Here is a 144,179-nt window from a genome sequence, read left to right on the forward strand (position 1 = left end):
ACACTTCATTTTGAGGGTTAAACAGGAACTCTAGACTGGGACACCCAGTCTGGCTTTTATTTCCAACTCACACATACAGGCCACACCCAGGGGGAGGCATAAAAGAACCAATGACATAGATGTTACCTCCCACACATCCCCTCCCCTTAGTGTGACACATAATCCCATTATGCATACAGAGTAAAATATACTTTTACACAACTTTCATAACTTTAAAACCATACATCACATTCACATGAAAATACATATCCACAATCAATCCATTCAGGGGAGCAACATATTAAAAAATGGCATGAATCCGACCAGGGGTTTAAAAGTTACTAAAAGTATCTTTTGGGCCCTGGCTTGCAGCATGGCACAATCTGGCTCAAACAGAAGTAAAACATCCCCCACAATGCATCCCGGCTTCCTCCCTTCTGCCCTGGAGATAATTGGAGAAGTAATCCAATTATCTAGGACTAGAGTCAGACTCCATTAACCACATGGTTGCAAAAAGACAGTAAAAGACATAAAATTACATACTGATACATTTAACACATAAAACACACATTTCTACATATCCCCAGTTTAACTGAACACATAAATACCTACATAATATTTAGCAGGGTTAAAGTACCATGTTCTACAGTCTTAAAGGTACAGTATCACAAAAGTCCCAATAAGTTCACGGAGGACCCTTAAAGGCCCAGTAGCAGTAATATAAATCATTACATGCCCACATATAGTTTTTATAGAGCAATATGTCCAGGGGCCGTAGTCGCAGGGCAGGAGGCTAGCAACCAGGCTTCTCCAGTTCACAGTGGCGAAGTTGGTTTCGCCACATAGCCCTAAAAACGAATAGGGGGCGGATCGAACTGCGCATGTGTCCGCCCGCCGCGGCGAACGCGAACACGCTAATTTCGCCGGGAACTGTTCGCCGACGGACAGTTCGGTACATCACTAGTCTTCATGTTTTTTTCTGCCCAATGCAGCCATTTCTGCTTGTGAGCATTGGTTAGTGGTGGCCGAATAGAAGGTTTATGCACAGTTGCAAGACTCTGGAGGACTCTACACCTTGATGTCCGTGAGACTCCAGAGGCACCAGCAGCTTCAAATATCTGTTTGCTGCTATGTAATGTATTTTATTTTTCACCCATCTGTGCTCTGAATCAGCCACAAATCTCTTAATAGTGCGATGATCACGCTTAGGTTTTCGTGAAATATCTAATGTTTTCATACCTTGTCCAAGGCATTGAACTATTTCACTCTTTTCGGCAGCAGAGAGATCCTTTTTCTTCCCCATATTGCATGAAAATGGTGCTCTGCTTAATAAATGTGGAACACCCTCCTTTAGTAGTTTTTCCTTAAATTGGGCTCACCTGGCAATCTAATTATCACAGACACAATGCCATCCATGAGTTAAACTTAAAAACAAAATATTTAATCTTTGTGACACTTAAATAGAATTTGCATAATAATTTGGAACAGGGTGTATAGCTATGACTCTGGGGGTGTGGGAGGATGAAGGGGTGGGAAGGGGGAGACCGAGGACGGGAGAGAGGCTTGGAAGGCAGGCAAGAGGAGGAGAGAGGGCGAACCACAATAGCATGTATTTCATTCTTCACATCCACGGCCGTGCAGACTATTTCTGCCGCCAGGAACCTTCAGCTTCACTAGTGATTGCAGTATTTGCTTTCTGGCGGTTTGCAGGCGGGTCCTGGCTCTCTAGCAGTGCGGCCTAGTGGGGCTGTCGTACCCTTGCGCGCAACATGCTGCAGGCCTCTGCAAGTTAAGCATGCTGGCCACTGATGGCGTTTCTTTGTGGCTCTTCTGAGCTTTTTTCCAGCTGGACATCAGTGCCTGGTCTCGCTCCGTGAAGTGGGTCAACTCAGGGGTGGGTCTTCGAGCTTTTTGTGCAAGATGATGCTGGTTACAAGGCAGTTTTGTGAGTGTTAGGTGCAGAGCTCTGGAGCAATGCGGCCATCACAGTCAGGAGTCAAACAACGTCCCCCGCATTTATTGTTAACTTAAAAGATCACTATAGTGCCAGGAAAACAAAGTCATTTTCCTGGCACAATAGGGTCATTAGCTCCCACCCTCAGGGCCCCCCTCCCGCTGGGCTGAAGGAGTAAACCCCTTCAGCCACTTACTCTTCTCCAGCGCCAGGCTCCGTCTGCGCTGGGGAGCTCTTCTCCCTCTGCCGACGTCAGCTCCGAATGCGCATTCGAAGCAAGAGCCGCCCGCACATTCAAACCGCCCAAAGGAAAGCATTACTCAATGCTTTCCTATGGACGTCCAGCGTCTTCTCACTGTGATTTTCACAGTGAGAATCACGGAAGCACCTCTAGCGGCTGTCAGACAGCCCCTAGAGGCTGGATTAACCTTCAGTAAAACATAGCATTTCTCTGAAACTGCTATGTTTTCAGCTGCAGGGTTAAAACTAGAAGGACCTGGCACCCACACCACTTCATTGATATGAAGTTGTCCGGGTGCCTATAGTGGTCCTTTAAACAGTTAATACCTTCACCTCACCACTACAGTACTAGTACATCGGATTATCAGCTACTTTCACTATTGGTGAAATTACTAAACATAGATTGCTGTTACAATTGCAATTACATGTTATATAAAACATTTTCTCACCATTTAGTGTAGTACATGTGCACACCGAAAATGCAGTCATGTATCTGGAATGGTTAACTTATTAGTTTTGATTATAAGCAACTTCTTTCTCTTAGCCAGCATTGCTTAATATGCATCATTTTAAAAGTTATTTTTTTCTAGTGTACCTAACTTTATACTTAATTCACTAAACTTCCTGCCACAGAACGATGATATAGACCAGTGCTAGAATTATGGAATGCTCTGTGGGTGAATGCATTTGGGGGTGTTCATTTCCAGCCATCTTGAAGGAGGGTGACATGATCTTAGGTAAGTATATCTGATGTTACTAGAAAACAAATGTATTGACTATTGTGCATATGTACATGAAAGTCACTGTCATCCAATCCATTAATTGTGCAGATGACCAAGTTCATGAGCTGTGAGGTCACACAGTCGCTTTGTTTGACACATGATTTTCTCTCACTCAACAAAGCGGTCATCTTATGTCAGGAAGAGTGAGGGAAAAACATAGCTATTTTTTTTTTTTTTTAAATGTTTTTATTTAGGTTTTCTATTGTTCATTTTGTTTCATAACCTTTAGTAAACTTCATGTGGGACTCGCAGGTCCCGCAAGCATTAAACATCAACAATCGTAGTGGGAAATATTATATGAACAAGCAGTTAATGGTGACTCGCAGGTCACAGCATGGCACAGGTGTAATTTCTTCTCATTTACAGTCCAATTTTAGCTCAGGAATCCGAGTCCAACTCGGTGTACAGTATCGAGAGTAAGAGCCCTCGGGATTCGCAGTGCGCCATATGCGTGCCGGGTACAGTAGTCAAAACACTGTGTGCACATATCATAAACAGACTAAACTTTCAGGCGCGCAGGCCCACTTTTGCTTTGGACTCACAGGTCCTTTACCCCCTTTATCTATCTTTCCTAAGCTGGACGTCGTGCCTATGTAGGTGGATTTATCGTGCATGAGTCGTAGGTGAGCTGCCTTGTGGATTTGCGAGTCCGGTCAGGGTAAGACAGGAGCAGGCAGTGCAAATGAATGAACGTCTGTTGCGTCGGTTTTGATGGCACGCCTGTTCCTGCGTGCCGAGTGGCACACTCGTGCGTCGGGTTTGTTCGTTTGTCTGTAGTGTGTTGGTCAGGTATCCCTTCTATTAGACGCTAAAGTGTCGTGGTAGTATACTGTGTTGGTCTATGTGGAACCAGCTGGTGAGCCCACGACCCGTTTCAGGGGGCCTATTTGTGGGTGTCTAAGTTCTGCTGCTCCCTCTTGGGAAAGTGAGTGTCGTCGCAAGGACTTTAAATGTCCTTTCTGTTGTCGCCTCTATCGTGTGCCATGCGCTAGTCAGTATGTATGCAATGTTGGGTAGGGGTGGTGTCGGGAGGGCGTTGTCTGGGGAGGTAGGGGAGGGGGTACGTCCGCGTCTGAGTCTCATCTGTCCAGGTCGTTCCTGTGGTTGTCGGTTTGCTCAGTCTCAGCTGTGCATCGTTACGGGTCGTATAGAAGTCTGGTTGTGAAGTCTGCCCTAGTTGTAGTCAGTATCCAATGGGTCCATATTTCCATGTACCTGGTCGTTGAGTTGGATGTGGTCATTATGAGTTCCTCTATGGCCCTGAGTTCCTCCATTTGGGAGAACCAGGTTGTCAACGGGGGTGTCGTTTGCTGCTTCCATAATTGGGGTATCACCTGTTTGGCAGTATTTAAGATTCTGATGGTTAGTGAGTGTTTGTATCGTGTTCTAGGGGTCTGTGTGTGATGAAGGAGCACGTGTTCTGGAAGGAAGGGGGGTGGTGCGTCAGTGAAGGTTTTCAGGAAGCCGTGTATGCCCTGCCAGAAAGGCTGCACTAGTTTGCAGTCCCACCATAGGTGGAGTACCGTGCCGGTCTCCCTGTTGCACCTCCAGCAGGGGTCTGTGTGTTCCGGGTCTATGGCATGGAGTACAGTTGGGGTGCGGTACCAGTTTGTTAGCAGTTTAAACGCTGTTTCTTGTGATTTGCTGAAGACTGAGCAATGGTGTGTCAAATAACACATCTGTTCCCATTCTCCCTCTGTCAAAGTTTTCCCTAGTGTTTGTTCCCATCTCCCCATGAATTTGGGTGTCTCCGCTGGTGTTTCCCTCTGTAGCATGGAGTAAATGTGTGAGATCCCGTGAGGTTGCGGGTCTGGATCCATACTCAGCCTCTCGAATGTGGTAGGCTCGCGCTTTCGTGCCGTGCCCCCCCGGGAGAGTGTGTACGTAGCTTCGCAGCTGTCTGTGTTTTAGGTGGTGTAGGAGGGTGGGGGCGGCTCCCTCCAGCAAGATCGGGAGTGCTTTGCATTCCGTCCCCGCCAGGAGGTGGTGTAATCTGGGAATCTTGTGTCTGATTAGGTCCCTGAATGCGTTGTGGTCAAGCCCCGGCGGGAAGCCACTGTTGTGTGTGAGTGGGAGTAGAGGGGACGGGAATGGCGCCAGTCTGCATCTCTTCGCTACTCTCTCCCACACCCGTAGTGTTGCGGTTGTGTAGGGTGTGCCCTGCCCTCCGTACCCCCCTCTCCCCAGCCATGGGACGATGGACAGTGGTGTCCCCGCGTCCGTTTCCTCTGCCTCTTTCCAGCGCTTATGTACGTTCTCTTTTGTCCACTCCATAATTCGCTGGAGATGACATGCTTCATAATACCGGGTGAAGTCTGGTATGGCCAAACCCCCTCTGTCTTTGGGCAGCGTCAGTGCGGCTAATTTGACCCTTGGTCGTTTGTGGTCCCAGACATATTTCCCGGTTTCCTGTCTCAGGGTCCGGAAGAATGAGCTGGGGATGGTGACAGGTAGGGCTTGCATAAGGTATAGTAGGCGTGGAAGCAAGTTCATTTTTATAACCTGAACCCTGCCCAGCCAAGATATGTGCGGGTATGCCCAGTCCGACAGGTCTTTCCGGAGTTTGTCCAGTAGGGGTATAAAGTTGTGTCTGAATAGGTCAGTTTCTTTCCTCGTCAGCCATGTGCCTAGGTACTGTATATGGTGCTGCGCCCATTGGAAAGTGTGGCTCTGTCTTAAAGGGGAAGCTCTGTGTTCCGGTATGTTCACATTCAGAATGTAGGATTTGGTGAAATTGATTTTGAGGTTGGATATCTCCCTGAAGGTCTCGAAGGCCCTCAGGATATTCGGGAGTGAGACCTCTGGGTTGGTGACGAAGAAAAGGAGGTCGTCGGCGTACGCCGCGACTTTGTGCTGTGTGTCTCCAGACCCTATACTCTTAATTGCCGCGTTCCGTCGTATGTGTGTCAGGAAGGGTTCGAGCGTCAGCACGAAGAGCAGGGGAGATAGTGGGCATCCCTGCCGCGTTCCGTTGGTGATGGGAAAGGCACTCGTCAGGGCACCATTCACTATGATGTGAGCGGTAGGCCCGTCGTACAGCGCCACGACCCACCTCCGGAAATGCGGTCCCAGCCCGATGTGTGTTAGAGTGTGGAACATGTATTGCCAGTCGACTCTGTCGAAGGCCTTCTCTGCGTCCGTGGACAGCAGTAGAACGCCCCCGCCATTTCGTCTGTGCATGAGTGTTAGTGCCCTGATCATGTTGTCGCTTGCTTCGCGGCCCATGACAAAGCCGACCTGATCTGGGTGTATTAGAGCGGGGATGTGTGTTTGGAGTCTTGTGGCCAGTATTTTTGCCAGCAGTTTGACATCGCAGTTGATTGGTGAGATGGGCCTATAGTTCCCGCAGTGTTCCCTGTCCTTACCTTCCTTAGGGATAAGCGCGATATGTGCTGTTAGCGATTGTTTTGGCAGGTGGTGACCCTCCCTTAGTGCGTTCAATGCCTCTAGGAGGGGTGGGTATAGGGATTCTGCGAACGTGGTGTAGTACTTTAGTGGTAGCCCATCTGGGCCGGGGCTTTTGCCTTGTTTTGTCATTTTAATGGGTGGGCTAGCTCCTCTATGGAGACTGGTTCATCTAACCTATCCGCGGTTTCCTGTGTCAGGGACGGGAGGGAGTGCGCTGATAGGTAGTCTTGTATTTTCACCCGCATTTCCTCACCGGCCCTGTTTGAGTTTTAAGGTCCCCCCCCTCATTATTTTTATGGTGAGGGGGGTAGGTAGGTAGATCTTTTTTTTTGGGGGGGGGGGATGGGTTAACAGGGGCACCCCCCCTCCCTTTGTATTTAGGGCCCCCACCCACCGCTCAGGGGTGGGGGCCGGGGGGGGACAGGGCTCAAAAAATTCCCGCACCCCCCCCCCCCGCCTCCCGTGTTTCAACCACGGTTCAGGTTCACTGACCCCCCAAGGGGGGGTCGGGTGCCCTAGGCCACTGTTCAGCGTGTCTCCCCCCTCAGCTCGTTAGCCATATGTGAGTGAGACCCCCCGGTGAGGCCCGCCCCCTGCTCGTTTGGGTCATCACAGGGCGGTCAGGGCCCCAGCGGCGGGCCCCAGTCCTAGACGGGCTCAGACGTTATTCCTCCCCGTAGCCCAGTGAACTCCCCCCCCCCTCGCCCTCCCCCCTCTAACGTCCCCTTGAGGTATCAAGCTGTGGCCCGGCCGTCTTGCTCTGGTTATGAGGTCTTTTGTATGTACAGGGGAAGGTGGCTACCCCTATAGGAAGGGCTCTGCTTTGTCCGCTAGTGGTGTGTGGTGTCTCGTGGAAGTGTCTAACAGGGCAGGTAGCTTCTCCTGCCGCCGGCCTGTGGTGCTATCCCCTGGTTTCGCCTCCTGTGGGTTACCCCAGCGCCCTTTTCCCTCAGAATGCGTGAGCCGGGTAGGCCCCCTTTGTATACCTGTCCCCCCCCTACATAGCTCAGTATAAGTTATGAGAGCAGTCTTATCACCCCCAGTGTCCATGAGGGGGCTATACCCCGTTCGAGGAGTGAGTCCCGGTAGTCGGTACTTGCGGTTGTGTGCTGCAGCAGCCAGTAATGTTCTATCATGCCGCCATCCCCGAGGGCCGGGTGGCCTGTTGTCTAGTCCCTCTGCTCCTAAATTGCTGCGGCGGGAGCCCCTGGGTCGTTGGCAGCGTCGTGTAGAAAGTGAGGGGGTCCGGCCAAGTCAGGTTGATGGGCGGGAGCCGCAGTTCCATGGCGAGATCGCTCAGGTCTTCCGGTTGACGGACTGTAAAAGGCCCCTTCGGGGTGATGGCCTGAAGCACGGTCGGGAAGGACCACCTTTATCTAATTCTGTGGTTTTGGAGGAGTCTTGTGAGGGGCTTCATAGCCCGTCGGTATGCCAGGGTAGCCGGTGAGAGGTCTGGATACAATTGCAGTTCCACGCCATTCAGCAGCACTTTTTCGGTGTTTCGTGCTTTCTGGAGGATGTCTTCCTTCAATCTGAAGCTGGCCAGGCAGCAGATAGTGTCCCTTGGGGGAGCCTCAGGAGGGCCCCTCGGTCTCAGGGCTCGGTGGGCTCTGACAAACTCTATTGCGGTGTGCGCTGGGCGGCCCAGGATCTTGTTGAACAGGTCCGTGAGGGTGTCTGCTATCGGCGCCGTCTGATCGAGGTCTTCTGGGATGCCACGCACCCGTATGGTCTGGCGCCTGCCACGGTTGTCCAGATCCTCCGTGTGGTGGCGTATTGCAATTGTGTTTGCGGATTGGGCGGAGGACAGATGGTCAGTGTCTGCTTCCAATTGGGACACTTTGGTGTGGAGGCCCTGGATGTCCTCCCGAAGGGAGTGCAATTCAGCGGTGATGGAGGCTCTCAGCTCTGAGGAATTGCCGCAGTGAGGCGGCTGCTGCGCCCTTCGGCGTGTCCGCCTGCTTGGTAGTGCTCGGTTTTACCCATGTCTGCCCGCGATATTGGTGCTGTGAGGAGGATTTGCGCTTAGCCTGCAGAGGAGCTCCGGGTCTACGCCGCCATCTTTCTCGGCTTCCAAGCCACGCCCCAACATAGCTATTTTAAACTCTACTTTTCAGGAGTTACATGGTATTGAACCCTCTTCCAGCCATGTTAAATGTATAGACCTCATAGTCTGACTGCCCCGTTAGGCAGCCTGCCATCATAATTTACATTTTTCCATAAGAACCAATAACATTTCTAATTGTCATCATAATGACAATCACATTTTAGCCCTGCCCAGTCTCCCTCAGTGCTGCCCATGTCCTTCTCTTAGGCTGCCTTACTTGTGTGTGGTTGGAAGCAGCAAAAGTAGGGCTACTTCATTCACTTGGGAAAGCCTTGTATTAAGGTTAAATGCGTTGTGGGTGTTTCTACTGGCTTATTTTACTGCTAATTAAGTATTTTTGGCTTATACCTACACTGTATATGGCCATATACCTTTTAGTTGCATTTATTATTTTTGTGTTTTTATTTTTCCTGTTCCTAGCACCATGTGAGAAGGACCCTATTACTGGCTGCAGTTCAACTGATCCCAGGTGGGCACTATAACACTTACTACTTTGAGCAGATTCAGCTGCTCAACTCATTGTGTGTACATTTCCATTAGTTTCTACATAGTCATCAAATCAGAGAACACTCTATTGTTTCCTTTTCGTAACATGGTTGAAGAATCTGAGATCAACTAATATCCAAATGGTGGGGATTATACCATCATTCTCTATATACATTGAGCTTCAGTAGCAAGCTCCTTTTTTTGTGAGTGTGTTCTCTATTATATTTCTCATATTATATTACAACATTGTTAATCTTTTTTCCATCAGCACATGCACTCAGCATCTCCACGCTCTGCATGGAGGCGATGAATGTCCCCATAGAGCTGCATTGATTCAATGCATCTCTATGAGGAAATGATGATTGGCGCAGTGCGGAGTTTTGCTGCGCATGTGCAACAGCCTCCCAATGCTTTCCGATGGGAAAGCATTGTATTGGCTGAGATCAAGTGTGATGATCTTAGCCATGGAGTCATAGCCAGCCATTGTGAGACCTGTGGGGCGTGGGGAAAGAAAACATGTTATGACTATGACTGTATTGGTGATTTTATCCAGATCTGCAAGTCACTTTCTCTCTCCCCACTCTATCCCCACACAGCAGCATCCATGCTGGACCTAATTCACAGCACACCACCGATCTCTAGAACTAACGTTGGCGCTGACCAGCTATCATGAGAATCATAAGATGCCAGCCTACTATTATTATCATCATCATCATCACTTATACAGCACCAACATATTCTGCAGCACTTTAAAATTTAAAAACTTAAAAAACAGCGGGGTTGTTTGACAACAAACAACTGACATACCAAAATTAGCAGCCAGGAGCTTAAGAAGGCCCTGCTCAAAGAGATTACAATCTATAACTGCACTGCTGCCTCTATGTAACCATGCCTTCCCTGGCCCTGGCTGTATCTCACCCCACTGATGATAAGGAGAGCCAGTGTGTGCTGGTGACAGGAGTAGTGCAAAGCAGTAAATATGGAGTAATTACTAACAGGATCTACCGGCAGACCCCATTGCTTTCTATAGAGAGAGCACCAGTTTTAGAACTCTGACCAGCCTGACGACCATGTTACCAGTAACCCTTCCCTAACAGGACTGTGAGGACAGCCATGTTACCAGTAACCCTTCCCTGTCAGGACTGTGGGGACAGCCATGTTACCAGTAACCCCTCCCTGCCAGGACTGTGAGGACAGCCATGTTACCAGTAACCCCTCCATGCCAGGACTGTGAGGACAGCCATGTTACCAGTAACCCCTCCATGCCAGGATTGTGGGGACAGCCATGTTACCAGTAACCCCTCCCTGCCAGGACTGTGAGGACAGCCATGTTACCAGTAACCCTTCCATGCCAGGACTGTGAGGACAGCCATGTTACCAGTAACCCTTCCATGCCAGGACTGTGAGGACAGCCATGTTACCAGTAAACCTTCCATGCCAGGACTGTGAGGACAGCCATGTTACCAGTAACCCTTCCATGCCAGGACTGTGAGGACAGCCATGTTACCAGTAACCCTTCCATGCCAGGACTGTGAGGACAGCAATGTTACCAGTAACCCTTCCATGCCAGGACTGTGAGGACAGCCATGTTACCAGTAACCCCTCCCTGCCAGGACAGCCATGTTACCAGTAACCCCTCCCTGCCAGGACTGAGGACAGCCATGTTACCAGTAACCCCTCCCTGCCAGGACTGTGAGGACAGCATGCTTTGCCCTGGCTGTGAAGGGGTTAAGCCACTAAGTCAGGCAAAGGCAACCTTCGGCACTCCAGATGTTTTGGACTACACCTCCCATAATGCTTTGCCAGCATTATGTGTGTGTGTGTGTGTAAGAGCATTATGGGGGATGTAGTCCACAAAATCTGGAGTGGCCTATCCCTGCACTATGCCTTAATATAAAGATGGCGTCTGTCAGCGGGATACCCGGCGCAGTGTCCCCGGTCCTGTGTCCTGACAGCCGGGTAAGGTGAACCTCGGGAAGTGGGAAGGACATGTCGCTCACTTCCGGGTTGCAGCACCGCCACATTGCTTTTGTTTTGAAAAGAGCTCGTGACGTCACGCTCCACCGCCTCCTCCCCCCTCCCAACACCAGCGCTCACTCCGCCAGCTGAGGTCGCAAGGTTGAGCCAGCCCCGCCCCCATTTACATTCCTGACGCGGCCACGCCCACTCGCCCTGCTTCCTTCCCACTGCCCCCAAATCTTCCCGTCAGGAGAGAGTGAGTGAGTGAGAGAGAGAGAGGAGGTGCGCGCGCGCGCGACCTCGGTCACGTCCGACTTCAAAGCCCAACGGGAACTTCAAAGGCTCTCAGCAACTGGCCACGCCCCTTCTAGTGACAGTGACGTAGCGACGCGAGATTTTTTTTTTCCAGCTGCCCATCCTCTATGTTTCATGCTTGTGGTAATTTACATAAGCCACGCCCGCTGAAAGCTGTGACAGCGCGGAGTTCTCCTCGGATAGCCACGCCTTGTTTTTATTTTCCCACTGACTTCTCCTCGGACTGGGCCTCCGAGATTGGTGGGCGGGGCTTCGTGTCACAGAAAGGCTGCGCGTGCAGTATGTTTTTTTTTTTTAGTGGGCGTAATTTTGCTGACTGTTGGGCGGTGGGAGGGTGTGTCTCCCCGTTGGCCACGCCCCGAGTTTATAATGCGCACCCACTTCCGCTGTCTCCTCAGAAGCGGTGCGAACATGGCGGAGCGCGGCCAGCAGCCTCCTGCTAAACGGCTTTGCTGCAGACCAGGCTTCAGCTCGGCTTGCAGGCCCGGGCAGCGGACGGGCGGAGCCTCCTGCGGGGCCAGCGGCTCCTCCCACGGCCTGTCCGGCAAGACACAGAACCCGGAGTCCCTGCTGGACATCGCGGCCCGCAAGGTGGCCGAGAAGTGGCCCTTCCAGCGGGTGGAGGAGCGCTTCGAGAGGATCCCGGAGCCCGTCCAGCGCCGCATCGTCTACTGGTCCTTCCCCCGGAGCGAGAGGGAGATCTGCATGTACTCGTCCTTTAACACTGGTGGGGAGGACGGGGCCCCCGGAGCGGTAGGGGCCCCGGGAGGAAACAACGGGGGAGCCGTCACCACAGCGGCAGGCTCGGCCTCGGTCACTGCCCCAGCGGCCGTGGCAGCAGCAGCAGCAGGCGGGGAGAGCAGCGACGAGAACAGGCTGCCCTTCCGCCGGGGCATCGCTCTCCTGGAGGGCGGCTGTGTGGACAATGTCCTGCAAGTGGGTGAGTGGCTGCTGCATGCATTGTGCTGGCTAGCTGGGCTCCCTGGATGGCTAGCTGGGCTGGCAGGATGGCTAGCTGGGTTCCCTGGATGGCTAGCTGGGCTGGCAGGATGGCTAGCTGGGTTCCCTGGATGGCTAGCTGGGCTCCCTGGATGGCTGGCAGGATGGCTAGCTGGGCTCCCTGGCTGACATGCAGCTGATCATGCGTGTGATATGGGGGCTGGAGCTGCCCCTCTCCTTCCCAGCTCCCCTCCTTCTCTTCCTCCTTCTAGGGAGAAGCCCAGCAGCACCCCCTCCCTCCCAGCAGCACCCCACCTCCGGGAGATAACATGTAGGATCAGAACAAAGAGAGGAATTTAAAGGGCAGCACACAAGGAGGGGGGTTTAATCATGCACACACTCAATGCAGCCCATACCCAGCATACTGTGACTGGGTTTCCTGTTTTGCTGGAAGAGCTTGTTATATGTTGGCTTTTTTTTTTTTTTGTATTATTATTCCCCATCCTCTCATCATTTGTTGTTTTTGGCTACCCCTGTCACCATCCTCCTACCTGTCACTGCTAGTTTACATTGTGCTGTGCATGTCAGATTGGTGTGAAGGGGGTGGAGGCAATGCTGTATTCCCATTCTGTCTTCTCTGCTGCTGATGGTATTTTTTGTTTTGTACAGAAGAAATGCTTTTGTAAAAGGGTGGTGTAGATAGAGGACTAGATCTCTCTTCACCCCCCCCCCCCCCCCTCATTATTAGGAATTGGGGGAATGGTTAATGTGAGGTTGCTTCTGTGTTGTCTATAAAGGACTGGATTGTTGTTGATGCTGTGCTCATTAATTGCCTGGAGGTGTCTTGGATTTGGGTGTCTGGGAGAAAAGGGAGGTCACACCTCCTGGTGGGTTGTACTGCTTGATTGCTTGAAGGTGCTTGATAGGATTGTGTGTCTGTGAAAAAGCAGAGGGGGGACTAGTCACACACCCCTGGGCTGTGCTGCTGCATTGTGCCAGCCAGCTCAGAATGCAGCCCATTCTTGTCAGGACAAGGGAGTGGAGTGAAAACAATACCCACCTTTCATGTACCCCTTACCCCCCTTCTCTATCCAGTAATTTATTTGTGTTACTCTATACATTCTGATTATGCATGTCATTGTGACACCCTTTCCTACTTATTTTGCAAGGACAAAAACTCCAATCATAAAAATCAATATATAAGCCTTTGTAAAAGGGACAGCAGTGTACATTTTGCATTTATATTCTGGCAAAGCTTTGAATTGTTTTTTGCCCCAGTGTGTGGGCTAAAATTACTGCCACAATTCAGCCTTTTCATAAGTGAAATTTTTGTTTTAACCCTCTAATGTTCCAGAAGGGTATTAGTGCTTATTTGATGGGGCAGATTTTAAACCCCAAACTAGTTTACCTATATGCTGGTTGTGAGTATCAAATAGCTGTCATTCATTCCCATTGAAAACATTGTACTTTGTTCTCGTCGTGTTTGTCTTTTCTGTTTTTTTTTTTTTGTTTTTTTTTGTCACCCCATCTAAAGAAAGAAAGCTAAACAAAGAAGCTTCTTTTATTTCTTTTCAATGCCTGTTAAATAGAGCAGACTTGACAAAGACAGCAATACTGATGACCCAAAGCTGCAGTTTTTTTTTCGTTTTTTAAAGTGGCTCCAAATTAGAAAATAGGTTTGCCTGTGTTCATTTAGTGTTAAAGGGCATGTGCTGACTTCCAACAGTACATATAATATTAACAAGGTATATCATGCTTATTTTTCTTATGCTGTCTGCAACATAATTTTCCCATCCTTGGAAGGAATTCAGATCCCATTTTAATCCAGTCTGTCTGCACTTCATTTGAATTCTAATGCAATCTGCAAACGTGATTTTCTGCCTGATAATTTCTTTTTCGGACACAGCCAGGGTTGCTTTTATCTGGGCTCTGTGCCCTTTCCATCTGCCTAGAGGGCCTTCTGAATTGACAAAGCATAGTTATTACCTTTTTTAAAATTTACCAATTTTTTTGCTTATTTTTCTTGCAGTTTTGAAAAAGGTATATTTGTGGTAGCTGTCCAGAACCCACCTCCATGGCATTGCCGTGGGTTTTGTCTGTGCTCGACTCTGCATGCAAGCAATGAGGGATGACAGGCGTGCACACTGGGAGGGATTTTTGGCTGATTGCATTTAAGCAAGGAATTCATTGTAAAAATAAAGCCAAAGGGCAATAAATAAAAGATGCAATCTTCTCTTGGAGACATACTCACAAGCCAAGGATTCATTTGCTTTCAATGGTAGGAGGCCCCTTCTAGAGGCTATGCACTTCATTTTGTTTTCTCTAGCAGTAGAAAAGAAAATGTCTTTAGTAGGCCTGTGGCTAAGCCTATGTGGGGGTGAGTTTGTATTCAACTAGTTCTGACAATTTTGCATTTCACTGCATTCAGATAGTCTCCAAAGTCCTATTGGAGTATCGGTTTATATAAAATATGGTTATTTGCAATTAACCAATTGTCACACTAAATTAATAAATATAAACCAATATTACTATAGCCATATATATGTGTTTTTTTTGTGTGTTCAAAAATTAACGCTATGAAAATCTTTGGACTCTTCAGTGTGTGAATGATTACGAAAATACAAAAAAAAACACACTCATGTCATCAAGCAGCTGACAAACTATCATAATTCTGGCAGAGATTGTTGTACTTCAACAGCTGCAGGAAGAACACATTTGGACTCCTTTGAATCAGGGGCTGAGATTTCAGCATTGTTTTATGCATATCTGGTGGTTTAATTCATTCAGTGAAATTATTAAATCTATTTCTCATCCTTGTGAAGGTGTTTGTGAAGAACCTTTATTATGTGCTAGTACGATTAACAATTACATACAAGACTATTGGGCAGTGCATATTCTGCAATGACTAGGAAATCTAATTTTTAAAATGGAACTTTATTTAAATTGACTCATTGTGTGACGGAAACCGGGTATGCTTTTTCACCACACCCCTTTGTTATCATTAGGGATTCTGCAGATAAAACCTTGATTGTTCCTTCTGGAAAGAACCAACTGGTCCATCTAGTCCTCCCATTATCAGGCCTCGGACTCATTTTGTTGATTTGTTCTTTAGAATTAGTGTTCACATCCTTTTCTGAAAATCCCCAAAGTAACATCAATAAAGAAGGCATTTGGTGTCATCTTGTCAAAGGGAGCCTTTTGCACCAATACATTGACAAACAATCATGTTTGGATGGATTAACTTTTTCAATGCAATGTGCTCTTGTCTGGTACAGAAATGATTAATTTATTTAACATCAATGCACTCTGTTTTATTTTTTTCTGTAAATCTTTATTAACATACATTTGTCACTCCAAAGACCGAACATCCTACCTTTTAGAGTGAGTGAGCATTTTTGAAGGTGTGTGTGCAGATGGTTTGTTTAAAGGGTGGATGCTGTTTGCAGACTATGTACCTGGAAATGTCTAGGAGAATGTGATTTCCAGGCTACGGTTATATACACATGGTGGGGATGGTAAATAAAGCTGTGTTCAAGATACAGAAGTGCCATTCTTTATTTAGACATGGATGTTTGTTAATCATGGAGGAACTTGGGGTTTGATATTGTTACAGTTTGTAACTGGAATGTCCTACATACATCTGCAATATGTTTTTATTTATTTATAAAATATTTTACTAGGAAGGATACATTGCGATTTCTCCTGTTTTCAAGTATGTATGACAAGTCTTATTCTACAAACCTATAACAATGCAAAGATGCAAATTTATACAGCTATCCTTGCAACCGAAAGAGTGCATATGTATTATCTTAAGACAAGGCTGCTTTTGTTGTGATTTCACTCGTAAAAAAAAAAAAATACTTGTCTTCTCCTTATGAACATCTTTTAGACTTGTTCTTTGGTTTTATATTTTTTGTCTTTCAGTATATAATGAGCAAGTGATTATTATCTGCATTCTGTGGAAGGTTATTGCTGTCAAATCTATACCAGGGTGGTTCAGCTGCAGGCTGAATGCTGCCAGAAGGTTTTTTTTTTTTTAAATCCATACGTTCAGCTGTATCACATCATTAATTTAATATCCTTGGCACATGAGTAAGAAGGATTTACTGACTACCTCATTAAAAATTCGGACAACACTCTTCTACACTCTTAGTGATAGGTTTTCTTAATTTAGCCTCATCTTGTTGCTGATTTATACACCACATGGTTGACTACACCTGACTAGGCCAATTTCCTTTCCCTTGGAACATTCACATATAAAGGGGCATATTGTATAGGGTATCTATAGTTTTTTACATTTTCTTTTTTGGCAAGTGTTCAGTGTATAACTGTATTAGCTTAAAAAAAAAATTAACATTTTTTTTTCTCAATATTTTACCTTGAAAATTACAGCTTTCAGAAATTCAGGTTTTAACAGTTTAAGAAAGGTTTATACAATATATAAAATACTCTTATTGAAATTGGCCGGTGCTGTAGAAAATGAATTGTCAGATCTTAGTTCATGTTGGAAATAAAATACAGTTGATAATTCAGTTTGTTTGAGCATACCGTTGGCACATTACCTGCATGGTTTAAATGTATTAGTTTTTTATTTTTTTAAATTTAGTTTAAAGTGGATTTATTCTGATACCTGCAATATTGCCAGTTTGACAAATTTATAATGAATACATTGTTGCATTGTGACATGGTTTTATCTTATTTACAAATACTAGATTTGTTTAGTTTACACATTTTTGTAGCATTTGCTATTAATAAAGTGGCTATTAATCTGTAACTAAAGTTTAATTTAATACTTTTTGCCTTCGATTAATTGGTATATTAACAGGCACACTGTCATGCATCCATCTTTTATTTTAACTTTTCGGCTATATAGATAATTTTTCTCCTTCTTCCTTTAACATTAACGTGTTGCCACATGTACTTGTTAGTTGCAGCTGATATGAATCTGTTCAGTTTTACCATTAGGAAACCAGTGTTGCAAGATGGTGCAATACATCACCTTATAGATGCTTGACTTGTTAAACCTCTCACACCTTAATACATATTCCTATTGTCTCTGATGTCTTGCTTTCAGGTGTGCATGATGTTTAACACTACCTTGATGATTCACATGCTTTCTTTGCTTTATGTCCTTCGCGCTTGCAAATTTAAACATGCTGACTTTTAGTCAGAAATTGCCAGCCAGGTGGCAGTTTTTTAAAAAAGTTTTTACATTTCTGTCTTTTTTCATACATTTCACTAGGCTTTTTTATGCTTGGGACATTGGGTAAAGCGAATAGTAACTATGATGTATATTACTCTACTGATGTGTGGATGAAACTGAAGGTGATCACTGAGGAGAGGGCAGAGATGACTCAGAATTGTGCGTTAAACTAGCAGCTGTGGAAAACGTAAGCCTAAACTTAATGGCCACATTAAAGCAGTCAAAATATATGTACTTGATTTACTTTCATTCATGGGTTGTTGACTAAATTGTCAGGAATTCAAAATTAATTTTAAATTAAAGGTCAAAATTGCCAAACCTCATACATAGCGAATTTGAGAATTTTTCTGATTTTATGGTTTCAGCCTAAAATTTTCAAATTTATTTGAAATTCACTTGTCAGCATCTCCTCATACTGAAATGCACAGTAATTAGCACATAGTATTTTGTCACATTTTAATAAGAACCCAGCAGTGTTTCCTAGTAAGTATCCTTACTATCTGTGATAATAAAGCTGTAGATAGTTGTTAAAGGATCACTGTAGTGTCAGGAAAACAAACTTGTTTTCCTGACACTATATACTCCCACCCTCAGAGTCCCCCTCCCTTGGCACTGAAAGGGTTAAAACCCCTTCAGTTACTTACTTTAATCCAGCGATGGGCTTCCTCGGCGCTGGTGACCTCTCCTCCCCCGCTGTCAGCTCCTGAGTGGAGCAGACTGCGCATGCGTGGGAAGAGCCGCACACACATTCAGTCCATAGGAAAGCATTTCACAATGCTTTCCTATGGACGTTCTGCACGCTGGATGCGATTTTCGCATCCAGCATCGCAGAAGCGCCTCTAGCGGCTGTCAGGAAGACTGGAGGCTGGATTAACCCTGCAATGTAAACATAGCAGTTTCACTGTAACCGCTATGTTTACATCTGAAAGGTTAAAACCTTGGGGATGTGGCACCCAGACCACTTCATTGAGCTGAGGTGGTCTGGGTGACTATAGTGTCCCTTTAAGGTCTTGGTTGTATGCATTGCATTGTCGGAGAGCTCCTCCAGCTGTCTTCTCACTTCAGGTTTCCATAGATGCCAGCCATTTCTTTTCAGCATTATGCTAATCTTCGAAAATTTATTGTGGTGCATTTCCATTATTTGGTGACTATTGTACACTCGTATATGAAAGCATTCAATCAAGTAAGTGTATTTAAAATCATAGACAGGAGGCCATTAAAAAAACATATGTATTTTTTTTTTTTTTTTTTAATCGTACTTCGTTACGGAAAAATACAGAATTGAGGTTTGGGATCAACACTAAAGATGGGTGACAATTTTGAATTTGTGCCTCACAGGAACTTGTCACCCTGATCTGTTAACAGCTTTTACTCAATGCTCTCCATGGGAACTTTATAACTGGTGTAGATTTTTTCCTCACATAGTACGAAAAAAAAAAAAAAAACATCTTTGCCTAAAAGAGGAAAAATAGGTGCACATTATTTCAGGAACAGGGTAAAAGGAGTGAAGACCAATTTGTGCATTTTTAATAAACAATTTATTGTCCTCAAAATATCAAGACTTTCATATTAACGAACATTTAAAAATGCTATAAATTGTAATCTAGAGAGGTCAAGGGTTGTATCGATCAATATATAGACTTAGCAATTGTATTTCTTTCTATGAAGCAGATAGTGTTTATGTATTTTTTTATGTGGACTAGGGAAATAATTTGCATCACTACTCCAGAGCTTCTATTAATATTTATTTCTGTTGTGTTGCCTAGGTACCTAGTGACTGTTTGTATTTTGTGCCTTGTGTGTAAGAGTTCTTGGGACAATTAAACCTAATACCAAATTTTAAGTCACAAATGAAGTGTTCAAAGTAACAACCTTACTAACAATAAAACTTAAGGCCACATTTTCTACTTTCTGGATAGTTCAGTTGCGATCGACACATACCCTTATTGTTGTAAATTCTTTGCTCCTTTGACATTTTTAACATCTCTACAAGCACTCTTTTGGCACCTGCACCTCTCCATTAAAGGACCACTAAAGTCTCCCAGACCACTTCATCTCAATGAAGTTGTCTAAGTGCAGTGGTTCTGTCATTAAATTGGGTAATAGTAACAACCCCTGGATGTTGGGCTAAGGTAACATCCTCAGGATGTACTTGAAAACCAGAGTAATCTGAATGTGCCTTTCCTGGTTACATACGTTGTTGTTGTTGTTGTTATTATTTTTATTTTTTATTTTAATGCTGCAATGTAGAAAATGTAAAATACTAAACTTTGATATCAGCATTTGATTGGAGGAGCGTGATAGTATTCCTTATGAGAAACATTGGACTGGAGCAGAACTGTAGACGGTTGCAGCAGAGGAGTCCCAGTACTGAAATGAGTTGAATAATCGTTAATTTTATTTTTTAAATCCTAGAGGTGGGTGGATAGAAGGGAACCTACAGTCCAATACTAGATTGGTTCCCTTTAATTCTCTGAGCTATTCCATGACTTTGTCCTTGGTTTCTTACGCCTTTCCATATCCACCATATTCGTCACTCTTCTTTGCATACTGACATCACATAGATTTAGCTCTCTTCTTAGATCTACCTACAATTTTGTACTGGGCACTATCAATCAGTAGACAGCATCACTACTTTAAGCTGAACGAAGATAAATGTCTTACTAGGTACAAATTATGGGAAAAGGTGAGATGAGACTGGGGACACTGCTTGAGGCTCTGTCCTCTGTCACATTTTGCTAAAAATCAACAAATATATAAGGGGCTATTTTGTTGCATGTCCAACTTTTGCCTTTTTTGAATTTCTGAGAAATAACAATCTGTTTTTTTCATAAAGATTCCATCTTCATATATTACAAGAAGCTTACATGACAATGCTGTTTTGAGTACTACATTATTTTACTGTTATGTTTTAATCACACAGCTATCTCTTCTACCAGCTTGAATAAAGAATGTACCATCTGCATGTTAAGGAATTTCTATTGCTTCTTGAGTCTTGTTCCCTCTACTGGTTTAAGGGACAATCATACTTTTTATTTTCGGTTGTCTGCTCATCGTTCATGCACTGCCATGCAAAAAAACTACTTAAAGCATTGTTTTGTGTGAAAAAGAACAGGAAACTGCTTACGATTAAGGAGTCTTAAAGGCAGCAATTGTGCATTCCTTTGCTCTGACTGTTTTTTAAGGTTTGGAAGGTTTTATTATTCATTTTTAAGTCTCTTCGCTCTCCTGGCTTTCAGCTAGATCACTATGCAGTCAGCATGACTAGTACTTGATTCATCATCAGCAAGTCTGATGTCTGACATTGTTTTTGTTATGGATAAAACCAAGACCTTCATTGCTGTCAATACACGTTTGCAAATTTTTGCATCTGTTTTACTAACCTGGACTTCATCCATAAAACAATGTAGTCCCTACTTTATCTTATGATATATTTTGATTGTTTTGGAATTTGAATTAAATTCATACTCAGCCATTTTAAGTGATACAGATTCTATCTTTGTTAAATACCAGAAATTGACAGTGGCGATTGAAAGATAAAGGTCTTGTCCTCTTGTCTGACTTCTGTGGTTATGAAGGTGTCATTCCATGTGCTATATTTACTGGCATGTAAAATGTAGACAATCTTGAAATAAGAATGTGCGCGAAGCACTGCATATGTGTGGAAGTTTCATTAGTTTGTTGTAAACCAGGACTTGACTTAAAGGAACACTATAGTGTTAGGAATACAAAGCAGTAACTTTAGTGTCCCTAATACTGGACAGTTAAGCAGCGTCATACATGATGAAAATCATACAAATATATTTCCTGGTTTAAAAAAATATTCTGGTTATAGATTGTGTTGTTTTTAATTATATTAGTTGCAAATACTTATCTCTCACTGGGAATTTCTTCTCCTTTAAACACTGTAGAGCACAGTGGGTCTATATAGTATCTTTGAGGACCTTCTTAGTTATCATGTTACTGCTGAAATAAAATAAACCTCAAGGTCCTGTGTGTGTGTGTGCAGCAGCTTGTGTTTTTATATTTCATCTCTGTCCCTTAAAACAGGGGATGATGGTCTTAAAATACATGTTAAAATTGACATATACAGATGCACTTGTGAGCTTTTGCCAAAATATATTACTAAACAATCAGTATTTGATTTAGTTACATGTTTTGTGAAAAGTATATGTAACCATTTTTATTTGTACATATGCTGATTTTCAACTCACTTCCTCTACTTTATACATATTTACAGTTTCCCATGTCCTGAATTTATTTAGCTATAAACCTTGCCACAGAAATCAGTCCGATATCCATCTACACTTACACCCCTGTCATTTAACCCCTTAAGGACACATGACATGTGTGACATGTCATGATTCCCTTTTATTCCAGAAGTTTGGTCCTTAAGGGGTTAACAGCTCTGTGTGCTACACAGATCATGCTGGGCATTTCCCAATCCACTTACCTGCATGTAGGTATTTGCTTCATGTTGTTCCTAATTGTGCATACCTGCCTTTATAGCCAATGTTACAAAGTACACATCAGTGGTTTTTATATGTATGCCAGAGCCATTGGCTACTCTGCTTTTCAAGGTCACTCTGTAATAGAATTTGATTACTTTATGACTAAGCTCAATTTGTTGGAATTACAGGTAACCATAACCCATTAGTTGCATGTGCAAACACCCACTTTGCTTTGCCCAAGTGAAACTTTTTGCCAGAAGTAGTGTGTGATGGGAGTGCTTTGAGCATATTAGTTTGAATGCTTTAGTGGGAAGTTGTGAAATTCAGCTTATTTTCCAGCCACCTTTCACTGATGTGAGCCTTCTAAACTCACTTTGTTATCCAGCCCCCCTGCTGCCCCCAAACTGTAAGACTCACAGCTGCTATACTTTTAAAATTCCAAATATTTTAGTTGATGACGCCTCTTTTTTGGTGACTATAGTATGGTGACTGCCATTTTAATATTAAAACGTACTGGTTTTCTTTAAGATTAGTCAATGGGTTATTAGTTGCAGAAGCTTTAACTAGTCACCAGTCTTTTGGATTTATTTGGAGCTACAATTACTCTAAGCCAAAACCTTTTGTTTGAGGCTTTCATTTGTTTTATCCACTTATACCCATGATGGCTAACCTTTGAAACCCCAGCTGTTGTGAACTTACATGTACCATGACCATCCATTCGTCTGATTGAACATCGTGGGAGATGTACACAACAGCTGCATTGTCAACAATTAACCATCACTAAGTTACTTATTTCAGCACAAGGCTGAATTGTTTTTTCTATGTCTATTGGTGAACTACTAGCATTGTCAGATTTGTTTTATTTAATAATTCCATTATGAGCATGAGGGAAATGCTTTCTATATATTTTGGCTACTCAATTCTTTTAAATTCCAGCTGCTATTATAAACAGCTTTCTGAAAAGATTGTTCTAAAAGCTGTAAAACAAGCTCTCTGTATTACAATATGAAGTTACTTACGACAGGCATAGAGTTCTTTGGTTAAACACTTTTATTGTTTTTTCTGATTATACTTTAATTGAAATTATCACCTATATTGTGGTTACCTAATCTGCAGTGTGATCAGAACACAAAGGAAGTGTAGACATTTCATATGGGCCCTTCTTACAGCTTTGTCAAAATCTATCCTCTGTTTGCTTCCCCTTCTGCCTTTGTGCCTCATATCCCATTATCTCAGGGAAGCAGGATCCCATGTGACTCTCTTCTTCCTCTTTCCCCATCACAAGCCACATCCTGTTTGATTGTAGAACTCTGTTGTAAGATGTTCTCTTCCCTACTTCCCTTCCTTTAATCTGACATCCATTTACTGTATTTCTCCAGACTCTGTGGTGTCACTTTTCATTGTTAACTCTTTGCTCTCTGAGGAACACTAACTTTCAGTGGAATGACACATCCCAATCACTCCTAAAAAGTATTTTTTTTCGGTTGGAGAGGAGGCAACTGCCAGGACAAAGAAAGGGAATATTTATAGTGGATTTTCAAACTTATAAAACCGTATATTAAATAAAATAAATTCTAAAGTTTTTAATTATATATTATATAAACAGTCTGTTTTTTTCTTTTTTTTTTTTTTTTTGGTGTCAAGCATGCACCTTGCATTTTCCCTCTAGGTATCATATCTGATTAAATATTGGATATATTTTAACCCCTCCTCCCACTCCCCCCCCCACCCCCCACCGATTTCCGAAGTAATAAGTGTGCACAAACATACAAATTTAGATAGCCGTGTCATTGAAAAACTTGCTCACTGGTAAAGGGGTCACATCAAGTTAGTTCAGTTTTTGCACATGGCATATCTGTCTGGTCTAGGAAACATTCAGGAACCCCTGAAATATGGAAGATTTAGCTGATGAATAGTGGCTTTTAGAGTTCAGTTTTTTTTTAATCCTTAAAGCAGCAGTGCTCACTGCCTGGAAACCCCACTGACTATTCATAAAGTCATTTCTTCTTGGCCGAACACGGACCTTTTTGTGAGCTGCTAACGGAACACTTCTACATAATGTATTTGTTAATAATTCAAGACTCGGTGAGAGTAAACAAAATCACAATCAATGCTCTTTTTGTATCCCAGTCACTATTTTTAAGATAAAATGGTTATTTAAACCAGATGAGTGTCTGGCTCTAGAGGGCCTATGCAGGAGGGGCATGTGGCATACAATCCATGCTGTATTTTCTTGACTATGACACACTTTTTTATGTTTTGGGAGAAAAATGACTGGCTTATTGTCCAAGCTTAGTCTAAATGCTCACAAACAACCCCCTTAATTGCTTTCTTCTAAATGTTGAGTGATAAAATAAGGTGTCAATGTTTTTTTTAATTTTTTTTTTATTAGTTTACAAATCCATATCCATATTTTATGAGTTATAGCAAGCCAAAGTTTTATTTCGCAACAATATTGAAAGAAGGGGAAAATGCACATTTTATTGAACACCCCTTTTATCAGCTCTTGCCCTTTGTTTTTACTGGATTGGATTTGGAAGCAGGAAATGGCTCCCTGTCTATTTGTGTGTACATATATTTAAATAGCTTATGCTAGACAATAAGGACATTAATGCAAATATTTAGGATTGTGGCACTGTCACATGAGTCTTTACATAAAACGGGTTGAAACAATGTCACTGGATTAATGTTATTCGGAGTAAGCTTTGCTAATGTTTTTCATTGTGGAAGAAACCATCTTGGAATTTCATCAGTTTTCAAATCCTCTGTGACCATTACTGATAAACAGAAATTGCAAAAGCTTGCCAATGTGCAGGAAGCAGGAAATGATTAGTTGAACTCTATGATTGTGTGAGCAACATGCCACAGTCAGCTGAAAAGTATCTTAAAGGAAAATGTTCATTTTTATTGAAAATAAGATTTCATATATTGCATTCCTTGTGTAGTATTTTTAATTCATACCGTATGAGTAAATAAGTATTTTTTTGGTGCATTTCCCATGTGGGCAGCCATTTATAAGGCCTCTTTGATGTTAAGCATAGCTTAACCTACGAAAAATGTGCAGATGATCAGGAGCCTAATGTATGGTTATAATGGTCATTGTGTGGTTGTGCCAGGCAAATTGTAATCTGGGATCGTTTCAGACATTAAAATTGCATTAGCCGATATATATGGCTTTTCTAACAAGAGGGGTAAAGATGGTTGCTCCTCAGATCAAGAGTTTGTCAGGGAATATAATAAAGTAATGTGTACTAATTACAAAGTAATGTTCAGAAAGGTTATTACCGGTACATGCAAACAATTATCTTTTATAATATAAAAATACACCTTTTGTTTCCTTATAGCACACATAGGTAACATTTGATCGAAAATCACTTTGAACATAGAATGAAGTATTGGATGTTACTGCACAAACCAGCTCTATAGTTGAATTAAGAGTTTTGTTATTGTTTCCACAGATGTAAAAACTGTAAAACAAGCAGGTGGCATGCACCACAAATGAGAAAATTCCAATAAGGTTAACCAAAAAAAAAGCCCTATTAATGACCGGCTCCATTGCATGGAGGATCTTGAGTTATTGTTAGTAAGAGTGTGCAATATAGGTCAAGAAATCTGCTAGTAAGGATTATGCTCAATAGCTTAGTACATCAATGATAGTAGACATGTAATCTGCATAAACATGGACGATGGGGGAGGGGATTTGAATCCTCACAAGCAAACGAAGTGAAGTCAAAGTGGTACCCAAATTGAACTAGTTTGGTCAGTCAGAGTTGCAAATATAGTCTTTATATAAAATTGTATATCATTATATAAGAAAACAAAAATAAACCTTTGAGCTGTTTTAATTATTATTTTTTTTTTTGCATGTACTTATACTTAGCTGTGCTCAAGTCATGTATCCAGCCAGACATCACTTCATAGTCTTTTGCCAATGTAAATGTAACCTCTGTTTCTCATTTGGTTGATAACTATAGGTGTAAGGTCAAATATGTGCCATAAATGTCCGTTTTAAAGCGGGTTGACATTTAGCGTAAAAGTAGTTTTGTGCATGGCTGAACTATTAGATGTTTTAGAGATATAGCTTTCCTTTTCTGTTGAGTCATATAATATTTAGATTATGGGTCGACTTTAACAGTAACTAGTAAAGTGCAGTGCTTAATAACACAGATTTAAACTATTTAAAAAAAAAAAAAAAAAGCTAAATTCTTTCATTTTTAACATTTTATTTTAATTGGCAAAATCATAAACCAAAAAAAACAATTGGTGCATGATAACGTGTAACACATATGGGCAGTTGTGGATCATTTTTTTGTCAATGCTGCTGTAGTGGGCTAAATTTCCCACAATGCTCAGCCAGCTGCATATGTAAATTTGTTCTAAAACAGCTGGAGTACCAGACATTTGACGATTCATTCTGTTAAGCAGGGGTAGGCAACCGTCTGCACTCCAGATGTTGTGGACTTCATCTCCCCTGATGTTTTGCCAGCATTATGGCTGTAAGAGCATTATGGGAGATGTAGTGCACAACGTCTGGGGTACCAAAGATTGCCTATCCCTGCTTTATAGCATGGATGTAGCATTGTTCTATTTAGGATTGGTATTTTAATTTGAACTTTTCTTTACTTTTTGTTACTTGACTATGTGAATTAACAAATGATGGCCCTTCTTGCTTTTATACTGCTTCACCCTCAGGGGAAAACTTTGTGCCAGATTATAGAGCTCCAGTAGGGTTTTTACACACTTCCAATAAGTATTTAAAAGTGACAGCAGCCTCTTCTATGGACTCCCTCCCTTTCAAAGGGGGATTGCATGTATTGCTCATATCTAATGGTACCGTCTAAGCACCATAACCATTACAGCTCTTGTAGTAGTTACAATGCAAGGAAGTATTTTATACACTCTCTTCAGATTTTGTCAACCCATTTTCCATTGGTTTTGGAACCTGAGCACTTCCATGACACACAGAACTCATCCTGTCTGCCGGTGGCAATATATTTGATTTAACTATAAAAATTTGGTGAAAATACAGTGCTTAGTTTTAACACAGTTGGCACAGTGCTTAGTTTTATCCATATATGATTTTCTGATATATGTGCTGGGTTTTCATTTCTGTGTGTGTGTGTGTGTGTGTGTATATATATATATATATATATATATATATATATATATATATATATATATATATATATATATATATATATAAAATGTAATTCTTGCCTGTCAGAGATGGGCATCCTTCTTGCTCATCCTTGTGGCGTTGATATAGTTAAACTGCTGATGATGTGTGGAGCCAGTAACAGAACAGTAGTTGAATGAATTCCCAGTAGCTAAGTGAGTTGCTCAGACATCTGTTCACTGATATTCTCTACCTGAGTCTCCTGACACAGCTTGTGTGTTTATCATTGTTTTTGTTTTGATTGTAATGTAGACACTGTAGTATTTTTTTTTTCCTTGGTGGTATTTAAAAACTGACAGCTGATAAAGTATTACAAGAGCAGTGTCCCACAACAGTATGTGTTCGATTCTAAATGATCCTTTTGGTATGAATGATATACGCTGTGCAGTTAGTGATCACTAGCATTAATCACATGATGTGTTTATATCCTTTTTTGTTTTATATTGGACTATTAGAATTCAAAGTGACTAAAAGGAACACTATAGCGTTGAGAATACAAACATGTATTTTCATATGTAAAATGCCCAATGCATTGTTGACCATATGTAAATGGTGGACCAATCGAATGCTTTTCATAGGGAAATATTGAATCCAATGCTTCCCTATGTTTGACATTCTTGTGCAGTGCATGAGGACATTAAGTCAAATGACCAATTGAAACGTGATCATAGTAGCGAAAGCACTCTCTAGTCACTGGAGAGTGACTCTATACTGTTAGGAATAGAGCGTATTGCTAGCACTAGGGAATCCTTTTAAAAGACCCCTAGAAACACCCAGATCTCTTCACCTCAATGATGTGATCTGGGTACAGTTGCCCTTTAGTTTCGAACCTGCAAACTAAAACATTGCTTTACAGGGACTCTCCAGGCAGCCTCGGGAAGCAGCGCCCCCTATTTCGTCAAAATGACGAAATAGGCGGGCGCGAGCAGGGAGCAATCAGACGCTTCCATTTGTAAGCGTCATTGCTCCCTTGTGCGCATGCGCTGCGTCGCCGCACATACTTCATAGGGCGGCATTCATGCCGCCCTATGAAGTCCTAAACGCACTACCGCGTATGCCGGGCCACGAGCTGAGCGGACTGACAGCTCAGCTCGCACTCTTTGCCCGCACACAGTGCCTTCTCTCTCCTGCACACGTCAGACGTATCTTAATACGTCTGACGTGTACAGGGCCATACATGATAGGAAGTCCCTCTGGTGGCCGTCTGAGTGACGGCCACTGGAGGTATTCCTATCAATCAATGTAAACACTGTATTTTCTCTGAAAATACAGTGTTTACATTAGATTGCCTGCAGGGAGCTATAGATCTCACCTGAACAACTACATTAAGCTGTAGTTGTTCAGGTGACTATAGTGTCCCTTTAAATTAGATAAGGGAATGTTTTGATTTCAGGGGTAAAAGCATCTTTAGCGGCTATATTCCTGACAGGCACTGTCTGTAATCATACCATTCCCTTATCCTAATGAAAAGTAATGTTTTAGTTTGCAGGTTTCAAAACTAAAGGGCCAATGCACCCAGATCACATACGCTGTATTCCTTACAGTATAGAGCCCTCTGATCCACCTTCCCTCGCGCCCTTCCTGCAGCTAAAGGGTTAAAAAAAACAACCTTGTCATCCAATTACAATGCCAATGTTCCTCAGCTCTGGGTCGGCGCTTCCCCTCCATCCAACAGCATGTACTAACAGGCATGCACCATGAAACCGCAATAGTCCGTCCCCATAGTAAAGCATTGCTACCCTGCTTTACTATGGGGATATTTCTGACACTGGATTTCCTCATGCAGAGCGTGAGGACGTCCAGCATCAGTTATGCGACCAACAGTCAGCCACCAGGAAGTGATTTTAGTGACTGTCTGACAACCACTAGAGGCAATCTTAGTCCTGCAATGTAATTATTGCAGTTTCGCAAAACTGCAATGATTTACATTGCAGGTCTAGTGGGACCTGGGACGCTGCATTCAGACCACTTTAATGAGATATATAGTGTCCTTTTCAGTTTTGAAATTTGCTTGGAATACTTGCTTTAGTGAAATAACCTAGAAGTGTAGAAACCCAGCAATACTGTAAGAGTTCATGGAAACTGGTTAGTCTTATTTAAACCACATTAAATGGGAGCTTAGTTTGTAATCCTTTCCTTCACTGACTATAAAGGAACATTGCTTTATGTATATTTTAACCCCAAGGGGCCAACTTTTCTAGTTCTCTGCCATCCTGCCATAATGGGCAAGACACAGGCAAGTATGCTTAAGGCTTTTTCTTCAAAGTCTGCTGATCGCTAACGTGTGTGTTAAGGCCTCTAGAGACCTGGACATCCAGCTGCTGAAATGAAAAACACAGCAGGGTTCTCTTGCAGAAGGAAGGCATGTGTAAGAATGTGGCACAGGTGTGCTTTCCATGGGCTGAATTTCTGGTAAATCCATGGCAAAAATAACACATGTATGGGCAGACAGCCTCCCATCCTTTTATTGCCTTGAGCATGAATAAAATCTGTGCATTGCATTTTAAATCCATGCTATTCTTGCACCAGGCGAGTTCTTAGAACAGTGACCAGCTTCTCAGACTCCTGTGGAAGCTTTTCATCATTCAGTTTTTCTAATCCCCTTTGCAGCCAGGTATTTAAGCACCGAGCCAAAGGCTAGATGCATAAGAAAATAGTAAAACAATGAGTTTCTGTTAGACAAACTTTTTATGCTTTTCCCTTCTGCTGTGATATAGCTCAACATTCCATAAACTTTGTGCTCCTTGTATTTTTCCCCCGAAACTCAGGCAGCAGTTACTGCAGTTGTCGTTTGTTCCACTATTTTAAGCAAACTAGTGTGGAGAGTGCACAATTGGCATGTAGGCGGCCGCTCAATTGAAATGCTGTTTTTCTGGAACAGAACAGCCCTTGTATAAAGTAAAACTGATTGTTGCTGGGTAGATTGTACAGGCCCTTGTTACTTATTCGTTTAACAGATGTAGCATTGAGTGTGGAGCAAATGTTCCCATAAGTCATGGCACACCTGCTCCGGTTCACACACTGTCAGGGAAGCTTAAGGTAGTCATACTTTTTCAGTGGAACAAATTTAGAAATCATTATTTTAGTAATCTGTTGGATAGTATGTCTGAGGCGTGGGCTGGATTGCAAAGTATGGCTGATTTCATTAACAGCGATCTCATCTGTTATGTTTTCTTAATGTAATGCTTGTGAACAGGCCTTGTTACATAAATGATATAGTATTTCTGTGAAACCGAATGTTTGTAATGTATATTTTTTTGTTTCATGTGTTGAATGTGAAGGTTATGTCTTAAAAAATTCATTGTTATGAAGAAAAGGAATTTAAACATTTTAAATCAAAATAGCTGAGCTGAAAATAACAGACTTGTAATGTTTTTCAAATTCTGTTATTTGGACCTAAATTATAAAAATGACTTTGAATTTGCTTTGAATGTCTAACATTTCGCACTTTAATAATTTTTGTTAAAGGGAAACTATAGTGCCAGGAAAACAAACGTGTTTTCCTGGCACTATAGTCTCTCTCTCCCAAACCCCCCCTCTTGCACGCACCCCCTCCCCTTATGTCACTTACCTTGGTACAGCACCGATGTCCCTCGGCGATGGTTTGTGTCTGCCTTCGCTCCTGGCTGTGGAGATGTAATGCGCATGCGCGGGAATGTCCATGCTCGCATTAGTATTTCTGCATTCTACATACAATGCTTTCCTATGGGGTTTTTGGTGACGCTGGACATCCAGCATCTGGCGACCAAAAGTCCCAGAAGGGCATCTAGTGACTGTTTGGTAGACAACTGCAATAATTCCCTTTCTAAAGTTAAGGGACCTAGGACACTGCACCCAGACCACATCAATGAGCTAAGGTTGTCTGTCCTTTTAAGTGGCTCATGTATTCGCTGCAGTGAAAAAGGCTTTGGTGGCATCTTAGTGTTGGATAGTATAGTTATATGCCAGCGTTAATAAAATAAGCTTTGCATTCAGTTGTAACCAACATACAAATTGGAAAGAGTGGTGTATAAGGGACATAGGCCTCAGTTTCTGGGTAAGATTTTCAAATGATTTAATCTATTTGGGTACGCTTTTAAAATGGTTTAATATTTAAAAAAATATTTTTAGATATTGATATATATTTTTATATATGTTGATTTTTATATATATTTTGGAAAAAGTTAATCTAAAAATATTAAATAATTTGAAAAGCTTACCCAAAAATAGTAAATCAAGGTACATGTAGAGAGGCTCTATATAGGCTTCAAATGTCAACAAAACCATCTGGACGTTTGAAGCTTAAAGCGTGTGTGCAATTTAATGCAATCTGTTGAAGTAACCAGTACAAGTGTGTGCATGTATTTATAATGTAGTTCTGTATAGATTTACCACTGTATAGCTGAATAGGATGCACTATTAGAACACTCTCACTTTTTCAAGTTTGGTTATTTAAAGGGTCCCTCTAAGCAGAATCTTAGTAATCTTAGACTGGTTTACTAAGTGAACTGGTTATGATGCAAAGTCCCAGTCCCCACAGCCATTCTTTTTAATTATTTGTTTTTTTATTTCAAAGCTATAAAATGTAGTTTGCAATAGCTTTATATAGCAAATCACAATTTTAATAGACATTAAAAACAATACTACAGCACTTAAGCTAATGCAGCCCTAAACCTTACTTATATGTATATATGTATATTATTTGTAAAGCACCAAAAGATTCTGCAGCGCGCGCGTGTGTGTGTGTATATATATATATATATAATCTGTCTGAAAAGCTGTTTGGGGAAGGAAGGTGTTATGTTTTTGGGTCTTTGAAAGTATTGTGCGTATTTTAGTAAATTTATGTTTATTTTGTGGCAACAGTTATATATGCATTAAAACATGCCATTTTGGACAGTTTCTCTTTAACCACAGAATATTGTAAGCCTTTCCATTGAATGCATGGGCTGCCAGGCTTGACTGGATTGACCTCTGTTTGCTTTGTTAGGGTAAGATTTCATTATACTATAGTGATTTTGTGGTGCAAAAGCTGAACATTTAAGAGAGAGAATCAAATAAGTATATATATTTTTTTATTTTAAGACATTAAACTTCAACAGAAATTTGGTAAAGATCATGCTGTTGGAAAAATAGTTGAAGGAACATTTCAGTCATTTTTGTGCCTTTAACTCTTTTAGCTCTTGAGAATTAGCCATGGATTTCAAAAACAGGACGTGAATCTTGACACCAAAATTGTTTCTGGAGTACATTTCCCATGATGCTCAGCTTGCTTTTAGTCTAAAAACTTGCTGAGCTTCATGGGAAATGTAGTCCAGAAACAATTTATGGTGTCAAGGTTAGCCATCACCGCTCTAGACAAACATTTTTACATCCTTATCATAATATTGGCTTCCAAATTATTAATTCAGTTGCCAGCTCTGACTTTACCAGATGGATGACTAAGATTTTGCTATGCAGTTCGAACATGTGCTAAAATCTGCCTATCCTCAGACACCCTCTCCTAATGTGTTTATTGATTAAGGGTTGTGTGTCTTGGTTATCTGACTACCTCCAAATAGATTTAGTTTCAAGCATATTTTTTTTTTTTTGTCATGAATTAGTGAAGCATATGAAATACAATAATCACAAACATTATCTTATAATGGACATGTTTGAAGTTGTGTTTCACATCTTGCATAAACACTTTTATTTGAAAACCATGTAAAGAAAAGTAAAATCTAAATAAATAAAAATTACAAACCCAGTATGCGCCTTTTAAAATGTTTATAGTGTTTATTTTTATTGCCATTTATATAGCGCCAACAGATTCCGTAGCGCTTTACAATATTATGAGAGGGGGGATTTAACTATAAATAGGACAATTACAAGAAAACTTACAGGAACGATAGGTTGAAGAGGACCCTGCTCAAACGAGCTTACAGTCCAGGCACAACATATCTCAGTATCGGAAGCAACAAGCCTGAGGTATTCAGGATTGGGAAGTTTATACTATGGGGGGTTGGCCCCTACAGCTCTGATCAAGTAACAGCCTGTAAATTCAACGTGGATTTGATTTTGGATTTAGTTGCTTTGTCTAAGGAATTGGTATAGTGTTGCCAAATGAGGTATAATTTTTTTATTCCAGTGCTATTTTACAAGGTTTCTGCTCAATCCATATGAAATTGGAAAGTGATTTTGATCTTGGGGGATCCAATAGAGGAGAGAGGGGCAGATCCAGTGGTGTCATTTATAAGAGGCGCAGCAGGGATCAAATGTGCTAGTTTTGGGAGGTGTTTTGGCCTCCCCCCCCCATTGTTATCACAAATGTTGCCAGCAATGGAGATATTTTAAAAGATCTACCTATTGTGTTCTATATAATTTTCAGTTTGCTTCCAGAATGTTTAAATCCCCACCTGTTCTAATAGATTTAACCCCTTAAGGACCGAGGACGGTTCAGGACCGTCATCGGCATTTTTGCGTTGCCGACCGGTGACGGTCCTGAACCGTCCTAACGGTCCAATGTACTTACCCGATCGCCGTCGTTCCCCCGGCGGCGATCGGCGGTGCTCCCGTTGTGGGGAGACTGCCTGCAGCCCAGACAGTCTCCCCATGGCGGATTAGGACCCCTGTAGCCATGTGATCTCCCAACAGGGCGACCACATGGTCACAATAGGTGTCCATGTGTCTGCCCTCAGGGGGACTGTCTGTGCTAATAAAAAAAAATTATTATTATATATGTGTGTATATATATATATATATATATATATATATATATATATAATATATAGACGTATATTATATATATGTATATAATATACGTCTATATATCATATATATAATGTCATACTAAGTGTATTTTTATATTAATATGTACATATATTAATATAAAAATACACTTATAATTAAATTACACACGTATATATATAATATATATAATAACTATATATATTGTGTATATATATTATTATAAAATACAAATAATAAGTAATTTAAATTAAATAAAAAATGTAATAATAAAAAAAAAAAAAATTCTTTATGAAATTTTATTCTAACTGTATTTTGATATTAATATATATTTATATCAAAATACACTTAGAATGAAATTGTATATATATCTATGTATATATAAATAAATAAAAAGAATACGAAATATACATATGTCCATATACAAAATTACATAAATAATTATATAAATATACACGTAGACTTCAAATATATAAATATGCATATATATTTAAATTCTACATGTGTATTTATGTAATATTTTTACATAATTAAGTAATTTTATTGATTGCAATTTAAGGGACCTGCCTGCCAACCCAGGTCGGAAGTCCAGAGAATTTAATTTGTTAGCACTGTATTTTACCCTGTAACGTTCTACGACACCCTAAAACCTGTACATGGGGGTACTGTTTTACTCGGGAGACTTCGCTGAACACAAATATTAGTGATTCAAAACAGTAAATCATATCACAGCGATGATATTGTCAGTGAAAGTGACTTTTTTTTTATTTTTCACACACAAACAGCACTTTTACTGATGATATAATTGTTGTGATACATTTTCCAGTTTTGAAACACTAATATTTGTGTTCAGCAAAGTCTCCTGAGTATAAAGTTACAGGGTCAAATATATGGGTCAAATATTTTTACATTGAAAATGGCCAGGTTGGTTACGTTGCCTTTGAGAGCTTATGGTAGCCGAGGAATGAAAATTACCCCCATGATGGCATACCATTTGCAAAAGAAGACAACCCAATGTATTGCAAATGGTGTATGTCCAGTCATTTTCAGTAGCCACTTAGTCATAAACACTGGCCAAAATTAGCGTTCAATTTAGTTTTTTACTTTTTTCACACACAAACAAATATGAGCGCTAACTTTGGCCAGTGTTTGCGACTAAGTGGCTACTAAAAAAGTCTGGACATACCCCATATTGAATACCCTGGCTTGTCTACTTTAAAAAAAAAAAAATGTACATGTGGGGTGGTATTCAGAGATTTATGACAGATAATAGTGTTACAATGTCACTATTGATACATTTTAAAAATGTATGTTTTGAAACTGCAATATCCTACTTGTACTTATAGCCCTATAACATGCAAAAAAATAGCAAAAAGCATGTTAACACTGGGTATTTTTAAACTCAGGACAACATTTTGAATCTATTTAGCAGTTTTTTTTCATTCGCTTTTGTAGATGAGTAAAAGATTTTTCACATAAAAGTCAAAAAACATGTATTTTTTTCAATTTTTCATCATATTTTTTCATTTTTTTTTAAAATTAAATTACATGAGATTATATAAATAATGGTATGTAAAGAAAGCCCCTTTTGTCCTGAAAAAAACAATATATAATTTGTATGGGAACAGTAAATGAGAGAGCGGAAAACTACAGCTAAACACAAACACTACAAAAGTGTCAAAAAGATGCCTGGTCGCAAATGTACAAAATCGCAAAAACAGTCCGGTCCTTAAGGGGTTAAAGTGCTGCTGAATTTGTTGGTGCTATATAAATAATAATAAAAAGAAAAAAAAATCTAAAAATGTACTGCTAACGCCAGCTATATGTTATGCATCCTCTTTGGAAATTGAGTTGTTTGAGACCACAGGCTAGTTGAACAATTTCGCTTGTGCTTTTGGTAGAAAGCAGATAGTGCTAATAATCGTACCTTTAAAGGCAAGGTTTGTTATGATTAGATTTATGGGGATTGTGTGTTTTGCAGCTGTTAGTCTGCTTCTAGAGCCCCACAAGGTAAATACAATATAACATTGATCTTTGAAGTAGGGTTATTAATTTATAGGGGGGTGGTGTGCTTTGACACGCTATGTTTGCCTTTCTTGAATTTCCAGTGTTATATTCCTGGTTGAAAGAAAATTTGGGGTTAATATAAATGTATATCTACATATAATTTATCATTTTAATACACACACACACACACACACACACACACACCCCCCAGACACACACACACACACACACACCCACCCACACCCCCCACACACAGTATTTGTGAACACCTCCTATAACTCATGACAATGATATTTAGAGTCCTGCTATGGTGGAAAGGCTTCTGTTTTCACAAATAGTGCCCTAAAGCAGCAATTGCCTTGGCACCCCTGTTTGAAATTATATTTGAATTATACCCCCAGTTATTAGGCTCAGTAACTTAGTCAGGTTCTAATGCTGGCTGAGCATTATGGGAAATATTATTTGATAACTACTAAGGACCCTAAAGCAAATGATTGTTTCAAGACTGACTTCATGATCATTATTTGTACTATTGTATTCTATAATGATCATGATCTAGAACTTTCAATCTCTGACGTTACCGTATTTAACCCTTTAATGAACTGTTACTTTGCCAATATCACAATCTGGTCTCTAAGATCTTATGGCCACATGAAATCTATTTGTTTAGCTGTAGCAGTTCTATGCAACCCTGCATTGGTTAATTTAGTGAACCATTGTGTTTTGGTATAGAATCCTATTCCTTTATAGGGTTGCTCTAAGCACCATGACCACTTCACTGGTTTGAAGTGGTCATGGTTCTTAGAATATTTGTATACAGTATATAGCATTTCACTCCAGCATGGGAGAGTAATGTCACCAGATGACGATCGAGCTGCCAGGAGAACTTTGTGTCGGTGCTGGATCCATTTTTTTTTTTTGGGGTGGCAAAATGCCAGTAAGGGCTGCACCATTCAAAAACAATGTTTTACCAAAACATTTTTTTTTTTTTTTGGTAGGAGTAACCCTTTAAAGTGCTATAGTTGCAGAGGCTTCATTTATGTGTACATAAAATCTGTTTCTTTCAGTGACGGAATTAACTTTAATCCGTAGGTTATACCAGTAAAATTGTCCACAAATGTAGAGATTAGAATACATACAGTGACATAAATTGAAGTTTGCTCCTGGAACTGATGAACAGGATCTGTGCGCATTCCTAAATGCTCATGCCTCTATTCCCAAATGCTGTATAGGCTCCAATTGTCCGCACATGTGCGTCTCCCTTCTGAAATAACTCTATTTTACTCAGACCGCACTGCAGTATCATAGTTTGGCTTGGTTATTGCAATTTGTAAATGAAATGTTTTTGTCTAATTGGCATAATTACATTTTTTTCATGGCAGATGCAAGTTAATCTAGCTGTGTCTGAAGTTGCCAAAAATGTGACCTGTTTATGCACTATACAAATCCATAGATCGAAAAGTAGATCCCCAGCTGTTGTAGGACATGAGATATTGGAAGTTCCTAGCAGGAACTTTCCAGTTCTCAATGAAGTAATTGACTAGAAGACCCAAGTTAAAATTTCAAAGGGCACTACAGGTATGTTTACATACATATGCAATAGTTATTATTTTATTATTTATAAAGGCTACATAAAGGGACACTCTAGACGTCTGAAGTGCTTTTTATGTATGAAGAGTGGGCCCTCCTTTCTTTTTTTTTTTTTGCAAAAAGATAGAAAATAGAAATTGCCATTTTATAAGTTACATCCCCCAGCTGTCAGTCAGACATCCTGTCCTGTTACCTCCTGGTTTGGTTAGCTCAGTGGAACTAAACTCAAGAGGCAACAATTGCTCAGAGCACCTGCCTTGCAAAGACTTATCTTTATTGGGAAGTCTGTGATTGGACAGCCACAGAAAGTCTGGGAAGGGTTAAAGGGTGAGGCCTTGGCAAAGCTTCATACAAGATCATTTTTTTACAAGCTGTTAAGTTATGCCACCAATAAAAAATACTTTGTTACACTAATGCATTTTCATTGGGGTTATACTTACTAAATAGTGATTTTAATTCATTTTTTGATTTGGGCAGTTTAGTGTCCCTTTTAATATAAATTACACTTAGTGATAATATAACATGCATATTGTGTGGCTGCAATGTACAAACTGATTTTCTATATGTTTTTTTTAATCTTTGTGGCATTGCAGGCCCAAAGGGTTAAAGATTTAGGCTGATCAGCTGGGTTGTATCTGAGGATGCTATATCCACCCCCCTGACTTAATTCCTCTAAGTAAGGGCCACTCCAATTACATTAGAATTTTTAGTATGGGTTCATATTGTCTTGGCGTCTTTCTGTTGAGTAATGATGTAAAATGGGTTATTCCATTACCTTAATGGTTGTCATGTAAGGCGGTTGGAAGAATGACTGCGTATTAAATGCAATATTGCTTCATTTTAGTGTCTGTAGCTGCTGAATGCTGTGGTTTAGTGAATTATCCGTTTGTATGAAAACAAATAGCTTTCATACTCTCAAGCAGAAACTGTTTTTTAAAATTGAAAGTTTGTCTTTAAAGGAAAAATGTTTTCCCTGGGCACCCTGCATTTCTGAATTTATCACATAAAGGGCACTTAAGGGGGTCTCACAATGTCAGCTCACGTCTTCAAGGAAGATCCATTGTTAATGCAAAGTCCTGCTCTGGAGTTTTTCATCAGTTTGAATAGTTTTTTTTTCAAGTGATCTCTTGAAGTAAGAATGGATCTACTGTGCATGCTTGGATAAACCACAAATCTCAGGCATGCTTAAATCCCTTCAGAGTTGGGGGTTTTGCTTTTAGTGGATGGTCTTCACTCAAATGTTCCAGCTGTGGTAAAAACTAGAGATTGATAATCACTTGGCAGTGTTCTGTATATTAAGTGAAATACAAATATACATATTTTATTCTAGACTAGACACAGATTTTTGCCTGGTATCTAATGGTACCTCGGTGCTTCGTATAGTTAAAACATTAAGAAATTAATGGATACTGAAATAGGCATACAGGGAGCAATGTTGAAATAGAGATCTATGGAATTACATATTTTCTGTGTGGCTGGTGCATGGGTCTGGCTTCTAGATCCCATCACTTAAATGAACTACAATTTCCATATAGAATAAATTACAGTCTTCTGTCTCATCTTGGTTAAGTCTGAAAAACGAGTTGTCTGTTTTTAACTGACTATTATATAGAAGGTTTACAAATTGATTCCTGTTCTGCTGGAATGAAGTGCCTGCATGTAAGATTGAGTGTTTTTGTAAAACTGTTTATTTTGGTAAAACTGCTTGCTGAATGTGATCTAAGTGGGTGCTGTTTTATAGGATGTCATCTGTAATGCCATTGCCTTGGGAGTGGTGGGACTATTTAGAGATGTTCGTGGTATAGTGGCGATGTGTCATTGGGGTGGCTGATGACTCGTGTGAAGATGCATGAGGCCAACTGTGGGTGTCACTCTGTGACTTGGATGCTGATCAGTGATTTGATTGACACAAATGTTATTAATAACATTGAAGGAATTGTGTGGGCATCTGAGTGCCATGTTTTTGATTAATCGGTGATGTGGGTGACACAGTGATTGTGCCAGAGGAAACATCAGCTCACCAGGGGTTTCCGGTTCTTCATGTTTGGCCTGACTCCTAGATCAACTTTAACTTTATAAACATCTCAAGTTTATTTCTAGCTGTATAGATTGTTACTGTTAAGTATGCTGCAGAGAGGAGTGGGTTGACTTTCTAACTTTCTAGTGTACTTTGTCACCTAATTGTGTAGATTACCTGCCTGGCTACATGCCCAGCAATTTTGCAAAGAGACCTAGCCACACACCCTTACTTTACTCTGCCTCATGTTCGTAATGAACATACCGTCGGAGCATTATCTTTATGCAAATATATATGTTATTAGACCAGCTTCATTATCTATAACTCTGTGTTTAACCTTTTTACAGAGGTGACCATTTTCTCTCCCCCTCCCCCCCCCCCCCCCCCCCCCCCCCCGAGCTGATTTTACTCTATGTGAAATAACTCACTCCATTCGGGTGCCTGTAGTTTGTTTTGAAAAGAGCCGTTGCGTTGGAAGGGTTAAAGATGGATTGGCTGAGGCATTATGCAAGCTGTTAAGTAAAAAGGAAGTGCATGACAAAACGCTGAGCTCAGGAGTCTGGCTTCCAGCCAAGCCTTTGCTTTCTTCACTACAGCTGAGGGCTTTCTAAGCTTCCCACAAGTGGGTTTGTCTGAACTGTTTAGGAATGCTGCCTCAGTCGCCAGCTGACGTCAGTGCTAGCAGTTCAGCTGAGGGCCAGGCCGGGCTGACAGTGCTGATAGGAGGGGCTTGCTACGGCTGGCTGCTGTATTTTTAAGCCTGGGTGATGTTGGGAAGCTGCGTCGGAGAAACAAATTTGGCTTGTGTGTACATGTATGCACGGTTTCTTTCTTTCTTTCGTTTTTTTTTTTTTTTTTAACTGCCCTTATTTGAACTTATGTATTCGTAAATGCATGTTTTTATATATTTAGGTTTTGTGTGTTTCAATTATTTTTTTATTAATCCGTTGTGTTGTACAACAATACAATTACAATTATTTCTATATCGCCTACATATCCTGCTACACTGTACAGTAGTAGTTAAACGACAAACCTTTCTAACAAAACATTGACATACGGGAACAGTAAAAGAAGAGGGCCTTACCCAAACAAGCTTACAATCTAAAGGACTGACTAATGACAGGCTTTATAGCAAGGGTTTCAATACTTGTAAATTAGAAAAATCAGCTTCATGCACTGTTAAGGTTAAAATGAGTAAGCTTATCAGTTGTTGATTTTTTCCGTTGTGAGATCGCTCCACGTTAGAACAAGTTCATTGGACAATGCAAATTTGGCCTGATGCAGTCCTGAGCAGTTGCTTGCATTGTCTTTGGGGTGCCATTTAAAAAGAGTATTACCCTCTGTAATAGCACAGTCTCTTCTGATTTCTCTAGAGACAATACAAAATGCTTTTCAGTTTAAAAATATTGGATCAAGTGATTTACAAAAAAAATGGTATCCTCTCCTGTCTTAACTCATTAATGCAGTAGATCGAGCCACACTAGTGATCGTTGTGCAGCTTTACCCTCTTTTAACTAAGAAAGAAAGATTAATGCATTAACAGACCAGACTATGCTTATCCTTTCCCTGTATCAAATATGAGATTTTGTTTCCAGTGCAGTCTATGGTCGGTGATGGCAGATGGCGTTAACATGCGTGCATGTATAAATACCTCTGGAGTCAAACAGCTGAAAAGTATCAGCACAATTTCAAGCTATCTTGGTTAGCTTGTGTTATTATATATCTGGTGTGGTGTAGCTTCTCTTGGTGTAACCTAGAAGCCTAGTGGTATCCTGTGTTTCTTCATGTCTAAATAAAGAAGCTGTGGTTTCCTTTGCAAGGCCTAACCCTTGTAGCTACAAGCAGTGGAATTACTCTAGCCTCTAGTGGCACTGGGGAAGGAGTGATCAGTGCACCCCACTTGCTTCAAAGTTAAATCTGAAGAGCTGTGAAAGGTGCTTTATAGAGTGCAATATTATTTCAGCCTTCAGCTCTGAGGCTTCTCAGAGTGGTTTTCATTCTTTTTAATCAAGAGGATACTGGCTTTCCCTTTCAGGCCAGATGTCAGGGAAAATAAAAAAAAAGTCTGTACCCCAGATGTTCTAAGTAATTGGGTGATCAGTTGCAACCGCTGCATTCTAAGTGTGGGTATAATGAAAGCATTCTATATTACCCACTAAGAATTTCTTTTACATGAATGTTTCCCTTTCAACACTTCTTTGATCTGTCTTCAATATTTTCCATATTTATGTATGACTCGACACTGGAGCAAAAATGATGCTTCTACAGCTATTGATATCTCGTCTCTGGGAGAAAAGTATGACCCCTAATGAACTTGGCAACGTTGTTGTTTCAGCAGCTGTTTTGCAATTAGAAGCAGAGAATATATTTTGAAATGCATCTGCAAGCCAGTATTTTGTTTCACTTCTCATTTAAAATTGCAGCTTTCAGCTCGATTTGACGTATGTGTGTACCCACATGAGTAAGACATAACAAGTCTTAAGGGTTTGAGGAACATATTTATGTTCCGAGCAGTACAGGAAGTACTTTGTACTAAAACCAACCCTTTGGTGGATGAAGGCTTGTTTGAGTCACACGTTCATATGTTAAATCATATATGTGAGTGTGCAACAAGAGGATTTTCCCTGCTGTCTGTTGTGAGATGGAAGTATTGTCTTATTTTTAGGAGTTGAAGAACCTTTATTAGGGAGTGACATGGCTTCCTTGGTATTCCTGCTTCATTTTTTTATTCTGTCTGAGGGAAGCAGACTGCAGTGCTTCCAGTAGACCACACACGTCATGTCTAAAAGGTCATGTTGTTTCACATGGCAGTGGCTTTTATAGTTATGCATCTTTGCCTGAGTATGTGTGTGTAATATATATATATTTATGCCGACTCAGACATTCAAGAACAAAAATCATAAAAAGTAAACATCTAGTCCAGGAGCATGAACCCCCTTTCCCCACAAAACATGTAAAATACACACAGTTTTAAAGTACAACAGTTCAAAGTATATTATTTAGTTTGTTTTTATAGGATCCTCACACATGTCATTTTTAAATAATAAACTAGAGACAAATCATAAAATAAGATTTATTGAGATGAGATGGAAACAGTAAAGAATTCTGGGTTTTGCGGAGTGGAGAAAGATTGCTGTAATTATGATATTCTATGTATCATTTAGAACAGTGTCACTTTTACATTTCTGCAATCGTTTGTACGGGCTCCCTTACAAGTGGTCTGCTGCATTATATACCACTTTTGAACCAAAGTGTGGGTTTAACACTACATAGAAGTTCACATCTGCTTTGACCTTTATGAAAGCCTGAAGCCAACTGCTATTAGCACATTTTTTATTTAACTCTCTCTGCCTACTCCTTAGATGTAAATATTTCATTAGAAAAGGAAAAACTGCATAGTAGGCACTCACCACTTCTTGGCCAACAGATTTGGCACAAGATATTTAATGAGTATACATACAAATATTTAAAGCGTTTTTGTATGTGTGCTAGCTTTAAGTCCACAGCTCTAGTAACACACACCTATACCCAAGCCTGTTATTGAAAGCTGTACATGTTTTATTGTTTTCTGTAAACTGCTTCTAGAGGCACACTGTCAAATGTAAACATTGCTATTTCTCACTGTTGGTGCAGCAAACTACTACATTACATACACTATAGGTCCCCTGATCACCTCCCATTGAAGTGGTCTAGGTAAAGTGTCCCCGTCCCCGTCCCCTTAACCCAACCATGCAACCAACCATGCAATGTAGAACAGGGTTAGGGTTAGGACAGCCTCTAGCGGCTTTCTTGCAAACAGACAATAGAGGAACTTCCTGGCTTTTCACAGAGTTTAGCTCAGTGAAATGGCGTTGGATGTATAGTGTTTCTTGTTTAAGTTGTAGTGATTTTGAAACTTAATGTGCCTTTACTTTTTTAATATGGCATTTCTTTTGCAACATTAAAGCTATGATCACTGTATTCACATTGGTTTGCATTGGTATGTATATGCCAATAATAATAATAATTATACTAATTGTACCAGACTTGATAAAGGATTTCGTGAGAGAAGAAACATTGCTCATCATTTCCACTTAAACTGTCTTTGGACAGTACCAAAGTGCCTTTTTTGTATCCATCGTGAAAAAGGAGTGGAACTGCCCTCAGTGACTGTCCATCTACGTGCTTGTGCCTTCTCCTATATTTCCTCAATTGTCTCTTTTAAACCATTGCTTGTTTTGCCAAGGAGGGAAAACTTGGGAGGTTATATAGATTTTAGTATCTGTGAACATCCTTTTGACTGGATGGAAATCCAAAACTGACTGTTGAAAAGATTTAGAATAAATAATTTATGAAACTCAGTAATTGATTTAAAGACCTTCGGGCATTCTGTACATCCTGTAGTGTTTGAACCATGGAGTATCTTTCTGCATTCAGTTTTATTGATTGTAAAGTACTCAGCTGATTTTAAGGATTATCAAGTCTTTGCATGCATTTTTGCCTATTTCATATTCTTTCAAATCACAGAAAACTAATTCCATTTGTTTGTTTAAGATAGATTTGTAAAAAATGAATTCTATCTTGGGTTAACCAGTTATCAAAATGTCTGATTGTCTACATAAACAAGGGGCTAGCCAGTAAGTTGACCGGAACTCACCTCTGAAGTGATGATTGTTTGGTACCAATCCAACCGTTATCGACTGAATCTGGCTAGTGTTTGGGGGGGAACGCTGCAGGATTCATTGGCTACTTTGGAAAGTTGACAAATTTATATCAACTCGGCAGCAATGTTTGCTCCCAACTGCAAGGTCTAATCTCATTGAAGTCAATGAACTTCTCTTCAGTTACAGTAAATGTGCAGATTTGTCCTGATCTTTGGCTTGCTAGCTTAGTAGAAGCTTGGTTTCAGTAGATGAGATGACATAATGTTCAGATCTAATGAATATGCTTAATACGTTGTTTTAGATTTGCCACATGGCCTAATGAATGTCTGTTTCAAGCCAATATAGAGAAGAGTACATTACAGCTGAGCAAACAAGCAGAGAGTGTCTCATCATTTCGCCCATTATGCAGTGGCATTAAATATACATATAAGGAAGGGAGCAGATGCTTTTGTTCATGAATTGATAAGTAAAGAAGCAGCCTTTCCCAGCAGGGTTCTGCTCAATCTGCTACTCCTTCACATGTAATGAATAGCTAATTTCTCCAGGATGGTCCAAGAAAGGTACACTGCGCAAGTGCACGGAGGGGGAGATCCAGAAACTAAAACCAGCAGGATGCGGAACGATGTGCTTTTTAATGGGGATGCATTTTCACAATTGCAGGGGGTGATAATCATAAAGACATGCTCATCTGTTCATATTCAAATGCGAAATTTACAGAAACAAGCAGGTGCTCTCCTGGTATGTGAATAGCTTGAAAGGGAAGCAGGCACATTGTTAGATAGCAATGTGCAGCACACAGGATTTACATTTTGCTAGTGTGATGGTTTAGTCTCCAGCATTTTTAACTTTGTGTGCTGTAGGTCTAGGAATGCTTATTATTGAATGTTTCTCTTTCGTGAGGAATGTTTCATTTTTAGCCAGGTAGTACTGCACCACCTCTGGTCGTTTCATGTAGCAGTGTACCCGATGGCATTTTTTTTTTCCAGTTCTCATTTTGGTCTGGATCACTCTAGATAGCGCTAGGAGGAATATGTGTTTTACGTGAAAAAATACTTATGACAATTTGTAGGCTGTGTTTAGGAAATACAGTGCACATACAGATTTGATAATCTACTCTCATGCTTTTTGGGGTAAAGGGCAAACCATGCAGTTGTTTTCCTTAACTTCCGGCATGCTCACAGAACATATAGGGACTACCAAATCAGTGACTGCTTTTAGAAGTAGTTAGAACTGGTCATATTCCTTAATGGGTCACTCTAGCACATAACTTAGCATTCCAATGGTTAAGGTGCAGTGTACCCTGTTTCTCGTGTCCTTGCTCAAAGTGGTTTATACGAGCAGTGTTTATCTGCTGAGCATTTAGAACAAGAGTACTTAGACAATGTTTGTGTGCATTAAAGGAGAACTCTAGGCTTTCATCGGAAAAATGTACAGAAACAAATGAAAAATAATGAATTCTACTTGCATTGAAAGAGCCATCTTTTGCTGCATTGCAGTGAGTGATCCCAATCAAGGAAGTGATTTAAAGGATGACTATTTCTGGAAAGGGGAGGCAAAATGGTAGCGATTTGAATATGGTGAAAAATATGTGACTATGAGGCCATATGCACTTAAAGGCCTACTCCAGGCACAATGTCCACTTCAGGGATTTGAAGTGGTCATGGTGCCCTGGGCTCTGTGATACAGTTTAACCCGTCTGCTGCCAGAGGTGTAACTCTACTTATGACAGTGTCACTAGCGAAGAGCTCCAGGCTGGCTAATGTCAATTCTGTGCATATTCCTTGCAAAGAATTGCATAAATGATTCAAATTTTGAATAAGTGAGCAGTCAGCTGACACTCTGAACCAATGATGAGAATGGCGGGTGGGATTGACTTTTGCAGCTCTGCAGAAGCCGGATGTTCTCACTGGCCACAGGAGGGCAATCTGTGCCCTGTGAGGACCCAGGTAAGAGTGCTAACTGTTGCAAATCTTTTTCCCATTACTGGGAACCAAGGCCAGGGCACTTTTCCAAAAAAAAAACAGCTTTCAAAATTAGAAGACTGTAGTGGTTATGATGCTTGGAGTAACCCTTTAAGGGAATACAAACTTCTGCTGCGTGCACTCTAAGCAAATGTTTGTCATAATAAAGTATTGTATACTATACAGTGAGCTGCATTTGGTCACATGATAGTGGTCTGGGTGCATTAAAGGACCACTATAGTGCCATGAGGGTGCCCCCACCCTCAGGGACCCCCTCCCGCTGGGATGAGGAAAGGGTTAAAACGTACCTTTATTACAGCGCCGTGCGGTGAGCTCTCCGCCTCCGATCCTCCCTTTCGGCTGAACGCGCATGCGCGGCAAGAGCTGCGCGCGCATTCAGCCGGTCTCATAGGAAAGCATTATCAATGCTTTCCTATGGATGCTTGCGTGTTCTCACTGTGATTTTCACAGTGAGAATCACGCAAGCGCCTCTAGCGGCTGTCCGTTAGACAGCCACTAGAGGATTTGGAGGCTGGATTAACCCTATTATAAACATAGCAGTTTCTCTGAAACTGCTATGTTTATAAAAAAAAAAGGGTTAATCCTAGAGGGACCTGGCACCCAAACCACTTCATTTAAGTGGTCTTTTAGTGTCCCATTAAACCACTAAGATTTCTAACGTCATAAGGTCTTTTAAAGAAGATTAACAGCAAAAAAAATGAATGTGGCAGTTTTAGATGCAAAACCTGAGATGGCCTGCTGAATCCTGCGTTTTATATATAATGGCCAAATGTGTCTAGCACAATGGATATGTGAAATGTTTTTTCTATTGGTGAAAATTCTAAATTAAAGGAGGAAATACCTGGAACAACCTTTCACTTGATGAAGGCAAGGCAAACTGTAAATAAACTTTCTGCAAAGCATGTAAGGTAAACCTGCGTAAGTTTGTTTGTAGAGGGCAAACTAGTTTGGGCAATTTGTACATATCTGTTATCGCAATCTGTTCCTTGAAAAGGGATTTCACCTATTTTTCTTTAAACAATAATGCAAAATAGACATGCTGGAAAAAGTCCTCAGGCCTTGCTAATAGGGCAGAATTTCTGGATCTTGTATAAGCACAGGTGGCTCGATCACGTGTCTAATTCATGTAGCACTGGTGGCCAACACAGCTTCCAAAACCCAATTGCATACTTATTCTCAGAGTTAAAATAGGTCAGTAACGCACAAGTTGCTGCGTGGAAACATTTAATATTCACTTAATATAGTATGTTGGCAAACTAAAACAAATTACTCTATTTCTTTTAAATCCTAATTTATCTGTAAGGTTTTCCTATAATTTACTCCTCTCCTCAAGTATACAATTAAATACAGAATGTCAATCCTGACCGAGTGAACTTTTTTTAAATTTTTTTTTTTTAACATTTAAATGGACTCTATGTAGAGTAGAGGTGTTACAATCTCTCCTTGAGTTTTGTTAATCCTGCTAGAGATATAAGATGTCTCTAACTTGTAACCAGTTAACACTAACAGCAAATAGTGTCTGGAACATTGTAATGTTAAATCCAATGTACACACAGATTAGGAATGCCTTAACTGCTAGATTTAGAGGATGCACACTATATGAAAAGTTTAATAATAGCTTGCCTGATGCCCTAAAACTGCATGTTTACGTTAAATCAATGTTAGATTTGTTGACAGTCTAAATCAGTGGTAGTCAACCTTTTTTTACCTACCGCCCACTAATGCAACTTTTTGGTTGAAAAAATTTCCTTACCGCCCACCAGTTTTCGCGCAAATGCGGAATATTTTTTAGAAAGGAAGGTGTTTTACAAAAAATAAATGTACGTACATTTATCTTTTTATTTCTACTTAATGCAGGTTTATAAGGTTTTTAACTTTATAAAGTTTAATGAGAAAACAATAAAGTAAATTGAAATTACCTTTACTAGTGATTAATGAGATCCTTGAGGTTGATGCTGCGAGACTAAATATTTGATATCTGGTTCGATTTTCGTAAGGAACAAACGAAGGTCTCTTTCAGTGATATTCAGACGACTTCTCTGTTTGCGCATAATATGATTTCTCATATTATCTCTCTATGATTTTTCTTGTGCGTCAGCTCATCTCCTCTCCCTCCTCAATTCCCCTCCCCACCTTTTTTTTCCCCTTTTTTCTATTTTTTAACCTTCCTTGTAGCAATGCCCAGTAGGAAGGCTGAGCTAGGTAGCCCACTTACTATATAGTCCACTATAACAGACAGACACACGTACAAGACACACGTACAAGACACACACGACAAATACACACACACATACACACACGACACATACACACACACGACACATACATACACACACACGACACATACATACACACACACGACACATACATACACACACACACGACACATACATACACACACACACGACACATACACATACACATACACGACATACATACATACACATACACGACATACATACACACACACGACACATACATACACACACACACAACACACATACATACACACACACAACACACATACATACACACACACACACAACACACATACAGACACACACACACACAACACACATACAGACACACACACACAACACACATACAGACACACATAGAGACACAGACACACATACAGACACAGACACACATACACAAATACAGACACATAGATACACAAATACAGACACATAGATACACAAATACAGACACATAGATACACACACACACACGACACATACATACACACACACACGACACATACAGACACATACATACACGACACATACAGACACACACATACACGACACATACAGACACACATGACACATACACACGATACACATACAGACACAAATACAGACACAGATACACACACACACACACACGACACATACAGACACACACGACACGTACACACACACACACACACAGACACACATACATACACAAGACACACACGACACATACAGGAACACAGACACACATACACACAAGACACATACATACAGACACACACAAGACACACATACCAACAGACAGTCACACATACATACACACACACAAGACACACATATATACAGACACACACACACACACACACATTATATTTAAGTCACCCTCCTGTTTCCTACCTTTTAGATTCAGGAGGGTGACTTTCCCTGGCGTCCAGTGGTGGCTCAGGTGGATGGGAGTCAGAGTTCCCACTCTGACTCCCTGGTCTTCCTCCCGCGCGGCTCTCAGGGTTAGCTGGGAGGAGTGATGTGCAGTCACTTCCTCCCAGCTCTGCGATGTCATCACAGGGGGCCCGGTCGCGCTGTTAAAGCGCCCAGCGCTGACCGGGCCCCCTCACAATCCACATCCATCGGGTGGCCCTGACAGCATGGGCCACCCGATGGACCCCTCCATATGCGGCCCCGGCGGTTTGCCGCGCGGGCCGGAGCCGCAATTTGTCACGGCGGTACCCAGTCGCAGGGGTACCGCCGGCTCGCACCCGCCCGCCCGTCCGCCCGGTCGTCAGGTCGTCAAAACCTGGAAATCCCTACCGCCTAGGGATCGACCGATATTGATTTTTTAGAGCCGATACCGATACCGATATCCTGTGAACTTTCAGGCCGATAGCCGATATAATTTGCCGATATTCTGTACATTTACCATTTTGGAAAATAAAAAACTTTCTAAAGGTAAATGCACAAAATATACATGCCACGTGTAGTGGATGCAGTGTGTTTAGACAGGGGAGCTGTGTATGTGTGTGTAGTGGATGCAGTGTTTGTGCAGTGTGTGTAGTGGATGCAGTGTGTGTGTAGTGGATGCAGTGTGTGTTTGTATAGTGTGTGTGTATATAATGCAGTGTGTATTTGTATAGTGTGTGTGTATATAATGCAGTGTGTGTTTGTATAGTGTGTGTGTATATATAATGTAGTGTGTGTTTGTATAGTGTGTGTGTATATAATGCAGTGTGTGTTTGTATAGTGTGTGTATATAATACAGTGTGTGTGTGTATAATGCAGTGTGTGTTTGTATAGTGTGTGTATATAATGCAGTGTGTGTTTGTATAGTGTGTGTGTATATATAATGCAGTGTGTGTTTGTATAGTGTGTGTGTATATATAATGCAGTGTGTGTTTGTATAGTGTGTGTGTATATAATGCAGTGTGTGTTTGTATAGTGTGTGTATATAATACAGTGTGTGTGTGTTTGTATAGTGTGTGTATATAATGCAGTGTGTTTGTATAGTGTGTGTATATAATGCAGTGTGTGTTTGTATAGTGTGTGTGTATATAATGCAGTGTGTGTTTGTATAGTGTGTGTGTATATAATGCAGTGTGTGTTTGTATATAATGCAGTGTGTGTTTGTGCAGTGTGTGTGTATATAATGCAGTGTGTGTGTATATAATGCAGTGTGTGTTTGTATAGTGTGTGTGTGTATATAATGCAGTGTGTGTTTGTATAGTGTGTGTGTATATAATGCAGTGTGTTTGTGTAGTGTGCATTATATATACACACACTATACAAACACACTGCATTATATATACACACACACTATACAAACACACTGAATTATATACACAGTGTGTTTGTGTAGTGTATGTGTATAATAATAGTGTGTGTGTGTGTGTGTGTGTGTGAGGGGGGCATTTTTTTATTAAAACATTTTTTTTAAATTTTTATATTAAATTATTTTTATTTTTTTATATATTTAATTATTATTATTTATTTTCTGTTGTCCCCCCCTCCCTGCTTGTTGCCTTGCCAGGGAGGGGGGATATGTTAATCCCTGGTGGTCCAGTGGCATTTGCTTAGCTGGGGGAGGGGAGGGGAGGGAAGTGGGGTGGGGTGGGCAGCAAGCGTTTACTCACCTCCCAGCAGCTCCTCCAGCTCCCCAGTGTAAATCTCGCGAGACCCGCGGCCGTCAGAGCTGGCCGCGGGTCTCGCGAGATTTACACTGGGGAGCTGGAGGAGCTGCTGGGAGGTGAGTAAACGCTTGCTGTCCGCCCCCCCCAGGACCGCCGGGCTTGTAATGAGCCTGGCGGTCCTGGGAGGTATTATCGTCAATATCGGTATCCCTATTGGCCGATACCGATATTGCCGAAAATACCGAATATCGGCCGATTATATCGGTAAAACCGATAATCGGTCGATCCCTACTACCGCCCACCTGAAATCCTAAAACGCCCACTAGTGGGCGGTAGGGACCAGGTTGACGACCCATGGTCTAAATCAATCCATGCCTTCTGCTTCACTTTGCCAGTGACACAAGTCTAATGCTGTTAGAGTTTCCTGCTAATTTTAAATATTTTAGAAAATGACAGAACACTTCAGGTAAATTCAGGCACAGCCAGGGCACCCATTGCAAATGGGGAGAAATAAAAACATTATTTAATTTCTCCTATTCTCTGTATGCTACCTCTATAATGGATTGCAAATGAAAAATGACAACCTATAACAATGATTGCCCGGGAGTGAAGTTGGAGGTACCATGTTGCAGTATAAAGAGTTAAAGGATCACTATAGTGTCAGGAAAACAAAGCGGTTTTCCTGACACTGTAGTGCCCTGAGGGTGCCCCCACCCTAAGGGCCCCCCTCCCGTGGTGCTGAAGGGGTTAAAACCGCTTCAACAGCATACCTTATTCCACGCCGGGCTCCCTCGGCACTAGTGACCTCTCCTCCCCCGTCCGACGTCAGTGGAGCCGAATGCGTATGCGCAGCAAGTGCCGCGCGCGCACTCGAGTGTCCGTAGGAAAGCGATGGAGGCATAATATGCCTCCAGTGTTGCAGATGCGCCTCTAGTGGCTGTCCAGAAGACAGCCACTAGAGGCTGGCTTAACCCCAAATGTAAACATATGTTTGCATCTGAAGGGTTAAAACCTGAGCTGAAGTGGTCTGGGTGACTATAGTGTCCCTTTAAGGATTTCCTTAGTAAATTTTTCTCATAATACAAATCACAAATCCCAGGAAAGTTACAGTTCCCATGTTAAAGTGACAGCTTGAGGAACATTCATTACATTATTCTGAGATGTAAGCTAAGAGCAAGAAGCCCACTATATTCATACCTCTAATGTTGTAAAAAAAAAAAAAAATCTCTCAATTTAATAGTTAAAGGATAAATAAATACTGATTGTTATGGAGAGACATTAACCCTGTCCCTTTTAGTATTTTGCACAACGCTGGTTGGCGTGACAACCATGTCATATTGTCTAAAGAGATTTTTATTTTAAATGCATACACTTTAACCTCTTCAGTACCACAGGGGCTTATATCTGTCACAGTAGTAGGTTTTGTTGTTGAATGAAACCTGACCTTGTCCACAGAGAGAGACTTTTCAGACCATCTCTGTAGATCTCCATGGTTTCTGCAGTAATCTCCCTTGTCCTTCAGTTTCCCAAGCTGCCATCATCTGAGTATTTTGACACGTCTCTCCTGAAGGAGTTTCTTCAGGGCGTCACTTGTTCTACGTGGATGTCCTTATGGGAGAGCACATACCTCCCTGTGCTGCTCATCAGAAGCACTGCTAGATGAATGTAAACATTTTGCTGATTGCTTACAGGCTGTATCTAACATGAAAATAATAATGCTTGGCTTTAAATTTCCATTTACAGTGCACTCCTCAGGTTTACTCTAGCCGTCAGATTTCTGTAAAGTTAGCTGGAAATCATTATCTAGAATTCTTTATTAGAAGGCCTGAGTGTCTATGCAATGTCCGAATAAATTCTTTAATAAACATGTAAAAGGAAACAGCTCATTACATGAGCTTCACAAAAGCTATACTTGGTTTTTCAATGTGTTACTCAATTATGAAATCTCCAGAGAAGTTACACTTCCCCTTTAAAACCTCTGTTTTTAGGAGCCATTAATCCTTTCCCCCACCTAACTAGGGATGTGTTTCTGTGTAAATGCCTGATATCTAAGGCCAGTACTAATGGTAAATTGTTTATATCTTGAGTACATTATGTTGTTTTCAGATGGCCAGTATCTGTTAGTGCAGTGCTCTGCATGCTTAAGATATATAATATGGTAAAAAAAAAAAAAAAAAAGTGCCTTTTTTGTCATGTTAAAGGGGAGAGTGTTAAATCTTTGGAGAGGAGATCCATTTTCACTGACCGCTGCTCTCTCTAAAAGGTCTTTTGTGAGTGGTTTTTTCTTCTTGTTGCTCCTGGGTGTTAAGTTTTTGTTATTTCAAACATGTATGTGATTTACACTTCGGGAAATGGAGCAAGCCTCTGTTGGAAATAAAGGAGAAGGGAGTGCCTGTTTCCCCTACTGAGAAATAGGCTTTTTTTTCTTCTTCTTGAAAACCAGCATTCGTTTATTAGTGTGAATTAGCAGACCGAATGCCTTCAGCAAAATAAATTTACTGGAACTTAAGCCCAGCACATTTGCTGTCTTTTATGTTTGAGACAAAATAGAACCTTGTTTTTAGTTTAATCCGGCAGCATTTATTTTCTTTATATTTTTTAAATTGTGTAATGTGAATGTTCTATTCTGCTTGATATGGGTTTTTGTGGTGGTGGTAAATGCACTTGTTGGTCTGTTGATATCTTTAATGTCTCCTTGCCTGTCACTGGTTTGGGCCTTTATTCTGCCTTTATTATTGTAATGAATAGTAGTGCTTAACATTTGAGTTGTATGGGACCTAGAACCATTTTCTACTTTATTAATTTAGAAAATCTTTTTTGGGAATCATGAGGTTTCACGAGCTGTAGATAAGCTTTTGGCCCCTGTAGGCTGCAGTCTTGTAACACAATATTAAATGATTAGATAATTATTCTAACACACGTGCAGTCTCACTAGCTGAGTGACTGATATATATGTGGTTATTTTATTAGTTTGTTTATGGGGCATGTAGGGATTAACTACGAGTGTTTGGCATGTTGAATTGCTGTTCGGTTTCATTCCTAGTCAGTGAAGCAAATTCTTATTTGTATCCTTAGTCCCAATGATACATTTTGTAAAGGTTATTGTGCTGTGCTTCCTGTGCTTGCCCTCCTGTGGGATTTGTAGGTGTAAGCAACCAACCGCTGGGTTTACTGTTAAGGAAGCTCATCTGAAATGCCTTTTGTAATAGCAATCAGCAGTCTCTTATTTAGAAGTAGATACAAGCCCAAGTCATATGCACTATTAAAGGCAACAAACTAGCATGACCAGTCTCAAGCTCTAATATGTGTACAGATTCTAAACGTCATGATAGTTGCAAACAGAAATATGGAACATTTAAATAAAATAAAAAAATTCAGAAAATAAAAGTATGAATAGTATGATCCAGATTGACGTATGTCTTCACACTCAAGTAAGAGCAAGACCCAATAATAGCTTTGAAAGGGCACAGACTTACAAGATTTATTCATTCTAAACTCCCTACTATCTTACCCACTATAGCCTGCTATAGTGGTTTTGGTGGTAGTAGCAACCTGTTCCACGGCAATGGGGAAAAGCATTTTACAACAGTTTATTCTCTCTTGCTGTCTTACGACATCTGGATTCTGCAGAGAGGCAGTATCCTAATGCCGACCCTACCAGCAATTCATTGGCTGAGAATTTCACCTGACTGCTTTCAGCCAATGAATGACATTCTGTGAGTAGAAATATGCACAAAATATGCATTTGCCAGACCAGAGCTCTTGTCCTCGACTGGCTAATGATGCCTCAATGAAGCGGCCAGAGTTGGAGATACACCTCCTGTAGCAAAGAGGTTAAACTTGGTATGTGCAGCATCCAAGCACATGATCACTTTAAATCACTGAAATGGTCATGGTGCTTGGCGTAACCCTTTAACACACCTGATGTTTTGTTTTCTGTCTTTGCATTTTATCAAGAGAGAGGCACTTGTTTGACAGTTGATGCCTTATGGTGATCACTTATGGAACAGGAATACCCCAATAGATTTGCTTCTCATTTTAGAACTGCAATCTGATTGGCTCTGATAAACCAGGCAGTGAAGTGTGCATTTTGTTTTTTACTCTTTGAGGATAGCTTATTCATTTCCCTTTGCTTTCTCTTTCATGCAGGTTTCCATTTGAGTGGCACAGTGACAGAGCCTGCAATGCAGTCAGAGCCAGAAATTGTTTGCAATGTAGCCATCAGCTTTGATCGTTGCAAGATTACCTCAGTGACCTGCAGCTGTGGAAACAAGGACATCTTTTATTGTGCTCATGTCGTTGCACTCTCATTATACCGCATCCGCAAGCCGGACCAGGTGAAACTACATCTTCCTATTTCAGAGACCCTCTTTCAAATGAACAGAGACCAGCTGCAGAAATTTGTACAGTATTTGATCACAGTTCACCACACAGAGGTCTTGCCTACCGCTCAGAAACTAGCAGATGAAATTCTGTCACAGAACTCTGAAATAAATCAAGTTCATGGTGAGTTATGCTGCATTTTGGTAAGATCTTCCAATTCTGCCTCTCTATCAGATTTATGTATTAAGAAGCACACCCACTGTAGACAGACAAGCAATCAATAGTAGAACATAATGCGATGGCATCTGAATATGTAACAGCATACGTTTTTCAAACGAGAGAGCAACTTATCAGAGTGTTAACCACTTTCTTCCTCTTTCTAAAGGAAAAAATGTCATTAAATTAACAAATTAAAATTACTATCAGAACTTGTAGTGGTGGCATTGAGTATTTCATAACCGTGCGAAGTTCAATAAACTTTAAAGCCTAGAGTTGCACACTGATTTGACTATTAAAATTTTGATGGCGGAAGGGAGTGAAACACATTTCATTGTGTAATCATTGGCACCCCTGTCCGAGGCTTCCTGTTTCAAGAAGCAGAGAGAAGCAAAAGACAGGGACAGACCCAAACAGCACTGGCTTTAAGATTTTGGTGTTAAACAGTTAATGAATGGTTTAACCCCTACAGGTAAGCCGGCACCTTGGACCTCCTGGTAACGTAGCATAACTTTCTTTCCGATTAAAGGGACTCTATAAGCAACCAAACGACTTGATCTCCTTAAAGTGATCTGGGTACAGTGTCCCTGTCCCCATACCTGCAATGCAAAACTTTGCAGTTTTACAGAAACTGTAATGGGAGACAGCCACTAGAGGTGCTTTCTGCTGTTTCAAGGAGTTCAACTCTGAGAAACTGCGCTGGATGTCCTTTGCATGAGGATGTCCAGCGTCTTGCAAATACCCATATGAAAGTTTTGATTCAATGCTTTCCTATGCAGGAGGTCTACTGTGCACATCACGCTTGCCACACTTGTGCATTAGGTTCCCCCTTGCACTGAAGTCAGAGTTTCCAGCACTTGGGGACCTCCGTGTTGGAAACAGGTAAGTGTTAAAAGGGTTATCTAACCCTCCACTTCCCAAGAGGGGGGCAGCGAGGGCAGAGGAACACTGCAACCATAAATTCTATTGTATGGAGCATTATCCTATAAACCCCTCTCCAACAGAGATTAATAATACACATAATTTGTCTCCAGCCACAGCTCCATTAAAAAATAACTGCGTGGAATTGCCAATAAGCTAGTAACAGATACATTAGCTGCTATCTGTTTACTCGCAGCTCCTTTCACATATGCCTCTTCTCCTGTTTAATCTGGTCTATCCCTGTGCTCCTCAAAAGAAACGTTAATATGTAGGTCTTTTTGATTTTTAATAATGTTTTCATTTCAGTTTGTACTCTGTTAAAGCTAATTTATCCTGCTGGTGACATCTAGGCCTTGTGTATCAGTTTGGTGCTTTAGTGATCCCAATTGGTACTCTTAGATTACATTACTCGCTGACCATTGTCCAGGACCGCAGCTCGGGATGGTCTTTATGTACCTTTTTTGAGTAGACCGTTAAAAGGGTTGTACCTAGAATTCATATACTGCAGGAAAGAAATTAATCAAGGGGGTGTCACAAAGGAACTACGACCAATAAATTCTGTTCAGCAGCTCATGAATACTACAGACTGGCGTTCTTTATGTGCTACACATTGCGAAGTACGGTAAATTGTCCAGGAAGGCTTGGTGGATCTGATCATTTGCAACCTGTGCATTACAGACGTATTAGATTAAATGGTTAAGTGTTATTGTCACTGGTATGATTGTGTTACTTTATCTGTATACATGCTGAAATGAAATGTTTGAGGCCTCCTGCCATCGTTTTCGTTTGAAATGGTTTCAATGCGTGCATTGCTGCAGGAACAGGATGTTTGTCTAAATGTGTGGAGAAGGTTATTGAATCTGAGACTTAGAATACGAGGTAAGTGTTTGGCTCTTAGATTTGCATTACAATATTTGCATATCTGTTACGCATGTTTGGTAAAAAAAATTGCTGACTTAAAATACAATAATGAAGTGCACAAATTGTGCACATGAATCAAAAAAGCTTAAGGTAGAATAAGAACAGAATTTGTTCTTGGAAGGATTATTTTAACTATTTCACCTAATAACAAATTGCAGCAAAGTGCAAACTAGCCACCGGAAGATAGTGTTGTTAAGAGATAGACACGTTCAAACATGCTCCATCTCCAATGATTCAATTGAAGCCCTTTCCCCACCCCAACAAGGCATAGTTTTTCTTGGTTGAAGATGGCTGATTTTTGCTGAGATCACTGGTTCTCATTTTCAAAGAATGCCCCCTTTGCAGAAAATACTTGTTCACTCATAGCTTAATGTATCACATGTCACTGTTTGTTCCACTGCTATAGACAAGAAATGTCTATGCAGCGTTCATATCTGGGAATTCCACCTACAGTGGCTTTCTTTTCACATTCTATTATTGACCTCCCCTGCTTTGCTATAGAAGCCTTCATCTGGAGAATAATTGCTGAAAATGTAAGGAAATTTACTTACATCTGGGTACGAATACTGATTGCAAAAAGGATGGAGCTTGTATAACCATCACATGTATAAAACATGCCCTTGTGTCCTGAGCAAAACAGCGTAGTGTTGGTTGGAAACTTGCATTTATTTATGTAACGGTCTCCATGTCTTCCAGAGGATTCCATTTTAAAAAATTAGTTTCATATGCATATATTCAATGTGGTTTGTAATCCAAGTTGTTTCTGCTGTCAAGTATTCTACTGACCAAATTTACCTTTTATTTCTATAGAGCATCAGTGACCTTGACTAATTATTCCACATCCCCAGTGTTAACTTAACGCAAACATGTTGCTTACACTGTAGAATGTTAACCCCTTAAGGATCAAGGCTTTTTTTTTTTGGTGATGCAACGTGTTTGTGGCCAAGGCCTTTTTGGCACGTTTACCATGTGTTAATTTTACCACAATTTCCCCCTTTCTGTTTAAGTGCACTCATATATATTATAAATTGTTAAGGAGAAATAAGACTTTACTTTGATACCTTATATTTATACATCACAATTGTAAATAGGAATAATTTCTTCACGTCAGAAACCTAACTAAAACTCGAATCCGTAATTAGTCCTGATTGTTAAAATGACCAATATGTCTAGGATTTCACTTAATTTTTTTAAACTAATATTGAAAGATTAAATTACAATATTAACGCTAAAACTTTGCACAATTTGACCTTCTGAGATTATAACTTTTATAGTAGTCACAGAATTCAAAACTGGTACACAAGTATATATTTGCAGAAAGTAGATCCATTAAACTATGTAACTGAGAACAGTTCGACACTTTTTCATTTAACCATTTTATGCCAAACCTAGGTCAAAATGGTTATTTTTTTTAAATCAATTTTTTATTGCACACTTCAGCACTATTGCAAACACCCTGCAAACACTACTGGTCTCTAGTACAATGATACCCCGCATGTATACCTTTTCCCGTAATCCTACCCATAATTCCATTCCTAATCCTATTCATAGTACCAGTCCTTATCCTAGCCCTAACCCAGTTGTAATCATGTCCCCTAATCACACTTCTCTAGGGATTCCCTGTGAACCCTATATACAGTTGGACAGGAACATGAGAGGGGTAGAGCTATTTCCCGTGCTGCAGCATACAGAGATTGGTGCTGGGTCGTTGGCAGAGCCCAGCATTGATCCTGCTGCATGGAGCATTCATTTAGACCAAGGTGCTGCTTATATTTCTTCTGTCAGTTTTAACCCTAGCTGGTACCTTGACTGTGTGACGGTCTATTCCATCACTTGGCATTAAAGCCCTGCACTGCTGGACAGCATAGACCTCATGCCTACAAATAATGCAATCTGCAACATAGCATTTTAGTAACTGAAGGGAAAAATAAGCAAGTATGCAAATAATTGTTAAATTAATTAATCGAGAGAATATTTAAAAAATATATATTTTACAGATTTCTCACTGGCTATATTAAAAAAAGAAAATAAAAGCTGAACCACCTTCTGGATTGTATTGTTAGAAGCTAGGTTTAGGGGCTGATTGTTCAGCTATAAGGCTGGATCCTTTCAGGTGGCAGGATAATTCTTGCCTTTATGGTTTTTTTGGGGGGGTAGGGGGTTTATAAGAGAATCTACACAATTTGCACATTACCGGGTTAGAGTTGGTAGGCTTGATAGGCTTGATCATGTTGTGCCCCCTTTTCGTTTCGTGCACTTCACCTCCAAAATCTGCATTGAAGTCCATTATGCATTGAAGGGACAGCATAGAAACCACATGTGCCTTATCTCATTGTAGTGGTTATGGTGTCTGTAGTCCCTTGGCATCATCCTTCCAGTCGTCAAACAATTTGTATTGTTTTTAGGCCCATACCCTCTATGCTGTTTGGGAAAATGAGTACACCGCCTGAGCAGCAGTGGTCGGCTGTGATTGGATGAGATGGTATGCTAACTTCATTCAGGCTATCACTATACCACTGCAGGTATGAATTGGTATGCCTACAAGGAAGTATGTAATCTCTGCCTTAGACACTCCTCCATTGAGGACAAAGCTACTAGAAGTCAGAGGTCCATCATTCTGTGTTAAATTGCTTGAAAATGGTTTAACACTGTATGGGGGCACTATTACCTATTCAGTAAGATTAAATTGTTATAGTTATGGTCTACAGTGTTCCTTTAAAAAACACTCCATACATGTCAATAAATATAATAAGTGTCTCCAGTGGGTGTGGTGGAAGAGAGGTCCCCAGCTACAATGTCTATGGGTGGTCCGTCCATCTGTCAGCTGTGAGCAGTTTTATATGTTCAGGGTGCATTTTAGTACTTTTAGTCGCATAGGGCACTTATTTATTTATTTATTAAAAATTCTTAAGAAACGCAGTCTTGTTACCCATAGGGTCTCGATGCGCATACCAGCAATAAAAACAGATAAAACAATATCCAGCAAACAACAGCATTGAAATCAAGTGCATTTAAAACCAGGGTTAAAATTTTCATGTAATCCCGTACGCCTGAGCAAATAAGACTGTTTTTAAGCTCCGGCGGAACTTCAGTAGACAGTAGACTTAAAGGACAACAGTCATCTTAAGACTATTAAATACAATAATTTTTGTCAAGTTTTCAATGAAAATAGATTTTGTTTAGATTAAGTATATGTAAATGAGAAACTCATCTCTACCTGTAGTATTTTTTTTGAAAGGATTATTATATTAAAAATAATTTTGAGGTGACAGTTGTCCTTTAACCCCTTAAGGACACATGACATGTGTGACATGTCATGATTCCCTTTTATTCCAGAAGTTTGGTCCTTAAGGGGTTAAGGCTGAAGCTCACAACATTACTTTATACGCTATTGAGATATTGCAAGAAAATATGTACTAGATTAAAAACAAATCCTTTGTAGGTCCCATTTTAGAATTTGTGCTGAGGGTGCAGAAGGTGCACGTTCCTAGCAAATGCAGCATTCATCTGTGCAAATGCAGCATTCATTAGTGGGAGTAACATTTCTGGGCATAGCTGCTATTTGAAACTAATATTTCAGTCCTTCTCCTATAAATATGCTGTAATAGGAACCAGGGAGACAGAATGACTATATCTTCTGCTCCTCTCCTGTGATAGGAATAAATTGGCAGCTGCCATCCAGCAGTGTACCTCTTAAATATCTGGTAAGCCTGCATATAATCCCCACTGTTGAATGCAGAATTGGAAAGCCCGATTTCCTTGTTATAGTAACAGGCGAAGTGTGTGTGTGTGTGTGTGTGTGTGTGTGTGTATATATATATATATATATAATGTGTGGAATGGCTAACATTTTTTATTTTGAATTTGTGTGATTGGATTGTCTCTTACAGATAATTTCCTCTTCCCTGCTGTCCGACTTGTCATTAGGATAAGTCATGAGCCTCCTCACCCTCCAACTCCATAATTATCCGTTCTTATAGTAATTTGCTTATTTTTAATGGTATGGCCCATATAGACATAGTATCATAACAATCACACTTCAGGTTGCTACAGGTATTATTTTAATCCTATCGTTATAAAGGGCTACTAAAGGCACCCAGACCACTTAATCTCAATGAACTGTGCAATATAAAACGTTGCAGTTTTGTAGAAACTGCAAGCTTTTCATTTGCAGGGTTAAACACACCTCTGTTGGCTGTCTTCCTGACAGCCAGTAGAAGTGCTGCCTTGTGAGAACAAAGTCAGACTATTTTTAATCAAATGATCAGTCATGATGATCTGAGCCAGGAAGTCATAGGGGCTGTGGTGAGACCATAACAACATGGAGATAAAGTTAAACTCACCTTCTAAAACCCTCTTGGAGTGGAGAAGAACTCTGAACAATAAAAAGGTAGGGTAAAGCTATGTAATGTTAGTATTCTTAACACTGTGGCGTTCCTTTAATGACATGCCCATAAATGCATATTATATGCTTAGAATTGTGTGTGTGTATATATATATATATATATATATATATGTGTGTGTGTGTGTGTGTGTATGTTTACATTTCTCTTGTGGATACACTGACAATACTTCCTTTAAATAGGGGGTAGAATATGACAATCACACAATTCTCTAGGTAGTGAACTAATTGGCATGGTGTAAAAGCCCACCCTGTAGAGTATGCACCACTGCGTGTTCCTTGGAAACCCCCAATTAAACCTAAGTGGAACAATATGTGGTAAGGCTGATGGGATCTGAAGTAGTCTCCTTATGCTTTCACTGACACAAAGGTGTTCTACTAGAATTCTGACAAAAATGTCTTGGGTATTCCCAGGCTACTGTTTTCATCTTAATCTCAGGCTTGACATTCACAGTTAACAGGGAGCTAGCTGTTCATTGTAGAGCATCAGGTTCCTTTTTTGTTGTTTTTTTTCTTATTATTTTAATCCTTTATTCTGCTGGTATGTAGTTAGTATTTTCTTGATTTAAACATCGTAAGCAACCAGCGGGTTTAAATGTGCAGGTTCCAGGAAGGAGTAAGAAATTCATAATTTTGCAGTTGCATACTATATGCACTTCTGGCATTTTAGAGGTTGCACTCAAATCAGCGTTTTGTTATGACTTTCTTGCAAAATCATCTGCTTGTTTTAAAACACAATAATTGTATTTGTTGTCCTCATATAAAAGAGAAATTAGATTATTGATATTCATTTTGATTTGTTTAGTTCTGCTGCCAGAGATCATAAAGCCATAGATGCTCACCTAGGGTTTGCCTGATATTCGGTTCTGAAAGGGTTCAGCGATTGCATACTAGCCGGGGGACTGTGATTGAGGTCTTATAACCTGATGTATCGGCTGACATTCCTGAAAATGTAGAACCTACAGGGTAGGATACTAAACAGAATTTACAGAAATTGCACAGACAAAGATTAGAATTGCCATGTGATCACAAAGTTATTATTCTGCAAAATTCATTATTTCTAGGTAACTATTTGCTATTATTGATCTGTCAGCTCTAGTTAGGGCTATATTTCTTAAAATTCTCTCAGACTTTGCTTTATACTTGCATTCAAACCTCAGCTGCACCAGCCATCGAGGTAAATCAAGCATGTCAAACTCAAAGTCTAGCACGGGCCATATAAACCAGGTTTGTTTGTGGGCCCCAAACCCCCCTCCCCCTCCCAAAACTTAAATTTTCATAGAAACGTACAGTATAAAAAAAAAGCATCCTCCTCTTCTAAATCCCAGTCCCCCACATACTAAATCCTAGTCCTCCACCTATACTAAATACCAGTCACCCCTCTAGCCAACAAGCAGACTCCACTCACATTGCAACTCTGCAGTCTGGCCTTTGGAATAACCCAAATGGCACCATCCGCACCCTGTGCCAAAGCGGATCCTCCTGCTACTTCTTGAAACCCTGTGAAGGTGGAGCACGTCAACATCACGTCGGAATTTGACGTGGCGTAGCGTTGTGTGCCTCCGTGCACCTCCAGGTTGTCCACTGTCCAGCCGCGGCTATTGCAGCACGGACACACTCACTGACGGACGCACTCACTGACGGACGCACTCACTGACGGACGCACTCACTGACGGACGCACTCACTGACGGACGCACTCACTGACGGACGCACTCACTGACGGACGCACTCACTGACGGACGCACTCACTGACGGACGCACTCACTGACGGACGCACTCACTGACGGACGCACTCACTGACGGACGCACTCACTGACGGACGCACTCACTGACGGACGCACTCACTGACGGACGCACTCACTGACGGACACATTTCCACATTCTTGCACACTCTCACATCGTTTTATTTATTGCTTCCTACTTTTGGGAGCTGGTGTGGGGATCTTCTATCTGGAGATCTCAGTCTTCCTGCTACTCTCTGCTCCCTCACATGCGCAGTTTAGTGATGCCGGGTGCCGGAATATGATGCCATATTCCAGCATCACTACAGATGGCGCGCGAGGGAGCAGGAAGACGGAGCTCCTCCAGCGACCTCTCAGAGTCCCGGCCGGGTAAATTTTAGCAGAGTAGCCACCTGCAATGTGGAGAAAGCAGGTGTCTACTCTGCTTTAACACTAAGCATGTCTCAAACGCGCGGCTCGCTGGGCCGCAAAGATGCTCATTGTGGGCCGCGAGTTTGACATGCTTGATTTAAATGATCAGATAATGATAGGGCCATACTGATGCATCTGTCTATACTGCTTTTGAGTGTTCACAGTTTGAGGCATATTTAAATGCTGGTGATACTTTTAAAACACATCTGATCTAGTGACGGTGATCTAGTATTTTCAATAAATACAACCTTACTTTTTCTAAGGACTTTCTAATTAAAGAATTGGAACGCATACATTACATTTGTACTAATTTTGGGGTTTTTTTTGCATATATTTTAACTAGTAACTTGTCCCTGGTAAAATAAAGCACTGTGCTTAAAATTCTCAAAGATTATTTTTTTTTTTTTTGGGGGGGGGGGGGGGAGGAGGAGAACAGTTGTTCTTTGTCTAAAGTTAAAGCTACCTTGAGGCTTATGAGCTCAGTGCTCAGGTATTCTGTTTAGGCTATGCTCTGCAGTCACAGGTGTGCTACAAACATTGCTAAAGCATGTATGAAAATCTGCTAATCCATCCAACAAAGGGCAAACTGGTCCTCACAAAGTAGGTCTTTGTTTTCTCACCATCCTTTTGATACATTTTTATCTTGATATATATGTGCTAACAGTATATAATTGGGTTGTAGTGGTAGGTTACTGAAAGAGGGATGGGAAATAAAAATCTAAAGACCCTGGGACTTGGCAGAATTAAAAGCATTGGCCCTGTCTCTGATGAAGACCCCTACTCCTACTCCCATTCTAGCAAATAATACTCTGAGCTGCAATATCTACAGACTTTGTGGCTGATTAGTTCTTGGGTAAGTGCGGTATTGGCACTTCAGGTGTTGTGCAATCCATAACTAGTTTGACTGCTTGGGCCTCATGGGGAATAGTTTGCAACATCTGGCATACCAGAGTTTGCTATCACTACATTCAAACAATTACAATAAGCACATATGTGTGTTAGGAGAAAGGGGTCGTTATGTTTTATTTACTTGGGTGAATGCATTTGTAAAAAATCTAAGCCATAACGATAAATCCTTTTGTGGCTATACCTTACTCAGCTTAATTTTCACTTAAAAAAAAAAATGCTGTCCATCTAGTGAAATTTTAAATCTAAGAATGAAAGTAGGATTTATTTACCTTCTCGCCTATCTGACATTAGGTTGGATTTGTCAGTCTGCTGTTTGCTCCTTATTAATTTTATTCTTGCAATGCTACTGCTTTCAAACAGAGATTGTCCAGAAGCTAAGTCAAGTGCTGTTTTAAGCAGTCTCTTCTGATTTCAATTAAATGTCATCTGTTCTCAGTTTTAAAATAAAAAAAAAAACACCACCACTAAGGTAATCTGCAGTATATCAGAATCGTATCTTGGAAACCACTCCCCCCTGCTTAAATTGTTTTTTTCTTTATAAGTGATTAACTTCTTTTTAAGACATCTTGGTCAGAGATTCCACCATTGCTTCTTTTGAGTACAAAGTGTAGCACACAGCACCATGAACAGTCTATTGCTGGCTACAAGTACAGTATATAGAAAGACATGTACAAAACTAACTGTATCATACTTCATAGCTACATGCTGTCATACAGATAAAGTAATATGTATCTTTCTGCACTGATTCCTGTTACAGTGATAACGAATTGATCATTTTATGGCAGAATTACCTTTCCATTTGTGAGTCTGCCACTCTACAATGCAATATGTTAATTGAAGGCAAACTAAATGTGGTTCTTACATTTTGTGGCTGATGTCAGTGAGGCCATATTTATGGCAGTTTTAGTTTAATATAGTTTAAAGAGCTCATATTAACCTTCTTTCTTATTTCTAAAAAACAAATCCATGTTCATTTGGAATCTGTCACAGTATTGTGTTCATTAATATACGACATCACTGGATAGCTCATTTCAGTCTGTTATAATCTATACCCTCTGTTGGTTAGCACCATGGAATTTGTCACCATATTCTTCTCCCTTTCTAGTGAGAGGACCATTGGGCATATTTGTCTGTCACCTTCGTTTATATCCTCTTCCCAAAAGACTGAGTATCTGATTTTGCCCACACCTGCTTTATTCACTCTCTGCTCCTAGTGCCACTGAAGTATATGTGTGTGTGTGTGTGTGTGTGTGTGTGTGTGTGTGTCTATGTGACTTGTGTATTCCTCATTCTCGGGTCCCCTACAAGAGGGATGTTCCTAGAACTGCACTCTTCTGGACAGCGATCTCAGACCCACCTGAAATCTGCTGGAGCCCCTCTCTCATCTTGGGGGGTTACTGTCTGGAAAGCTTCTATCACCACTGGGACTACTACTGCCTTCCCTTTCCACATCTTTTCTATTTCCCCTTTAGTTCCTTGGTATTTGTCCACCTTTTCATTTTCTTTCTTCTTGATATTATGGTCGCTGGGTATTGTCACATCCACCACCACTACTGCAGTCTTTTCTATTTCTTGTGTACCACCATGATGTCTGGTTGGTTGGTCACTACTTCCTTGGCTGCCTAGATCTGAAAGTCCCACAGGATCTTAGCCCTGTCATTTTCAACTACCATTTGTGTTACCTCCCATCTGGACTTAGGTAGGTTCATCCAAAACAAATTGATTGTGCCTCAGTGTATGCTGTCCCTGTCCCGCGCACGCATTCAAACCCCCCATAGGAAAACAGTACTCAATGCTTTCCTATGGATGTCAGCGTCTCTTACTGCTATGTTTACAGCTACAGGGTTAACACTAGAGGGACCTGGTACCCTGACCACTTTGTTGAGCTGAAGTGGTCTGGGTGCCTATAGTGGTCCTTTAAGCCAGAAACACTCTGAGCTTGAGCCCAAAATATTATTGGTGTGGCATATGTAGATTTTGAGCATAGTTTTTAGGTTGAGACTTTTTGAGGGCCAGCGTGCAACACATGGCTTTAAGGTTTAGGGTAGCATTCTGGGACTGAACCACCGATGCAGTGTGTATGCGCAGCTCACTTACAAATATTATGACCGCTTGATTGCCAGTTCTCTTAAGATATAAAGGAGTTTGTCTCATCTCTGGTTAATAAGAAGGTATTGTTCTATCATTTATTTTATACCTGACAAATCCTGTAGCTTTGAAAGAGAAAGGAAATTGTACTATAGCTAAACCTGGCTTTAAAGATGTCCTATTTTTTCAGATTGTCTTGCCCCTTTAAAGGTTTCCTGACACTTCATAAACTGTGATGCATCAATTCTTGTTCTTTGTTTGACATACAGGTGCTCCAGACCCTACAGCAGGTGCCAGTATAGATGATGAAAATTGTTGGCACTTGGATGAAGAGCAAGTTCAGGAACAAGTGAAATTATTTCTGTCACAGGGTGGATACCACGGATCGGGAAAGCAACTCAACTTGCTGTTTGCAAAGGTATATTACTGCAAGTGATTGCACAGACTACATTTCCTGGGTATAGTTTGGCCCGCAGTGCTCTTTTAGAAGATTACTCACTTAAATGGGAATATGTGTGTAAATATATATATATATAAAACACAACACAGAATAATCCAAAACTTTGCACTCCTACCTCCAACCAAATGATACTAAGCCACACTTGTCTACAGGAAATAGAAAATTGCCAACACTCCTGGATTTGTAAGCAATTATTTTATTCTCACAGATAGTAGATGTTTCAGTTCCTAGCTTGGAACTTTCATCAGGACACAAAGACGTATATATATATTTTGATTAAGCGGTGGAGGATTGTAAGTAGCGAAGATTATTGGTGTGAGGAAGGCTGAACTTGATGGACGCAAGTCTCTTTTCAGCTATCTAACTATGTAACTATGTATGTAACTTGCGCTATACATTTAATTCTTAACTTGTACTGCATAATTTTACTCCGTACATGGGTACTTTTATTGTGTAAATTATATCAGAATAACTTTATAAGTGTGTGTGTGTATATATATATATATATATATATATATATATATATATGTGTATATATGTGTGTGTTTTCTTACATTTTTTTTGTGAATTTGTGTAATAGAAACATAGTAGAATGCAATAGAATCATGCTTTTAACCTTAACGCTTAACTTTTCATAGGGTCTGGTGTGTATTAATGTCATCTATTCTGTTACTGCTGGTTGGTCTCTACAGGCCAACATTAAAGGAAATTATAAGGATTTCACAGTGTGGCTACTTTAATATTTCTCTAAAGATCTACCTACTTACACTGCCCTAGAGCCTTCCTTGGGGCATCCATGGCAAGTCTTTACAAGTCCATCCCTTTATCGGTTACACAATGGTCTAATCTCACTGTATTTGTGCAGCTCAAATCTTGCATTCTGTTGAGTTATTGCCCCAGGCTAGAAGCTATGGATCCTCCAAGGGCAGCAGCATGATATCTAACAAAGTATAATCCCATAGATACCCTTACTACTTGTTTTTAATTAAAGTATTAAAGCACTATTAAATTGATTTAGAATTGTTTTCAAGGTAAAAACGAAAAAAAAAAAAAAAATAAACATAACATTTAGTTTCTTGCATTTTCAAGTATGTCCTAAGAGGCTTAATATAAATGGTGTTCTTATCGAGGTCTGTCAGAGGCTTATTGGATACCAAGGTAGAAATATATCTATAACTGGTACATGCTATTAAGGTGTATAGTACATTGATTTCATCAGATTGACAGGAGTGATATTTTTTTTTTGCTAATAAAGATGCTGGGTTAAAAATATAAAGATATTACTCATACCCACACACACGGGCTTGAGCTACACAAACAAGCCTTAATCCTTGGACCAAGTATTGAATCACAAGTCCCCCCCAAAAAGTACCATAGAAACCGGTTTACATAACAATTGAGGTATTTCTAAGATGTAGCTATAAATTAATCTATTAAACACTCATGCTGCACAGGAAAGCCTAGGCATCATTTGTAGGCAAACTATTTCCAGCTCTCTGCTTTTGATAAATATTCTAGTGCATAATTGAAACAATAGGAAATACAGGGATGTCTCCAATTTTAGGCAAGCCAAATATATTGTGTAGTATGCCTGTATTGTTTTGTTCTAGGTGTTCTGTGTGTAAAATAGAGTATTTATAGACTCTGGGGTGGATGTATGACACATTTTAATGTGCTTGGGATAATGCAAATATCAGTAAAATTTATCTGACTGCCATTACTTGCATCATATCACTATACATTTAGCTTCTGCAGTTATTTCCTCTGAAAACATAACATTACTGGTAACTCTTTCCTTCTCCTGATAATTTGTTTTGAGTTTCTTTTTGTTTCCTTGCTTATTTTAAAAACACCTTTTTTCCTTTTGTTAACATGGGCTTTAATCTGCTTTTTTAAAATTTTAGATTAGTTTCCCTACTTCTCATCCCCCTTTTTATTCTCCTTGTAGTATTTAGCTTGCTTACTACCCTAGATACTGTAATGTACCAGAAAAGGCTCAGCTGTGTACCCCATCCCCTCTTTATGGTACATTGAGTTATCAAGGGTAGTAAGCAAACTAAATAATGTAATCCACGATATGATCTGATGCCTCCTTGCTACAAGTTAACCGCTCACTTTAAAAAATAAAAAAAACAAGTTTGTGCTTTTTTTTTTTTAATTCAAGACGCATTTACTAAAGTAACTGTTATGGAATATCCGCTCAATATCCACCTTTTTTTTTTTTTCCTGACAGGTGCGAGAGATGTTAAAGATGAGGGACTCCAATGGAGCTCGAATGCTGACATTGATAACTGAGCAGTTTATGGCTGACCCTCGGCTTTCGTTATGGAGGCAACAAGGCACTGCAATGACTGATAAGTACAGGCAGCTTTGGGATGAATTAGGTAATTTCTTTTGTATAGTCATGGTTCACTGATATTTTGAATTCTGTCACTTCAGATTTTGTTTTGATGGCTACATTTTCCATGATGCTCAGTAATCATGGGCTGCTTTTATACTGTCCCTTTGTGCGTAGTGAGTCCATACACAGCAAGATATTGTTGACTTGAATGTCCTGGAGAATGTAGTTGAAGTGACAAAAGTAACTATTTCTGATTAAGTTGCTCTTTTCCAGTTTCCTAAAAATTGGTTTCCTCTGGTTAGCTCTATCATCTGCTGTGTGACTGTATCAAAACTGTTTGTTACTTATGTTATAATGCAATTTTCTTTCCAGTCCATGTAAGCAATTCAGCATACTTAACCCCTTAAGGACACATGACATGTGTGACATGTCATGATTCCCTTTTATTCCAGAAGTTTGGTCCTTAAGGGGTTAAAGCGGCACTGTCATGCCGCACTTACCTTTCTTTAATTGATTCCTCTTCTCTCCCTCTGTCAGGATGTGTTCATCATTTCTTCCTGTCTGCTCTAGTTTTCTTTAAAACATAAGACAAAGTAGGGACTATGTTTCATACGCCTGACCAGCTATGACCAGCGGAGGAGCAAGGTGTGCTTCATTCCCGGTGGTCAGATCAATTTTCCCACAAGTCTCACCTTTGATCCTTGATCTTGCGATGCTTCCTGTCAGTATTCCCAAACGTCCTGTCACTTAAACAGAACGCCGGTGAAACTACCGAATTTCGTCCTAACAGAATGAGAACTCCCTTGAGCGGCGGATGGAGGCCCTCAATAAAAATGGGGGGGAGGGGACCGATTGTCCTTCCCTCGGCCCCCACCCCTGAGCGGCGGGTGAGGGCCTTAAATGAAAATGTGTGGGGGCCTATTGTCCTCCCCACCCCTGAGCGGCAGGTGGGGGCCCTAAATAACAATAAGGAAGGGGGGGGACCTATTTTGATGGTTAGTGTAGCGTAGGCCTGCTCTTTGTCTGTATTGTAGATATTTGACACTAAAGTATATTATTGCCATGTACTCTCAATATTTAGTGTTAAGGTCCTTATTCACATTATATCATAGTAAAGGGCGGTAAAGATCTTGATGAAGACTTTTTTTTGTTTATTTCTGTTGGTATTATTTCCAATGATTTTCTTTATATGCTGCACTATTTAAATCATTAAACACTTTTATTTATTTGGGTGTTTATTTAACTTATTTTGTAAGTTGGTCTTGCTTTGAACAATGACAGAGCTGCTTTAACATCTTGTAAAATGTTTTGCTGTGTAAAATACTTGGCCAAAAAAAACCCGTCACCACCCCCTTTTTTGGGTTGTTTTTCTTTTTTGGTTCAAGCTATTCCTGTTTTTATCACTTGTATGTGTTTACTATTATAATAATCCATTTCGCAGCCAACTTGGCAGCAGTCTGTCAATGAGTTATTTGGCATATTAATACAGGAACTTTACGCTCAGTTCTCCATGGTGGTGGTTTCCTCCTGGGAAATTTCTTATGATCCATATTTGAGAGGAGCTGCGGGAATAATTTCTCTGGACTGCACAGCATTCAGTGCATTGTAGAGCAGCATGTTCTGAATGTCCCCATCATTCTGTTAAGCAGTCAGATCACCAAATCCTCCTGATGTTAATAACAGACAAAATTATGCACTGAATGGATCTAGCATTTCATCCATACAAACTGACAATTGTTTGAAGGCTTGCTTTCTATATTATTATTATTATTATTATTTTTTTTTTTTTAATAAACGGATACTTGGAAAATAATCTAAACAGTCCCTATTGTCCGGGCAGAACAAGAGGCTGCATCTATTTAGAGCTTTAGGAATAAATCTAAATTTATATTAGAAAGTGCTTTGTCAGACAGTCAGCATTTTATTATACACTATCTTGTAAATTATATGTTCGTTTTTCCGATGCATCTTTTTTTTTTTTTTATGAGCGAAGCCTAAAATGTATTTGCTATTGCAAGCCTGGAGGGCCTGTGGCACATTAGCTAAATTATTAATGTGTTGGTATGCATTTTTATATATGCACACTGTCTTCATTGTTGTAGTAATTTATACTGTGTTATGGAAATACATTGCTTTCTTCAGTCTTTTACGTCTTTTACAAATCAGAACAATGAATTAGTCTAAAAAAAAAAAAAACCTGTGCATATGCGGTGAGGAATCACAGCAGCCATGTTACGCAGATAGAAGGGAAAAAAACACTTATTTAAGAGTAATTATCAACTTAATATATTAAGTTTTTATGAGGTCTAAAAAAAAAAAAATTACATTAAATTTGCAAGTCCACTCTTCTTGTCTGGAAGCGGGTACAGCTATCTTAGTCCTAAATGCTGCCATTTTCTGTCACTGTTTTAACTCTTCCGCTATGTTCAATGTTTTTGTTCTCCTCTGTTTTGTGTGCCCTGGCTGTTCCTGGACTGAACTGGATTGTAATGTCACTTGCTAAATCTTTGATATATATTTTAAATGAAAATGGAACATCACATTCATTTACTGAAGTGATCATTCTTAGTGAATTTCAAATGTAAAGTGTCCCTTTAAATCCAGAGTAACTGAACTTAAAGCACAGTTGACTTAAAAAACTTTTCCAATTTGACTGTTTTTAGCCTTTAAATTTGAAATTCACTTTGAATTCTCACTTTAGGCAATAGCCCTGAACGTATTGGTGATTTTCAGTGCCTTATATCAAAGAAGTGACAGTTCACTCTGAAAGTGAGTGGCTGCAACAACTGCATACAGTGCATCCAGGATGCTAGATTCTTGGTTTTAGGTCAATGTGTATGTAAATAAACAAATGAGAATGAGAATATCTGTAAATATAGAAACAGACCAAATATTTGAAATTGTCTGCAGGTCACTGTAGAATTAGGCATTCTTTACATAGGGTTTTATAATGGTTTCTTCATGGAGCCTACCCATCACGACCAGTCCACAAGTCCCATAATTAACCCTTGATTGCACATTACTTTTCTGAGTCTATGCTTTTTTCAGTCAAATTGACCGCTAAATCACACCAAGCCTCTAAAGTGTTTATTATGAAATATGTAACCGCTCATATCAGATGTTAACCTAATTTGTAGAACTTAAAAATAAAATCCCTAAACTCTCCTAAGGAAAGTTTAACTACTATCTACAGCAGGCTTCAACTGACTGTCACTTAACCTCTAAGTGAAATACTAATGGGGGGCACTAACCAAAGTGCACCATCTTACTCACACAGTGCTGCCATATAAACAATGCATGTAATATACATGTAATGACTGTGTTTTATCCCATATGCAGTTTTAGGTGTAGCTGCTTCTTAAAATGCAGATTGATTGCAGAAAGTGGGTATTTCTTGTTAGATGTATCCAGGTTTTTTTTACGTAGAACTGGTATTTAACACAACCTTTGCACAAAGTCTTAGGATCAATCTTGGTTTTCTATGCTTTAAAATATCTCCTCTTGTGATGCAACAGTTGATACATATTCTTTTCTTTACTCGTGTATCCTGTAGGGCAGTGCTCCCCAACCTTTTTATCGCCGCGGACCGGTAAACATTTGATAATTTTTCCGTGGCCCGCTTGTTTTGATTTAATAAGACAAAAAAAAAAACAGTCACATATATTAAAAAAACACGCAGACACATACATAGTCAGAAAAACACAAACACAGTCACATAAAGACATAGACTCAAAATTGTGTGTATGTGTGTGTGAGCGGTGCAGTGTGTATGTGAGGGTGGCAGTGTGTGTGAGAGTTGCAGTGTGTGTGTGTTTGGGGCGATGTGTGTATGGGGGGCAGTGTTTGCGGGGCAGTGTGTGTAGTGTGTGTATGGGGCAGTGTTTGGGGGCAGTGTGTGTAGTGTGTGTATGGGGGCAGTGTTTGTGGGGCAGTGTGTGTAGTGTGTGTATGGGGGCAGTGTTTGCAGTGTGTGTATGGGGCAGTGTTTGGGGGCAGTGTGTGTATGGGGCAGTGTGTGTAGTGTGTGTATGGGGGCAGTGTTTGGGGGCAGTGTGTGTAGTGTGTGTATGGGGGAGTGTTTGTGGGGCAGTGTGTGTAGTGTGTGTATGGGGCAGTGTTTGTGGGGCAGTGTGTGTAGTGTGTGTATGAGGGCAGTGTGTGTAGTGTGTGTATGAGGGCAGTGTGTGTAGTGTGTGTATGGGGCAGTGTGTGTAGTGTGTGTATGGGGCAGTGTGTGTAGTGTGTGTATGGGGCAGTGTTTGGGGGCAGTGTGTGTAGTGTGTGTATGGGGGCAGTGTTTGTGGGGCAGTGTTTGCAGTGTGTGTAGTGTGTGTATGGGGGCAGTGTTTGGGGGCAGTGTGTGTAGTGTGTGTATGGGGGAGTGTTTGTGGGGCAGTGTGTGTAGTGTGTGTATGGGGCAGTGTTTGTGGGGCAGTGTGTGTAGTGTGTGTATGGGGCAGTGTTTGTGGGGCAGTGTGTGTAGTGTGTGTATGAGGGCAGTGTGTGTAGTGTGTGTATGGGGGCAGTGTGTGTAGTGTGTGTATGGGGCAGTGTTTGTGGGGCTGTGTGTGTATGGGGCAGTGTTTGTGGGGCAGTGTGTGTAGTGTGTGTATGGGGCAGTGTTTGTGGGGCTGTGTGTGTAGTGTGTGTATGGGGCAGTGTTTGTGGGGCAGTGTGTGTAGTGTGTGTATGGGGCAGTGTTTGGGGGCAGTGTGTGTAGTGTGTGTATGGGGGCTGTGTGTGTAGTGTGTGTATGGGGCAGTGTTTGGGGGCTGTGTGTGTAGTGTGTGTATGGGGGCAGTGTGTGTAGTGTGTGTATGGGGCAGTGTTTGTGGGGCTGTGTGTGTAGTGTGTGTATGGGGCAGTGTTTGTGGGGCTGTGTGTGTAGTGTGTGTATGGGGCAGTGTTTGTGGGGCAGTGTGTGTAGGGCTGTGTGTGTAGTGTGTGTATGGGGCAGTGTGTGTAGTGTGTGTATGGGGCAGTGTGTGTAGTGTGTGTATGGGGCAGTGTGTGTATGGGGGCAGTGTGTGTATGGGGAGTAAGGAGGGTAGGGAGGCTTTTTTAATTTATTTAATTAAAAATAATATATTGATGTCCCCCCTCCCTTCTTACCTTTACTGGGAGGAGGGGGGACATTTCTTAGTCCCTGGTGGTCCGGTGGGGATTCCCTGGTGGTCCCAGTGGTGGTGAGATGAACTCTAGCCCAGTTACAGGGCTAGAGTTCACTCTCGCGAGATTTGGAGCTTTGCCGTGGTTACCGCGGCAACGCTCCAAATCTCGCGAGAGGAGGACCCGGAGGAGCTGCAGGTAAGAGCTCCCGGGTCCTCTCTCACTCCCTCCCCTGCCGGCTGTCAGCAATGTGCCTGCAGACCGGGGAGGGAGATCTCTGATCTCCCCTCCGGTCCGCAGGCACATTGCAGGGCTGGCACTTGGGCAATGCCAGCCCTGCATTAGCCGGCAGGCTCGCACACCCCTGGGCGGCCCGGTACCGTTTGATCCACGGACCGGTACCGGTCCGCGGCCCGGGGGTTGGGGAACACTGCTGTAGGGGATGCAGCTTGAAGATCTAATGACAAGGTTAAACCACCTGAACAACAGGCACATAGGCTTTGACATCTGAGACCTTTGAAGGTTCAATTCCTAAATGCCCGACTTCTTCCCAGGGTGACTGTTTGATCACTCATGGGCCTAACTTGATAGTTAGAACAAGTTTAATTTTTTTAACCCCAAGCCGAGTCAGGATGGAGGACTATTATGCAAATTTACAAATGATTTTAATTATGATTGGAGGGTTATTTGAATTACTTATGGGTGAGACTACCTTTCTCCTTACTCAACTATATCAAATAAATTATATTAGGTTGTGTAAATAAATTTCTTTCATTTTACTACATTGGAGAAATAAGTTTATCTCCTGGTCAGGTAGAATATCGGCGGTAAAAATGTCAATATTACCTAAATTGCAATGTCTATTTAGAACACGGCCAATAGCAATACCAAGGTCTTATTTTCAGAAATTACAAGAAATGATCAATGTATTTATATGGAACGGTAAACGTTCTAGAATAGAATTTAACATAATAAGCAAACCTGTACAGCAAGGAGGCATGGGGTTGCCAAATATACCATATTATTATAAAGCAGCAATAATCAATACTATACTGTCTGCTCATCAGATTCATAACCTACCACAATGGTTACATATTGAAAACTATTGGCTGAATGGGACAAACCTTATAGATTTAGTTTGGTTACCACAAGCTCTTAGACCAGTTCTCCTGCAAGCTTTGCCCACAACAATGACACAGAATGGGATAAATCTAGGTCACAGTTAAGCAGTAATAACTCAATTTCTTTGGCAACACCTGTAACTGTTTTGCCACTCTTAATACCTGATTTTTAATTATAAATTGTAGGTTTGATGTGGAGTCACGCATATATACAAATTATGTAAAGATGGGAAATGATTACCTTTTTCAGACATAGAATGCTTTTATACAATGCAGAAGGTAGCTTACTTTTCATATCTACAAATTAAATCATGGTGGTCGAATGTATCAACAATTCGTAGTTGATAAAAAAAAATGCAGGAATTGACATATTTTGAAACAGTTTGTTTAAATCTTAAACCAATAAAAATAACATCTATATTATATGCCAAACTGACCCAGAACTTGCATATTGCCATGTGTTAAAAAGTGGGAACAGGATATAGGTTACTAGGTAACTGAAAAAATGTGGTTGGAATCTATTAAAGGATCACTATAGTGTCAGGAAAACAAACATGTTTTCCTGACACTATAGTGCCCTAAGGGTGCCCCCACCCTCAGGATCCCCCTCCCTTGGCGCTGAAGGGGTTAAAACCCCTTCAGCTACTTACCTTAATCCAGCACTGGGCTCCCTCTGCGCTGGTGACATCTCCTCCCGAGTGGAGCGGAATTCGCATGTGCAGCAAGTGCTGCGCACGCATTTAAACAGTCCATAGGAAAGCTTTTCCCAATGCTTTCCTATGGACGTTCTGCACGTTGGATGCGAATTTCGCATCCAGCGTCGCATATGCGCCTCTTGTTGGGGTCAGGAAGACGGCCACTAGAGGTTGGATTAACCCTGCTTTGTAAACATAGCAGTTTCTCTGAAACTATGTTTACATGTGAAGGGTTAAAACCTGAGGGACCTGGCACCCAGACCACCTCATTGAGCTGAAGTGGTCTGGGTAACTATAGTGTAGGGATCGACCGATTATCGGTTTTACCGATATAATCGGCCGATATTCGGTATTTTCGGCAATATCGGTATCGGCCAATAGGGATACCGATATTACCTCCCAGGACCGCCAGGCTCATTACAAGCCCGGCGGTCCTGGGGGGGGCGGGCAGCAAGCGTTTACTCACCTCCCAGCAGCTCCTCCAGCTCCCCAGTGTAAATCTCGCGAGACCCGCGGCCAGCTCTGACGGCCGCGGGTCTCGCGAGATTTACACTGGGGAGCTGGAGGAGCTGCTGGGAGGTAAGTAAACGCATGCTGCCCACCCCACTTCCCTCCCCTCCCCTCCCCTCCCCCAGCTAAGCCAATGCCACTGGACCACCAGGGATTAACATATCCCCCTCCCTGGCAAGGCAACAAGCAGGGAGGGGGGACAACAACAAAAAAAAATAATAATAATTAAATATATATATATATATAAAAAAAATAATTGAATATAAAAATTAAAAAACATTTTTTTTAATAAAAATGCCCCCTCACACACACTGTATATAATTCAGTGTGTTTGTATAGTGTGTGTGTATATATAATGCAGTGTGTTTGTATAGTGTGTGTATATATAATACACACTGCATTATATACACACACTACACAAACACACACTACATTATATACACACACACTATACAAACACACACTACATTATATACACACACTATACAAACACACACTGCATTATATACACACACTATACAAACACACACTGCATTATATACACACACTATACACACACACACTGCATTATATACACACACTATACAAACACACACTGCATTATATACACACACACACTATACAAACACACACTGCAGTATATACACACACTATACAAACACACACTGCATTATGTACACACACACACTGCATTATATACACACACACTATACAAACACACACTGCATTATATACACACACACTGCATTATATACACACACACTGCATTATATACACACACACTACATTATATACACACACACACTGCATTATATATACACACACACACTGCATTATATACACACACACACACTATACAAACACACTGCATTATATACACACACACACTATACAAACACACACTGCATTATATACACACACACTATACAAACACACACTGCATCCACTACACACACATACACAGCTCCCCTGTCTAAACACACTGCATCCACTACACGTGGCATGTATATTTTGTGCATTTACCTTTAGAAATAGTTTTTTATTTTCCAAAATGGTAAATGTACAGAATATCGGCAAATTATATCGGCTATCGGCCTGAAAGTTCACTGGATATCGGTATCGGCTCTAAAAAAATCAATATTGGTCGATCCCTACTATAGTGTCCCTTTAATATGTATAGGGGAAAGACTTTAAGTGCTCACATATGAAATTGAGTCGTAAAAATGTGCACTCTACTTATTTGTAAATTTGTATATAAATATGACTTATTTAAAATGGATGAATTGGGTAAAGGGAAGATGTGAATGCAAATTAGATTTATAGTGATTAATGAAAATCTAGAGCTTTAAAGTTATGTTATAACTAAAATACACAGAAGCATAGTACCGAATAATAACCATTCCTCCCCTTCTCTTTCCCCTTTTTTTTATTATATATATTTTTTCTTTAATCTGTTAATTTGTATAAAATGCGATTGTGACGAAGTGCCCTTCGCCACTTTGTCCTGGAGAGGCCTGCTTGCCTGCATCCTCCCCTGCGACTATGGTCCTGGACTATATTGCACTGTAAACCCTATATTCGGGCATATGGATTTGTATTAGGCTGTCTCTAACCCTTTAACTATGCTGTAGGTCTGGACTGCTAATATAACCGAACAGCCAGGGGATTTAGGCGAATATATTGCATGGGAATACCATTACTGGAGAATACAGCCGTTCGTATGATTTCATACGAATTCTTTGTGCTCTGAATAGGTGGCCGCCATTTCGGGACTTTTACACGTGTTCGCGGCCATCTTGCGTACGAACAGCGGTGTTTGCCTGTGAACGCATGGAACGGAAATCGGAAGCGCAAACAGGCGAATACCGCTAAGACCTCCAGACATCCAGAACTGCGTACGGAAACTACCGAACGACCGGCCGTTCGGTAGTTATACTTAACTTAGTATGGGGATTCTAGCGATCACAAAGATGCGAATGGATGGCAAGAATTTCGTCTATTTTACCGTGCGAACGGAGACCGACCGCAAGGCCAAAACTCATGGAACTATTTTCGGCTAGTTGGTCTGTGCGGTCGGTCAAAACTTTGAAGCTCTGTATCTCCCGAACCATTCATCCGAATGGGCTGATTTTTGGACAGACTGTTCCCCTGAACAAGGGCTATTTGGGGATACCAGACTTAAAGCTGTACCCCCTGTTTTTGGGGTACATCCAGAACTTGGGTAAAATAATGTACGTTTTAATTGGGTTATGTGTTTATCTGAGGGGAGGAGACGTGGGGGTGTTACCATGCATGTGAGTGGTCAATTTCATCCTCCCCCTGGGAGTGTCCTGTATGTACCTTATCCTAATAAAAAGCAGGCTGGGTGTTCCAGTCCTCAGACCTCTTCTGACCCTCAATACGTAGCCTTGTCTCGTTATTGGAGGGAACTGCTATATCACACTGGGGATTGCTATGCGCTGCATATTCCCCTGAGCTCTTAATCACTTCGCTCTTTTAAGAGCTTTTTCCGGATACGCTCTCCAGGAGGAGAGATCTTCCCCACACGGTCCTGAATGCTGAAGGTTCATTCCAGGGTGGAAGGAAGACGGCGGGGCTCCAGTTAAGCTACGGCGGTTGTGGAGCCTGCGGTGGTTGTGGTGTCGTCTGCAGTGCTTGGAGTCCTCTGAGAGCGCTAGGAGCATCCATCAACGGAGGGTACTCGGTCGGGGTACACGGAGCTCCGTTACAGCGATGTATCTAGATATTTAGACACATAAAGGGTTGTTTGTAAAACAATGTAAGTATAAGCAAAAATGTATCTAAATGTCAGATGTAAAGAATAAACTTGAGATGTGAAATATTGTCTTTAAATTTTTTTTAAAAAAAAGAGTAATAAAAAGTAGATTAAAAAAAATTAGAACAAAACAGTGATATCGATAGGGTAGCTCTCACCCTGTGAATCAAGGTATTTGTCCAACTGTAGATCTTCCTTTTTGGTTGTCACTTCTCTGAAATTAACAGTTCTTTATTTACTACTGAAGTGCTTAGTGGGGAGAGTAGTGCAGTGGGGAAAAAATAGATCTTCAGTACTTGCATGTCCAGGATGATGGCGTTGTTCCTTGATACTCTTGCTCATTCAGGTGTCTGCAGAGAAATGCTGACTGAGCACATTCACACAGGCATTCATTTCAAATTTCCATACATGTGCATTCAGCATCATGCAAAGAACAGAACACCTTCACTGAGGGTGAAAAATACTATTCAGGTATTGTGAAAAGAGTCTTCCGCTTTTTAGCCTTGTTCAGCCGACTCCATCAAAGACAGAACGATTTATGAAGTTTCTAGGACTTCTAGGCTTTGGAACAAAGATATAGTCAATAGTCTCCTCAGCCATGATACATCCATAACTCATTCATATACATAAACAATAGATTACATTTTAAATCATGATTTATTTTGTTATTGATGAAACCAATCATGTAATCACTACACATTAACTTTGCAACACATGGTAAATATATCAGCTGTCACAAATGCATAAATAGTAATTCCACCCAAAAAAATATTTATACTCCGTAAGCAAACTAAAGTTGGATGCATTGAGGCCCCATTGAAAATAAAAATCTCTGAAGACAGAGCTCATTTGGATGATCAGATCTTCCCATGTGCTATATAGTCCATGTATGACATATCAGATTATACTGTATGTCATTCACATGATATGTTGTCATGGTCTTCCTGTCGCTTGCTTTAGATTCTTTTCACAGGTGGCGCACTTTGACTGCGTGCCATTTTTACTTGTGCGTTCATTATACATGATCTCTCACTAGTAATATGTTTAATTTTTTATGTAACCAGTGAAGGACTGCTAAACCCAATGTTATGAGGAATGGTGATGTTTAACCATGTGTATTATTGATTTATTTCCCTAGTGGTACCTGCTATCTTGTGTTTTCTTTCAGAGAGAGAATGCAGCAGTTTCTCATTCTTTTGGTACCATTGTGATTGTGCAAGGAGTTTTACACTTCTTGAGCATTGACAAGGTGAAGCGTATTTTCATGCGCAGTGTGTGGCCAGAAATGCTGTGTCCTACTTGCCAATCAGACAGTTTAATTTACATGCATCTCTGTACCTCTTGACAAATGCTGCAGAATTCTAACAAACCTCTCAAAGTGAAACCTGCTTAAAACCTCCAAAAGCAGAGCGGATAATCCAGCATTTTCATGGCAGGACTTCACGGTTTGACAGAAGGCAGCTCAGAGCTCGGTCAAGACAAGTATCCGGCCTGCTGTTACCAGGAACAAACCGTGAAATCTGACTAGAGCTTGGCTTAAAGTTTTCTATAATTCTTGTTAGAGAAATCACATACCCCTGTGTATTTTCTCAATACCTTTATAGGAAAATGTAATCTAGATTAAACTACTAAATATATGGCATTTGAACAGTGTACACATTACAGGCCTTATAGCACAGCTATTTATTTTAGTATTAATCAATAGTCATTAAGGGAAGTTCATGCAAATCATATGAGAATGGTACTTTTTTTTATTTAAGTGTCAAAACGCAAACAAGCTAGCTACTCTCTCTAGATGGCTGGATAAACATTTTTACATCTCTTGCTAGTATATAAAAGGCAAAGCAATCTTATATTTTGTTTTTCCTTTGTATTCCAAATGACTTTAATTTATTGAAGTGAGTAGAATTAAAATGCATTTATTATTTTCATAATTGGAATATTTCTGCACAAATGTGAAATGTTCAAATTATTGATGTAGCGTGCAAAGACTTGTAATTCTGAACTGAAAGATTCATCAACAGCTCGAGAAAAGATCCATATTGTATAACAGACGGTGATTTGTGGGAGTTTTAGTTCATCTACTGGAGATATAGATGCATTTTGCCTTCAGGGTTTCCATTGGCCGTGATTCAATGTGTTGGTTTTTGCTATCTCCCGAAGCTTCAGTATTCTCCCCCTCTGGCTATTGAAAGGTGTAATACAAAGCACTGAAGGGAAATGTTTCTGCTGTTCTTATAATATTTTTGGATGAGGATTTTTTTAATGGATTCTGCAACATAATAAGAGTTATCCATTAATAAAGTTGCAGAATTTTTGTTTTTGGAAAAGAGAAATGCTACTTATGTTCATGCTCTGTACTGCCTAGGAATCAAAATTGCTGGACTTTGAGAAAGTCTTGCCCGTAATTTACTTGTGGCTTTCTCCCTCTCTCCGAGCAGTGTACAGACATTTCCAGCCATTTTAGGCCAGACTGAGAATTTGGGACTTGATGAGACAATGTCATTCTCACTAAATACCGTGCCACGATGGATAATTTAATTAAGTGAATTTTATTTTAGTTGAAGGCCCTATTTGCCCCTCTGCTACAAATTAAACATCCGTTTAGCAAAATATATGTGGCAAAATAAATAAAAAGTTGCCCAGAACTTGTGCAACAACCTCTCATTGGCTGTCTAGAGCCACAAATGAATCATTATACATGTCAACCTTAAATAAGCTGTAATTAGTGCAGCTAGTTCTGTAAGTAAGGCCGTTTATTTGACAGTTTAATAATAAAGCTGAAACTGTTAAATGAAATCCCAGAAGTTTAATTTGATGGCAACAGTAAAGTTTAAAAAAAAATAAAATAAAGTCAGTAGATATAGCCTGGTGAACTGACACGTGTAGCAGCTTGTTAGTGCACAGATTACTGATTGCACGGTTTTCCTCCTGGCTGTGGGTATCTTACTAATTATTGCTGATTAAATCCCAGCCAGCTTCTTTTTCACAAATGTTGACCAGCCTGCGTTCTGTTTGGCTTCCCATGATTCACTGTTCTATCACAGTTAAGGGTCCAATCATTTTGCAATGCTATGTTTTTTTTTTTTTCAATTATTATTCATGGTTTGGGTTGTTTTGTTTTTTTTGTTTTATTTTGCTCCAAATGTGGGCCATTGAGACAAATATTTATATATGTGTAACTATTTTTGCAGTGCATTGGTTAGTTAACACTTACATTGACATTTTGAAATGTATAAAGACCATGAGGTTAAAAGCTAGATTGTTGGAAAATGTCAGATAAGCAGCACCTTTTTTTTTATTTTTATTTTTTTTAAGTTACAGGAAAAATAATGATGAAAAATATATATACCATGCGTAGGGGGTGGTATGGAAAGAGGTTATGTTAAAGCAATTGCATTTCCTAGACACTGACATTGTTTGAGTATATGTCGGAAACATAAAATAGAATAGAGTAACAACTAGACTTCTCACCCTGTGCACACTGGTTTTTGGCTAACATTGCTGACGATGGCACAGTGTTATAGAGGTGTTCGCCTATAATTTGTGTGACCCAGTAGGGCTGAGGGATTCATTTCGGTTCTTGTGGGGTGATGGTCAGTTTGGAATCTGGATGTACTCGGTATGGGTTCGGGTGAAGTAGTGCCCCTCACCATGGGGGGTGAGGGCGAGTAGGTTGAGTCTATAAGTTAACTTGCTCTAGAATTTTTTGATCTACTGCTCTGCAAATTGGACTTTATATATATATATATATATATATATATATATATATATATATATATATTATATACATTTTTCTTTCGTTTTGATTTTTAATAGGAATGAGTAATTTCCTTCAGATTTCACATTCCTCAGTTTTTCCCCTAAACTTACGTGTCAATTTTTGTGACAATAGTTTGCCACAAATAAGAAAACAATCTTGCCCTCACTCCACCCCCTCCCCACCTCCATTCCAGATTTCAGTTGTTATATAAAGGGTATTGTGTACTGTCTTTGTCTACATTACACAGCCATTTCCTGCACTCTCAGCTCCCTCTGAAATAGATGGCAATGTGAAGGAGGCACGGACTCCCTCTTGCCATCAAAAATCTATTGCATTAATCAGCCAGCCAGTGTGAAATGCATTGGGAGTGATTATACTATCATGCACAATACAATCAGCATGAAGCACTTGTCAAGTCCAATACATCAAAGTTTAATTCAGTAATAGAATGAATTAGAGCAAAATGGAACATTCTGTTCTTCCAAGAAACATGGCCTTTAGAACAGGTTCTTTCTGCAAGCTGGATAAAGCCTCTTAGTGCCTTAAAAACAATTGAACGAATGAATCCAGTACTCCAATCTCAAAATAAAGCAAGGTCTTCTGAAAGCAAGCTTGTGAATATTAAAATTAAGAGTGTGCTTTTGCATGAACTTTAAAAGTTTTTCTTCAATTTGCAGGATTTTTGCATACATCTATACTGAACTGTAAATCAAACGTGCCCTGTTCATACATTTACATAATGATTCTATACTTTGGGTTAACAATGCGGACACACACACAGTACATATCTACAGCTATTCTCCCTGTAGTTCTGTTTGATTATCAAATGGTTTTTTTTTTTGGTTTTTTTTTGCAGAGGTCCGGTTAAGAGTGCATCTGTCATTGCTTTGAAAACCTTTGGGTATTAATACATACAGGACCCCTTTTCTGTACATCCATAGATGGAAAGCAGTCTTGCTTAAATCTTTGTGACTGACTGCTTTGTTCAGATATTAAAGAAATGGGTATATTGCAATGTGTATTGTTTAGGCTAAATACATAATTTGCTCATTGAGAGTAGAATATCTGACTTCCCAAAGAGTCATATGTGTGGGTGTATCTGGCTGAGGGCATTCTCAAGAGGTTATTTGTTCATTTAAAACAAAGGGTACCCAAAAGGTAGATCCCCAGATGTTGTAGAACTACAACTCCCATAATGTTTTGCATGCCTTTAGACCAGTGGTTCCCAACCCAGTCCTCAAGTACCCCCCACAGTTTAGGATTTAGGTGTTACCCAGTTGTGTCTAAGGTGTTATTAGGGGTAAAGAAAAGCACTTTAGACACAACAGGGTAATCCCTAAATTCTGGACTGTTAGGGGGTACTTGAGAACTAGTTTGGGAACCCCTGCTTTAGAATGACAAAGCATCATGAAAGCTGTGGTTTTAAAACATAAGGAGATCTGCCTTTTGGGCACCACCATTTAAACCATGTGCCCCTGGAGCCTAACTGCATCACACTGGATCTTCATTTAAGGAGCAGTCTGTCCTTCTAAGTGTCAAAGTTGCATGAATTGCACCTGTCACACAATGATTTTACTAGCTTTCTACAGAGAGTTAGTTGTTTGGCGACTTGTTTTCAGGTCAAAATAGCTACGTCCACAACTTTGACCTTAAATTTGAAATTTACTTTGAATTCTCACTTTAGCTCTGAGTCCCCCTGGCATCCTTGGTGACTTGCTTCTGCAAAGCCGATCCAGTCACCATTCATTGACTGAGAGCATCAGCCAGTAAATGGCACAAACCGCAAATAAAATGTAATCCCTAGGGATAACCCTGTTGTCTACATATAAAGCAAGAAAAGCATCCATTTTAATTTTTCTCACTGTTTAAATTTTACTGCTGTTACCTTATAATAGAGGCAAAATATTGTGTATGTAAAACTGGTGTGTACAGTATTACATAACTACTAGAGTGCAACTGCATGATGCCTTACTTGTTAGTGGTAGTACACAAGCCCAACTTAAAGGAACACTATAGGGTTAGAAACACCCTCTCTGAAAAGGCAATGTTGACATGAAAATGCCTGCTGGGTATGATTATACTCACCAGACCAATTACATTAAGCTGTAGTTGTTCTGGTGACTATAGCGTGCCTTTAAATTCTGGTTCGTCTGACAAATTGAAAAGGAAGGTGCCATATTTTAATTTGGTTTTGCAAGCACATTTTATAGATTAAATGTATGCCATCCTTAAGGTGATCTGGTTATACGTTTTTTTTCCCACACATTATATATCAGTAATCTTGAAATGTGATGTGCGAGGGAGCATCCGTAAGGGTCATATCTAATATAATATGTAGAAAGAATGAGCGTACTTAACTATTACTCGCCTGGTATCTTGATTAAACTAAAAATCTATAGTCCATGAAACGAGTAGGAGTTGTAAAGCCAGTGAGTGGAGGAAATGGCACAGCCACATCATATAGTGCCGCAAACATGGGAAGCAATTAGATGGGAAATCAGGATTTTGTGGATAGTTCTGGAGTGGTAAACACTGAGCAGACGTGGGAGCAAAGGCTGTGGACAGTCTCCGGTTAGCAGATGAAGCACAATGATATACTGGTATAACACCAATATAAAATTTTTTCAGTCAGTCGTATTGACAATATGAGTTCCTCTGGTCTGGCTTGGGGTAGATGATGAAAAAACAGATGAGACAGACTGCCAGATGAAGGTGCTGGTGCAGGGGTTTCATTGTGCATGTCAACCAGGGCCCTGTATGAAGGCCCTCTTACACACACACACCTGTAACATCTTCCCGTGTTTGGAATTGGATGTGTTCCTCCAACATCTGCAGTTTTATGGTTAATCATCACCACAATGCCCATTATTGTGTAAGCAACATGCAAGCATGGCACTGACAAGTCATGTACCCTGGTTTCATTGACCAGTATCTTATGTGACTTCAATATGCAATGGCATATTCTACTCCTCATGTAATTGTAGATGACCAGTCAGTAGTATATTATCTTAACCCAGAACTCTTAGTTTGCCTGCCCCGTCATATTGGTCTTTTAATTCTGGCATGAACATCAGTGTTGTATACAAGAAGCTCACGTTGTAGGATAGGATAGATCTATCCATTTATTGCAAATATGTATAATAAAGTATTCAACCTGGAATGGTAAGCTTGTTTTCCCCAGTGTAATGGCACTCCTGTTTTTAATCTGGCAAGGGTGAAAGGCTTCACTGGGAATGGCATCTGAGATACATCTTCAGCCCTATCCACAGCGCTATATAACGTGTTTGCTGTTTAAATCCTAGTTAAAGAAACACTCCATGCACGATCACCACTACAGTGTTTTCAGCCAATGAGTAACAGGTGAATTGGCATCCAGCTTCTGTAGCTCTGCAGAAGCTGAATACACATCACCAGGCTCATAGGAGGCTCGGCGACCAGCAGGGTCCCAGTTAAAGGTAATGGCCCAGTCAGCTGTATTGGTTATGATGCCTGGAGTAAACCTTTATGGGTGGTCTCATAAAATAATTGGTTTAAAACAGATAATTGGAGCATATTCTAAATTTGGTACTCCTGTTTCTGGTATTGCACATGATGAGGCATTTCACACTACAAATGCTATGAACTCCATTTTTCATAATGCTTTGCAAGATGAACTGGCAACAAAAATGGGGCACACGGCCAATTACTGCTGAAGTGCTAAAGTTCAGTATTCCTATGAACTGACCAGTCAGATTCTCTACCGAATAGCTTTATACCAGTCTCACTTTCCATTTAGGGATTTTTGAAACAGTATTTCAAAATGTAGACCAAAACAGCCGACTCTAATCGCAGCCTTTTTGTAGCTAGTTTTGCTGGATTTTGTATTCTTCTGTTGCTATCATTTGTTTAGTGAATAAACCATATTACCCTTTACTAATTCATTTCCACACAGATCTCATTTAATATTTATTCATTTGGGGATATACCATTCTATTAACCTTTCCTCTGAGTGCACTGCAGTGTTTTAGACTGTAAGCTCCTTTGAGCAGAGCCCTCACCTCAGACTTGTTTTATTACTGTTAACGATTTTGGTTTTTTTCCAACTGTTACACATCACTGAGTATGTTGGTGCTTTACTAATAAAACTAAATCCAAACATACCAGTTATCTCCGGTGATAAGCTAGTTTACAGTACAGCTGAAGGAGTCTGTGTTGGAATGTAGCTGCCACCACATTCTCTTATCTGAAAAACATTTTTTTTGTTTGTTTGAATGCTTTGTGAGTGGAACAAATAAGTCTTCACAAGCTTCCCACTCTGCTGGATGCTTTGAAAGCCTTTAAAAGCCAACCCTTGAAATCTGTCGTGTAACAAAAAGAGGCTTATGTAGAAATGGCTTCACATTTACAGTGCTGGCTTAAAAACTGGGACAGGAAACATGTATTGGCTGGAACACTTGCAAATACAATTAGGCTGATTGTGGATGCCAGGAATGGGATCTGAAAAGCCCATACTATAGTGAACTAGGAAGCCCAGTGTTAGAGACTTTTGGGGTGTAGCAGATTTCAGTTTTCTTTTTCCCCATTTTAAATTGATTTCCGTTTTTATTTTTTTCTGTATATATGGAACAACGGTGTTGCACAAAAGTATATTAGGCTCGATTAAAATTAATGTTGTGTTTCCGATTTTACCCTTGTTTTATTTGGTTAGATATTGTATATACTATTCAGTTTATCTTAAAGGAACACTCCACTGCAATGGCTATGGCGCCCCTGCCCCTCCACCCATTGTAAGTAGTCTCAGCAGCCAAGAGAGCCTGAAGGTCCTGCGTAAGAGCTTTTGTTGACACCTCTGAGCTAAGCATTGGCTGAAAGCATCATAAGATTGACATCTACTTCTCCTGGAGCCTTGCAAAAAAAAAAAAACTGTGCCAAGTTCTGACTGTACTGTTTACAGTTTGCTATTTCTTCGCCTTCTAGTGAAATTCGGACAACCACTAAGATGGGTTCTGGATTTGACAAGATTCAGTTATTAATTTTATGTCTGCTGTCCCCATAATTTTATGTCTGCTGTCCCTACGCCCCCCCCCCCCCCATTCATATCCCGGAGAATCATTGGATTGGCAGATCACAACTGCTACCCTTTGTTCTCAGTTCTTCTCTATGAGAAATAGGCTGGAGAAAGGTCATCTGTTTTGATGACTTCACTGGACAAGGATTGGCTGCAGTGAGGAATTGGTCCCGGCAATGGGATGAAAGTTAGTGCAGTTTTATGAATTTATATACTTTATAAGGGGAACCCTGTATTGTTGATGGACACATCTAACTAGTTTATTTTTTTTGTTTAATGTTCCTATACATTATTTTTTCAGTAGACACAAGTCATGTTAACATTTTTTCATGTTTTGATTTCTGTAGAATAATACAGGGTAAAAACATTGACCATCAATACAATTATTTGAGAACGGAAAAGGGTTATGCTGGTCGTTTTTTCCCTACACAAAAGATTTACAGAAATTGCCCAAATAAGTTTGAGACTCAAAATCTGAACAAATAGTCACCTTTATCTTAGAGAAAAATATAAAATATCTGACATCTAGTCCAGCAGTAGTTCTCCATCTTCAACCAGGGCTTAAACATTTTTTTTGCCTGAATCTTTCTGTTGCTGTGAGATATAACCTCCCACAAATAATTTATACAGTGCAACTGGCAGTAGATTTTTACATGTAAGTATTTAATATTTGATAATTTAATTATACATTTTAGCCTACTTTTGGCACAATGGTTAAATAAAATTAGGATCCCTGCAAAACCGAACAGTCTTGCATGTCATGTCAATGTCATTTTAAAGTTAGAAGGAAAATATGTTTAAATATCGGACGAGCAGATGCTGGGGTTGGATGTACAATCGGAACATGTTCAATAAAACGCGCATCTTCAAACATTAGTAGCTGCTAAACAAATATGCACATTTTAAAATCTTATATCTATTTGTTGTACATCAATGTTTGGAACACCACAGTGTCATTTTTTTTGTATGGTAACACTATCAGACGCTGAAACAATACTTGACTTATAGAGCTCTTTTCCTTACCATAATTATTTGGAGGGGTTAGTGGGGGTAAAGATTTTTCTACAGATTATGTAGAAGTTAAAAGATGGTGAAATGAGAGCAGCGGGGGAAAGATTTTGGAGAGATCAGGTGCAGTACATGGTTTGCATTATTATTGATGGGAAGGCACTAGGGCTTTCTGCAGAGCTGCGTATTTGCAGCTAATACCATTTCAGAGCATCTGATACAGATGGTGGTGAGGGATTTGACTGTGACTTAGGTAGTTACGTTTTACGAACAAAAGGGCTCACCCAAATGACAGTACACAATATTATGGCATATTCCCTAGAAATGTGTCCTTTAACTGTGACAGGATTTTTTTCCTACTACGTTTTAATTAAGTTATAAATGAATTATATTGTACCTTCATAACATATTAACTTCCCCAGAAGGAGATTTAAGGTACTTTAACTGAAGCCATGTGAACATCATGTATGGCAGTCACTGATGATTAGTTTAAGAATTTAAATTCTTCTTGGCGAATGCAACATGCACTTTATATAAGTATTGTCTGGAACATCAAAGAAATATTAAATACAAAATCCATAAATGAAGCACTCTGCTACAAAGTACATTTTATACTTTTTTGCAGAATAAAAATAACCATGCAGTTACCTTTAACTTATAGAATGTTTGTTTGTACTGAATTGATGCTTTAATTGAGGTAGTTAGTGCTGTGACTGCCTCTCTTCCCACATTGTTTATTACTTTAGCATCCCTCTTTACTAGCTCTGAATGTTTAATGTGCTGGGTATATCAGAGATTCACGACAGTAAAAGCTAGTTAAGCTATTTTGTGTATTAGTACATTCTAAAATATATTGTTGTGCTAGAACTGCAATTTAAACCATGTAAAAACATCAGCCTCCAACACAACCGCAATGAATAAAATCATACTTTCACAGTTCTCCAGTAATGACATGCTGAGCAGACAAACACAGACTGGTGTCACGTTTTTACATTTGCTAATAATTTATGCAGTGTCCCTTAGCATTGTCGCACAGTTTTAAGACCACTTTTTATGCCAATGCATAAGTTTTGATCCAAATGGACCAATTACTTGCCATGTATTGTGATGTTTCATTCACTAGGGACTCATCAGCATGGTCCAGTTCTCTTCCAGTGGTAGAAATCTGTATGGCAGCAAAAATATAGATATTAAAGTATCAAAAAGTGATAAAAACTCACTTCAGTTCTGAAATGTTGTGGACAGAACTCCCTTGCGGCTTAAAAGTGAAATCTTAGAAAATACCTACTCCATACACAACACCACTAAAAGACTAAATAGGCTAAATGGTACAGACAAGTAAAACTGTCAGATTTTCAAGCTACACTTATCAAGGCTCAAAGTTCTATGCTACTAGCCAGGCCATAACCCCTTAAGGACACATGACATGTCATGATTCCCTTTTATTCCAGAAGTTTGGTCCTTAAGGGGTTAAAAGTTACTTGCCATAGTGCACTGGTCAGGGCTACATTTTCAATCAACAATGGCTAGTTGTGAATGTAAGTTTTAGGCCCTGCTAATGAATATCACAAACCTTGCATAAACATCTGTTTAAAACAATGTGTCTTTGCCATGGGATGCATATGTGTTGGCTATAAAATGTAAAAAGTGACCGTTATTTGCATATTCATCATGACATTCTGGGTGAATCGTGGAAAATGTTTAAGAGTAAATAGAAGTGATTTAAATTAGTTGGGAGTTTTTTTTTAACTAATGCTATTTCTTTAATGCTTACCGTAAATTTGTATAGGAGGCACAGCTCAACACTGCATATTCTATTATATTGCACAGTGTTAAAATTCAATTCCATCAATCTCTCCTCCCCACTGGCATACTGTTTTTCCTCTTGTGTTTCTTTACTCCTCATAGATTGTAAGCTTGCTGGAGCAGTACATTCTTCACCTTGTCTCTATATGTCAATTATTTGTCCTATATCCCCATTGTATAATTGTAATTTGATGTTAATAATAAATACTGTGTTTTAATACTTCATAACATTAAAATGGAAAATCGGCTTTCCCTTTAAATGCCAGATTTGAAAAGAATGGGCTATGTTTAGGAAGTGTGCCATCCATTCCCTATTCATTACTTCAGCTCTGCAGAAGGTGACAGCCACTTAACAGACTCAGAATATTTCCCAGGTTGTAACACCGTTATCTGATATTACCTTTATGGAAATACAATTTATTGTACAGTATACATTTCTATATATAGTTTTGTGGTCAAGATGGTAGTTGATTAACCTTTAACTGATGTATCACGGTTTAACCATGTCTGTAAAGTAGGTTTATTTTTTGTTTGTGCTGTATTATGGTTTCTAGGTGCACCAATTTGTTTTTTGTGTTTTTTTCTTTTCTTCTCTCCCCCTCCCCCCCTCTTTCCTTGGCCCTTTACCTTGTCAGTAAGCTGACCCAGACTCATCAGTGTGAGGCCATGCATGACTTCTGGGAGTAATTGCATAATGTCCGCACAGCATAGCATGAAATAGCTTAGAATCATTGCAGCTCAAATCATCAGCCAGGGTACCTTACTTTTGCTTGTATTCTCATCTTACTTCTGCTTGGTAATTAGCTGCATGTACATTATTTTTGTTTGTCTAAACTAAATGCCAATATCTTCATATGGATGCTCATTTAGAAGCTGTTCTATTGTTTTTGCTCACTTGCTCTAGAATGGATGTGGGGCAGGGGAGACTTGTTTTCTTATGCCCTTGCTTAGAAAGCCTATTCTGCAGTTTCTTGCAGATTCTCCAGTTCCAGCAGATTGTCCAACTGATTGAGCAAATTTCCTCAAGTGTGCAAAACGCATCCTTAATGAGGAAATGAAGTGTTGCTAAATAGCACTTTCAGACATCTTCACGCTCCTGTCAGAGTTCACTTTGGTGAAGAGACAGCTGATCTCTGCATGTGAAAATGAGGTTGTATCAGACCCTGATGCATTCAGACTCACCCGATATGCAGTGTCAGGGATGTAGATTGTGAACTGATGGTACGTGTGAAATGTCATCGCAAATTAGATTTCGTTTAGAGTTCTTCAAAGAAACAAAAAACGAATGTTAAACAAATTTCTCGGTTAACCTAATTACAGAAATAATAGCAATAGAAAGGAGTCGTGTCCCATTAAAGGCATGTTGAAGTCTTGATGAATGGTATCAGACTAGCATATGTGGTTTAGAATTTAGTCTTCAAATAATGTGTGCTTTTATGCTAAGGTATCTGTAATTATGTAATTATGAGTCTGACAAAGCATCTTGCAGTTTAATAATATGGCTTTGCTTTCAGAGCATGGTTTTGTTCTGTGAACCTGATGTGTTCCTATGCTTTCCAAATTCTGGTTTTGGGTTGATCAACCAGGAAAACTACTTGCACAGAGTTCAACATTTTATGGTTCTCATAAATTTTAAGCAAACCTTTGGGTCTATATTATGTGTGCATGTGTATATTTAACTGTGAACTGAGTGTGAATTTCTTTTTAAACCACCATACCAGTTGTTGAGTTTATGGATTTATTCAGAACCCTGGGAATGCCTTTTTTTTTCTTAATATGCGCTTCAGTGTTTTGTTTCTTGGGAACATGTTGGCTTGCATACTTGTGTAATGTGATATACAGTATTTTCTGAATAGATTACCGCCACAGAATTGGATCTAAAATAGTTTAAATGAAACCATGTGAGTTCTACGAAGATCAATGCTTTAAGAATCTGAATACTTTCTGCATACAGCATACGTTTTATATAAGGACTCTCCAAAAGATCAAAGAGCGAGTCATAAAAACGAAATCTTTCAATGGAGTGCTTGGTTTATGATACAGTGGAGTGGAAATTAAAAGATGTAGGGATAAGATCCATCTCTGTTCTGTGGGGACACCATGAAACATACCCTTTTTTCCTCTAACATACAATCAATAGATCATGGTTCTCCTTGCCTCTCCATTGTGTTCCCCTTTTATCAAGGATGCAGACAACAAGGATATTCTGTATATTTACCATAGTCATGACTAGTAGATTTTGCATATACTATCAAATAATTGTGTTTTATGTCTTTACAGTATATGCATGGCATTTGCTTGTTGTATCTCCATTTTGCAATGAAAAATCTTAATATATAATGTATACCGTATTTTCGTTTATTATATCTATTCATCCAAAAGAGTAAACCATGGATATATATGTACAACAGGATTGCACGCCAGTGTACCATTTCTTTCCTAATGTAAAAATCTGTGCCACATATTATATGTGCGATCCTGCTTTAAACATGTGAGAGCCAAATTGCACTGACACTTGTGGGGGTTAAATTGTTGAAGTGCAAGCCTTTATTGAAGGGTTGCTATAAAATCTGCATAGATCGAGCTTCCAAGGGTCTGTGTATTTATCAAGTACAATGTGTAAAAGTGCTCTCTGGGTTTGCATTCTCTGTATTTTAATTTTAGTGTGCTCGAGCAAATTGTCAGTTCTAGATCGTGCTAAAAATATGAAATGTGTCCATATGGAGCTTGTTTTTCTGCCATTTAATTCCGTTTCCTCTTCCTTCTCCTCTTTTAGGTGCCCTGTGGATGTGCATAGTTTTAAATCCCCATTGCAAGGCAGAACAGAAGGCCAGTTGGCTGAAACAGCTGAAAAAATGGAACAGTGTTGATGTTTGTCCCTGGGAAGATGGGAACCATGGAAATGAGCTGCCTAATTTAACCAATGCTCTGCCTCAGGCTGGAAATGGCAACCAGGGTAAGTGAAGACAGAGGTCCACAGTCAAGCGTCTAGAAAAAATACCCATAATGAGCCCTCTAACATCATTTAAAGTATGATTGGGATTCCTTAATTATTTTAAATGCCTTCATTCTGATGCACAATGTGACTTATCTCCTTTGTATATTGTTAAACACAATTATTGCTTATGATTGTTTTGTAGGTAGTACAACTGTTTTTTAGAGTGACTTTTCTTGTGTAAAAGATTCCATTTCTTGCCACCAGATTCCTCGCACAGGCCTCATCGAACAGTGTTCACACGAGCCATCGAGGCCTGTGATCTCCACTGGCAAGATAGCCACTTGCAGCACATTATTAGCAGTGACCTTTATACCAACTACTGTTACCATGACGACACTGAAAATTCGCTCTTTGACTCCCGCGGGTGGCCCCTGTGGCATGGTAAGTTTTCATGATGACCGTAAATATGTCTTAATGGCTTGCTCCTTTGTTCAATATTCAGTTTAAATACATTTTGGTGGAGCAATAGGTGGATGGAGATATGTGTGTCTTAATATGCTTATTTATTTTTAATCTGGAAAGATTCTGATTAACAATCTGTTTTAACTGTAGAGCACGTCCCAACGGCTTGTGCAAGAGTGGATGCTCTAAGGTCACATGGATACCCACGAGAGGCCCTTCGACTTGCAATAGCCATAGTCAACACACTAAGAAGGCAGCATCAGAAAAGAATGGACATTTTTCGTATTCAAAAGAAAGGTATATACTGTGAGAGTCTCTGTAGATTATGGGAGTGCACTGATGAGGTTGCCCTCCCATGTCTATTGTAAATTAAGTTTACACCCACCTGGTCTATCCCTTTGGTAGCTTGAACTCCCCTAATATGATCCACTGGATATTTTCCCTCCCGCCCCCCAGACTGTCCTGATAAACACTAAACCTGAGCTGTTAACCCCTTAAGGACACAGCTTCAAAAGCTTGTCTTACCCTTAAGGACACAAGCCATGTTTGCTGTTTGTGTTCAAACGCAAGTTCCATCTGTCATTTATTGCACCAACACATATTATATACAGTTTTTTAGAGAATATGTCCAGCTTAGAAAAATTAATTCAAAATAAATTCATTTGTGTCTTGATTTGTAGAGTACATGATATGTATAGGATTTCAGCTTATTTTGAAAGTTGCAGTACAAAATACAAGTACTAAAATAAAATTTTTATGTGAAACAATTTTATAAGTTGGTAGGTTTGTCTTGTAGGTTTAGTAGCCATCACAGAAAACAAAATTACCCCACAAAATTATATATTTATATAAAGTAGAGATCACAGGCTATTTACCTATGGTTAGTTTGACACTTTTTACGTAGCCATTTCATCGCCAATCTCTGCTAAATATTGGAGTGAAATTTATTTTTTTTCTTTATTTTGTCATATACACATATAACAAGGTTTTTGTAATGTGTATTTCGTAAAGCTGGTGAGTGCTATTCCTGCACAGAACCCCATATTGTGTTCAGCTACATCTGCTGAGTATAACGATACCCTCATTGTATGCCTTTGGCACTATTTTAGGAAGCTACAATGTCATATAAGAGACAAGGCTATTTCAGTTTCTATAGTTAGACTTTTCATTGATGGATTTGACGGGCCTTGGTCTCATTTTAGGGTATTATAGCAGTGTGACTGTTCAAATACCCCACAAAGGGCTTTCATTTGATAAAGCAGAGACTCCAGGGTATCTTACATGGTGTATATTGTGCCTTAACCTGTCACCAATTTCTGTCCGTTTGTGGTGAAGGGGAAAAAAAATAGCATTTTTACATATATGTTGGAGTATTTCTTACACTTGATATGTACTACTGTAATAAAAACAAAAACAAATTATACTCAGTTACATCTTCTGAGTAAAACAATATGCACAATGTATGACCTAGACACTATTTTGTGAAGTTAGTGCTGTAAAAGAGACTTGACAAGTTCAGGTTTTTAAGTGTGAATTTTCATGGAGGGTTTTGATGCGTCCGTGTCCCACTTTGGGGCACTTGAGCAGGCTACATATTCCAACTACACCATTAAGGCCATTTCTTAAAGAAGACATCCCAGGGTAATTCAAAAGGCATATTTTGAACCTTAGTGTGGGATAATTTTTTTTTTGGTTTTTCCAGGTGTAGTGGGAATGAGCATTTTTTTATGTATTTATTTACTTTTTTTAAACTTTTTTTTACTTATTAAATTTTTTACACTTTTAAAAAATTGTATAAACTTTTTTTTATTGTTAACCCCTAACTAGCAGTAAGCAACACTAACAGTAAATTCCCCAATTTCCCATAACTTCCACCCACCCCAGCTAGCAAAATATATAATTTTAAAATATTTAAATTAATACAATTTAACCCCTGAGGGTTAAAAATAAATAAATATATCAGATGACAGTAAAATGTAGTCCCTGCCAATTGATCACTGTAGTCCGTGATCATTTGGCATGGAAGGGGTTCATTTTATTAAAGCAGGGGCGGTGGGGGGGGGGGGGGGGGGGGGTTGGGATTTAACTGTAAGCTTATTTTTATTTTTTTGCAGGGAGAAGATCACTGCTGATCCATCTCCCTGCACTTCACACAGAACGCGGAAGCACAGGGAGGCGAATCAGAAGTCCATGCAGCACATGTGCTCGCTCTGACAGCCTGTCAGAGCGATCACAGCTGCAGGGACAGCGTGGTCGGGTGCTCTTGGTGAGGCAGACTGGAGGAGTGTTAACTCCGCGATTGCAGCGATCTGGGGTTAACTTTAGTAAATGACGGAAATGTTCCGTCAAGGGTCCTTAACACAAGAACAAACTTGATGGAAAAATGTCATCTTTGGTCGGGAAGGGGTTAAATTAACCCCTTACCAAAGAGAATGATGGGAGCTGTACCAAAGAGAATGATGGGAGCTGTAGTCCAAGGTCTGAGGAGGCACAGTTTGCACAGGCCTAAATGTTGTAAAGTTAACAATAAGCATTGTGTGCATCGCAGCATTGATACTTGGCCTCCATGCCTGACTGTTGGGCAGAATGCTATTGTTCTCCATCTGAATCAAGGAGACTTGCTTTACTGTAGTTTAATATATTTATATTCTGAAGTATCGAAGGGTTAAATTGTTTTAAAGTCTTAAAATAATATTGAATCAGCCAGTTTGATGTTTAATGCATCTCTGCCACCCTATAAATAATCCAGGACATTTATTAGGAAGTTCTTCACTTTACATGGTAAAGTCCTTTTACTCGGCACAATTCTCTTCCAACTGACAATGAACAGTCCATAATGGACACAGCAGGTTAAATATAGAATTTTTATACATTTTTTTTAGTTTCTTTGCCTAACAAATGGTATGACATTGCTCTGTAAAGTGTTTTATTACATTAATAAATATTCAACTGCACTAGAAGGCCATGTTTAATTTATGCACATCAATAATGTCTAAAAGCATTTCCACTGGAATTCAGCCAGTGACTTTGCGCTCTCTCCTGAAGATACATGCATGTGTAGGATGTACAGAGTATGATAGCTATGTATAAACCTTATATAACATAGGCATTTGACATTCATAGGTTATGTATCTGAATAAGTTGTTGGTTTTATTACAAAATTGGTAAACCAATGATTTTGATTGACCCCCTACTACCTTTCAATACAGTTTTAAAATGTCTTGTTACCAATCAGGCCTTAGTCTGAAATTGAATGTTAAATGAAATAACATGTTGGGAGTATGAGGAGGAGCTATTGTCTTTGCTCCACAGTTCTCAGTTGGAGAGAAGGTGTCTCCATAGTATAGTGAAGCCTCGGAACTCAAAAAGTCCCTTACCAAAACAAACTCGATATTCCAAAAAAAAGTCTTGCTGCATGATTCTCCGTACCCTAACAAATCATGCTGCATTAACCTCTTGTAGATAAACTAATTGCTACCATAACTACTCACATTTGAGCACTTGCTCATCTTTACAATATCCCAAAAATCCACCACAGACACTCCTCACTTAACGTTTTTATGACCCGGTCTTGGAACGTATTGGTCGGTAAGTGAGGAGTTAAGGGTTTCCCTGCTCTGGTGCGTTTGTCTATATACGGGGGAACTTCCCCGAACATAGACGAACGCACCAGAGCTGGGAACCCTCTAATCTATACTTGGGGAAATTTCCCCGAACATATATTAGAGGGATTCCCTGCTCTCGTGTCTGGTCGTAATTGCGAGCCATCGTAAAACAGGTAGGTCGCTAAATGAGGACCACCTGTATACTCTTTTTATAGAAGAATAATTGGCGTAATCCAATGGGAATGTTTGTTGCATTGTTTAATGGTTTCTGTACATTCTGTCTATGCTTGAGGGATTGGTTCATTGACAAACTTTGGAATTAAGCTTTATTTAATTTTCACAATAATAATTAAAAAAAAAAAATTGGACTTGTTATAAGTGTAAGGTATGTGAACTGTTCACATGGCACTCTGTGCTGATCATCTGAATGACTAGAACTCCTCCATTGCACTTGGGCTGGCTAAGGGTTTTGTGAGTTGGAAGGGGACAACAGCTGGGAGTTGACCTATCTCTGTACTGATTTTTACCACTCTTTCCTGTTTATTGAAACAGAACTTTTGCACAAAGGTTTGACCTCCATAACGAATTTGGAAGGCTGGGTGGGCCACCCTTTGGATCCTATTGGTACGCTGTTTAGTAGCCTTATGGAAGCATGCAGGGTGGATGAAGAGGGATTCCATGGCTTTTCTGACTTTCCAGGTAACGCACACTTTTTACATGTCGGGGGGGGGGAGGAAATCCCCTAATGTCAAGGCTGTCAAATTTTTCTTCTGACAGAAGTAAACTTGGTAAAACTGTTACTGCTTTAGTGCCGAATTCCTCTAATCAAATAATTCTGCCACAAATGAGTCTCATTGCTCAGCACACAGAGTACAGCATGCCACAATTTCAATAAATAACTTTGGATACCCACTGTTAGTAATGAATGATTGATAGTGTTCCAGCAGCAGCGTTTATTAAGTTCTAAGTAGGTATTATTGAGATTTGTCACGAGGCATTGTGCAGGGCTTTTATTTTGCAGTCTGCACAGTTTCCACCAGGAAATTAAATTCCTTTATTTTGATTTCTCTACAGTGCTTAGACTATCCCAAATTACAAAATGTAAATCATACAGCCAGCCTTTTTTATTTATTTATTTTTTTTAATTCCAACTGATATGAAAAGCCATTGTTGTGTTATACTGCACTTTTGTTGTATTTTTTCAAGATAAATCAATCTACCCAGGTTCCTTAAAAAAAAAAAATCTTATTTTAACTCTAAATGTGAAAAATATTATTTTGCGTATGTGGTTAGAGTGCATTTCCTAGAAGATCACTAAGAGTTCAGTGATTCTCAACCTTCTAATATGCTGTTTTCTTTAATTCATAAAAAATGGCACTTTTAAGAATACTAGTTTTTATTTGTAATTGCTCTTTGGTTACAGTATTATTCTGATTGTGTCCAGGCTCAACAAGCCTAAATAATAATAAAGTAAATATCAGTTTCCCTCACTCATTAGTTCTTTACGGACACCTTTAATTTCAAGATACAAATAAAGATTTCCATGTTTCAAGTCCTGTACATATCTGCATTGATCAAGTAACTGTTTTATACCATGCACTTTCCCTCCCTCCCCCCCTTTTTTATGTTTTAATTTTTCCCAAATATCCTTTGTAACCCATTTAACAATGCTTTCCCACAGCTGATATTTCCAAACCATACTAACCCATAGAACAAAACTAGACCAAACGACTTGGTCTTTTCATTAACTGATCTTTCAGCAGTTCGGATGTTATTGCAATTTATGTGAAACGAAGTACCAGTAAAAGCACCCCCAATAAATGTTTTTAAATAGTAATGATTGAAAAAAATTCTAAACAAGGAACATTGTCATTACTTTCTTTAATGCAGGATGTGATTCTGTCACATGGGCTGTGTAAAGAGCAATAGAATTTAAATATGTTATGTGCACATTTCCTCACCCATTATGCAAATCTAACTTTTCCCATGATTTGTACTGTTCCAGAGTTGTCTAAACTTGGGAAATGAGGCCCCGTGGGATACATCTTTGAACTTTTTTCAGGGGGGGTTGCCTTTGAGATGAGATTGCAGTCATGGAAAGTGAAAGTTGATTTGTATAAAATTACATTGTGGTGCCTTTCTGAAGGAAGTTGTAATGTCATAGTGTCATTGTATCGCCTACGCAACTCAGCAAAAGTTGGAAGACAGGACGGTGAGCTGAGAAGGACAAAAGGAGACACACAGTGTGCTTTTGGCACAGTAGAAATTAACTGCTAGCCTCCAAAATCCAAATGTTCATTTCAGTTCTCTTAACAGTGCTTCTTTTATGTCTGTTTCACAGATGGGTTTGGGCATTGCAAATCTATGGAATACCAACATCTGCCTCCCCACAAATTCCTAGAAGAAGGGGAATCCTACCTAACGCTGGCTGTGGAGGTTGCCTTGATTGGCCTGGGACAGCAGCGAATAATGCCAGATGGCTTGTATGCACAAGAGAAAGTTTGTCGGAATGAGGAGCAACTTATTTCTAAGCTGCAAGAAATTGAATTAGATGAAACGCTGGTAAAAATCTTTCGAAAGCAAGCAGTCTTCCTCTTAGAAGGTATGTAAGCTGTGTCAGATGTCTGCAGTTCAGGGTTATGCTGCAAACAGCATTTGTGTTTTATTGTGCAAGTATGCTTTAGTTTGGATTTACTAGAAAGTCATTGCAATTGGTATTTTTTTTTTTTTATAATAATTTTCCCTCTCTCTGTAAAGAATTGTATATTTCCATCTGAAACCTGTGTGTTTATATGTATGTGTTAAGATACATATTTACATAAAGCTTATTTTGATGCTGGTGATTTGATTTTTTTTTTTTTTAGTGACACAATGTTATAATTCCTGTTTATCCTCTCATGGAAAAGTAATGATGCACTTTTCTCCATTTAGCTGGCCCATACAGTGGTTTGGGCGAAATTATCCATCGAGAGAGTATTCCAATGCACACATTTGCCAAGTATCTCTTCACCTCCCTCCTACCTCATGATGCTGAATTGGCATACAAAATTGCACTGAGAGCAATGAGGTATGTATTACTTTGTTGGTCTTCCTAGCACCGCATGTTTTCCATGAGCCATGCTTGTGTGAGGCAATATCATTTGCAGACAACGCCCAAAATGTCTCCTACGGGAGGAAGGATACAGGGGATAAATAATGTGACCCATCACCATACTGACACATTCATTTTAGAATGGAATATTTTTCTTTTGCTATTCTTGGACACATGACTATTGAAAGTAATGTTTAATTACAAGGCAGCTCTGTTTCTGTATCCTTCTTTATATGTTCCTAGTACACTCACAGTCTAATGGATCTAATTTAGGACTTTGATCTGATCCCTAACAATTCTGAATCTAAACTAAGTTAGGCAAATTCATTGAGTGTACTTTGTGTATGTGTGTGCTTATGTGTACAGTTTTTTTTTTGTTTGTTTGTTTGTTTGCATCATCTTCAAGTCAGACTCTTTATCTCCATGTGAGAGAGAACAATGTTGGCTTCACCTTCTGCCTGCCCAGTTCTTCCCCTGTCCGTTGTAGTATACTTTATTTGTCTTGTGAGTGCAGTAATGATTATGGATGCCGCAACACCAACCTGAAATAGAGTATGCTTATTGACCCATCTTTTTACATGGGATATACAATTTCCGTTTGTTTTTGTTTTTTTTAGTCCAACCTATAGGTTTTAGGACTTTTATAATTTTATCTTCTCTGATTCCCTACAGATGATCCTACCTTGTTCATTTGTATTGTTATTCCTTTTTCTGATTATAAATATAAAAGCAACTATGTTTATTGTCAAATTTTATTTATATATATATATATATATATATATATATATATATATATATATGTATAAAAAGACAGATAACATTTGTATCTTGTAATACCTTTTTATTGGACTAACAGAATTCTTTAATGACAAGCTTTTACATCTACATCACTGGACTAATAATATAGAGATTGATATATATAGAGATAAACAGCAGCTAGATGCTTACTGTACTTGCAAAAACAGAATATTCAAGGATATAATCTTTCAAGGTAGGGTAATAGCTTCTTGATCCAAGGATTAATCTAACTGCCATTCTGGGGTCAAGAAGGAATCTTTTTCCTAGTTTGTTGCAAAAACGGAAGTGTTTCAAACTGTTTTTTTTGTTTTTGTTTTCCCCTCTTTGGGATCAACAGCAAAAAGCAAATGTGAGGAAGGCTGAATGTGATGGAGACATGTCTATTTTCAGCCTATGTAACTGTGTGTGTGTGTGTGTGTGTGTATGTATTACACATATCTGCAGACAGGTATAGATTTGATATGTCTACTATTTTTGTGAGTGCTTCCCTAAGGTAGAAGATAGCATTTTAGGTCACATTATTGCACCAGAACATTTTGTACAGCTGGCGTTCTTTGTTTTATTTTTTATATATATATTCCCCAAAATTGGTTATGTTATATACAGGAACTAAACACTTATTTGGTTTTGTCATAAAGAGATGTGCAGTTATATTTCTTTAAAACTTGTTCTCGGAATTACTGCCGGTATCTAGTTGTGCCGACTTTGGGATAATTCACCTCTCCTTTTGCCGTCCTCTGACACTGCTAGAGTGATGGTTGTTGTAATTACATAGCTGAAGAGTTACTGATGGGCAGCCATGTTGATTATAATGCATCTACTTTTCCACTGCCTCATATTATGATTATTTCATTGAAAGAAAACGTTGCTGTGGCCAGGTCTTGATGTATTAAGCCCTTGAAGGGCTTTGCAGAGTGAAGCATCGGTAGAACCATCTACTTTCATTATATCGATTTTTGTACTACTGATTTTTTTATTTTATTTTTTTCCTCTTTCATCTGACCCTCTGGTAATAAGCTGTGTGACCTTATTGGCAGGAACATCAGGGATGGTCAATAAGTGCTGAAAGCAGCATAGTGGGTACAATAAACTGTGAAGCACCTGGGGAAATTGCTTTGTTTATTAAGTTTAGTCCATTGGCTGACCTTTAAATAATGGTTTCTCTGCCAGTGCTAAAATGGGTTTTGTTCATACAGGTTGCTAGTGCTGGAGACCACGGCTCCGACAGGAGATATGTCCCGCCCACACCACATTGCCTCAGTTGTTACTAACCGTTATCCCCGCTGGTTTACCCTAAGTCATATTGAGAGTCAACAGTGTGAGTTGGCGTCTACTATGTTGACAGCAGCCAAAGGTAAGCTTTTTTTTTTATTTTTTATTTTTTTATTTTTTTTAAAGTTAACCTTCATACTTATTTACTTCTTACTTGCTTTATTATTGTTTTATTTCTTTTTTGGTAGTTGGCTATAAATAGATGGATTTTCATTAAGTGTCCTATAAAGCACAGATTGCTGAGGTAGATCCCAAGATTTAATTTTAAGAAAATAATCTTTTTGCTGAATTTGACTAAGGCTTCATTCATACGTCTAAACATAGCAGTTCAACATGCAATGATTTTTCACTGTGCAGATTGTTTTTCTTTATTCAATGACTGTGCCAACATCTTGTTTGCTTTAATTTTTTTTTTATATATTTTTTGTTTGTTCGCAGGTGATGTTAGGAGACTGGAGACAGTGTTAGAGTCCATCCAGAAGAACATCCACTCCTCATCACACATATTTAAACTTGCACAAGATGCATTTAAAATAGCAACGTTAATGGACAGCTTACCAGACATAACGCTTCTCAAAGTATCTCTGGAACTAGGCCTTCAGGTTAGTACGCTGCATTCGTTCTACCATTTAAATATTGTGCTCCTTGAGAATCAAGTGCAAATTTTTCTGCAGTTTGTTTTTGAGTATTTTAGAAAAATATTTTACATTCATCATTCAGTATGTGTAACATTTTAAAGGATGTTTGTGGTAAAAATTCTGTTAACTCTAAATATGGAGGTTCTCAAAACTACTGTGTCTTTCATCACAAAAAACCCAGATATATTATATTTTATACTGAGCTAGGGGTTCATTTAAACTGCTGGGCTTCTCCATTTACTGCAGTCAGTGTGCATGTGAACTTGTCATGTCATTGTAGGAACGTTCTAAGTTGATTCGTGACTCATCATGTATATTAGATGTCATGTCTCCTGGTACCTAAACTAACCCCATTTAAAGTTCTCTGTAAGTGATGAGCGTTAATAAAGCAATGGTAAAGATGGACAACCTTTTACATATCCAGAAGACAAAGGATTACTTTTTCCATGATTCCTTGCCTGACTATGGCCTGAACCAGTGATGGAGAAATTTCAGCTCCCCTATTTGTTGCAGTACTACAGCCCTTATGTTGCTTTACCAATCACATGGTGTACTGGGAATTGAAAATCTCAAACAGCTGGTTATCTTCTTCCTGGTCGACCCTGGGATAAACTGAATTTCAACTTCCAGTAAAAAAAAATAAAAAAAAAAAGTTCAATTACAGGGATCTGTATAAAAGACAGCAGTAGTGTAGTTTTATTATGGAAGTACATTTTTTTATTTTTTATATATATATATATATATATATATATATATATATATTCACCCTAAATGAGTGGCCTTTGAACACAGAAATATCAATACCAGCCGAAGACATGGTGGAAAGTATCCAACCTCTAATTGTATCATGGGTGCATGAAGATATACTTGGCCATAATGCCCTCTTGCATTTAATTGACCAAGTGGAAATGTGTTTGTTATATGGTTGCCCTTTGTTAAATATCACTGTTGCATGCTTTTCTGTTTTGTAGGTAATGCGAATGACGTTGTCCACATTAAATTGGAGACGGCGTGAAATGGTTAGATGGTTGGTAACATGTGCAACTGAAGTAGGTATGTATGAACCATGTTTTCTTATATTTACATTTGGTGATTTATTATCACTTGCATAAAAGTTTACATTTCAATGTATAGTTAGATACTAGATTAAATAGATATATATTTAAATACTCTTTAGTTATCACTTGATTTGTATGTCAATAAAACTTATTTTGCTTCCCTTTAGTTGAACTGTGTATTGGATATCTTTAAATGTTAAGACATTATGACTTTATTATTGTTTATTAAGTTTTTTAGTATGTTAGGACTCCCCCTCCCCCCTGCAGCATGTAGAGTTTATTGTGAAATGTATAGGTTGTTCAAAATTATTAGCTTCCACTGCCGTGTAACTAGATTGATGCATGAGGTTAATAATCAGTCAAGAAGAGGAGACAACTAATAATCTTCCTAAGCCTTACAGAATTATGGGAAGTAAAATAGTAAACGTGGTCACACGACAACCTGTAAATTTGACATATTGAAAAAAATAGACAATCAACAGACACATTGTATTACTCAAAAATGAATGTATGTGGTGCAAAAAAAATAGTATATTCAGCATAATTGAACCATTTACAAAGTGCTACAATAAACTTTGAAGGCCCTTAGGTATATAGGCATGTAGTTATTAAATATAGATAATGGAACATGCATGTAAAATTATAGTCCGTAGAACAAATTTGGTATTTATGAGATTTCTCTCTATCTAGGTGTATATGCACTGGACAGCATCATGCAAAGTTGGTTTACGCTCTTCACTCCTACAGAGGCCACTAGTATTGTTGCAACAACAGTAATGTCAAACAGCACCATTGTCCGCTTGCACCTGGACTGCCATCAACAAGAAAAACTGGCAGGCAGTGCTAGGACGCTTGCACTCCAGTGTGCTATGAAGGACCCTCAAAACTGTGCCCTTTCAGCACTTACCTTATGTGAAAAGGATCACATAGCTTTCGAGACCGCTTACCAAATTGTACTGGATGCTGCTACGACTGGCATGAGCTACACACAGCTTTTCACAATAGCACGGTACATGGAGCACCGTGGTTACCCTATGAGGGCATACAAACTGGCAACGTTGGCCATGACGCATCTTAACCTGAGTTATAACCAGGATACTCACCCTGCCATTAATGATGTTTTGTGGGCATGTGCTCTAAGCCACTCCCTTGGGAAAAATGAGCTAGCAGCGATAATACCTCTTGTAGTCACAAGTGTCAAATGTGCAACAGTACTTTCAGACATTTTGCGCAGGTGCACTTTGACAACTCCTGGGATGGTAGGACTTCATGGACGGAGGAACTCTGGAAAGCTCATGTCACTGGACAAATCCCCTTTGAGACAGCTTTTGGATGCCACAATTGGGGCCTACATAAACACAACACATTCACGGCTTACACACATCAGCCCTAGACACTACAGTGAATTTATAGAATTTCTTAGCAAGGCCCGAGAGACCTTCTTAATGGCTCACGATGGACACATTCAGTTTACACAGTTCATTGACAACCTAAAACAAATCTACAAAGGCAAAAAGAAACTGATGATGTTGGTTCGGGAACGGTTTGGTTGATGACAATGTGTGAATGGGGTGGGGCGGGGAGGGAGGGGAAGGTTTGTTTTTACTTGAGCCTGCCTTTGTATCCTTTTTAACTTAAGAAAAAAAATGTCAAAACAATACAAAAAAAAGAGCCACACCGGTATTATATGTACAGTTATATTGCGTTTGCAAACTAAGTTGTCATGTTGTGAAAGTTTGTGTATCTCGATTTTCCTTATTTTTTTGTTTTTCCAGTTATGTGTGTATGAAAGAAGAGAAGTTCAATGTTTGGTTTACACTGAGTATATGTTGTCAAGTGGCAAAAGCCCACATAGCTCTCCTGTTCCTTCTGTATATGTTCACAGCCTCAAAGGAAAAATCCAATGGCTTTAAAAGAATTCTGAAAAAAAATGGAAAAAAAAATCTTTTTTAAAAAACAAAACAAAAACCAAACTACAAAAAAACACCTCCATCTTGTGACAAGTACCTCGAATGGATCCAGCTTTACTCCTATATCTCATCCTTACACTTTACATTTCAATGTATTTAATACAAGAAAACCCCTAAAATGACAATATTAGTAAACAAAAAGGCTGATTCCGTGGCTTTTGCAATGCTGTTCATCTAGAAGCATGGCACACAACGCTTGTGCACGTGGAAACTTAGCGGCTGTCAACATACATTCTCAGGGATTATCAAGAAAAAAAAAGAAAAAAAAGAATGAGAGCATTTATTGTACTGTATATATATTATAGTATATGTCTGAATATTGAAAACAAAGTATAACAATAACTAATTTATAAAAAAAAAAAAATATTCTATGTAATGCAAAATACTTGAAGCTGCAGTAGCTTGGTTTTTAAATGAACTAAACAGAAAAGGAAAAACATATCAAGAAGTGAAAAGTGAGCCTTGCGTCAGTGTTGGCTCAGGTGGTGAACATATGTGCTGGGCATCTATGCAGAGCCACCGTGTTAGACTGCATGGCTGGGCTAATACCTGTTGGAAAATAAATGACACTTTTTAGCCTTGATCTACACATCTGTAGGAATATTTACATAAATATGCGCACACCTGGCATGAAGATTTAAGGGATACAACTACACAGCCAGAGCAGCGGGCCTTAGCATTAAAACATATAATATGCCACAGTAAGGATTTGTGCCTCCCTTGCAGATAGAACTTCCAAGATCCTTTTATAATAGCCAAGAAAATTTAATCCAAATCAATTGACTCAATACATTGCGCCTTGGCAGTGGGCTAACAATAAGCTAAACATTGTGCACAAATAATATATATAGATATATATATATTTCTGCATAGGTATTTTGACTTTGTGCAGGGCAGAAAGTTGTGTAGGTATGACTGTTCAACTTTTCAGTTTAGTTTCTTTTTTGTTTTACTTTTATTTCTTTGTTTTATTTCTCTAGATTTACTCAAAGCAAAACAGCCTTCTATCTTGCCTTGTCTTAATGCTTTAAAATAACCAAACTGGAGATCTAACTACCAAACTGTTCATTATATAATTAAATACCAACTTATTGGTTCCAATATTGTGTCTTTAATTTTAGCTGAATGGTTCCTGTATCCTTGTGCTTTTTAAAGAGCCGTTTTTATGTTTTTGGTGCAAAAGTTGTCTCGTGTCTCTTCCCTTAATTAGAGAACATGCTATAGGTATGTTTGTAAGTATTTTTGTTTAGGAAAAAAATGTTCATGCTCTTCATTTTATTTATTATACTAGGTAAAAGAAAGTTGTACTTCATCACCCCATGTAAACATGCTCATGAAGTTGAAAGTAATTAAGATTTGATACACTGATATCAATTTATTTATGTAACTAAATCACTGTTTTATAAACTTGTTAATGATCAACAATTTTTTTGTTTTGATTAAAATTAGTTTTTTGAAACTTGATTCTGTTTCCTTTTAGATGTCTGGTATTGCTGTTTTAATCTATTCAGAAATGTTTTTTTGTTTTGTGTGGGGATTTTTTTTTTCAAGCAAATATAGCAAATTGATAATACATGCACTAATATGAGTATAACAAGTACACCAGCATTAAAGGGACACTATAGTCACCAGAACAACTACAGCTTATTGAATTTGTTCTGGTGTGTAGAATCATTCCCTTCAGGCTTTTTGCTGTAAACACTGTCTTTTCAGAGAAAATGCAGTGTTTACATTACAGCCTAGTGATAACTTCACTGGCCACTCCTCAGATGGCTGTTAGAGATCCTTCCTGGGTCATGACTGCCTAAAATGCATCCAAACATTCAGTATCTCCTCCCTCTGCATGCAGACACTGAACTTTCCTCATAGAGATTCATTGATTAAATGCATCTGTATGAGGAGATGCTGATTGGCCAGGGGTGTGTTTGAATTGTGCTGGTTCTTCCCCTGATCAGCCTCCTTGTCAGTCTCGGCCAATCCTATGGAGAAGCACTGTGATTGGATCAGACCACCACTTATGATGTCAGCAGACTGCATGCTGCTTGCCTCAGAAAAACAAGCAGAGTTACAGTTTCAGGCTTGAATACAGTAAGATTTTGCAATATCTATGGAGGCATGAGGGGCTCAGGGGGGCTAGATAGTGGTTTTAACACTATAGGGTCAGGAATACATGTTTGTGTTCCTGACCCAATAGTGATCCTTTAAGCACTATAAAAAAAATGTGAACTACACAGTAATTCAAATGATCCTTTGTGTATTTGATCTTTCTTCGTGACCACCAAATCCTGCACTATCCAAACTAAGACAGCCTTTTAACTTATTTCTTAGTACCAGAATGCCTCACAATGCAAAATATATTTGACACATTATACTTTTAATATTCAATTGAAAAATTAAGTGATAAAATCACCAGGGTGAGCCATCTCTCCCTTTTACGTTTATTTTCATGGGTGCCTCAAGTATACATCTGTGGTGGAGAGTTATAAGGAAGGCTTAACAATTTACCTCTGCCCTGTCCTTCACTTTATTGCTGTGGGTTTGGAGATTGTGATTAATGATGGGCTAGACCAGGCATAGGCAAGCTTTGGCACTCCAGATGTTTTGGACTAAACCTCCCATGATGCTTTGTCAGCATTATGGGTGTAAGAGCATTATGGTGTAGTCCACAACATCTGGAGTGCTGAAGGTTGCCTTTTCCTGGGCTAAATTATTAGAGGACCAGAGTCCTAGTACTTACTGTGGGACCCTCTGGCCCTAATAATAAAATTATATTTCAGCCCTCTTCTGGACATCGAAGCTCCTTATCTGGATTAATTTTCTGATGCATCTTGTCATGGTAGGTATCAGACATGTACCTATTTTTATGTTATGTGTAGATTGTACTATTGCTGCCCACCTTGATACTTGTGTTTGTGAAAACAACATTTGTGTCCTGTTGGGAACAAAGCAACACCTAGATCCTTGGCCTTAAAGTAAATATTACCCTCTAAACCCCATTTGCCACAAATCCAACCAACCTTCATTTTTAATAAATATTAGTGGGCTAACCCATGTTTAAAAAAACATAAATGTCAACATTGTGATAAAAGCCTATGTATTAACCCCTTCAGGACGGAGTCAATAGTAATTGTCCTATTTATAGTTAAATCCCCTCTCATAATATTGTAAAGCGCTACGGAATCTGTTGGCGCTATATAAATTGCAATAATAATAATAGTGCACGTTCTGATCAAAACAAAACGTAAACAAAAACTGGAATTTGCGCTAAATGTCTGTTCAACCGTAATTCACCGCTGTCACATTAAGTGCACCCACACTTATTATATATAATTTTGTTCAGGAGAAACCGGGCTTTAATTTATTAATAACTATTCATATATGGAACATAATTTATTGTGAATAAAATGTGAGAAAATATTTATTTTTTTAATTTGTATTTCCGTCTGCCATTTTAGCTGTGAATGTCATAATACTGTTAGGTTTTACTGCAAAAAAATGCACATATTTATAATCAGCGATGTCTCACGAGTACAACAGTACCCCCCATTAACAGGTTTTATGGTGTTTTGGAAAGTTACAGGGTCAAATATAGAACGTTCCATTTTCAAATTGAAATTTGCCAGATTAGTAATGTTACCTTTGAGACGGTGTGGTAGCCCAGGAATGAGAATTGCCCCCATAATGGCATACCATTTGAAAAAGTAGACAAGCCAAGGTATTGAAAGTGGGGTATGTGTAGTCTTTTTTAGTAGCCACTTAGTCACAAACACAGGCCGAAGTTAGCGTTCATATTTGTTTTTGTGTGAAAAAAGCAAAAAACGAATATTTGGCCAGTGTTTGTGACTAGGTGGCCACTAAAAATGACTGGACATACCCCACTTGCAATACCTCGGGTTGTCTACTTTTGCAAATGGTATGCCATCATGGGGGTAATTCTCATTCCTGGGCTACCATACGCTCTCAAAGGCAACATAACTAATCTGGCAAATTTCAATGTGAAAAAAATGAAATGCAAGCCTTATATGTGACTCTCTAACTTTCCAAAACACCATAAAACCTGTACATGGGGGGTACTGTTATTCTCGGGAGACTTCACTAAACACAAATATTAGTGTTTTAAAACAGTAAAACATATTACAACAATAATATAGTCCATAAAAGTGCCGTTCGTTTGTAAAAAAAAAATGCAAAAAACGTCACTTTTACTTAAAATATCATCGTTGTAATACAATTTACCAGTTTGAAACACTAATATTTGAGTTCAGCGAAGTCTCCCGAGTAAAACAGTACCCCCTATGTACAGGTTTTATGGTGTCTTGGAAAGTTACAGGGTCAAATATAGTGCTTGCGAATTAAATTCTCTGCACTTTCTCCCTGTGTTCTCAGGCATATCAATCAAATTTTAATTACCGTATTTATCGGCGTATAACACGCCCCGGCGTATAACACGCACCTCATTTCCAGAAGGAAATTCCAGGAAATTTCCACCTCTCCCATAGTATTCCCCCCCCTCATCCCATAGTGTTCCCCCCCCTTTCCATAGTAATCTCCCCCCCTCCCATAGTATTCTCTCCCCCTCCCATAGTATTCTCTCCCCCCTCCCATAGTATTCCCCCCCATAATATTCTCTCCCCCCTCCCATAGTATTCTCCCCCCCCATAGTATTCTCCAACCCCATAGTGTGTCCCCCCTCCCATAGTGTCCCCTAGTGCACTTTCCCTCTGTCCCATATTTACTTACCTGTCTTGAAGCGTGGGCCGGCTTCACAGCGCGCACCGCGGAACTGGAACTTAAATTTCAGGTTCCGGTTTCCGGCGGGACTGAAAGGAAGTGTGCACACAATAGTGTGCACACTTCCTTTCAGTCCCGCCGGAAACCGGAACCTGAAATTTAAGTTCCAGTACCGGCGGGACTGAAAGGAAGTGTGCACACAATAGTGTGCACACTTCCTTTCAGTCCCCCTGGAAACCGGAACCTGAAATTTAAGTTCCAGTTCCGCGGTGCGCGCTGTGAAGCCGGCCCACGCTTCAAGACAGGTAAGTAAATGTAGGATATCGGCGTATAACACGCACCCATGATTTTCTCCCTATTTTCAGGGAGAAAAAGTGCGTGTTATACGCCGATAAATACGGTAATCAAATCACATAATTATGTTAAAAGATTACTTAAATATACATGTAGAATTTTAATATATATACATATATATATGTATTTAAATTCTACGTGTATACTAATGTAATCTTTTATGTAATTATATGTATTTATCTATATATATATTTGCGGTTATTTGTATTTTATATATAGATAGATATATAGAATGTCATTCTAAGTGTATTTTGTTACCAATATATATGTAAATAACAAAATACAGTTAGAATGAAATTACATATGGATATATAATTTATATTAAATTTTGTTTCAATATTTTATTTATTTTATTATTTTCTTTATTTTAATTATACGTGTATATATATAATATATGTAGATCTATTATATAATATATACATATTATATATATGTAACGTCATTCTAAGTGTATTTTAATACTAATATATATACTTATATTAGTATTAAAATACACTTAGAATGACGTTAAATATATATAATATGTATATATATATATATATATATATATATATATATATATATATATAAATACTTTTAATTTATTTTTACACATGTTTAATTTTTTTATTTTATTCTTACTACTAGCAGGGGGACTGTCTGGTATTTCAGACAGCCCCCCCTGCTGGCAGATCCATAGCCAGCTATAGGGGGCCATGTGATCGCTCTTTGAGAGCGATCACATGGCCCCCGGGGGCCTTATTTGCCATGGGAGAGCTGCCTGGGCTGTCAGGCAGCCCTCCAGAAGAGGATCGCGGCGGAGGTGAGTACCTCCTGGCTCCTGGGGCAGAAAGCCCATTTAAAGCGCGACGGCATGGAACGGCGTTAAGGGGTTAATAAAATAAGCCAAACAAGAATATAAACACAATGAAATAAATCAATCCACAGCCTCAAACCATATTACAGAAATGGTTTCAAAATGAACTATTGCTATATTGGCAAGAACATTTGATGGCAGCTGCCTACTGAGCAGCCATATCCCCCTTTCTGATTTATTTTAAATCCAATCAGAAAGCCAGACTAGTGGAAGTGACTTTATTGTGATTGGTTTTGTGAGCTGTAACCACACAAAAATAAACAGTCAAACATTCATTTTATGTACTGGATATATGGTGCTTTAGTGTATTAAATTTTTTCCCCCTCCTTTGTTTCTATAATATCTTATGTGATGTTCATTGTTGGACGTAGCATCCATGTAACTTGTCCTTCCTATAAACTCCAAGTCCGATTTTGACTTTTACACGTGTGATCCTGCGTTCCAGCATTCCGAAAGACCGGTCATCTCGCCAGTCAAGACGATGTAATAGGTTCCTCTGGGCCCATGTATGTAAGATATCACTATCCCTTTAAAACCTGAAGGTTCCTCTATTGGGGGACAAGATACTCTGCATGTGTACACTTGCTACTGAAAATAGAAATTAAAGCAGCCTCACTTAATATGCAGTGCTTACATGTTCTGGGTCCTTCTGACCATAAACCATGCCAAAAGTACTGTGATTACCTGGACTTTAAATTAACTTTTGCATTTGATGCTTTTCTTGTAGTACTATCTTGGAGCTCAAATCATTGTGGACCTTGCAGCCTGCCCAGATATTATTTGATGAGCTTTTCCCAAATTCATCTGCTACTACTTGTTTAATTTGACATCTCACCAGATGCTTTGCCAGCATTAAACCTGTAAGAGCATTATGGGAAATATAGTCCACAACATCTGTAATAGTGAAGGTTGCCACTTGATCTACACCAGGCCTGTCCAACCTGCGGCCCCCCAGATGTTGCTGAACTACAACTCCCATGATTCTTTCAATGAAACAGCCAGGAAATCATGGGAATTGTAGTTCAGCAACATCTGGGGGTCGCAGGTTGGACAGCCCTGAATTCTACACCTTTAAGCCTTTTGTGCCCGGGGACTTCTGGCTGAATTAAGCGTAGATGAAAGCAATTGAAGCATCTGCTACTTCGTAGGATTTGTTCAGAATCTGCTTTTGGATTCCTGGGCTCCGGGCACCATCCTACATTTCGGCTTGGAATGTCTGGGTTAGCTAATGTGTGGGAAGGGATATTGATCCCTTTTCTGCTTCTTTAATTTCCATTGTGAATTTTTTCGTCTTCTTATTTCGATCAGGGCTAGTCATATAAAGCTAGCAACGTTTCTCGCTCTGCCATTTCAGCTGCTCACATCCCTATTGGTGATCAACAATAAAACAATGTGGGGGGTGCAAACCAAAGGAAAACAAAACAAACAAACAAACAAAAAAAAAAATATATATATATATATATACACTTAATAGTAGTATACATAGCATAATACTGTATGTGTACAAATTTGATATATGACCGAGGCAATGGGTCACTCACGATATATAGAGCTTAAAGGACCACTCTAGTGCCAGGAAAGCATGCTCGTTTTCCTGGCACTAGAGTGCCCTGAGGGTGCCCCCACCCTCAGGGACCCCTTCCCGCCCGGCTCTGGAAAGGGGAAAGGGGTTAAATCTTACCTTTTTCCAGCGCTGGGCGGAGAGATCTCCTCCTCCGATCCTCCTCTTCTCCTCCCCGTCGGCTGAATGCGCACGCGCGGCAAGAGCTGCGCGCGCATTCAGCCGGTCACATAGGAAAGCATTCATAATGCTTTCCTATGGACGCTGGCGTGCTCTCACTGTGAAAATCACAGTGAGAAGCACGCAAGCGCCTCTAGCGGCTGTCAATGAGACAGCCACTAGAGGACATAGGGGGAAGGCTTAACCCATTCATAAACATAGCAGTTTCTCTGGGTGCCTAGAGTGGTCCTTTAAAGTAGCAGGTTCTAGCTGTCATCACTTTAAAAAAAATAAGCTTTAATAATTATTATTCATGTTATATATTCTTACCGCAATTCTTTTATTGTTTATTTTATTTGAGTAAATACTTTTTATACTTCGTTTATCCTGGTTTGCTATTCATCTTTTACGCATCTGGGGAAGGACATCAGCTAATACAGGAAGATCGTGGGGATAGCTTGAAAAAGCGTATTTTTCAAAAATGATGACAGCTAGAGCCTGCTCCTTTAGGCTCTATATATCGTGAGTGACCCATTACCTCTGTCATATATCAAATTTGTACACATACAGTATTATGCTATGTATGCATTGTTATATCTTTCAGATTAACGTCAAGACATACTACTATTAAGTATATATATATATATATATATATATATATATATATATATATTTAGTTTTACTTTTGTTTGCACCCCCTACGTTGTTTTATTGTTATCTCACTATTTGTCTCACTATTTCTTAGTGTCTTTTAGTGATTTTTAGACACTGGGGGTAGTTGCTGTTTTTTTACTATCTAGCGCCAATCCACCTATACTTTTTCTCCTTTGAGGTGAAAAATTCTGTTTTTCTGCCTATTGGTGATTAGTCAATTGCTAAACACTCGTCTATCTGCAGGCTTCTGCTTGGTATTCAACTCGCAAGATCTCCGAAACCTAGATGTCACGGTTGCGTTTTCATTTTCTAGAATGCTGGCCAGATAAATCAAACTTTAGAATTTGGATGTATTTAGTAGGTATTCTTGCTTAAAGCAGCTCTGTTGAGGGTCTTTGGGGGTCTACATAATATGTGAAGACCCCTCAAAGAGCAATGCAGGTCGAAATTCATCATTGTAGACACCACTGTTTATCAAGGTGCAATAATTCATCACTGGTTAAAATATACCGGATTATTCTCTGAACTGTGACTAAATACCTAGATTTTTGACAAGTGCTTTTAAAGAGCCGTGTAAGATGTGAAGCGATGTTTATTGCATTTCCCTCAATGTGCATTTTGTATTCACTAAACTGGGAAACATTGGGAGAAAAATAGGGAATTGCCAAAATGACAGAGGTGAAAGAAAGTCTGGACTTTTTTTTTTTTCAAGTTTGGATTTTCTGATAATTCTCTGGACAATTCCCGGTTTAATGAATAACCGTTTGATTATCAGGGTTATTCACTAATGTGGGGATTTTCAAATTAAAGGTCTACTTTAAAATTCACTTTGACTTTTCTGCAATACTCACTTTAGTAAATAATCTTGTATATTGTCCATATGTATATATACATATATATGCTATAAAATGTTTGATACAACCTTTGCCATGTCCATAAACTTTCCGATTCCAGTAGACCACAAAGTTGACCACACAGTGAAAAACAAAGCAGAAGTAGAGTCAGGAAAAAATATTAATACATATAATAAATATAAAATAAGTGCTGACTGTGTCTCTCAGCATGTAAGTTCAATCAAGAGGCATGATGCTTCATACATTCCAGTTCAAATAATCAGATCAAGCTGAGTAATAGGGCAAGCAATATAAAGGATTCACAGTGTCCTTTTGAAGACAACCAACCTTGTACTAAAGATAGTTCCTCCTTTAGACTGTACAATGTCAGATACATGATTATCCCTGGCTGCAGGACCTACTGAAATGTTTAGCCTAAGCTTCTTAAAATAGCTTCTTATTCTAACAATGGACTATAAAATAGAATGAACATGTGGGAACTTAGTTCTACTGCACATATATGGAGCACACCACTATAATACTTGTAAATGTGGATCAAATACAAGTAACAAAAGAATAAACAGAGTAAACTAATTTCTGGAATTTACAGTCATAGGAAAAAGGAAGTACACCCTCTTTGAATTCTATAGCTTTACATATCCGGATATAATTACAATAATTTGTTCCTTAGAATATCTTAAAATTAGGTAAATAGGGCCTCAGATGGACAACACATGACCTATTACGTGTCATGATTTATTTAACAAAAATAAAGCCAAAAATGGAGAAGCCAAGTGTGAAAAAGTACACCAAAGTACACCTTATGATTCTATAGTTTGTAGAACCAACTTTATCAACAATAACTTGAAGTAATTGTTTTCTGTATGACTTGATCAGTCTCTCACATCATTTATGGAGGAATGTTGACCAACTCTTCTTTGCAAGGTTGCTTCAGTTCATTGAGGTTTGATGGCATTTGTTTATGCACAGCTCTCTTAAGGTCACTCCACAGCATTTCAATTGAATTGAAGTCTGGACTTTGATTGGGCGACAAATAGGTGTTTTTAAAGAGCTGTGTAAGATGTGAAGCTTTGTTTGCTTTTCCCTTAATGTGCATTTTTATGCACTAAACTGGGAATAGTTGGGAGGTGATTAGGAAATTAGCCAAAATAGCGGAGGTGGAAGAAAGTCCGAGCTGACAATTTTTTCCCAAAGTGGAATTTACTGGCAATTCCCTGGACAATTTCCTGTTTAATAAATAACACAGTTTTATTATCAGGGTTACCTTTTTTCTTTCGCTTTCTTTTCTTTCTGTTGTTTTCTTGATATAATTTTTTTCTACTTTGTTTTTCAGTTTATTGTTACACTGGGGGCCTGCGCCCAAGGAGATGGTAGCTCGACGTTAGAGCATTGTGAGAGGGAGTTCATGTTCACATTGGGTTGGCAAGAACAAAACTCTGAAAGTATGAAACTTGCCTGTGGAGCCGGTAATCTCCAGCCAGCAGTTTAACCCCTTAAGGACACATGACGTGTGTGACATGTCATGATTCCCTTTTATTCCAGAAGTTTGGTCCTTAAGGGGTTAAATGAATTGTGTTAATAATGGGTGATATTTAAATAAATTCTGTGGTTTAGCGCTTTTCCCCTTATTCAACGGGTCAGGTGCTTTATTGGGGAATGGGTGTTAAGAGTTTGGGACCTGTTTTCAGGCATACTTTTGTCAGTCATGGTTTGAGATCATTACGACAGCGAATAACTTTATTTGTCTCTTTTCTCCTCTTATTGGTTTATAAATATATCTATTTTCCAACTGTCCCCACTATATCGACCTTTCCACTAGGACAAGTTGTCCATAAAGTGCTGCATTGATTGCTACGTAAACTTCTAGAATAAGTTTCAACTCTACTTGGAGTGGTGTGGTTTAGAAATAACAGGATAGGATGACTCGAAAGTGTTTCTTCCAAAGTTTCTCATGTCCTCATGGATATGTGATTAATTAAAAAAAAAAAAAAAAAGCAGAAGCTAACTTGATGCTAATATTGGCTGAATGCCTACAGCACATCTGTGTCTGGAAGATGTGAAATCCATAGCAGATACATTGTTCAAAAGCATAATAAAGGACTAAGCATTGCACGACTTGCATTAAACTAGACTTAGAGATGAATAAACAGAGAAAGATCTGCCTAGAGGAAACTAGAAATATTCAGTGTACCTAGAGTAAGGCCTTGTGTCTTTGATTACACAAGATATGTCATTGCACGGAGGGAGCTTAGCATTCTCATAAAACATTGAGGTCATTGAGAAGCATTCATAACGACATCAGGACTGGATTGTGGATTTCAGCTGGGAATTTCTGGCAGAATGGAGGTTTATCTAAACAGAATGACTCTAAGGAATCGTAGATAAATCAGGATTTAATATAAATATGGTCAGATTCTGGATTGAAGTATGTCATGGAGTTAAGAGCATGCATGCCAAACATACGGCACTAGTGGTTTGCACGGCTCCCTCTAGTCCTGAACCACAGTCCTTAACATCTAATTACAGAGTGTGTATGCAGTTCTCTTCTGCAAACCTCTCGCTCTCTCTTCTTTCAGGAAATGAAAGGAGCCTGCTGCTCACTGGCTGCTTCATTTTGCACTTCATTCAGGTGCTTCTTGTTTTTGTAGTCTGACTGGGGAGAGCAGAAGAACTCAACATAGTGGCCCAGTGTTGCACTAGATTAATACCTTTACTCTCTGATCTGCTTCTCGGTTTCCTGAGTTCCAGCACTTGGGCGTGATATGATATCATATTGTGAGAGAAATGATGAAGTTCGTATAAGGACAAGCAACATGACTGGACACATCGATTGCCTTTTGTTTCTAAGAAACATAGGCAGAACCCACAATGTGCCCTTAATAAAGACAGACATCATGAATATATGGCGAATTCTGTGCACATGACCTTACTGGGGAAATATGAATAATATATAGGAATAATGAATAAAAACCCATTGAAACATTTCATTTACCAGATGTGTGGGAAAAGAAATGCCAGATAGAGTTATCAAGTTATAACTGTATGTCTACTGAAGGTCAAGTAAAGATGATTGTCTTCCAATAAATGTGTATCATTTGTAATCCGTATTGTTAAGCTTCCCAAATAAGATGCAATAATAATGTTGTGTGTAATTAAAATGTATATAACCCCAGCATGTGGGTGATGTGTCTTTTGCCAACCGATAGTCAAAGTAGAAATGAATACTGCTATGGAACATAACCAACGAATAATGTGAAAAAAGAGAGGAATATTTGTGAGAATATGAAATCGTCTATTAACTGGGTAGTGGCCTGATCTGGAGGATTATGACAAACAGGGAGAATCTTAATTCCATAGTAATGCAATTTAGAATGACCCGTGATGGAAAGCCCAGAACGGTGTCTCAAGATTTATAATTTACAACTTCACATAAAAAGTAATCTTTAAAAAGAAAAAGTATAAATCTAGTACATCTACTGGACTGAACAAGACAATGTCTAATCTTTAAATGTGTCTGTTTCACAATGGGGTTAAATGATTATTTTATTCCTCCTGTAGAGTATAAGGAAGAGGTAAGGTCAGATGAAATCATTTCACCATGGTTTGGTCAGTATATGTAACAAACGAATGGATTTTAAAGAGACTTTTACGCAGAGTTCAAAGGGCAAGAATCGAAAGATTTATTTGCTCCCTTGAGAAATCTATACTGTCTTGAATCAAATGAATCCCTTAGTTCGTATCTCAGACTTGTTCTGGGAAGTAAGGCTAGTGGAACAGTTTTTCAAATTATCAGTTTCAAACACAAAAATCGGCAAATACATATTCTGAATGCATGCTTACACGCTAAAACAAGTAAACCCACTGCAGACATTTGGGGGCCAATGGGTACAGGATGATTAATTACTACATATGCTACATTTATTTTGAAGCCTTTGGCCCTCTAAAAATATGTTTTTTGATTGTCTGCATAGGCAACTGGGAATCTATCGCAATTAAAAAAAAAAAAAAAATTGTCTAGTGGTTCCCAACCCTTTTGAGGTCCCCATAGCACATTTTGGCGACCCCACATATTAATACATCTAATTTTAGTCGCTCACTGGTCAATTCTTAAACTGTGAACATACACTTGCCCCCTGTCCCTCTTTCCCGAGTTTTTCTTCATCAATTGTATTTTGCTCACAGTCCCTAAGCTTCCACGCTCCCCTAGCCCTTTAGCCACATGCAGTTACCCATATTCTTTAAGTTGTTTACCATTATTTTTTAGGTCTCTTTGTCTATACTCATGAAAAAGGTGAAATATCCTCTGTCTCTGCTGTGCTCAATGCAAACACTGTGCTTCTGGAATCCTTGATAAAAACACAAAAATATTGAATAAATAAGACATATGTAACACTGGTTATCTCTTGGGGGCAAATCACAGCTATTGATTGGCTGTTGAAATCACATTACCCCCTCTCTAGATGACAAACCTTTGGTGTCACCTGACCTATCATGAGTCTAGGTCTGTATTTTGGTACCAGAGCTTGCCTGCTAGTAATATAAGAGAACTCTCGATGAAATAAAATAAGATTTTTATATGATCCAAATACTTCAGCTTTATAGCATCCAAAATGATACACCTCTGCTTTATGGGGCATATATACGCACCGCCTCAAAACTGCAAGAAAGTACAAACTATTCTACATTGTGGCTACTAATCTGTTACATGTAACTCATCCTAATATACATTTTCTACTGCATTCCCTTTACTTTTTTTTTGCCATTACAATATTACAGTCACATAATGCTATTTTCAGGAATCCACAGTGTATGGGTCTAATTATTTAATGTTGTAGAGTGATCTATCTTCATATTGAACTGTCTTCACTATAATCCATTATCCTCATATCTTCTTATCATCCATCTCTCTTTACCATCATTCATATCATCATTTCTCATACATTTTAAGCCTCATTTCTAAACAGATATTTGTATTGTAAAAACAGCCTTGATTTTTTTTTCTTATATTTTTTTCATTTTATTTTGTAATGGTTTAACCTTTTTCATGATTATATTTATATTTATCGCAAATGTTTATCTTTTTTTATTATATAGTTAGTCATAATATGTATTTTAAGCAATAAAGAGACATCAGACTGATTGGGTGGTCGTTCCATATAGAAAAGCGACTTATTAACCTAGAGCCCATCTTTATTATTACCCCTCGATTGTGACTACTTCGTGTTGCTCCTGCATTGCCTCCGCCTCTGCCTCCGCCTCCACAAACCGAATCATGGAAGGTCCTTCCAATTTTTAGGAGATTTGGGGGAATCCATGAACAATTTGTTTCTTTGGGATGGTAAACTCTGAGAATCCAGAGAATCCAGTAGGTCCCGCTAGATTTTTGTTTTTTAAAGGAATCATACCCATATGCCCTTAGGGTATGGGGAAGTCCTTGGGACTTTCATAGTAACTTCCAGCAACATAGCATCCCATCAGCTGTTGAGATTACAAGCCAACAAAAAGAGCAAAGACTTCCTGGATTCTATGTACGCTAATGGATCGGTGGAATACAATAATTAGGGCAGACCGTGCATAGGGCAAAATAAAATAAAAAAAACTGTACTAAGCATTTGTGTACCTGGCTCAATGCAGAGCCAAGTGTTGATCACACAGTGCAGTGTGAGATCATTCTGGGAGGTAGTAGGCATGCAAGGACGCCACAGGTCATCTTCATATTTGGGGAAAACCCAGTGACATAATTAAACAATTGAGCACTTAAGTTCTTCCAAGCAGAATCCCGTTGATGCTTCTTGCTTTCAATTTCAGTGGTGCACACAGCTAATTAATAACCGGCTCCAGCAAGGTTTAAGCCCCTTGTTTTACTATTATGTTCTAAGGGTCTTTATGCTAACATAACATTGTAATCGTACGTCAAAATGTCCTGAGGACAATTGCAAATGCACTAGCGACCCTCTAGGTTATAAACTTGGTAAACCAGGGTGTACTCATTCACTTCCTGTTCTTTTTAATATTGGAATAGTTTGCCTTATTTACTACTACATCCCCACATTCGAATTGTAAAGCTCTGCGGCATATTTTGGCACTGTATAGATGCCAATAATAATAATAAAATATTTTCACCACCTTCGCCTATCATAATATTGTAATTATATGAAAATATGTCCATGGCAGATAAATTGCCAATGCACTAGCGACTCTCTAGATCGTAAGCTCATTAGACCACGGTACACATCAGCTTCCTATTAATGTTGGAATAGCTTGTCTTATTTACTGTTATATCCCCACACTATAATTATAAAGCACTGCACTATAAGTCAGCACTATATCAATGCAAATAATAACAATGATAATAATAAAACACTTTCATCCCCTTCACAATAATCAGGAGCTTACTAAATTTTTATTTAAATACAGTATTTATAGTATTTCCCACCTAAAAATCACAAATGTTATATAGGTTTTTATGTATTGCAATGAACCGGCTATTTTATTTTTATTCTAGGCATTCTCCAACTCTTAGGCATCTTTACTGATTACAAATCTTTAAGTAAACATTTCCTAATTTTACACCTAAATCCCAAACCTAGCCTCACACTGTCACTTCCTGTTCTGTAGTGTAAATGAGTTACCTAATGTTAATGATCGTATCCTCTGATATTCTGTGATCAACTATTCTGCTTGGAACATGTGACTTTCCCTTTAAATGCGCACACCAGCCAAGGTATAAAAAAATAGTTATGCAAGATCTTCCTTCTGCCCCCCGCCCCCCCCCCAAACTATTTATATGTATGTGACTTCTAAATAAATGGTTCCAATAAAAAAAACAATAATAAATCAAGCACAGGATTTGAACAGCCTCAGGGTTTGACGTGCTAAATTCAGCAACGGACATAATAACGTAATATAAACGTGTGATATACTGCAGGGCATTAAGATAAAGCAGCTTTGCCTAATAATTCTTAATGATATAAATGCAAAAACCAATCCCACTATACTGTATATTGATAAGACATCCATCTTGTTCTGCTTTGATTATTATTTTATAAACCATAATTCAAAATCCCCCTCTGTATGACACATATGCTTTTCACATGAAAGATGAAGCATTGCATGTTTGCAGACAATGGATATTAACGATTTGGGCACATTCTGACCCCATTACAAACTTTGTGTTAAAATGGAATTGTTTGCAATAGGTGAAATCTTTTCAGTATGGACAACAGGAAATACACTTTGTTTATTGTTTTACATGAACCTAGGACTAGATCTTGTCCTAGATATAGGACTATATAGATTGTTACAAATAAAATGACAAGTTATATTAAAGGGACAATTCAGGAACATTGCAAGATGTGTGCAATTACCGGGATTTGTTTTTCCACAAATTAATTTTTTCATTTTCTTATTTTTTTAAATGCTCTCTACTTCTTGGCTCCTTTCCCCATCTCACACTCCAGTGTTTATGATTTCAATGCAATATGATAGGTATGTCAATTAACAAGACCCCAAGTTGTCCAATGCTAATCTCTGTGACAGAGCCGATGCTTGTGTGCACAACACACAAAAAACTTTATTTATAAGCTTGGGGAAAAAGATCTACAAATTAGAATTACGAGAAATGAATGGGTTAGGGCTAATAGAGCAGTAAATAAAGCTTCACACTGCTTAAACCTATCAGAAAGCCATTATAAGAATATTAATAGATGGCATTATGTTCCAGCTAAGCTAGCAAAAATGTATCCAGGAATGCAATATCTTTGCTGGCGTTGTGCCTCCTCTAGAGCAGATTATGTTCATATATGGCGGTCATGTCCGAATATATTCCAACTGTGGCAAAAGGTAGCGAAATTCTGTAGGGAAGATCTAGATTATACTTGTAGTTCTATGATATTACACCTTGGATGGCACATAATTCCAAAGGATAAAAAAGAAATAATCATTCATATACTTATAGAAACTAAAGCTACTCTTGCAAGATACTGGAAGAGTCCAGACTCCCCGTCTTGGGAGATGATAAAACATCAGGTGCTGAATAATTGTAAAATGGAGATAGGGATATTGAGACAAGATAATGATTTTAATCCACGAATCGAACCATGGCAGAAATGGATTACAAAGTTAGGAAGAAGAAAGGAGACTTGGCATATATCAGGGCCTTTATGCCTGGGAAACGTGGTTGGGGCGATGGTACCTGTGTGCAAACTTTTAAGTAGGTTATAGTTAAAGGGAACATGATTGGAAGAGAGAGTGAATGTTAATCCTTCCTTCCACGTTCCTATTAGTAGTACATGATAAACTTTCAGCAAAATGTAGTGTTTTTGTTTTTTTGTTTTTTTTGTCTTGTGTAAATGTATATATGATTTAGTTTTATGTGTAAAAGGAAAAAGGAGAAATAGAAAGGGGAAAAAGAAAGGGTAGAGGAAGGGAAAGGGGGAAAGAAAAGGGGAGAGAAAAGAAGGGGGAAAAGAAAAACAAAGTGAAGGCAGGAAAACTTATTAAAGAATATAATTACATAAAGAAAGGTATAGGATAAGGTAAAGAGGGTTCTCAAGATTGATTATATGCACTTAAAATTTCTCTCTCTTTTGTCAAAATAACTGTTGAAATATAATGAATTGTAATGTTTTTATATTTACCTCATGTTTTTATTATTTTTTTCTTTTTTTTCTCTTGAAATATTGTATGTGAATACTTTTACAAAAGAAAAGGAAAAAAATTCAATAAAGATTAAATATATATATATATATATAAAAAAAAACAATAATAAAAAAACAAAAAACTTTATTTATAAGAAAACACAGTTAAGCAACATGCAGTCTGGTAGAAAGCACATCAACTATAGCCGTGCTTCAGATTCTATTGCCCTCCACAAATTACTACATTCATTATTTTTATAAACAAAAGTGCATACTGACCCAGTGACCACCCACTTGTAGGGTGCTATTCCGTCAATGTAGGGTGGCTCTACAGTATATAGTGTCCCATAATATTTTGACCATGGAATCTAGTGGAAAAGTAGAACATTCCTAGGTGAATCTTATGTTTCCATCACAGGCCATTTGAAAGGTGATGGAGTGGAAATTTTCTATAAAGAGTTTTTTCACGCTAGGAAGCCATCATAAGTATATGCATACAATTTATGGCAACTACGACGTCATGTTTGCCTCCCTTGTTGTAGAAAACATCAGCTTTTGAATATGTTTGAACTTTAAACATTTTTTTTATATCCTGCAAAACTGATAAATAAACTACAGTTTAGATTTAGCGCTTGAAACCAGAAAATGCTGCATGTCATATGGTATTGGATATACAGTGGATTTCCAAGTGCTTTTATTTGCTACTTATTTTTCACTGCAATAAAAAGTGATTAGCATTTGCCAGTGGTAAAAAAGACACAAGCATTATTTTTCAAGATGCTGTGGCCATTAACATTTTTTTTATATATATATATATATATATATATATATATATAAATCTTTATTTTTCAATTTAAAAAAATTCCATTCATATACAGCTTTTCAAAGATATATTTAGAACACAATACCATTAGTTGCGTACAATATAATGTTATTCATAATAAACAATAATCCATGGTTCCTATGTTCATAAATTCACCTCCTGCTGTATCTACAGTCATACATTCATACAATAAAGAAAGAAAAACAAACGATACATTTCTTATCCATTCTCTCACCTATCACTGCAACTTAGGGGTGGCTATCTATAAGGGGGAGGGAGGGTTTGAGTTTTATGGTTAAGATATCTAACCCAAGGGGCCCAGACTTCATTGTATTTCTCTCTAGAGATCTTATTTAGAGCTATCCCAGCTTCCATACTACATTGAAATTCTATCTGTGTACAAATATCATGCCAGTTTAATGCACCCGTATTTCTCCAGTTTCTGGCCAAAACTATTTTTATTTCCATACAAATATGGTTCATAAGAATTTTTAGTTTTATGTTGCTTTTTGGCAGATCTAAATGAAACAAAAACATTTGAGGTGTAGTAACAACTTGAACCTCATAGATAAAGTCAACCAGTTCCGATAGCATTACTTTCATAGGTTTCAACTCCTCACAGTCCCACCAAATGTGGGCGAATGAGCCCAACTCCCTACCACATCTCCAACAATCTGGTGGGAGTGTGGGTTGAAACCTATGGAGGCGAGTAGGCACCAAGTACCAACGATATATAATTTTAAAGTACACTTCTTGTATATTCACCCCATGTATATATCTTTTAACAGCTTGTAAGCTCGAAATCCAATCCTCAGCCGAGGATGAGAAATGGAGTTCTTGTTCCCATTTATTCATTGCGGGCGCTTTATCTGTTTGCCTTTGTGTTCTTATAAATTGATTAAATCTAGATACAATTTTTTTTTTTATAGTGGAATGCTACGAACTGGTCAATTAGAGAGGTTTCCGAAAAAACCTTTCCCATAATAAAAGATTTTATTCTTAAATAGTTAAATAATTCCTTCGAAGGGAGGTTATATTTAGACTGTAACGTTGGAAATGATAATATTTTGTTATCAGTTAGAAGTTCCGCGATTTTTACTATTCCACATTTTTCCCATTCTTGAATATTTATTAAAAAATAAAAACAAACTTCAATCCATAAACTATATAACAGTTGGTAGTAAAAAATATTTTGCACCAACTCAAATAGCCAATGCATTTGAAGATTATTATAAAAGCCTATACAATATAAAATTCAATGAGCCATCGGAAGGGGAAATAAAGCAGTTTTTGGATAAATGGAGCTTGCCAAAAATATCTATGGAGAAACGAAGGCAATTAAACGCCCCGTTCTCCACTCAAGAGATTAGTAACATCATTAAAGCACTAACAGGTGCTAACCGGTAAAGCACCTGGCCCAGATGGCTTCTCTTCAATTTTTTATAAAAAATTAAATGATATAATTTCTCCATACATATTAAGGACATTTAATGATTTTGCTAACTATAAAGCTATTCCATCGGAATTACTCCAGGCCTCTATAATACCAATTCCTAAGATAGATAAGGATCCAATTTATACTTCGAATTATAGACCAATTTCTCTTATTAATTTGGATATTAAAATTTACTCTAGAATTTTGGCTGATAGACTTAAACATAATATACCTGATATTGTACACCTAGATCAGAGTGGGTTTGTAGAAGGTAGGGGTACATCGGATAACATTAGGAAACTATTGAATGTCTTATATCATGCGGATCAAAGTGTGTCTCCTTTTGCTATGGTTACCCTCGATGCCGAGAAGGCCTTCGATCGGGTGAACTGGAAGTACTTGGAGGAAGTACTTGGAGGAAGTATAGTACTTGGAGGAAGTATAGTACTTGGAGGAAGTATAGAGTATAGTCTCTTCAAGGAGTGCACAATGGCGTTATATAAAGATCCTCAAGCCAGAGTTTCAGGATATATGTTCCAATCAAAATGGTTCCCAATTCGAAACGGGACGCGACAGGGATGCCCTTTGGCACCCCTGTTATATATCCTCTCTATAGAACCGCTGGCTGCCGCGATTAGACAGAATGATGATATCAGTGGGCTAAAAGTGAATAGCTTGGAGAACAAAATTACACTTTATGCAGATGATGTTCTATTGACCCTTACAGACCCTATAAGTTCTATCCCAGCCGTATTTCGGCTTATTAACGAGTATAGTAAATTCTCAGGTTATAAAATAAACATAAAGAAAACACAAATTCTGATAAAAGGTCTAAGTGAAAATAATTTAAATGTGACTGGGAAGCAAGGAATATAAAATATTTAGGGGTAAGACTATCTTTAGATTATAGAGAAATTGGAGAACTTAATTATACAGAAATTGCTACCCAATTTAGGAGTATCCTAAAAAACTGGAAGGGATTGGAACTGTCCTGGCTAGGAAGGATTGAAGCAGTAAACTCCTACCTTCTCCCTAAACTGACATTTTTATTTCGTAATCTCCCGTTGAGGGTGTCATGCCAGACGATACGCGGTCTTCAAAGCCAGTTATCAGATTATATATGGCAAGACAAGAGACCTAGAGTGTCATTGGAAATATTACAGAGAGAGTGGAAAGAAGGGGGAATTTATTTTCCAGATATACAGAAATTATATACGAACAATATGGTAGCACACCTAATTAAGTGCGATAATTTTACAATGTCAAGACCAAATTGGTTAGATATCGAAAAATCGGACCTCTGTAATATTGAACCCTTATATCTCTGGTGGTGTGACAGTGAATTTGTAAAAAATATTAGATCTAGCAACCCGATGAATAATACAATGATTTATATTAAGTATTTGAAAAGAAAATATGGAACAAAATATATATCAAGTAACGCCCCACTAACATGTTTAAAACTATATATTATGGACATAAATATTCAAGAGTGGCCATTAACATTTTGATTGTCCACAGTATTGAAATTCGTAGCCCTGCAAAATCCGTATCCTCATGCAGTGGCGGATCCAGAGCCTGATCTCGGGAGGGGCACTTGTAGATTATTTAAAGAAATAATCCAGACACAATAACCACTACAGCTCAGTGTAGTGGTTATGGTGTCTATAGTGCCGGGACCCCCTCCCAGAGTAAGTAGTCAAACCGTTTAAGAACAGTTTGACAACTTACCTGAAGTCTGCTGGGAAATGGGGCTGTAGTAGTGCATTGGAGCAGTAGTGTGTGTGAGTGGTGCAATGTGTAAGGGGTGCAGTGTGTGTGTGAGGGGGACAGTGTGTGAGCGTGTGTGAGAGCGGCAGTGTATGTCAGGGATGCAGTGTATGTGTGGGACAGTATGTGTGTGTAACAGTTGCAGTGTGTGTGTGTGAGTATTGCAGTGTATGTGTGAGTGTGGGCAATGTGTGTATATGGGGCGGCAGTGTGTGTGTATGAGGGGGCAGTATGGGGGGCAGTACAGGTCTATGGGGGTCAGTGTGTGTGTATGAGGGGGCAGTATGGGGGCAGTACAGGTCTATGGGGGTCAGTGTGTGTGTATGGGGGCCAGTGTGTGTGTATGGGGGCAGTATGGGGGGCAGTGTGTGTGTATGGGGGGCAGTATGGGTGTATGGGGGGCAGTGTGGGTGTATGGGGGGCAGTGTGGGTGTATGGGGGGCAGTGTGGGTGTATGGGGGCAGTGTGGGGGGCAGTGTGTGTGTGTATGGGGGGCAGTATGGGTGTATGGGGGGCAGTGTGGGTGTATGGGGGCAGTGTGGGTGTATGGGGGCAGTGTGGGTGTATGGGGGCAGTGTGGGTGTATGGGGGGCAGTGTGGGTGTATGGGGGGCAGTGTGTGTGTATGGGGGCAGTATGGGGGCAGTGTGTGTGTATGGGGGGCAGTATGGGTGTATGGGGGGCAGTATGGGTGTATGGGGCAGTGTGGGTGTATGGGGGGCAGTATGGGTGTATGGGGCAGTGTGGGTGTATGGGGCAGTGTGGGTGTATGGGGCAGTGTGGGTGTATGGGGCAGTGTGGGTGTATGGGGCAGTGTGGGTGTATGGGGGGCAGTGTGGGTGTATGGGGCAGTATGGGTGTATGGGGCAGTATGGGTGTATGGGGGGCAGTATGGGTGTATGGGGGCAGTGTGGGTGTATGGGGGGCAGTGTGGGTGTATGGGGGGCAGTGTGGGTGTATGGGGCAGTGTGGGTGTATGGGGGGCAGTGTGGGTGTATGGGGGGCAGTGTGGGTGTATGGGGGGCAGTGTGGGTGTATGGGGCAGTATGGGTGTATGGGGGGCAGTATGGGTGTATGGGGGGCAGTGTGGGTGTATGGGGGGCAGTGTGGGTGTATGGGGGGCAGTGTGGGTGTATGGGGGGCAGTATGTGTGTAATGGGGGGCAGTGTGTGTGATATAAGGGTATGGGGTCTTTTTTTTTATATTTTATTTAAATAAATATTCTATGTCCCCCCTCCCTTCTTACCTTTACTGGGGGAGGGGGGACATTTCCCTGGTGGTCCGGTGGGCGATTCATTGATGGTCCCAGTGGGGAGAGTTCACTCTCGCGAGATTTGGAGCGTTTCCGTGGTAACCGCGGCAACGCTCCAAATCTCGCGAGAGGAGGACCCGGAGGAGCTGCAGCCTGACCTCCGGGTCCTCCCTCTAACTCCCTCCCTCCCCCGCCGGCCGCCAGCACAGTGCCTGCGGACCGGGGAGGGAGATCTGTGATCTCCGGTCCGCACGCACATTTAAGGGCTGGCAGGGGAGGGAGAGGGAGAGGGAGACCGTCGGTATTCTCGGGGGGGGCAATTGCCCCGTTGCCCCCCCCCTGGATCCGCCACTGTCCTCATGAAGAATGGAATATTATTAATAAGACAAGTCCTGGAGTGGTCTAAAACATTTATTACTTGGGTTAAGTACAAGGATCCCATTGTCGATCATAATGGATCTTGACTCCTTCCAGGATCATCATAATATAATGAGATTTGCCTAAACCTTTATGAAGGGGTTAAAAAAAAATATACGTGTGTTTGTAAATAGCGTAGGTGGTTTTAAAATGTCTGCTGTTTCCTGTGAGATGTTTTAGTACAGCAGATGTATCATCAAGTATTAGATGACAGATATATTATTAAACAACAGATGAATATTTACATATACGCCAATAAATACACACTGACCTGTTGTTTCGTGATATATCTTTGGAGCTGACAATTCCCACAGGTATCAGATATATATTTACTTCCATACTTAATTTAAAATATTCCTTATTCGTTTTGTAAATTTTCCTTCACCCATATCATTTGATTGCAGCAGGGAATTTGACAATTTGGATTTCTTGCTACAATGGCAATCCAGGTAAACTGTGATATCTGTTTTACAGACTACTAAATAGATACAAATGCTACAGTGAGGGAAAAAAGTATTTGATCCCCTGCTGATTTTGAATGTTTGCCCACTGACAAAGAAATGATCAGTCTATAATTTAAATGGCAGGTGTACTTTAACAGTGAGAGACAGAATAACCAAAATAAAATCCAGAAAAATGCATGTCAAAAAAGTTATAAATTGATTTACAAGTCAATGAGTGAAATAAGTATTTGACCCCTTTGACTTAGTACTTGGTGGCAAAAACGTATCTTATAGTTGGCCACCAGGTTTGCACACATCTCAGGAGGGATTTTGTCCCACTCCTCTTTGCAGATCCTCTCCAAGTCATTAAGGTTTCGAGGCTGATGTTTGGCAACTCAAACCTTCAGCTCCCTCCACAGATTTTCTATGGGATTAAGGTCTGGAGACTGGCTAGGCTACTCCAGGACCTTAATGTGCTTCTTCTTGAGCCACTCCTTTGTTGCCTTGGCTGTGTGTTTTGGGTCATTGTCATGCTGGAATACCCATCCACGACCCATTTTCAATGCCCCGGCTCTGTCCCTCGTTCTTTGATGCGGTGCAGTTGGCCTGTCCCCTTAGCTTAAAAACACCCCCAAAGCATAATGTTTCCACCTCTATGTTTGACGGTGGAGATGGTGTTCTTGGGGTCATAGGCAGCATTCCTCCTCCTCCAAAATGGCGAGTTGAGTTGATGCCAAAGAGCTCGATTTTGGTCTCATCTGACAACAACATTTTCACCCAGTTCTCCTCTGAATCATTCAGATGTTCAATAGCAAACTTCAGACGGGCCTGGACAATGGGCTTTCTTGAGCAGGGGGACCTTGCGAGCGCTGTATGATTTCAGTCCTTCACGGCATAGTGTGTCACCGATTGTTTTCTGGGTGACTATGGTCCCAGCTGCCTTGAGATCATTAACAAGATCCTTCCATGTAGTGCTGGGCTGATTCCTCACCGTTCTCATGATCATTGCATGGAGCACTAGACCGAGTGACTCAGACAGTTATTTTGTGTTTCTTCCATTTGCGAATAACCGCACCAACTGTTGTCACATTCTCACCAAACTGCTTGGCGATGGTCTTGTAGCCAATTCCAGCCTTGTCTAGGTCTTCAATTGTGTCCCTGACTTCCTTGGACAGCTCTTTGGTCTTGGCCATGGTGGAAAGTTTGGAATCTGATTGATTGATTGCTTCTGTGGACAGGTGCCTTTTATAGAGGTAACAAGCTGAGATTAGGAGCACTCCCTTTAACCCCTTAAGGACCAAACTTCTGGAATAAAAGGGAATCATGACATGTCAGACATGTCATGTGTCCTTAAGGGGTTAAGAGAGTGCTCCTAATCTCCGCTTGTTACCTGTATATAAGACACCTGGGAGCCAGAAATTTTGCTGCTTGATAGGGGATCAAATACTTATTTCACTCATTGACACGCAAATCAATTTATAACTTTTTTTTGTTCTGTCTCTCACTGTTAAAATACACCTACCATTAAAATTATAGACTGATTATTTCTTTGTCAGTGGACAACCATTCAAAATCAGCAGGGGATCAAATATTTTTTTCCCTCACTGTATGGTAGCATGAAGTCAGCTTCACAACCTATAGTGAATGATTTGCCACCAGGTGTACACTATTGGGTAATGTGTGCTTTTAGAAAACTAATACATGTGAGCTGTGGAGCCAAAGATAGTTTGTGTTTATTTAATCTAATTTCTCTCTTTACAAGTCTCTCTCTCCATCCTCTTTTCTATATCTCTCTCTTTCTCTGCCTTTCTCCCCATCTTTCCGTCTAATCACTTTCTTTGAGGATTTGGTTTGCTGTGCTATGTATTTCTCTTCTGAAATAAGTGACACATTGAATCATCTCCAACATTGTTCAAAATAACACAAAGCAGCACTTTCAGAATCCAATTGAGGATTAATTCCTTCAGATCCTTACTTGAAGGCATAAACTGTTTGAGTAAAAGCAAGGAATGTGTTATACGGCATTGGAGGATGCCTGGAAGAAAATTAATCAATCAGTGTATAGTAAAGCTGAAAAGTATTACATCAACACAGTGATTCCATTCATCATCAACCTAACTGTTGCCCGAACTTCTCTTTTTTCAATGATAAGGGAGAGTGCATGCATGTATGTATGTATGTATGTATGTATAAGTGTCTGTGGTGTGGTGTTTCCCTCTTCAAAGGTACTCTGGTATGTGATGTGTATCACCGAGTGCTAGCATATGAAGATGTCTATATAGGCTTTTCTATAATAAAATTAAGTGGTGTACATACACCCATTTGCTGATGCAATCTTGTGGTTCAAGTGATATCCAGGATCTTGGATTCAGAAATAAATGAGTAATAAACATTTTTTTGGTAGTGTGCATGTTTATTCACACTCAGTCAGGCAATGTCTACATCAAACGTCAGCTTCAGGTACTGCAGTCTTGGTTAGTGTTGTACTTCAAACTCTATCACTCCTTTACTGAATAATGAGGTCTCTAAATAATTTGTTTTAGAAGTATCTCCAGGAAGCAGTCTTTTGCTGCTTCTGTATCTACCATCTCCTCAAATTCCAGATGCTCAACCAGGCTATGGCTGGCCTAGAGCCACTCACCGGAGACCCCAATGTATCCAGACAAATGACTGTGAAAACCCTCTAATAAATATAGTTAAAAAGAATAAATATGGTCCCATTTTAAGACTAGAAATTTGGACGTTACACCTCATATCAGATACATATACAAGCAGATATAACTGAATCCCTTAAATTATTGTCCTGAAACAAGCATTCAGGAGATAAAGACTCCTTAGAAGTGACTGATGCAATGTTAGTCCTGAATGGCTTCTTTGGGACATCAGATCTATGTAAATGACATGTAAGGCAATTCAAAGTGCAACATGTAAAAGGCATATGAGGGAGGTTAATAAATATATACGAATGTACAATTAATGCGTTTAAAGTCCTTACATGTGACTCTAATAACACAAGGTGTCGGTGCCCATAAGTATGGCAACCTTCTCTTTCTTTGATAGTGTTGTTCAGCTCCTATGAATGCCTATAGATTCCAAATAATGACACATATAATGCAAAACATATAACTGTGCAGAGTAATAAAAAAAAAAAAAAAATTGATCAAATCATGTGACCTAGAACTGACGATGGATTAAATAACAGGGGTGTTTAGCAGGTGGTACCAAAACAAAACAAGATAGTTTGCCCACCAATGCCCCTCACCTATAGAACATTTCATCACTTTATTGATTTTGCCAGCAAACAAGGGTGAAGTTATAAGGGTTACATACATATAGAACTCCACTCTTAGCTGTCTTGTCTGGACTCTTAAATTATCACTGTGCCACATGCGTGGAGCTTCCATCCCATCTGCTTTTAACTTTACCTATCCATGCTACTTTTACAGTGCACTTAAGACTTCCGCTTCTCTCTGCTCTCAAACCAGGTTGCTAATTAGATTGGTGTAGAATTATGCATGGGTAATTTTATGTGCATGTGTGTCTGATTAGATGTTTGTAAGAGTCTATCTGTGTACGTGTCGCTAATCATATATGTGTTTGTCTACACAATGAGCCCTCAAAATTGTCTCTTCTAAGGTCAGGGTCTTGAAAATTGTAATGCTGTGCCATTGCTAAACAGTGCATGAACACATAAAGATAGGGGGTACAGTCTAATGTGTGTGTATACATGTATGCACAGACACGAGGTTGATGGCAACCATGTTATCCATCCTCTATCAGTGTAGACCCTAATTTTTCAACCCATGGTACAGGCACCATTGGCAGGGGGTACGCCAGGTGGTGGCTGGCTGAGGGAGAATAAAGGCAGAGGGAGCAGGGGAGCTGTAACTTTCATGATCTACCAGCACTGTTCCCTGCGGTGGTGCCAGGAGCTGGGTTATGACATCACATCAGCCCCGGCATCACTAAACAGCATGCAAGGGAGCAATACTGGAGGAGCACGAAGATTACAGAAGCCCCACACTGGACTTTAGGGAAAGTATCCCCACTGGACCCCAGGGTAAGGATCCACGCTGGACACTAGGGAAATGATCCACTCCAGCTCTCCAATAGGAATCTGGGTGAACTGAAATTAAAATTATGTAAAAAAAAAATGTAAAAATAATAATAATAATTTGTGAGTGTATGGAAAGAATGTGTTTGTGTCTTTTTGTGATTGTGTGTCTGGCAATGTTTGTCAAATCAGTGAGTGTGTGTGTCTCTTAGTGAATGTGTGTGTTCAATAAGTGTGTCTGTCAGTGTGTTTTAAATCACTGAAAGTGTGTCCATCCCTGAGTGTGTTCGTCAATGTCCTCTGTGTGTAAAAGTATGTGTACGTTTTCTCTGTGTCTTAATGTGTGTATGTCAGTGTCTTCTGTGTGTAAATGTGTGTGCCAGTTTCCTCTGTATGTAAGTGTGTCAGTATCCTCTGTATGTATGTTTTATGTGTCTGTGTCCTCTCTGTGTAACGGTGTATGTCAGTGTCCTTTGTGTGAAACTTTGTGTGTCAGGATTTTTTTTTACATCTGCAGGGGTACTTCTTTTATAAATATTTGAGAAGCACAGGTGTAGACAATGCACAGAGAACTACCGAAGCACTTTCAAATGGGTTAAATGCCATGTCTTTAGTTTGCATGAGCAGGTCTAATCACAATCCACCTGCACTTATTGGGAAGCTTTCTCTGCTGAATCCTTCTCTACAGAAATGGGACGTCAGAGAAGAAACCGGTGGAGAGGAGCCCAACCTCTGGACTGCCCTCCAAATTTTTAACTTATGGAAAGTATGAGTCTCATGAATTCCACATCAGTTTAATGTGTTATTTTATAAGCTATACACCAAAAAAATTGTCTCTCTTAGATGACTAGTCCATTAGAGTTCTATAGTTGCAGTATGCTTTAAAAGCGGTAGTTGTCATGATGATGAATTTATTATTTCGCTCTGAATTTTAATGGGGTGTAACATAGTCAAATGGCTAATTCTGGACCATGCTACATCAAGCAGATGCTGCCACCTTACATCAAACACGCAACCCTGTTTTATCTAATGTTTAATTTGCATCCCACATTAAGCCTCAGAGTACAAGGATTTCCTTGATATTACAAATTAAATCTATTTTGAAGCTGTGTTAAAACTGCGAAATAAGATGATGTTTTTTTTTATTTATTTATTTTTACTTCATATAGGCTACAAATGTGATATCTAAATTAGGCAACATGATAGAATAACAGAGTTTTTATTAGTGAAATTAGAGGATTATTTTCTGGATTTGGAATGTAGTTATGTTATATTGACAATACATTTATCATATCAAAAATGGAACCTAGTTTAAGACTGTATTTTATGATCTAATTACCATATTCACTGGAAATGTGTGTTTCATAGCAGTTTTAAGACAAATAAAGTAACCCTAAAAAAATTAGGAAGAAGAACAGAGAGAAAGAAAAGAAGATTTTAAAAAAAGCTAGCAGATTTAAAAAATATGTAATTTCCCATAATGCTCTGGTCTAGTTTATCTTTGCCCTTACATTTTATGTTGCCCTAATCTTTTTGATGATACTGGTTTCATATCTAATTAATATTATGGTTTAGTGGAAAACATAATTAGAACGTATTAAAAATTATTTTAAACTACATTTTACATGTTTTGCATGAGTGTTGTCATCAACTGTTGAAGCATCTACATTATCTGACTTTTTCATATGTAGTGCAAAGCAAATTTATTATGCTGTACAAGAATTATCGTATTTAGAATAGCTAAAATTATATCTTGGCACAGCAGAGAATATAACTTGATATAATATATCTTCTATGCTCATACCTTACACCAGTGGTTGCCAAACCAGTGCTCATGACCCACCAACAGTCCAGGTTTTGTCAGTATCTCCATTAGAATAAAACAGGGAAATACATAAATCCAGGACTGCTGGTTGGCCATGAGGACTGTGTTGGGAACAGAGAAAAGGTCCAGGCACTCCTATAGCTTCAGACATGTTTACTGGAAAATAAGGAACACTGCAATGTTTCGACCCAAGAATGGGTCAACTCGTTGCAGTGTTTGTTATGTGCCAATAAATGTGTCTGAAGCTATAGGAGTGCCTGGACCTCTTCTCTGTTACCGGTATTTATTTTGAGCTTGTGCTGGCCCATGGTCTAGTATTAGCACCCTTAGTTTATGTGGATTGAGTGCATCTTCTATTGGTATTTTATAAAACATTGCACCCAGCCAGCTGTTTCTTCTCCTCCTTAATTCTGAATGCCTACTGGAATGATCCAACACACTTTGGTTTCATGCCATTAATATAAAACCCACCAATTGGCCAATACAACAATTCAATTGTTTTCAGTCATTTTGGAATGAGAATTGGAATGAGTTTCAGAATGAAAGTACAGAGCATCATTAATTCCATTAAGGGTTTGAAACACTAAAGCCCTTCCTGATGTGTATATACACTGAGATTCTTTTCAGTGCCTCGTTAAGCTTAAAAAAAAATTACTGCATGCCAAAAGGAAAAAGAACTTTTGCTGAAAAATTAGTCCAGTGTAAGAATAAATAATTTGCACCACAAAACATATATTTTGTGATTGCTAAAAAAGACTCATTAGATTATGAAATACACTGTTTAAAATTGTAATTTTTAGGACAGTCTTAAACAGTAAAAACTTAAATGAGAAAATTAGTAAAACAGACCATCTAATAATTATATGCAAAATCTTGACAAGCCTATCTACGTGGTATAATACAAATATGGCAAGCACACATTTTATAAAGCACGTATAAAGCTTGGTGAAGTTATTTTCACTTTGACACAAATTCCCCAGTATTCAGATCAGTATATCCAGTACATCCTGTCATGTACTAATGGCTAGAAGATCATATTATCAGTAAATGTTTTGTGTATGACTATATTGTTGAGCTTCTTATTGTAATCTCTCTGCCCAGACACCCCTATTGACATGGATGGACCAGTGGACATAAAAACTATTGTTGACCACAATTGACTTTGAAGTTACTTGTAATAGTTGGTGTATTAGGTCAGCTATGGACTAAGGAATACTCTTGGGTCACTGTGGCTTATGCCCATGTTTTACAATAAGTTAGATGACGTCATAAGTGGTTTTCTGTTCTGGAAACTAGCGTGAGAGGAAGTAACATTATATTAGATACACTCGTTGCATCATTGATGAACACCAATATGTCCTAGACCATATTTTCTAGCATTGTATAGCATCACCATCTTCTGTATATGTTGTGCTGAGAACATATGGATGTATGGAGCCATACAACACATGATCTATCTATTATGCTGTACAAAAGAATGTGCATGCATACTTGTATGTGCTTTTTAGTAGGTGCTAAAAAAGACCCATAAAAAAAAAGATACCAAATCTTTTATTGGGCCTCCATCTCAGCCATCTCTTCTCACCATTAATCATCTTCAATTATCTTTGTTTCATGCAGTCCACTCATCTTCTGTCTCGATCACTCCTCCTAATGTTGTCTTGTAAAGCATGTCCTGTAGTCCTTCTGCAACTGTATGCAAAATCAAGCATGGTAAATTAGGATATCAACATAAGTTTGGTGAGAAAAATACTTACGTTCTCTAAACAAATATATATATATATATATATATATATATTTTTAAATATATTATGTGTAGGCTTTAAAATATTATATGTGGAGTACGACATGTAGAATAAAAGCTAGAACATTACAAAGTGATCCATCATTATAATTGACTTTTATCTGGTTATCAAAGCTTTCCAAATGTTCCCTTTGGCAATAGTGGGGCCTGTAACATCTTTTTAATCCCTTAGCTGTGCTTGAAGGAAAGTCAAAGGATATAAATGTCTTCTGTATTAAATATTCTAGTAAAATGCATGTGATTTGATTAATCATGCAAAATGACTATAATTGACCAGGAACCTTGTATCTCCCATGTATAACATCCACAGGGTACTGGGTCTCCCAAGACATAGCTAGAAGAGACAGTGAATAACTAAACTACCTAATATTCTTGAAGACCTAGCAAAAAACTTGAAAACATGTTGAGTGAAAAGATATTTAAAGAGGAAACCTTCTGCATATATATTATTTAGATTTATTTTTGAAGAAAGCTGAAATATGTAGCGATAGTTCAAAGTCATGCTTTTGACTAGCAATAGATTATAAAAATATTTCATTACGATATTAGCTAAATAAGGAGTTGTATTAATGTAATGGTATGCAAAGTATATTGAGCACTGTTACAGGGTGAGTTAATATGAGTAAATGGTGACCTTTTACTTGGTAATAGATAAGTGGAAATTGTTAATTAAAATCTTTGGCTGAAACAGAAATGTCTTGTACAGTGTATAAAAGAGAATGTTTGTATGATTAATACATGTGTTTTTAGAAGTATCTTTGCATAAATAGATAAACATATATATATATATTGTGTTTGTGAACTCTATCATTATTATAAGTGGTTGTAGATGGTGTATTGATAGTGTAACGAGCTATGGGATGATAAAAACTATAGGTACAGTAGAGCTAATACGTCTGATTAAAGTGCTTACCATTAAGGAATCTACAATAAAACGGAGTGATTGTGGGAGGGCATTTACAAATGATGAAAATAATATAAAATGAAGACATGACGTTTTAAAAAGAGTTAACAGTCTCTTTAAAACATATCAGGACTTTTGGATGAATAATGCACTCTTGTATATTTAAATACAGAAACTAGATGAGCAGTGATTTGTTCGGAGCTGGATTAGCATAGGGGCTAATGGAGCTGCAGCATGGCATATCCTCTTTATGCTACACCCACTATATCTACCTCTTTCTCTGTCCCAGGCTGTTCTGTATTCTGCCCGCTAGTAAGAAGGGAAGGAGAATAGTGGACAAGTGAGTCCAGTTCAGAGAATAATGGACAAATGAGTCCATTTCAGAGAATAGTGGACATATCAGTCCGTTTCAGAGAATAGTGGACAAGTGAGTCCGTTTCAGAGAATAGTGGACATATCAGTCCGTTTCAGAGAATAGTGGACATATCAGTCCGTTTCAGAGAATAGTGGACAAGTGAGTCCAGTTCAGAGAATAGTGGACAAGTGAGTCCATTTCAGTGTGATTAGTGAGAGAGGAGAAGAGTTCTATGGGGTTTGTAAGATGGACAGATAGACAGGGTCGAGAGATGGAAGATATGCTGCTTTCTTTCAGGACAATTTTGTCATTAGACCCATCATAATCATCAAAAAAACATTCAATAGGTTTTTAAATCAGAATTAGAGTTATGGGTTAATTTAGTAAACAATTGTGGTAGATTGGGGGTAGAGATTGTGAAAGAAACAGCAGTGGGTGGGGCTTAGATTAATGCAGATTACTATAGCACTTTGCAAATCTATGTATTTCATATACAAACATCATGTGTACGTTATGTTGTATTTTTTGAAGCTCTACTGCTAATGATGCCATCACTGCCCTTTCAAATAACTATAAATAGGCTATCAACCATTTTTATTTATCTAATTTTGCAACACCAACAGTATACAATAAAACTGCTATATTTGTTTCTCTTCTATTATTTTAGAATTGGTGTAAAATATTGCAAGATAAAGTATAGTAAGAGTAAGTATAGTATATAGTACATTTGTAAAAGTTGAATGAATTACTAATATTTTATGGATCGTTAAACCGAAATTTATAATACATTTTCTATTTATCATCCACTTATGTGCCAGCTATGCTAAGCCATTGTTAAAATAAATGTTAATATTTTGTAAAAAAAAAAAAATGTATATTTTATTTCAATATTTTTGCTAGTAAAGGTTTTAAAAGAACACCTGTTTCTAAAGTCATTAAAACATCATGTTCATCTGTATTATAATCACTACCAGTGAGCCAACTGTTTAAATGTAATAATACTATTTGGTGCAGATAAATAAATACAATAACAATACATCTAATAATGTTTAAAATAATTTTTCAGGAACCATTTTACCTTGGTTTGATATAAAACACAAACAATACAATGTAATTATCAAATGTAAGAGCAGCAACAGCAACCTATATTTTACATTTAAATATAAATTGTAACTTTTCCATCTTTTATAAGATTTTCGGTTTGGAATGCATGTAATATTCCAGTGCCTTTGATCTGTGCTGTGCAAGTTCTCATAGTGGCATCCTAGTGAAGGGTGCCTGCAAATCAACACTGTCAGAATCACTTGCAAGGGATTTTCTAGTCCAGCACACCGTATTTTCTTTCAAATCATCTCAAATATAATCTGAAAGCTATAGGTCCTCTATGTGGTATGTGTGTAGCAGTCTTACATTCTTGTCACCTGAATGAATACACACAGGACATGGTTACATTAGACTCTTTTCAACAGTATACTTTATTTAAATAAAACATGTTGTACCTTTAACTTATTCTTTGTGAATCAGAAACATATTGCATGTTTTCCTGGCGGGTGGTTAATTAGAGGACAGTTCCATGTGCCAAAGGTGCCAGAACGCAAAAACGTAATTGTGATTTTATTCATTTTTCTTTTCTTTTACATGAAAAAGTGCAAAACCCTCTTGCCATAATTACTAACACATTGCTTCGCTCTTCCAAAGGGGAACTGGTGGGACTTCTAGCAGAATACATAGTGCTCCATTTCCCATAATCCTTTGCAGTATTGTCTCATTAAAATAGCATGTCATATAACTACCTGAAGCTTATCTTTTTTTTCAAATTAAAGAAACACTTGTGCAGTTTAAAGGATAACTGTCATAATTTGTAATATTAAAATAAATGATTTTGCCTGTAATATATCTTTTGTATATTATATTGTAATGCATGCATATACATATTTTCAGTGCGTCTTCTGTAAGCGGCCATCTTTAAGCCTTCTTTGATCAGAAGCACCGATTTTCCTGCAAAATAACATGAAGAAAACAAGGTTTTCACAAATCCTGGAGTTTTACATAAGTTCAGGGCATCTTTACACTTACTCTGAGCTGATTGTAGCCATTCGTCCACCATCCGCAAGTTTGACCTCATTTGCATATGTTTGCACTCAGTATATTTCCCATAAGCCATTGCTCTGCAGTGTGGGACATGCAAAACAGATTGGCATTCGAATAATAATAATAATAATAATAATAATAATAATAATCTATATTTTTGTAAATGACTGTCCTTGCATTCTGGTTCGTTCCTGATTTAATACTTCAAACTGTATTAAGAGAAGGGCATTTTTATTTTCCTAAAATTGTCTCGTTTTTGTTTTAATTTTTCTTTTATATAAACCTTTTTCAAACCAGTGAATGCTATAATGGAAAGGAAGTCGTTAATGTTTCTCGTAGGCCCTCACTTTCCTAGTCACCTTCAACTGTTGGGTCATGGCTCATTGAACTTGTCATGTGAAGAGCCAGGAGTAAAAAAATTGGCCTTGCTAGTCATAAATACTCCACTATTCACAACACTGTTTCAGCAGGGCCTTGTTATTACTATTCCTCTGGTGTTAATGCATTCCTTGCTACAATCACCAGCAATGCAGAGCAAAATAATTCAATGCTACACATGACATATCATAGAGAATCTTGTGGTAAACTGAAGCTCTTGTCGCCTTTACTTGTGCTGTTATTGTTTGTATGTGTTTACATGCAAAAATCAAATTACATATGTTAATAAACAACCCCATGATGCTTAGTAATTACTTCCAGCAGCTTGCTGATCTTCATTTTGCATCCGCAGCAAAGGTTTGTGGGAGTTTTATGGCAGAGATGGGAGAAATTACATCTGTTTTTCTTGCACTAAAATTTGCAATGTCATGTCCGTATTCAATTATCCGATTTCCTTGAAAGGTTGGTCAAGAAAAGTAATAATGGACTAGCCACATTGTGTTTTGACATCTGTAAAAAAATAATAATAATAAATCAGCATGTATCAGTGATTTACATCTATATTTACACATTTCTGTGAATGCTCATTCTTCACTTGGCTTTATGGGACACATGAGTATGTTAATATTGGCATCCATAGTGTGCCACATAGTACACTCCACTGGTGGATTTATAGAGTTTTGATGGGTGAAGTCAACATTGAACAGAATGTAATAATCATATAGGGCAAGTATGTTAAATATAGGACTTTAAGAGACTCTATATGCACCCAGATCGCTTCGTCTCAATAAAGTGGTGTGGGTGCCATGCCACTGTCTTTTTAACACTGCAATTGAAACCATTGTTGTTTAGTAGATGCAGGGTTGTTTACATTGCAAAATTAATATGCCTCTGGTGGCAGTCTTCCTGAGAGCAACTAGAGGCACTTCCACCCCAATAGCCGAGTTAAACTCAGCTAATCAATCAGATGGTCTCATTTGATTGGTGCAGTTCACACTAACCTTCCAATGTTTTCCATTGGATTGGCTGAGATCATCAACACTGATGATCTCAGCCAAAGAGGAAAAGTAGCATCATTTAGATTAGTGAGGCGAATGCAGCAGACACAAACACACACCAAAATAGGTAGACTAAAACTACAGCTTTAGGAATACGTTTGTATTTTTAACACTATAGTGTTCCTTTAAAAATCATAATCCTGGGGGGGTGGGCCCTAATGGCCAAGATGGCCGGTTGCACAATCTAAGAGCTCCTGTAATAATGAGCAAAAACGGGCTCCTACCGAGTGACCTATAAAAGATGACAACACACAGTGCCCGGGAATCGACCCAGGACACCATGAGACACAGAACGGTACCGGTCCGATCCCGAAGCGACACAGAAAGACCCGCGCCGACCATGCGGCCTACATCAGAGCAAAGCCTGAGGTCCGGGGGAGGCAGCCAATCACCTGGCGCAGGACACGCTCACTAACGAGACCTCCATAGAGCCCTGCTACTCCCCCCCCTGGACCGGCGAGGTTATCCCGATCCTCGCCGGGGGCGACTACCTTTACAATATTGCCTGAACAAGTGAAGATGTCTAAAGTAAAACGGGGAGGGCAAGGCCCAATCAAGAT

At 39.2% G+C, this 144,179-nt stretch overlaps 1 protein-coding gene across 1 annotated transcript; it reads left to right on the forward strand.

Moving 5' to 3' along the window:
• The first annotated feature begins 11,641 nt into the window (after positions 1 to 11,641).
• Positions 11,642 to 108,667, forward strand: ZSWIM6 (zinc finger SWIM-type containing 6). The gene is made up of 14 exons (XM_063454051.1): positions 11,642 to 12,170; positions 54,951 to 55,307; positions 67,005 to 67,153; positions 69,429 to 69,579; positions 94,148 to 94,327; positions 94,574 to 94,750; positions 94,922 to 95,068; positions 98,929 to 99,075; positions 100,718 to 100,978; positions 101,308 to 101,443; positions 103,462 to 103,619; positions 103,976 to 104,139; positions 105,147 to 105,228; positions 105,924 to 108,667. Exons 1-14 carry the CDS (start codon positions 11,642 to 11,644, stop codon positions 106,784 to 106,786), a joined length of 3,501 nt encoding a protein of 1,166 aa, XP_063310121.1. The 3' UTR covers positions 106,787 to 108,667.
• Positions 108,668 to 144,179: the final 35,512 nt, after the last annotated feature.

The sequence above is a fragment of the Pelobates fuscus genome, chromosome 5, assembly GCF_036172605.1.
Source record: "Pelobates fuscus isolate aPelFus1 chromosome 5, aPelFus1.pri, whole genome shotgun sequence".
Lineage (NCBI taxonomy): Eukaryota > Metazoa > Chordata > Amphibia > Anura > Pelobatidae > Pelobates > Pelobates fuscus.

Excerpts from the sequence above, each read along its gene's own strand:
- ZSWIM6 (XM_063454051.1), top strand. The coding sequence starts at position 11,642 with ATGGCGGAGCGCGGCCAGCAGCCTCCTGCTAAACGGCTTTGCTGCAGA. Across the intron at positions 103,620-103,975 it reads TATGTTGACAGCAGCCAAAG|GTGATGTTAGGAGACTGGAG; the intron begins GTAAGCTTTTTT and ends GTTTGTTCGCAG. Across the intron at positions 104,140-105,146 it reads CTCTGGAACTAGGCCTTCAG|GTAATGCGAATGACGTTGTC; the intron begins GTTAGTACGCTG and ends TCTGTTTTGTAG.